Source organism: Uloborus diversus, chromosome 5, assembly GCF_026930045.1.
Source record: "Uloborus diversus isolate 005 chromosome 5, Udiv.v.3.1, whole genome shotgun sequence".
In the NCBI taxonomy this organism is placed as follows: Eukaryota; Metazoa; Arthropoda; class Arachnida; order Araneae; family Uloboridae; genus Uloborus; species Uloborus diversus.
The window spans coordinates 108,019,821-108,163,999 of NC_072735.1; the positions used below are offsets into that span (position 1 = coordinate 108,019,821).

General features: G+C 33.2%; 5 protein-coding genes across 6 annotated transcripts in view; 3 read left to right on the forward strand and 2 right to left on the reverse strand.

Moving 5' to 3' along the window:
- Nucleotides 1-5,194: 5,194 nt before the first annotated feature.
- LOC129223070 (zinc finger CCCH domain-containing protein 10-like) lies at nucleotides 5,195-24,877 on the reverse strand. Its single transcript, XM_054857636.1, has 3 exons — nucleotides 24,756-24,877; nucleotides 24,198-24,284; nucleotides 5,195-6,020 (listed from the first exon to the last, which is right to left on the reverse strand). Exon 3 carries the CDS (start codon nucleotides 5,981-5,983, stop codon nucleotides 5,195-5,197), a length of 789 nt encoding a protein of 262 aa, XP_054713611.1. The 5' UTR covers nucleotides 5,984-6,020; nucleotides 24,198-24,284; nucleotides 24,756-24,877.
- Nucleotides 24,878-25,237: 360 nt separating this feature from the next.
- On the forward strand, nucleotides 25,238-34,046 carry LOC129222590 (zinc finger CCCH domain-containing protein 10-like). Its single transcript, XM_054857104.1, is given in 3 exon segments — nucleotides 25,238-25,418; nucleotides 30,230-30,688; nucleotides 30,690-34,046. Coding segments are annotated over 2 exon segments (1,032 nt in total). The 5' UTR covers nucleotides 25,238-25,418; nucleotides 30,230-30,346; the 3' UTR covers nucleotides 31,380-34,046.
- A 6,093-nt stretch (nucleotides 34,047-40,139) lies between these two features.
- On the reverse strand, nucleotides 40,140-68,021 carry LOC129222594 (uncharacterized). The gene is made up of 6 exons (XM_054857109.1): nucleotides 67,830-68,021; nucleotides 59,701-59,814; nucleotides 53,249-53,362; nucleotides 49,595-49,684; nucleotides 49,406-49,519; nucleotides 40,140-40,340 (listed from the first exon to the last, which is right to left on the reverse strand). Exons 1-6 carry the CDS (start codon nucleotides 67,876-67,878, stop codon nucleotides 40,210-40,212), a joined length of 612 nt encoding a protein of 203 aa, XP_054713084.1. The 5' UTR covers nucleotides 67,879-68,021; the 3' UTR covers nucleotides 40,140-40,209.
- An 838-nt stretch (nucleotides 68,022-68,859) lies between these two features.
- On the forward strand, nucleotides 68,860-114,641 carry LOC129222591 (carbonyl reductase [NADPH] 1-like). The gene is made up of 9 exons (XM_054857105.1): nucleotides 68,860-69,003; nucleotides 70,763-70,844; nucleotides 79,198-79,376; nucleotides 89,465-89,577; nucleotides 95,347-95,472; nucleotides 98,627-98,768; nucleotides 107,556-107,619; nucleotides 107,709-107,815; nucleotides 114,475-114,641. The coding sequence occupies exons 1-8, from the start codon at nucleotides 68,983-68,985 to the stop codon at nucleotides 107,807-107,809; spliced, it is 828 nt and encodes a 275-aa protein (XP_054713080.1). The 5' UTR covers nucleotides 68,860-68,982; the 3' UTR covers nucleotides 107,810-107,815; nucleotides 114,475-114,641.
- A 19,237-nt stretch (nucleotides 114,642-133,878) lies between these two features.
- LOC129222592 (carbonyl reductase [NADPH] 1-like) overlaps nucleotides 133,879-144,179 on the forward strand; it is a 41,788-nt gene continuing 31,487 nt past the window's right edge. For both annotated transcript variants that reach the window (XM_054857107.1, XM_054857106.1), the window contains exon 1: nucleotides 133,879-133,987. In XM_054857107.1, coding sequence (XP_054713082.1) covers nucleotides 133,970-133,987 — 18 coding nt within the window. In that variant the 5' untranslated portion in view covers nucleotides 133,879-133,969. The remainder of the gene's footprint in view (nucleotides 133,988-144,179) is intronic.

Genomic DNA, 144,179 nt, shown 5'->3' on the forward strand with positions numbered 1-144,179 from the left:
TTGTATGGCGTTAACTTGTGCATTTCTCGCATTGATTGTAATTGTAATCAGGTGTTAAATTGGTGCAGTACAGCATAATAAAGCTCTTGCACCCTAAAAGCCTATAGAATAAACCAATCAGGTATTAAAAAAGGGCTGTTTATTCATTCTTTGCGGGAAAACAATGTTTAAGTCCTTTTTGTATCTATTTATCATCTCCACAAAAACTTTTAATCCATCTCTAGCATTGACACCCATCTACCAATACCCTATCTCTTATATAATTAAAAACTGAGCGTATCTATGTATGTCCAAGCTTCTACTCCCGAAACGACAGTGAACTGACCATCGAACCAGGTATTGATGGATTCGTAATCTTCCCGTCTTCATGTTTGGCTATTTAACATAAACCTCCGATAATAATTAGCGGAGATATCAATTAAAAACTATTAATTATCACTCTTAGATTTCAAAATCAAATCCCAATTTTTCGAAGGCTTTCCTCCATTCAAATTATTATTCAATGCTTCATCTCAACTTTCCGTAACAATGCTTTTATTAAAATTTGTAGTTGTAGCGTGAAGAAAATCATTAAATGTGAAAGATCTGTTGCCATTTTTTTCTCGAATATAAACAAACAAAAAAAATTGGTTTTTGTTTTGAGGCTTTTCCTGCAATCGGGGGTTTTAAAATGTTTACTTTTTGGTTATTTTCCCCCAAGCTGCCGCAAAATTTTTGATTCTTCTTTTTTTTTTTTTTTGTTCAAGCCTGATTGTTGAACACGCGTCACTAGACATAACTATTACTTTCGAGGTGCACCGTGTAAAGCCGGGCGACGCAGCTAGTTATTACTTTATTGTCTGAAGCTAAAAAGTTTTACCAATTTTTAGATACTAATGCCAATCAGTTTTTAGCTATTAAAAATATATCGTAAATGGAAATAAAGTTTTGAGGTAAAAGGGACGTCAGATTTTTGAAACTCTGCTGTAATGTTGACTGCTTTTATGAACACTTTTTGAGGTTTCAATGAGTTTGAAGAAGAGAGTGTCAATTGTACATTTGAAATAGTTAATGCTTTTTTCCCTTAGAGGGGGGGGGGAGGGATCAGTTTAGGACCAAAGTTTTTTTTTTTTAACAGCAAAGAAATAATCAAAGTTTCTTGAAACTAAGAGGATATTTTATTCATCTTTTGAAGTACACCTTGTAATTTTTGAAGTCATTTCTACCAGAATTAGTGGAGCTAGAAGCTGCAGTCCATGGACGGTCGCCATCAGAGATGGTGCTGGTGTGCATTACCAAAGCCACAAATTTTGCCTCTAATCATTAGAATTCTTCTTTTTCCTCAACAACAAACTTCTTTAGAATATGAACCTAATTGTAATCAAAAAAGTTAAAAATTGCAGGTTTTTGAGGCGTTTGGGGGGGGGGGGACTAAAATGTTATGTTTTTCTACCATTTTTTTCACACTTCTTGCATGAAAAAATATTTTTATTAATAATATCATTGAAGAGTTATGTTCATATAGAGTATAATTGAACAAAGAATATTCACACAAATTTTCAGAACAATTGGTCAAAAACTTTGAGCTAGAATGCACACCAGTTTAAAAAAAAAATTGTTTCGAGAAAAACGCATTTGAAAAAAAAATGCTATGAAAGTTTTCAAATCTCCAGTCTCTTTAAGTGCTCATAGCATCGGAACTAATTGGAATTTTTAACTGAAACTTTGGCAACATATTCTTGAATAGTTTTACTAACATTTTATGACATTAAAAAAAAATGGATTTTTTGACTGGTCTAAACTGGTTCCCCCCTTAATATTAAAGAACAAAAAAATATTTCCTAGCATTGAAACCAACTATCCCATAATATATTTGTGTGAAAGTGTTCTGCTAAGGGAGGCAAAAATTTCTTCCTGACTACAAAAGCAAATGCATGAGGTTTAGGTTAAACATGCTACATGAAATTTGAGCATTAAAGCAATACAAGCATGCATTTGACTTGTGGTCCCAGTTAGTTAGGATTCTAGACATTCTACTGTAGTTCTGTAATTATGTATAAGTTTAATTCATATTATTACTTGAAGTCTAGAAATTTGTAAAAGAATGAATCTATGAATAAAAGTAAGTTTTTGTCAGTAAAAATGTTGAATTAGTTCAGAATAAAGCATATAATAATACCAATCATAAAGAAGGGTAAAACACAATACAATTTCATTTGTTAAATAAATAAAAAAGAATACCAACATAATAGAACAGTTAAATGGCTGCATATTCACTTTTTTCACATTTCAAATGGCTGCAGCTGTTCCTTCAATAAATATTGAAAATAATCAACTAATACCATCAAAAAAAAAAAAACAAAACAAACTTATTAAGAGTGATTTGAGATGATGCAACAGTCATGTTACTTCCCCCCCCCCCCAAAAAAAAACTAAAAACATTTTAAACTGCTTAATGAAACACACTTAACAAGCTTTCGCGATTCGTTTTGATGCATATTTAACATTTAAAAATGGACATTTAATTGGACAGCTTCCAAGGACATTCAAGTTTTCTTGAAGACAAATGCTTTTCTACAAAACAAAATCAATTTTCAATAAATGTTTGGCCTGGTAATGGACATGACGTTATAAAGACCACAATTTAATGAGAATTGATTTTTTCCCCACATGTATGCAAAAACTATTATAGAAATCAAATTTTGTAAAGTCAATTTCCAGAAAACACACATTATCTTTTACATTACTGAAAAACATTTTATGAACTAATAAGTAAAAACTGCTTTTTGTTTTCGCTTGAGAATAGTCTCTCCGCCTATCTACAATTTTCTAAAATCCCTAACATCTTTACAAACAGCTCATACAATGGTTTCGAAACTATGTGCTAAAATTACAAACTTTACACCAACATTTTATGCTAAAAATTAATTCTTCACTAAATCGTTGTTCTTAGAAATGTTTTTCCATTGTCAGTTATGAAAACTGATTCAAGAAAGACCAAAAAATTCTAAAGAAAATTGCTTATAAAACTTTAGCTCAGCATTGCCTCTTTCACAATTAAAAAGTTACAAATATGGATGTAGAAGTACATACTATGTATGGAGGAAATTTAAAGCTTAGTTATGTCGACAGTTTAGAAAACAGTGATAAATCATTTAGTTACTAGACGTAAAAAAAAAAAAAAAAAATAATAATAATTACGGAATTTCACGTCATTGTATAAGTTTACTCTTAAATACCAAATAAAATAATGCAGAAATTGTATGATTCAAACGCTGAAAAGAATGAAAAAAAAATTGTCAAAAAAGAATTAATTGTTAGGTTGTTTTACAATATTCCTCATAGATTATTTTTTCCTGTATAAGCCAAACTTTACAAAGCTTAAAAGACAAAAGCATAATATGAAATTGGGTTGAACTTGAACTTAAGAACATCTTTGGACTTTAACTTATTGGAATTTAAAAATTTGCCTTGTTACAGTCACAGACCATTTTGAAAAATGTTTTATTTATGAAAGTTGTCAACAAGACTCAGGGTTAGAAATTTTAAAACATAAGTCCCAGGTAGGTGCAATGAACCAGTAACTACAAAACTTTACTGGTCTATAGACTGTTAGTGATCTATTTCAGAGATAAATAAGGAAAAAATAAACAAAAAGTTGTGGAACAAAATCATTGGAAAGGGAATCAATTGTTAATTTTCAGATACATCTGAGCATCTGGGGAATAAAAAAAACAAAAAGCGTCCTTCTGTTCACCCATACTGGTTAAGATAAAATAATAAGAACGCATTAAAGCACAAATCGCAGATTACTGCAGACACATGTTTTGGGATTACAAAGAAGCCCTTTTGCCTTTGCAAAATAAGTGAGCTTATGAATGAAAAGACATCCGACAAAAACCTCAAGGTAAAGGTAGTAAACCAACAAAATTTTATCTATTTTGGGAGGAAGGTAATAGGGCCGCAAAAACATTGCTGTTATAATAATGCCGTAGAAATTTCTTAATTTTTCTTTTTTTTTTTCAGAAAAAGTGTTAACATGGCAAATAAGGGGCAAACTTTCTCTCGAAAGTTTTGAAAAATGATAATCCTAAAAACATTTGAAAGCAAAACATGAATAAATCTTCACTGGTCCCATGGACCACTTAAATTTATAATCTGCTGGTCCAATGGATGTTTTTGTGATCCAGATCTGCGGATCATTGTTAATTTTGAGCCCTGGTACTGAAGTAGAAATTAATTACAGACAAAACGATAAATTGAAAATTAGAAACATATGAGAATGTTTAAGGCTTTAAAATTAAAGATAAAATAAATTAGAACAAAAATATTAGACTTTTATAGCATGACTAAGAAAGTTAATTGCAACTCCCTGTGGCAATTTTTTAATGATTTCTAAGACATTCTAAGTTGTAATAAATATTAGCAAATTACTTGAATTTGCAAAATCTTCAATACAGAAAAAAAAATCATTTTTGGAGACCTTTTCACTTTTTGATATGCAGGTCCAGGTGTCCTTGACTTAGCGTTACACATGCAAAGTAATACTGATCGAAATTCCATCTATTTTGAGCAAACAAGCCTTTTTTTTCATCTAACATTGCTCTGTTTTTACCACAGGGATCTTAAAAACACATGGAACATAAATATTTTTACCCAAATAATGATTTATTTTGAAGTTGAGAAAAATGCATATCAATTTCAACATGTATAAAATTGAAAAGGAGTTTAATAATATATAAATATTTGATCTTAAATACAATGAATTCGAAAAACATTTCAATCAAAAATGAATTGTCTTTTAAAATTTGGTATGCAACAAGCAGTCATTAAAAATCAATAAAATAAATATATGCGTTAAAATGCATACGTAAAAATATATTCTTAAAAAAAACAGTATGAACAGGAAATGTGTAGCTTAAACACTTCCCTACCAAGTGCAGTTATAATCTCTATTAAAAGTGTATCCATGAAAACATCTGCACATGTTAATTATTAAACTATAAGAATACCATTATAACAAAATGATAAGCGTCACTGCATAAAAAGATTCAACATTTATGCTTGAAGAGAACTCTTCAGTACAAGTTCTATAGAAATACACAAACTTTCTATAGTATGTTTTCAATTGTTTTTGTACTAACATCAATGCATTAAAATTTGTAACAACATTAATGTGACATGAGAAAAAAAAACAATGCTACATGAATAATTCTCACTGCGGGAGATAGTAATTTTGATTAGCTGACATATACCAATCTTTACTAGCTAAACCCCTCAACTGTTCATTTTGTTCACGCAAAAATTGATTGGTTGCTGTAAGGTCAACTACTTGTTTTTTAAGTTCTTCAATCTTGTGCAGCATCCTAGCATTTTCTTCTTGAAGCATGCGGTAATGTTGAGGTAAAATTTGGTGGGATTCAGACACGGAGTTCCCGCTGCTAAATGTAGAAAAGTTATTAGTTTCATAAGCCTGTCTTTTTGGCTGTGGCTCGCATGCAGGAAACCCATCAAATGGACGATCATAGTTTTCAAACTGGCCCCTACGAGAATTGAGGTTGTTGTTCTCCAAATAGTACTGTGCAGCAGTGATATGTCTAAACTTGCATCTCCCTCCTCGCTTACACTCCCCTTTTAAAAAATCTTTACAAACTGGAATGCTTGAAATCAATTGACCTCCACCTTTTTGGGAAACGCTCTCCATTATATGATCTGAAATGTACCCACTGGAGCGGTACAGCTCTTCCTCTTGCTTTGTACAATGAATGAACCTGCAGTTAAGTCGACGGCATTCCTTATTTTGAAAATCATGGCAAAATATTAAATCTTTCTTACCAAGGGCTTTAGCTTCATCTCCTTCAGGATGCCTGAATTTGCAACTACTACCTCTGTTGCAGACATTACGTAAGTAGTCGCGGCAGATATTATCTTTCATGTTGTCCCCATTCATGCTAGAGTAACTTGAATAGTTGGAGTCTTCATGCATTGGACTGTGATTAGACATTTGATGATGGTTTCAAAGAAACTTTCCAAATTAAAAACTGAAAAGAAATATTTACTTGATTAGAGAGAGGGAAATAAGATAGATGACATAATTAAAAATATTATATACACATACATATCAGGGGTGATTGTAACTCCATGAAAAAATACCTGAACTTTTTTTTCCAAGAAGAAAATGTGTTTTGATGGGCATATATATACACATTACGTGTATGTACACATCATATTATGTATATAAATAATTTAGATACATAGTTATTTGTTGGGGCTAAAACTCGAAGTTTTAATTGGACTTCATACGTCCATGTGCATGGTGGGAATTTTAATTCATTTAATTTTTTTCATTTCTTAAAATTTTTCAAAGAATGTTTTATTTTCTTCCTTTGTATCTGAATCCTTAACCATTAATTACATTCATTTACTAATACACTAAAGCCTAATACACCAGCATTTTTTAATGATTCCCGGTTTCTTTTATGAGTATTTGTAGAAGAATGTTGCATTGCAATAATGCCTTCACACCATCATTAGCATATGTAAAGGGCTTGTTGCAAGAAACACAAAACCAAAATCCAGCCCTATCAATTTTTTTACTATATTTCTATCTTTTCATTGTAGGAATCCACTCTGTTTAACCATTCCCAATTAAACTTGTTCTTCTTTCCTGCATCGATGGAGCCAATATCTTCAGATTTATCCAGATACCTCATTTTTTAAATGAGAACATGCAAAGTTCAAATGAATAAATTTATCAAACAAAAAAAGTAGCGAAATGAAAAGTAAGAGTTAACTAGTAAAATTTAATTAAACTAATTTATATTTACGAGGAGCATATTAATAACGATAAAGTATAATTAGAATTAGTTCAATAACAACAGAACACACGCAGATAAAGATCATAAACCAGAATATAAAATAAAGAAAATATTTGCATACGATTAATTCCTCCAACTGCCATTAAGAACAAAGACAGGAATTGAAGCTCTTATCAATTTTCTCTTCCTACCTTCCCCCAATTTAAAAAACATGACCGTAGCTTACGCTTTATATTTATACCAAATGTCTTCAATTTGGATTTTTTCGTTTCATTAAACATGGCCCTAAATTTTACTAAAGTGCGTTTTTTTGAAAACATAGAAGTTCCGGTATTTTCGAAGATGAAGATACCGGAATTCAAGATGAAAATACCGAAAATCCGGTAACACACCGGAACACAATCACCCCTGACATATACTAGGGTTTCCAATCCCGCGCCGAATTCAGTCCCACGGGATTTCGGGACTGTACGGAACTAATCCCACAGGATTCACTTTGTTCTAAAAGTTGAATTTTAATGTCAAACAGAAAAAGGGTTGCTTCTTAGGAAGAACGGCTTTTGTTACTTGAACAAGTAGTCTTGCCGAATTCCGCAACATTAATTGTAGAGCACTGCAATAAGATTCCAAGTTTCAATTATCATTTGGTGCGCAAAAGTTGCTAGCAAAGGAAATTAGTAAAGGAGACTAGACTACTAGAGAGGAGAAAGGATTTTTGCTCAAAAAATAAGGCGCTCGTTGAAAATATGGACTGTGTCTCCAGTGCAGTTGGTTTTACTGATTAAATAACTGTGGACATATAGCAAAAGATCCCCATTAACTTACAAAACGTACACAATATTTTTCTTATCAAATGTACTGATACAATGACAAACATTAATGAAGCCATACGGGCATTTTCAATGAAGCCGAATTGGATACAGCAAAACACATATCGAATAGGAACTGCAAATTTTGTCCAAAATTTGCAGTTCTTGAGCAAAAACCATCTATAAGAAAATCAAAATCTCAGAAGGTGATGAAGTTACATATTTTGAGTGGGTTGAGATTACTCCACCGGGATTCGCAATCAGTAATACACTTTTTTTATTTTTTCAGGGGCAATTCCACGGAAATGGGGAACTGATGACCAATTTTTCAAAATCCTTTTTTTCTCACAAATTAGGTGTCATTTTGAAGCTTATGAGTTGAATTATATGAAAATAATTAAAATTACCACAAAAGTTTATGTTTATAAGAGTTACAAGCCTTTGAAGAAAGGTATTTTTGACATGCTGCCATGATGGATTTTTTAATGTCTTGTTGGAATTGGTATTTCAAACTATAGTTGCAATATTTTTCAAATTGTAACTGATTCAGATTCCTGCCACAACACTTTAGAACAAATGTAGCACAAAAAATGAGACATAAACAAAATATTTTTGTCTTTAAAAGCTTATTTTATCAAAGTGCTTCAGGCACTTTGATAAAATTACGTCCGACACTAAATTGCCTAAAAGTTAGTGCTGTATAAAATAGGATGGGATATTTTACAAAACATTTCACCTGCAAATCAGAACATCAGTTACTATTGAAAATGTGCAATCCAAACGAAATTCAAATAAATAGTTTTTTGTTATTTTATGGTGTCGGACGTAAAAAATTAATTACGTCTGACACCACATTACGTCCGACACCAAGGTTTTTAAATTTATTACCTTGTTCTGATAACGGAATTTCTTTGATTTAAAATAGAAGGGATAGAGGACAGCAATAATAACATTTCTTTATACTTTAGTCATTAAAATGTCTTTATTAATAGTACTCTTACTTTAAAACATTTTTTTTAAACCATTAAACTGGTAATTGATTAATCACACAACTGGTCCAATTTGTTACGTATTTTTTCCCCCTAGAAGCACTGAACTTATAAGGAATAGTTTTTTCTTTATTTCAAGCATATCAAAATGCAACAATTTTACAACAGAACGAAATCCAATCTGGCAAACTGGGCACATGCCAAGCCCAAGCCACGATCTTCACATCCCATGTGTGAATTTCCAAAGAATTCTTTCAAAATTTTGCAATAATTTTTGATACTTTGGATCATACTAAACTTGCTGTGCATAAATTTATGAGTTACCCTTTGGAATATCTTAAAACTAAATACTCAAGCACTAAAAATATACAAGTTTTCTCAGATAGACCCAGCTTACAATTTAAGCAAAGCTACCTATTAACAAAATTTACATTTTTTTGAGCAGAAATTCAACACAAAATTAACCCGGAATTTCTTTGCAGTGTTCCCTGGGGAAGGAGCTGTAGACAGCATAGTTGGTAAGATAACAAAAAAAGTGGCGTAATGTAAAAGCTGGAAGTAAAATGACGGCGGGGGGTCACAACCAAATCAGACCACCCACTGCAACCAAAGGTTCATTGTACTAGACAAGCTGGAATAGTGTTGAGCAGTATGCCACAAGAATTATGCATCTGTGGCTTCTTCATTAATCGGCAGTGAACTTTAAGTACACATATCATCAGAAGAGACCATGCATAATTCAGCAACATTGTAACAATATTTGAGAAAACCCTTGTAGTACTGCATGCACTCAAGTCAAAGCAATTTAATTGAATAAAATTACTGTCTCAGACACTTCTTCCTCAAAAACACTTAGGATGGTTGTTCTAAAGAATTATCTGACAGTGATGCATTGGATGAATTTGAAGATTTTGCACAACTTAAAGTACACAACTGGGTTGCAGTTAACTATGAGTCTGTACATTACCCAGGATGCATTCCTCTGTTAAATGGTGAAATGATTGAAATATCTGTGATGTATAGGACAGAAGGGCACTTTAAATGGCGAAAAGAGGAAGATAAAATCTTCTATACAAAATAAAATATTTTTAAGAATTTTTTTCCACCTATCCCAATTAGAAGTGGCTGATAATCAACATTTACGAAAAATATTTGATATTTAATGTTGTAATTATCTAAACATCTCATTTATTGTCATTAACATATTACTCAAGGTTTAAAGCAAAATTAAAAGTAATTTAAATAGGTTTTAAACACTTGTTTACGTCCGACACCATGGTAATTTTGTACATATTACGTCCGACACCAAGTTTTTACGTCCGACACCAATACTGAAGTCCCTATTTTGGCACTTAATACCTATAAAATTTTAAAAATATTTGTGAGTTATTAATATTTCATCATTGCTCTTTGACATAAAAGTAGTTTCATTGTTGCAGATTAAGCCATTGACCTGAATCTTAGATTTTAGTTTTGCTAGTCTCATTTTTCAGATTCAGCTCATACGTCCGACACCATGAGTTAAATATTTTTTTTCGTAAAATAAAATTTTGTATCAGAAATTCTTTTTATGCTAAAAAGTTCCACATACATTAGTAAGTATTTAAAAAAATATTTTGATCTGTTTCAAAATTGTTATCCAATAAATGTGTTGGTTTTTTAAAGTGAATTTCGTGCAATTCTTACGTCCGACACCGTGGAATTGCCCAGAAGCATAATTTTCCGGATCTTAAATTTTAGTGATGGTTTTCAAAAATGCTTTCAAATTAAACACATTTTCTCAACTTCTGAACGAATGAAAATCAAACCTCGAATGAGAATACCAATTCATTCTCAGAAAAATATGCTCTATTTTCATTGTGTTCTTAAATTGTAAATCACAGTTCATCAAATGACAGAATTTTTCTTGCTGATGTACGAAGATGATTCAAACTACAAATGATGCTTGTGAAAATAGTCCTTTTACGAGCGGTAAAACTTGGTAAACGTTCGAGTGGAGGAAAATTTGGCCAAAGGTGGTGTGGTTTGGGGACTCTACCCCTTCTTGTTGCCAGCGGGGATACATTAATGAGTAGTACATTAGTTCTCGGCATGCCGCACCTTTAAGTTGACCAACTTACACTGAATCATTTGAAGGTTCATTTTTTTCCTCTCATCTACCGTTTGGCTCAAATTGGAATAGTTTGCAACTTGCCAGTAGTATAGTTACGAGATTTCAGATCATGAAAAGAGGGAGAAAAACGACACATCTCTGCTAATTAAAGTCCAGTTAATTACTTTGTCCAGGGTTGGGTTTTTTGACGTGAAAAACCAGTTTCTGACACAACGTGACGAAACATAATTTCTAATTAATACGAGCATCAGATTAAATGAAAGTTAAGAGTAAAAAGATGAATATATATGAAAGATTTATTGAATATTACATACCTTTCAAAAAACAAAATAGCCCAAACAGCAGTTACAATGATTATATACTACTCTTCAGTGGCGTAGCTAGACCCGACTTTCGGGGGGGGGTTACTTCTTTTATATATATATATATATATATATATATATATATATATATATATATATATATATATATATATATATATATATGTATATAATATATTATATATATGTATATAATATATATATATATATATATATATATATATATATATATATATATATGTATAATCGCTTGGAATTTTTTCCTTTTCTTCTTTTTTTTTTTCTTTCACTTCTCTCTTCTTTTTCTCTTTTTTTTTGAGACTAACTTTTCGGGGGGGGTTTTGTCCCCAAAACCCCCCCCTTAGCTACGCCCCTGCTACTCTTAAAAAAACTACGGATATCTTGCTGAACAGCCTGTTTTATAGAATGTTCATGAAAAAAATGTTCACATTTATTCAGTCCGCTAAACACTTCATCAGGAACATTTTTCACGCATTGCAGGCCACTACGTATTGTTTCAAAAACTTCTCGCATTTTGTTTTTTGGCTTGGTTATGTTTCCATATTCAATTTCTTCAATTTCCTTTTCAGTACCAGTAATTGAACTTAATATATCTTTGTCTGCAGGATAATCAGCAACAATCAACCTATCATTGACGCTCAGGAATTCATTAGGGCTCGACCGATTGCATTTTTTGGCCGATGGGCCGATGCCGATTGTTCAAAGATGGCCAATGGCTGATGCCGTTGGCAAAAAAAAAAAAAAAAAATCTAACGGAAATAAATTGCTAAGATTGCTAGGGATTTAAAAGATTATTTATTCATTTCACTTTACTTCCTTTCTACAAATAGGGAATTGTAATCACAAAAAAAAATCAGATTTCAACCTAAATTTCTATTTTACGACCACCCAATTTAAACTTCACAAGTTTTTTCGGCACATCTGTACATGCATATGTACCTAAGAACACATAGATGATCGAAATATCCATTTTGAACACCTCCTCAGTTAATCATCGCAAGTTCTCTTGTGATGTCTTCAAGCGCGTACACTTGCATCAAAAACGTTATGAAATAGTAAGTTAAAAACTCATACGTACGTAGTATTATCTAAAAGTTCGAGGACAATCTGTATAAAACCTTACCCTGAATAGTTCACATTACCGAAGCACATCTATCTGCAAAATAGTCACCTTGAACGACTGTGCACTTCTGCCAACGTTCGTATAGCTTTTAGAAGCACTCCTGGCAGCCATTTTTCGCAACCTCCTGTAAAGCCTCTTGCGCTGCTGCTTTTAACTTCATCGTGGGGAAGAAGGCGACTTTCATGTTGAGGATGCACGGTTCGATTGATCAATGCTCTGATATGGCAAACAAATAGCATAACGTTTCGTCGGACTTAGCTCCGTGTGACTTTTACCTGTTCTCGGCAAAAAAAAAAAACATTTGCATTAACGCCGCTTTCTTTTGCCAGGAAAAGATAAAGCTATATCACAGAAGATTGCGCAGAATGCTTCCAGGAGTTACCCAAAGTTATATGAACATTGGCTGAAGTACATAGTCGCTCAAGGTGACCCTTTGAAGGTGGATGTGCTTCGTTAATGTGAACTATTCTGGGTAAGGGTTTATACAGCTTTTCCCCGCACTTTTGAATCTTACTACGTACAATCTGTATAGGGTGTAGTTATGCTTCTCTTTTTTTGACTGCTGTATGATGAAAGATAGAGAACAAGAGTCAAAAAGAAAAAAAAGAAAGAAAAAAGGAAGAAAAACAAACAGACTATTTGATAACTAATTGATTTGTTTTTTTTAATTGAACATATAACTAAGATTTCAGTAATATTGTAATAATGTATGGATTAAGGTATACTAAACATAGTTAAAAAACATTAAAATTTTGTTGTTTAATCATTCAAAAAATAGGAATAAAACTATGAAACCGTCAACAAATTACGCAATTAAAGTAGAAAGAATGCAGGTAGAAATTTTTTTAGTAATCAAATTAAACAAAAAGGGTAACAGATAAATTACACTATTAAATCATAATAGGAATATTTTTATACTTATTTAAAATTTACGAATAGAAAAGTTTGCATTTTTCATAAAAGCTATAACAGTGACATAACTTTTTTGCCGAAAAAAGAAATTATGTTCCGAATTATGTCACCATTCAAAACGTCTTTAATCAATTTCTTACATTAATGCTCCAAATTCATCCCAAACAATAGATAAAGTTTGAAAAAAAAAATCTAATGTAATAAATGGTGTTAGTTTTAAACGACTCGGAAGTACAACTAGAAATTAATTTCATAAATAGAGGGAGGGGAAAGGGGGCACGCAAGTGTTCTCGGAAATACAAAAAATAATCGTAAAAAATTGAGTTTAAAATAATCATAAACATTGAGCAGGAAAACCCTTTTAAAACTTGCACCAGAGTTTGTTTTGACGTGCGGTGGCGGATTTAATATATAGCAAATGTTGCAATTGCGCAAGAGGCCCCATAACCTTAGGGGCACCGTAGGAGTTACAAAAATGCTTAGGGTAAATGTTTTACAACTTCCGTGACAGAGAAATAGGACCCCAAAATGTATTTCGACGGGCTTCAAACTTGTACCACCGCCGAACTGATACAGAAAAGACTACATTACTGTGATTCATATTACAAATATCGAAAAATTAAAAATTACCGTCGGTTCAACGGGAATGTAACAAACAGGGCCGACGCCAAGGGGGTGTGTGGGGGAGTGCTACACCCTCCTAGTTTTTCAGAAGTGGGGCTGCCAATTTCATTTTTGTGATGCAAAAAACAAAGAAAAAGGGAAACTCTTCATTGTTTAAAAATATATAATAATAATTATAAATAAACAATTAAAATAACAGTGACAAAAAGCATTTTTTCTGAAAATTTGAATAGAAGATGTCATCTTAAAATACCATTTTGGAACATTCATGAAACACTTTTATGAAGATTATCTAAGGGTCGCGGAAATGTACGCTTCGAAAATTTTTTAACGCAAAAAAAAAAGGATTCAGGGCACTATTCATTAGGCCGCGGCCGCAGAGTGGGTTTGTCCGGCTAGTCGGAAATAGAGACGTACCGAGTACTAGGTAACTACTCGGTACTCGGCCAATTTGCCGAGTACTCGGTACTCGGCCCAATTTTGATCAGATACTCGGCCAATACCGAGTAGTTGCAAAAAGTTGAATATTGTCCAAGGCAGATATTAAAATTTATAAAAAAGCGCAAGCATATATAATTTTCTGCAATCATTTACAAGTCAAATTTAAATTTTGAGAACAATGAAGATAGTGATGCTTCAATAGAATTAGTCTTTATTTTAATGTCCCCAAAGTTAATAAAACTTATTTATTAAAAATTGTGCAAAAAAAGTAAGTGTAGAAAATATGAAACTTTTATATTAAAAATGGATATTTGCTACAAACAAAAATTAGTTATAAGAAACATAAAAATACCTTTGCTTAAAATATAAATGGAAATAAAACAATGTTAAAAGCACAGTGCAGACACGCGTTTTGGCATTAGAAGGAATTCCTTTTTCAATGCACAAAATGCGAGCTCGTGGATTTAAAGGCATCCGCCAAAAGTCGGATTCTTCTGTCGAATGTCTTTACATTCTTAAGCTCACATTTTAAGCGCTGAAAAAGACGTTCCTTGTAATGCAGAAACACGTGTCTGCAGTGTTCCTGCATATTTGTTTTATTTGCTTTTAAAATTTATTTATGTTTGGCGGACTAGAACTATAATAGATTGGTATAATTTGTTTTAATTCCAACTTGATTAATCATACCTTTTATTTATATATTTTTAATTTTTAAAATAATTTTTTTGTAAAATTTTTGACATAAACAAATTTTTTTAAATAATGTATAATTAAATTTCAACAGGAATTTAGTTTTAAAAACTGTTATATGGACAAGGAGGTCTATACAACTATTCCAATAAGTTCAAAATTCATCACATGTGCGTTGGTGATTCTTCTTAAAACATAAGTGGTACTTGGGAACTCGGCCGAGTCGTGAAAGGCCGAGTACTCGGTACTCTGCCGAGTAATGAAAAGCCGAGTACTCGGTACTCGGCCAAAGTGCTACTCGGTACATCTCTAGTCGGAAACTATGAGCCCGGCTCAAATTAAAGTATAGTGCATAGAGTAAAATTAGCATAATGAGAGGGAGGACCGGCGACAAAACTAAAGTGGTTCACGCTTTGTCTCTCGGCAGCCCTAGTTATACAAAACCAAGGTTTTTCAATTTTCATTGGAAAAAAAGATAAATAGGGTAACTTCATTGGGGCTGCTGAAACATTCCCATATGTAATTTTTTTGATGAAAAATATGTCCTGCAAATCGTTGTTAAGTAGAGAAAAATGCATGGGTCGCCGAAATATATTTCAAATAGAAAAGAAAAACAGTTAATGCAGAGAGAGATTAAAACTATTGCAATGAATACTCACACTAAAAGTTTTTAATGCTTGAATGTAAAAATCGTAAGCAAATCAAAGCTTGATCAAGAGATGCAGGAGGCATATTTAAAATAAAATGAAGTGAAATAAAGACCTAAGGTATCGCAGAAAATTACCACATCCATTCAAAATGTTAAAAGTTCTTTTCCTGGGGCCGCAGACTCATGTATTTCAAGGAAACAAAAATATTAGGCTGGAAGTTGAAAATTTTACTATGGAAAATTCAAGCAAAAAATCGTTTTCGGCGAAGGAAAATTGAAAGAAGTCTTGATACAATAGTTTTATGAATAATTAAAATTTAAAATGAAGATAGGGATATAGCCAAACTGAGGGAAGAGCGATGAACTCCAAACATTTCTTTTTACGTCCCCAAAGCCAAAAAAAAAAAAAAAAAAAGCCCCAAAGCCCAAAGGATGTGAGCTTTCAAAACTTTGGTTTTTAAAAAATTCCAAGAAAGCGTTCTCAAACACCACCCCGGCTTAATGTCATTAAAGATGGCCTACTGCACATGAGTATTTAGGACTACAATATCGAAAAACCTTGAGAGTGCTCCCAATGTAACCCCCGATAAAAGCCCTCTCAATTACACATTCATCATTATTCAAGATGGAATAAATTTCGTCTTTTGAACTTTAATTTAAAAAACTTCTTGAGGTCTCCGGAACCTGTCCTCCTCCAAATATTACCGAAGTTCCTCAAAAACTTCATTGTTAAGGCTTTAATTCAGAAAATTTTTCGGGGGAGATCTCTTAAACCCCCTACTATTCCAACAGTATTGAAAATTGCCCACGACTGTGTTAACTGAATTTCAATTTTGAAAATTTTTGCCAGGGGTTGGACTCCGAATCTCTTTACCAAGACATTACCAAAAATCTTCTAAAACTGCCTTTTCTACAGCTCTCTGTTAATGAAAAATGTTACGTCAAATGTTTTTCATTAACAGAAGTTTCTAAATTTTCTTAAAATGCTCCACTTCAAATACATTAGTGTATGACATATTGGAATAGTAATCGCAAAAAAAACACTATAAATAAGCGTTAATTTATTTACTTATTTGGGAGGGGGGGAGGGGTAAATTCGACATTGATTGAACTGATTTAAATGTTCCTTTCATTTTCTCACAGAAGGAAAATATTTATTTGCTTTGAATTTGTATGGAGATTGGCGATTGAATATCTGTGCTTGAGCTCGAGCCCGAAACCTATTTTCAGTTCTAGAGCCCGAGCCCGCTTCGAGCCCGGGCTCGGGCTGTCGGGCCCGGGCTAAGCCCGTCTCATCTCTACTTTCCTTGACCTCCTCTCTCCTTCCTCCCAAACTTAAAATACAGTCTAAAACTGCGTTTTTATATCTTCATTTTTGAAAAAATTCAGGAGGTAGCCCTCCGACACTCACTATTTCTGACTGAATATTATCCTTTAATATGACTATCCCTGCTAAACCAGAAGCGGAATCTTCTCTCTCTCTCTCTGAAAATTGGAACATGCGCTTGAAACAATTAAGGGGCTGCCAAATGTGTACACTCCTTCAGATTTTTGACCTTGCGACGGCCCTGGTAACAAAATGACACAGAAGCCGGTGTTCGGTGTGCCCTGTCACGCCCTACAGCAGCACCACCTACGGCAAGTAGGAGTAAGCTAGCAGAAGCAATTGGATGTTCAACGAATGAGGAAGTAATCCTCAGCTGTGCCCTGCACACATATGTAACAGCCCCTTGGCCTATGCGAAGAACTATTTCAGCTGTGCCCTGCACATATATGTAATGGCCCCTTGGCCTATGTAAGGAACCATTATCAATTCAATGCCCCCTTGGCATTAATAAAATACTTAAAAATTTTCATAATACAGTCCACTTATTTCTGAGCTCTCATCATTGGTCCGTGCGACCCTGAGCTCCAGCAAAATGACTTCAACACTTGTTGGATTAAACCGTCAACGCGGAGCGCTAAAAGTAAAAGTAGAGAAATTGTGTAAGTTCGCATCTTTATTTACCCTGGATATTGAAGATGTGACAGAAACAGAAATTTTGCTAAAAAGCAAAATGAAAACTGTTCTCAAACTGAAATCAGCACTTGAAGAGATGTTCTTGTCCTATACAAGACTCCCGGATGAAATCGATCTAAAGGACGCTCTATCCCTGACAATGAAGCTTCAAGACGACCTGGATCAAGCAGAGGTAAAAATTAATATTTTCCTCTCGAAATTAAGCAGCAATTCTGCTAACGAAGAAACTGTTAAAAATGTAAACAAATTTAAAATTCCCGACTTACCCTTACCCTCATTTTCGGGAAGGTATGAAGATTTCCAGAACTTTAAAGTTCAATTCATGTCAATAATCAGGAATAATTCTGAACTAACCCCCACGCAACAATTATGTTATTTAAAAAGTTGCTTAAGGGGAGAAGCTAAAAGACTTGAATCGTCTCAAGATACATATGACTCTCTTTGGTCACCTTTAGAAGACAGATATGAAAATAAACGCGCAGTAATAGAACATTATGTGTTTAAAATATTAACTATGTCTAAGATTCAAGACTCTCCCAATCAGTTAATGCAACTGATAGATGATACAAAATGTCAAATCCGCGCATTAGATTTACTTGGATTGAAATCTAATGAACTGTCAGACACATTAATTCTGTACATCTTGTTTCAAAAATTAGATCCAGATGTCAGGAAGAGTTTCGAAATGAAACTAAACAAAAATGTCATTCCGAAACTGAACGATTTCTTAAGCTTTTTAGAAGAGCGTTCGAGAATAATTCAAGCGTCTACTTCTCAAACGCAGAAAAAGAAGTTCCAAGTTAATATGAAACTTGGCACCCATCCAAATAGTGAAAACCACTCTCTTCTTCTGAAAAATAATAATAAAACTAAGCAATGTGTGATTTTCAATTGCAATGAAACGCACCCCTTATACCGGTGTGAGAAATTTAAACAAATGAATTTAAACAAAAGAATAGGTCTAGTAAATAAGTATAACTTTTGTAGAATTTGTTTGAATAACCATCTTCCAAATCCTTGCCTTTCAAAGAGCAAATGCTTCATTTGCAATAAGGCTCATCATAGTCTGATTCATTGCATCGAGCAAGAAAAAAATGAAGACGCCAATACGTCTTCTCAAGTAGGCGATATATCAAGTCCACCCCTCCCTTCCTTCCCTTCTACTTCAACCGCCTTACTAGCGCATGAGAATCAGAAGTTATGAAAGCTTTTGTAGTGCTTGAATTTCTTAGGCATTTGTTGAATTGTGCGTTTTTTTTTTTTTTTTTTTACATTTTATCAATGCAATTTTCTTAACATGCTTAACACGTGCATCGCACAAAATCGTCCACCGCGCTGAGATGTCAATCCTTTTGCATCTTGTAAATATAGTAATATTTTTGACAGCTGGAAATTATTTTGACACATTCTGACTTATATTAGCGTATTTTATGTTTTATTTTTAAAAAGTACTTTATTTTTAAAACCCTCCCTTCCTTCCTTTCTACTTCAACCGCCTTACTAGCGCATGAGAATCAGAAAAATCCTTGTGTTATTTTGAACACAGCTGTGATTTATTTGAAAAATAGCAGTGGATCATTCAGTTCATTTGTGGCTTCCTTAGATTGCTGCTCAAGTGTTAATTTAATACCACGAATGCCGCAAATTCTTTAGGATTAAAGAAGCAAAAAACCCACGTTCCCATTGCAGGAATCAGTGATTCCATTTGTAATTCAAAATCATTTATCTCAACTGAGTTATCTAACGAAACTAAATCTAAATTATACCATCTGGATATGTTAGTTGTTCCAAAAATTGCTGTCTTCCCTCCATGTCATATAAATATTTCTAATTATAATTTTCCGTCCAATGTGAAACTAGCGGACAATGCATGGAATATTCCAAAAAAGGTAGATGTAATACTGGGAGCTTCCCTGTTTTTTGATCTTTTAGGCAAAAATAAAATTAAAATTGATAACTCACAATTATATTTAGTTGAAACTGTATTTGGTCATATCGTATCAGGTACTGTACCCCCATCAAAATCCGATAAACCATCATCTAATTCATGTTTTCTACTTTTAGAATCTGAGCGTTTGGACAAAGCATTAACCTCCTTTTGGGAAATTGAGCAGGTTGATCAAACCAAACCAATAGTTAGTGAAGAATTGCGTTATTGCAATGAACATTTTTTAAATACTCATTATCGGAAGAATGATGGTAGATACGTTGTTTATTTGCCTTTTAAACCTCAAATATCAAATGATGAGGGATTGGGGGATTCTCAGCAAATCGCTTCAAAGAGATTAACTCAGTTGTGGAAAAAATTAGATCGCGACCCAAAATTAAAAGAATTGTATGTAGATTTTTTTCAAGAATATGAAAATTTAGGCCATATGGAGGAATTAGTTGAAGATAAAAATCCTGAAGAGGGCTTTTTCTTTCGCCATCATGGTGTGCTCCGACCGTCCAGTACGTCATCAAAATTAAGAGTTGTTTTTGACGGGAGTTGCAAAACCACTAACGGGAAGTCACTAAATGATTTGTTATTAAAGGGAGGAATGATCCAAGATGATCTCTTTGCTATAACAACGCGTTTTAGAAAACATATTTGGGCGTTTACTGTTGATATCAATAAAATGTTTCGCCAAATCGAAGTAGATCCTTCTCACTCTAATTTCCAAAAAATCTTGTGGAGAGAAGGGAAGGAGGAACCAGACAAAATTTTTCGCTTGAAAACTGTCACATACGGATGTGCAAGCAGCCCGTATCTTGCTACAAGAACGCTGCAACAACTTGCAAGGGATGAAGAAAAAAGCTTCCCATTAGCCTCGGAAATCGTCCTCAACGATTTTTACATGGATGATTGTCTCTCTGGATCGTCCAATCTGACGGACTTCAGGGAATTAACTAGACAGCAAAATATCAAATCCAGCTTTTGTGAAAAAGTTTATTGTTGATTCTAAAACGTCATTTTCCCATACTTTGGCTAATTCTGCCACACATATCCTCAAATCAATCACCTTATGTAAATTTGTCTCTTTGTTTTCTAATGCCCCTAGATGAGTCGAAGAATAAGTTTTCGGTAATGAAGTTTCAAGTTTTTTACAACACCCTGGTCCATTGGTTGTAAATTTGAAGTGGCGTTCGGGGGAAGAAAAAGCAAATTCACATTTGACAGTTTTGAAGACACATTGGGATGGGCAGGGTCTACAAGTAAAGCAATTTTTCTGTTTTGATCATGCATTTTTCTGTCCAATTTCGAAATCCAGTCTTCAAAAATGTCACTAGTCATCCTTCTTATTGGATCGTAGTCAACCTCTAAAGATGTTACATTTTTAGTCACTCTTGGATTCTTACTCTTACTATGACCAATAAACGAAGCTTCTCTTTGCCACTCATGTTAGCATCAACAAGTACAGTTATTGTCTTTGCTACTTTTGCCGCTGTGAGTCTTCTTTTAAAGTTAAAGTTTTGTTGGGTAAACACTTGTAAAAGAGTCTCATTTCATCAACGTTGAAAATATTATCAGGCTGATAATCATTCAGGACTTTTTTCAACTCATTTTTCTCCAGTCATCACAAAATGCATCATCCACACTTCTGCTTTCTCCAAAAACAACCTTTTCTTTGATTGCATGCTTTTTCTTAAATTTGTTGAGCCACACAGAACTGGCTTGAAATTCATCACATCCAAAATGCTTTGCATACTCCAATGCCTTTTCTCTGATGAGTGGACCAGATTATTGGCAAATTTTGGTCTCGAACAACCATGATCCACTTCAAGGCGGCCTCGTCAATTGTTTCATAACTGAATGTTTTTGAATGTTTTCTATTGGGCTCAATAGTTTCATATGATTTCATTGCAGCATTTTGGTTTTTTATGATAGTTGATACAGTGCTTGGGGAAGAACAAAAATTCACAGAAATGTCTTTTTTTCATACCATAATCTACGTCGTTCCACAAATCCACTTTATAAAACTAAGGGATTTTCTTTTTGACATTATAATTGAGAGGGAAAATAAAATCAAATCGAATGGGCAAAGCACCAGTTAGTAGTGTTCCCACTAGGCTGTTTTTGAAGGGCGCAGCGCCCTGCCCTTTTTCATATTGGCAGAATGCCCCCAATTTCATCTGCCCAGCGATCGGTCACAAAAACATTCAAGTATTGTCATTGTCCCTAGAATTTCACCCTTAAAACTGCCCCATAAATAAAAGGAGAAGCCAACACCTAGGCAAAGAGAGTAAAAGCAAGTTCTTCCTTCTTCCCAGGGGGGACTTAAAAGGGTTGGGAAGAGGTCCGGTCATCTGTGAATGGGGGAGGGAGAAATTGTTTCGTTCTAGCCCCATCTTTGATCTTCTGAGAATCAAAAAGGAGAGTAAACATTTCATAGTATTTTCTGCTGTAGGATCAGGAGATGTCTGTTCCAGGAAAAGTAGAAGGGGTAGTTGGGAAAAATCAGAGTGAGAACGCAAACGACAGGTGCCTTCTGCTAAAAGGAAATTTAAAGAGTTGGAAGAAAATAATATAGATGCCAGCAGATAAAATATGAAGATTAGTTATGTTTCAGGCATTTTTCTTCTGCAAAATAGAATAGAAGAAGGGTTGGTATGCTTTTGATAGAACTTGAAAAAGGCTTAGGAAAAAAGTTCATTTTTAAGTAATTGAAAAAATTATGAAAGCTTTTGTAGTGCTTGAATTTCTTAGGCATTTGTTGAATTGTGCGTTTTTTTTTTTTTTTTTTTTAAACATTTTATCAATGTAATTTTCTTAACATGCTTAACACGTGCATCGCACAAAATCGTCCACCGTGCTGAGATGTCAATCCTTTTGCATCTTGTAAATATAGTAATATTTTTGACAGCTGGAAATTATTTTGACACATTCTGACTTATATTAGCATATTTTATGTTTTATTTTTAAAAAGTACTTTATTTTTGAAACCATGCCAACATTGAACTTTCATTTCGCGGAAGCGCTTCTCATCTTTGAGATTTCAATCCTTTTCCATCTTGTAAATATTGTAATATATTTGACAATCGGAAGTTGTTTTGACATATGCAACCCAAGATCAGCTTGTTTTATGTTTTATTTCAAAAACTCATAACGCTATTTTTGGGATGTTCGCCAAAAATTACTTCCAGTGTTTGAGATTTCAATCCGTTGCATCTTGTAAGTATTTCAGTTTTTTAACAAATGGAATGTATATTTTAACTGTGCAACTTTAATTAGCATATATTATTTTTCATTTTAAATACTAAAAAATTGTACTTGTTTTTAGTCTTTTCTATTAATTATTGCAAATAGGATTTTAATCCTTATTTCCTCATTGGTAATCCCTGATTTTTTGCAAAAATATACTAATTTAAAAAAAAATGAGCTCACAGTATTTTAATTTAATGTTTAGCTTGAAATTCAATATTTTTCAAAAAGTTTAATTTACATTTATCATGATCTTGATGTCTACTAAAATATTTCATGGTATAATGCAGATTACTAGGAAATTTTTTTTTATCTAGGAAGGGGGGATTCGTAATTAAATACTGTTCTTCTTGCATTGCAATTCAAAGGATTTTGAAATTCCTAGAGTTTTTACTCTTATGGAATAAGTAGTCAAATTTACAACCCAAAATAATGTTGAAAAACACCCAAAAACCAAATTTCAGCATTAGCTAAATGCTACTCAAGGAGTGGAGAAAATGTGCTTAGTCAAGCGAACCCTTTTCTAAAGGCAAGTGACTCTGGATAATATCACTATATTTAATTCTGAAGTCAGTGGTGGCCATCGAAGAGGGAAGAGGGGGGGGGGGGCTCATGGTGCAAACTACACTGTTTGAATTTTTGCAAGGCGTTAAATTGTTATTTCTCCTTTTTTTTGGGGGGGGGGGGAGGCACTAAGTGCTTTTTGAGTGGGTGCGTCATTGCTCTTTGGTTTGGGGGGGGGGGGGGGTAACCGCATTGAATAGTGCCCTTTTTATGATAACAGTGCCCCTTTCATAGACCAGCACCCTGCCCGTTTCTCCTCCAGAGTGAACACTACTAGTTAGAACAATTTTCACTGAAACTAAACAATAAACATGGAGAGAGGAATCACCATTAGACAAAAGGGATATCAATAAACTAGTTTTTCAATGGGACAAGTCACAACCAAAATTGGAAAACTAGTAGAGGTGGGTGGGAGTCCGGTGTAATTTCAATGAAGAAACATGTTTGTCCACCCCAGGGGTCCACCCTTCCAACTCCAGCTGATTGTGGGGTTTGCAGTGACCTTCTCTTTTCTCCAGACTTTCATTTTTTGGGAGGTAAATTTCTAAAATGAGGGAAAATATCCAATTAGGCTTCAAAAAAAATCGATATATGGAGATTTTTTCGATTTATAGAGAGTTTTTCTATATAATGAACATCATGCAGATTGCCCAAAGTTCGATATATGGAGGTCCGACTGTATATACAGTTGAACTCGATAAATATGACATGCTAAAAATTCCAGAATTTATTAGTACTAGACATTACTAGTAACAAATGTAAAGAAAAAAGAAATTAGAAATGCATGTATTTTAAAAAGAATATGTCTAAGATTTTACACACATAGTAATGTAATTACGAATGAAAGTTTATCATTCGTTTTTTGAATAACAAAAAGACACTACAGAATACTTTTCTGCTAAAAATATACATGCATTATAACTGATAAATATAGCATATGTACCTGATGAACACAAGTTACCCACGCATCGGAGAATTACCTAACTATGCAAAGTTTAGGTATCACGTTTTTTCAGATTCTAGGTTTTAACTGAAATATAAAGAACCAATAAATACAGAGGGAAGCATTGTGAAAAATTAAAAACAAAGTATACATTTATGTTCAAAAAAATTCAAACTTATTTAGATGAAAAGTCGCAGGCAACTACACGTCGTTTTAGTTGGTCGCAGGAAAATATAATAATAATCTAAGGCCACTTAAAAATTATATAATTTCTTTGGTGTAATGAAAGACAAATTTTCTTTCCCTTATTACGAAAAGTTATAAACTGAAACAAGTATGGGCTTATTAAAAAAGGAAAGCAGTAAACTAAAATAAACTATATTATTTCCCCTCATTTTTAATTCCAAATTATACACTAAGAGACTGAAATTGCATTGAATTTATCACAATGAACATATACTTGCTTTACACACGTCAATCTCAATAACAAAAATAAATAATTATATTTTCACCATAAAATAAAAATAGGAAAAAAACTAAGAAAATACCAACACGTACCTGTCTTAGGGCTAAAGATTAATACTATACGTGACTAATGCGAAACGTAAAAGCATAAGTGCATAATAAATTACACAATGAAGTTAAAAATTTATATGACATTACATGTATTTCAACAGAAGAGTATATTTTAATTTTGATAAATAAAAATTAGAACTCTCACTGGGGAGACGGAGCAATGTTTTAAAAGGTTGCACCTTTATTGATGCCATCTTTTATTGAAACTGAACAAATATCGAGAAACATGTTTTAGATCGTCTCGTAAATTTATTTTAGATAGGCAAAATGTACAAATAAACGAATTTGAATGCGAAGTAAATACATTTTTTTCTTAAATAGTCACTCTTTAAGTTTTAATGGATCTATTGATGGTTATTGGACTCTTAATTTAAACTAGTGGAAACTTCAGTAACTAAAAAGCAGTTCTCTACTCTCCTCTCATTTCGTCCTTTTTTGCTTTTCGTGAACCACGATAGTTTTTTTTTTTTTACATATATTTACATTATACATTAATTTGTCTTCGCTTTTCATGTCACTTGCAAGTAAATAATGGCTTGTTCGTCTTCAGCGACTAGCGTACATAAATATTTCTGTTTAGTAATATCAAAATATTGATGAACTCCGAGCGTCTGAGAAAGTTTGAACTTATGGAAAACTCGTTTAGTAAGGATCTGAATCAATCAGTTTTTGCAGTTTTTATTTTTCTCCTATGATTTTGAATCACAAATTATGTTTGAGTTTCTCTTTTGTACCCCACCCATTATTGTTGTCACTTCATTTTTGATCTTCTGACGTGAAAGCGGAATACTATTTACAATGTGTACAAATGTCAACTTCCCGCTATAAATTGCCTCTTGAATATTTTTCGTGCAATTTTTTTTTTTTTTTTGAATTTAAACAGCAGAGTTTAATTTAAGATTTCTTGACCTGTGTTTGTTTTGATTATTTTTATTAGTCTGAAATACTTAGAGTATTTTGAAGCTTTTCCTTTCTTTTAATTAACACACTTTCTTAAGAAATGAAAATGCTTCTTTTGCTCTCGTTTAAATCAGCTGTTTGTTTTCGCATGAGTCGTACTCTGGTTATGTGCTTCGACAAATCATCAAAATAATGCAATTAAAAATTCAACTACACTATTTTCTTTTGCTTATCTAGTTTTCACAGCGCAAAACTAAAAAGATTATCCTTTCTATTTCAGCAAGGAGTTCTCACCTGGAGGGGGGGGGGGGGTCATGGTGCAGGACTGCGCCATTGAAATTTTTAGGGACAGTTTTGCGGGCTATTTTTCTTTTTTTTGGGGGGGGGGGGGGGTGCCCTTGCTGTGAGGGGGGAGGGCACTACTGATTTTCAGCATGTTGTTATTACGGCAATTTATACAATCATTCATACTCAAAATGTCATGCACATTATTTACTTTTTTACAATAAATTACAACAGGGTCATACTGTCACATTCTTCAAGGTTTTCTCTGGTTAGACATAGCATCTTATCATTTAATTTCATTTATATAAATGAAAAGGCCCTTTCAACTTGTACAGATGTTATTGGGCAATATTTTTAGTATTTGTCGCCTTCTCTCTTTCTTCAATTAAATTTACATTTCTACCTGTAGTCATCACTCACCCAATATTGAAATCTTTGCGAGAATACTTTTCACCCTCGGTTTATGGAAGCAATTTTAAATAAATTAGCCATATAATAAATAAAACTTTAAAAATGCTTTTTAATTCTAAAGAAGAATTTAAATTTAAAAGGAGAAATATGCGGTTTTATAGCTTTTATATGATTAGCTTTTTACTATACAAACAATATTTCTTCTGCTCTCAAATTTTTAAATTAAATTTAATTTGCTACTTTAGAATTAACTTAAATGTAAAGATTTTTAGATTAATTGTGTCGGCACCTTCTCTAGTGGTCAGAAGAAGACAGACTGTGGATGGGGAGGGTCCTGGATTGAAATCCCTGTTAGGGCATAAATGTACTTTTTCTCTCCTGTGCTTTCTTTTTGAAAATGTGTTGTTGTGCTGTGGATGGTTGCCTACCCTATAATCCGTATGGATGTGTAGTAGTCATACTTCACACCAAATTACAGTATAGTTGGAAAAAGTGAAATATACACCCCAAATTATGAGCCTAGTTAGCACAAAACAAGATTAACTATTATTTTTGAATTTTGTAATCAAGTGATCATATACTTATTCTACCTCATACCTTTTAGTGCAAACCAAGCTTATAGAAATAGTCTTTAGAATTATAAAACATTTTTTTTATGAGTGTTGTAATCAAGAAGTTATATTCTTATTTAATTTCATAATTTTTGTGCAAATCAAGCTTTATAGAAATAGTTTTGAATTAAAAAACAAATTTTAAATATTTTATTTTTAAATTTTTTCATTCCAAAATTTATTTGAGGGGAAACGTTTTGAAATTTAAAACATTTTTCCTGTTATCTATCCTTAATTTATCCTTATTTCCTTCAGCATTCATCGGAAAACAAATCAGCATTATGAAATATAAGAATCATGGATTTAATGCTTCAACTTATATTCAAAAAAGAAAAATCTGATTATGCATGTAGATCTTAATATAAAATAAGAACTGTGTTCTCTCTCACCCCCCCCCCCCCACACACACATTACTTATTTATTGGATTGACTCAGGGTTGTTTGGGGCCATTCATTAATTACATAAGGTTTCCGAGGGGGGGAGGGGGGTTGGAAAAATCACTACATACCCCCTTCCTTTCGATTGGGGGGGGGGGGGGGATGTCCGAACCTATTCTTTTGTAATACTTTTCAAGTCAATGTTTCACATTAGAAATCATGTGGTCAAGTGGTTTGACAGGGATCATATTTCATTTGCGTCTGAAGATAAAAAACTTACTAGGATGAGCTGTTTTTTATTTGTTTTACAAACAATGAATGGTGTGAAATAAAATAAAAAAATTGCACTATGTAGTATAGCATGTTTTATTTTTAATTAGTATGGCATCATGTAACAAAAAAAAATGTCAAAAAAACATTTAGTGTAGACTCCAACTTTTCAGTAAATATTTCTTAATACAATAAGGTTTAATTTAATAATAGTGAATTTAATAACGATTCCAGTGATACAAGATTTGTGGATTTATTATTTTGGAGAACAAAATGGAATCTTACATAAGAATAGCACAGGGGAGGGGATGTTATGTACTGTTACATGGCGGGGGGGGTGGAGTGAAAAAAAGCCAAAATCATCCTTACGTAATTAATGAACGGCCCCTTTCATTTGAACCATCTTGGTTTAAATCAAATGTTTTTTTTTTTTTTTTTGAAAATGGTTTAAAAACTGAATTGTTTTCCCCAAAAGGTTATCATAAACATTATCCCGTAAATGCTAACTAACCAGCAAAGCTTTAGAAATAAATTAGCAATTGATAAATTTGCAAACTTATATTTTTTAATGAATTCAAGTTTGCCAAATAGTATGTTTTGTTTCTTTTTTTTAATCAATGCAACTTTTTCTATTAGGTAAATAAATATACAAGGTTTAAGAGAAAATGAAATTACAAGATTTTATTCTTAATTATTTAACTGATCATCAAGAAATTAGGTACAAATGTGAATATAAAAAATTCATTAGCAATTAATTCATAAAATCTACCTGACTTTCCAAAGATAAAAAAAATTATTCTTATAAAAAGTGTTTCAAGTCAAAAAACCCCAGTTTAAACCAAAAAAAAAACAGGGGTTTTTTTTTTTTTCCAAAAAAAAAAAGTTTCTTTACCCAGCCCTGGGTTGAGTTGTGTAAATCAATAATAATAGTAATAAATTAAAAAAAAAAATAATAATAATAATAATAATTTGAATTTTGACATCTTGAATTCAAATTATGTTTTTCGCAATCACAAGTGTGTGTGTGTATGTAGGCCGGTGTGTGTGGGGTTTGTGTGTAGGGGGTATAGGTATGTGTGTTTGTGTCTGCCTGCAGGTATGAGTGTGTGGGTAGTTGTGTGTATGAGTGTTTGTGGGGGGGGGGGGGGTGTATGTGTGTATAGGTATATGTGTTTGTGCCTGTGTGCAAGCATGAGTGTGTGGGTAGTTGTGTGTAGGTGTCTGTCTGTATGTATGCGTGGTGTGTATGTGTGTATGTATGTGTGTGTATGTGTTTGTTTGTATGTGCGTGTATGTATGCGTGTAAGAGTAGGATATTGGCACAACCTGGAGACGGTCTTCGCTAGAGGAGCAGCATCGTTAGGCCGGTCGAGGAGGGTGCTGGTGGGAAATAAAATGATAGCACATCAAAACAGTCAAGTGAGAACAATAAGCAATCGTGATTGCTCAAAAAAACAGTAATAGCTACAAGGCTTAATCTGGGCCTTCAAATCCTTTTCCTGCAAATTTAATTGTCCTGCAATTCTTACCTTGTAATGTTGTGAAGTACAAAGGCGGAGTTTTCAGACATTTAGAACATTTACTTTTCTGACATTAAAACAGTATTTCTTTTACTGAAAATAATTTATTTTGCATCCCAACTCTGACATGGCTCTAAGTTACTCTAAATGTCAGGATAGCTTAGAACAAGGCTAATAATTCATTTTTAATGGATTTATATAAGAATTAATATATATATATATATATATATATAAATATATAAATATATATATATATATATATATATATATATATATATATATTTTTTTTTTTTTTTTTGAGTAGTGTTTTTCCCATTTTATACCAAAAAAAAAATTGTAGTTGGGGGGGGGGGGGTTTAGACATCAGAAATATTTGGTTTCATTGTAAAAATACTACAAATGTAATGTTAATTGATTTTAACTCCTTTTTCTTCTGGTCAGTCCTCCCAAGGTGAGTTCCCTAAAATAGTTTATTCCAACTACAGCACTGTCAACAAGTACAATGAAACTATCAAAATATATAAATTAGTTTAAAAAAGAAATTGTGGTTCAAATCTATCCGACTGGAATTATTTAATCCCAATTCTAAATTTTTATTTTATTTGCGCAAATGACACCAACATTCTCAGATGTAAATATATGTATAACTTCAATTTGACGATATCCAATTTAACTATTTCCTTAATTTAATGATACCTTTCATTGGTCTGGATTTAACTGCATTGAATGTTATGCTCTTCGATTTAGCAATATCCTTGGTTTTGTATAACTTTTTCCAGTCCCCTTGACAGTTGTTAAATCAGGGTTGTACTGCAAATGTTTTTTCATGTTACTCCCTAATTGAAATAATAATCAATAAAGTCGTCTTTTGTTAAAAATGTTAAATTAAAAATTAAAGATTTCACAAATGCCGATATAAAGGTTAGTGATCAAGTATTAATAATTAGTTGAAATTAGCCTTCATTAAACCCTGTAACCAATGATGAATGTTTAACTTAGAGCAAAAACTTATGTGTGTACTTTAGAAGTTCGATTTTAAAATTCTAAAATTTTCTAATTGCTTACTACATTTTTCTTGCAGTTGTATTGCATTTCTAAAGAAATATTTCTTCTGGAAGAGTTTGCTGCTTGCTTTATTGCTGCCTGGCGACTTACTAGTGAAGTTTTTAGCATTTTTCTTTTCAAATTTTAACTTCAAATGGCTGATAGTTTATATAGTGAAGCTCAGAATTCATCTTCAAAAGATGAGGATAATAATTCAAAAGACGATATTTGTCGGGATTTTTTACGTAATGTTTGTCAACGGGGGAAATTTTGTCGTTTTAAGCATCCAGAAGGTGATGAAGCAGAAACATTGGGCAAAAAGGAATTAGTTTTTTGCCACGATTTTCAGAATAAAGAGTGTCGACGTCCTAATTGCAAATTCGTACATTGCACTAAACAAGAAGAAGAAATATTTCGCACAACTGGCTGTCTTCCGGACACAGTCTTGGATATGGGAAAAAGACGTTTGTTACAAAATACTAAAGTGCCAATTTGGTAAAGATTATTTGAAAGGAGAATGCCGTCGTGCCGGTCACTGTAAATTTAGACATTTGTCTGCTTATGAATTTCAAGTGGAAAGTAATCAGAATAACAAAATGAGGCGAGATAGATGTGACAGCAATGATAGATATGATTTTAACGAGTTTGAACCCCAACCTAAGCGTCGGGCATATGAATCGTATTCTGATGGACCATATGCGTTGGAACGTAGAGCCATGATGTCTCCTCATTATCGAATGTTAGAAGAAGAAAACGCCATGCTGCTACATAAAATTGAGGAGTTGAAGAAACAAGTTGTAGACTTGACTGCTACAAATGAATTTTTATTGGACCAGAATGCTCAGTTGAGAGTAAGCAAACAAACTTTAGTATCCCCTATATCCCAGCAACTTATACCCCATACCTTAACCCCTACAATCCCTTCCTTGCCTCCTCCATCAATTACTCAATTGTCTCAGATACCATTGAGCACAGATCTTGGCGCAGCATCGTTAGCTCCTGATTTGGCTTTAGGCCAAGGTATTGCACCAGTATCGATAGCACCATCACAAGTGACATTGCCAACAATTTCTGCTGCATCTCTTTCACAGAGTTTGCCGCAGACTATCATCACATCAACTGCCCTTATATCATATCCGATCATGACTCAGAGTATGAGACCCGTTATTCCTCATAGTTTAGGCTAGTGTGGTTGTTTTGAAATATGTTATTTTTTATTTTAGAAATCAGAGATGTTTACTTAAAAATAAAACTGTTTTTTTTTCTACTTATGGTCAGTGGTCGAGAAGTGCATTATGATGGATGTGCATGTACATTTCTCTTATTATTAACAGTCATTTTAAACCAATTATTATTAAACTGAAGTGATTGAATTAAAGCCAATTAAATGCATTGGCAAATATCGAAAACTACAAGTGTGCTTGTGTCAAAATTTCAAAAAATCTGTTTAGGGCAAGAAATAAAGCTGTGCAAGGAAAAATGCAAGACCTATACACAATTTTTTTAAATTGTATTAAAAGACGTAAACTTAAAAAAAAAAAACACATAAAAAAGAAGTTGATAAATTTTCAAAAAATACCGAAAGGGATCAGGGATGTATTTGAAGCCTAAAAGAAACAGAACAAACTATACAAATTACATAAACTTGTGCAAAACTAAGAAAACCAGAATAGTTGAAATTTAGTTCATGATTTAACTTCTGCCTTTTTCAAACTTAAGTTTAAAATTCCTTTTTCTGACTTATATTTTGTATTTTAATGTTTTTGAAATAAATTATCCATGCCTCTTTTTACAACATTTTCACAGGTTTTTGAAAGTTCTGAAGATCTTGTTTTTTAGTTGACTTTTCTGGATCTTTATCTTTCAGATAATTTTAATTAATTTTATGTGTAATGGTTTTGCTGTTTTCCTCTTACAGCTCTATTTCTCATTCTATAACTCTTAGTAATGTATATGTTAGTTTCATTTTGAACATGCTTTAAACATTAATACATTTACTGATGTTTAATTATTATTATTAACTAGCAATAGTAATGACAAACTTTCATATGAATTTTATTGATGCAGATATAGTGGTGATGTTATGTGGATGTACTATCGCATTCTAGTTTCTATGTACCAAACAATTTTGTATAAGCTTTAATCTATTTAAATATTTTACTTGATACAAATTTGTATTTAGAAGTTTATTTGAACATTCCACAACATACAAATCAGTTTGGGTTAATATATGGATTCCTCACTTGCCAAATCGATTAACTCCATAAAACAAAAAGTAGAGAAAAGTTATGAAGAAGATGGTGTTATATCCATAGGAGTAAATAGGACATTGTGTTACATTTTTTGCCATTACATGGTCAGATTTGTACTGAACCAAAACTTAAATATCAATTCACATGCTAAGCATTAAGCACTACAAAAGCAGAAATAGTGATTTTTTTAAAAAGTGGAGTTAATCAATTTGGCAACTGAAGCATCGATATATCACATATGTACAGTGAAACTTTGTTTATGCATCGTGAAATATTGGTTATGGGTCATTTCAAGGTATTTTTGACATTTATGTAGATTCCGTAACGTGACCTTTTTTGCAATAACTTTTTAATTTATTGTTTGATTAGCATATTTTATTTTGAGATTTTCCTACCAACACATCAACTCAAATCAAAATAATTTGTAAATCAAACAGTAAATTAAAAAGTTATGGCAAAAAAAGGTCACGTTACGGACTCTACATAAATGTCAGAAAAACTGAAATGACCCTTATACGTCATTACCCTGTTTCTTGGTTTCTATTAAGGAAAAAAATTATCTCAGGTAATTATGAAGGTCGAATAAGGAAGGGGGGGGGATTCTTTATTTGTTAAAGTATTAGGGGTTTATTTTTCTCATGAATTTGATTTAATTCATAATGCTTATAATCAATGCTCAAAGGCAATCAGCATGTTAGAAGACTATAAAGATATAGAAGGTACAATAAGTGTTCACAATCTACAATAAAGGTATTATTTTTTTTCACATAAAAGTTTTACTTAAAAACTTAGTTAATGTCTTTAGTATAAAACTATTACACACCAATTTATATTAGTTGCGTACAAACCTTTATTAGAAACCTCACAATTGTTATATTTGCAGAAATTTGCATCGTTAATGTGAAACTTATAAAAGTGAATTGTCAATGTTTTGATTGTAAGTTGTTTATGTCGTTTCATGTCAGTCGGTTGAAAAGAAGTATGAACAATCCTTTACCATATATACACACAGTCGGCTCTCAATAACTCTAAGTCTCAAGGGACCAGAAGTGCTTGAACACATATTTGCAATTTTTAAATCCCCGATTGCCCTTTTTCATTAGATGTATGTGCGTTTGCAGGTCATTGTTTTATCATTCAGCAAAAATTTGAGTTCCATTTGGAAAATTGGAAATTTCTACCCTCGTATAAATTTTAGTTTGGGGCCCCCCCCTGCTAGGAATCAACTAAAATATTTGCAATATGGAAAGTTCCCACAGCTTTCTCAAGAGAGGGAATATTTGAGTAATAAGGCTATGAGTTATTGCGAATTGAATGTTATATACAGTTGACACTCAATATGATGAGCTCTTCAAGACCACAAAGAGTGTCAATAGAATTGAATACCATTGTTTTAATAAAAGAAATTTTGTAACTGCTAAGCTGATTGTAAAGTATTGAGTGTTTGTAAATTAGAGGTTCAGAAAATTGAGCGTCAACCTCATATTATGTACACATCAAGGTGAATTAGTTCAGGAACGCACCAAGCATATACAAGCATTTTTGCATACTTGGGACAAAAATCTAATTCTCCATATGTGTTGTATGAAATAGTTCAATAAAAATAATTTAATGGATATTTTCTGATACTGATTTATCATTGGTCTTCCTAATTACACAATTAAATATTATGTGAACAGAAGGGGGGTAAAACCCCTTTTAAATAAAGTATCTAAGCTTTGTCTGAATTAGAATTGATTGGAAACAAACAATTTTTTTCACAGCTAGTTTTTTAGTTGATGTACAGGGCCACCAAGAGCCAAGGCAGGCCCCTTGTTAGTTTGCTCAGAGTCCCCTCAGACATAAAACTTATTAAACTCATACTACTCCTATTCTGATCAGTGGCCCCTCAAAGGCTGAGTTTCTGACTTAGCTCATTAAAATTTTCAGATCTGAAATTTCAAAATTGGTAATGAAAAAAAAAGAACTTTAAAGTTGATTAAAAATATAAAACCCCTAGTCAACACTCGCAGCTGTAGCTAAGGCAGAATTGCAAGAAAAAACAATTCGAATTGGATTCTTTTTTTTTCCTAAGATGGCTATGTCATTAATCAGTTCTAATGTTGGCTCAAAAATAATTTTTTAGCAATCGCCATATTAAAATTCTCTTACTTTTCCAAATCTTTGAAATTTACCGACTTGTAAAAAGATACTTATAAATCTCCGGACCTTTCTCAGTTCTCCAGTTATTATGATAACTGTGTTTAATCCCTCTATTTCTTTTGTAATAGAACCAATAAAATACTAACATGTTGTAGAGATCTCTGAGATATAATAATGCAACTATGAATGATTCAAAACTTTATTTTTTTAATCCTTTCACATCTAAGAAGGAAATATAAAAATCTTATTGTACACAATGTAAGCAGTATGTAATAAAATATTTTCGAAAAAAAAAATAGCTCCATCTTCAAAACTGCAGATGGAAATTGCTCTTTTTTAGAGCAATATGATTTTTGAATTCAACGCAAAAAGGATAGGGGGGAAATGATGTGTAATGTTTTTTTTGTTCTCACTTTTCGTGAAAACAAGCTAAAATTAGGAACAAAAGATTTATACCCTTACACAGCTATGTTGTGATCAATGTAATGCATGTGAATAATATTGAAGAATCTGGGTCCATTAAAATTATATTTGTAGTAAAATTATGGTTAAGGCCTCCCAAGAATGAAATTTCCAAGTAATTTTTGAAAATTAGGGTACTAAAAATGCATTTTAGGCTATTTTTGATGATGCAAGGAGAAAGGTCAGGTTCGGGTGCTGACCCCAAAATACTTTTTGAAAACGAAGCTGAGAAACCAAAACATTCTGCTGTTACATCTTGAGAAACTAAGAGAGGGGGTGAGTTCTCTTCTGCTGTTGAGCCTAAAAATGCACCTCTAAGCAGTGTTTGTGGACAATAAAGAAGGAGTGAGGATGCTTGGAATCTCCCTGTTTGGAAATATTTTGCCATTCATGAGGCTCTAAAAATCCAATTTTAAGCTATTTTTGGACGTATTAGAAAAAGGGATGAAAGATTCGTGAGCTCTCCCTCCAAAAAATTCATTTTAAAAATACCATCGCGATATTAACCTTGAACCTATTGGAAATCATTTGTAATTAAAGGCCCAAAAATGGCAATTTATGCCGCTTTTAGTGAAGTTGAGGGAAAAGGGCTGGGTAAGCTAAGCTCCCTTGAAAATTTTTCCAAATTTAAGTTCTAAAATGCAATTTTTACAGACCAAGGGGCAAACAAGATCGTGGTAGGCCCAGGAAGCGGTGGGGGTGACCAAGAAGCCGGAACAGGCTATATGCCTAATCCTTGAAGAAGATAGTGATGTAATGCAATTTTTAATTACCTTTCGTGGCATTTGTGTAGGAGCATAAGAAAAGAAGGCTCTCACCAGAAAAATTTTGAAATTAAAGCCAAAAACCTAAAGTTTGGCTATCTTTGGTCTCGTGTGCAATAGATGTACTCTGAGGACAACACTATTTAGAGATCGTTCAAGTGTCTAAAGTTGGAATTAAGTAATGATGTAAACGATGGGGAGCAAATTTTTGGAAATAATAGTTCCGTTTCGACGAGAGGGATATAATTTCTCCATCTAAATTTCTTCTAATGTAAAACACATGTGTTGACTTTTGTTATCTTCTCATAATATTTTCTTTCTTTTTTTCCTTCTTCAAAAAATTCCTGTAATCACAAAGTTCGTGGGGGGGGGGGGCATGGCCCCCTTCTAAATCCGCATTTGGTAGTGAATGAAATTCATGTTTGCTTCAGTGTAGTCTTCATTCAAAACTATCATTAGGATTACTATTAACATTTTTGTTTCATGGCACCCACTTTTTTAAACAATGGGTTTTATATTTAGTCATTTTAATGGGAAAATTATTTGAAATTTACCATTTTTTGCCCAAAGTTTTTTTCTAAAGAACAAATATAGTCAATCAAAAGTGTAGGATCTAAGTTAGACTATCTTCTATCCATTAAAAAAAATCATCAAAATGGGTTCACTAAGTGAGGTGTCTATGAGCTTGAGCTCACAAAAAAAAAGAAAAACCACCTTACGTACAGTATGAACTGATAAATGCCTCCTTTTTGAAGTTGGTCAAAAAGTTTCTTTCAGACCATTTATTCGAGGGGGGGGGGGGACACTTCAAACGTTTGGGGCATATTTAAAGATTTAAGCTGGCAGGGCACTTTAAGAGTTTGGGACATATTTAAAGAGCCCCCCCCCCCACCTTTCTCTAAGAAATATGTTCAAAATTGCCCACTGAATAATTTCATAACTTTTAAACAAAAAAAAAAAAAAACGAACATAGGCATTTCTATTACAGTCTGCCAAACTTGATTCAAAACACAACTCACTATTCCCCTTCCCCCTCCATACACTGATTATTATCCAGATACTTTTGATTTCCAACCAGATTGTAGCATGAGTGACCATAGAGTACATGTCCCAAGGTCCAGAACTGTACCACAACTGGGCCATACCATTGCATTGTCTGAGATTACAACTAAATAGATACCATAGTTCCAACCACCCTATCCCTAACACAACAGCAATAAGCAGACAGAAGAGGGAAAAAAAAGAAAAAATATCCGTTTTTGTGTTTGTTAAGCGTCGAACATTAATTGCCTGTATTTTGCCAGAAGAAAAATGTGCTTTTAGCAGTTTGTTGAAAGAGAGAGACATTTCATTGACAGTGGCAAAAAGAGACACAAAAGATATTGACAAAAGAGATTGGACCCCCCCCCCCCTCTTCATCTAGATAAGTTTCAGAATTTTCTATTTTCTTTTCATTCTAAAAAAAAAAACTTCTCATGGTAGTGTAAAACGAATTTTTCTCCGGGATGGCAGTTGGCATCCTCCATGAGAGCGGTGTCGTCGCCCCCCCCCCCCACCAGAGAGATGCCTTAAAGAAACCCTGGTTAAAAATCAGGACATATTGCTGACTGGGAGGGGTAATACCAAAATTTTATAAGGCTTGATATGCCACCAAACGAAAAAATTTCACAAGAAAAAGAAATCTGACATGAGATCTCCCTGAAAGATGTATTTTTTAACTGAATTAATTCTTTTTTAAAGTTGAAATAAAAGCATAATTAACGATGAATAATAAATCAAATATACCAATCAGGCCCCAAAGCAGAATACTTCACAATGTTCTGCAACATAAACTCATTTGACCGAAATTGTTCTGCAAGTACTTCAAGCATTGCATACACAAACAAACGTGACCTATTCCACAAATCGGGAGCCCTAAATCAAAATCTTTTCATACAGTTTTTTTTTTTTTTTTTTTTTTTTTCAGTTTTTAAAACTTCACTGTTGCTATGCATTTCTGCAGAACCTAAATCGATTGAGATTCTCCGAAAATATTTTTTATACTTTCTAAAATGGGCAGAAAGAGCAAAGATTTTATGAAATTCTAACGTAGGTGTCAAACTACGTTTTTTACTTTTCTTTTTTTTGTTAATTTTACATGGCATAAAGGAGCAATTAAAATATTATTAATAAATAAATTACTAAAATAATAAATAAAATGAGTCGAGTTATAGGGTAGCATATAATAAAACACTTCAAAAACTATCAAAATAATTGAAATATTTTGAGGATGCAGAAGAATTGAAATCTCAAACAAGACACGCAATTTTCGGCAAAGGACGTGTTTAAATGTTGGCATGTTTCCAAAACATACGTTTATGGAGGAAATTGCAGTGTTGAAGATAGATCGAGAAAAATAAAGAAAAGGGGAACCAAAAAAGCTAGAAAAATCAGAATCTTTTCAGAGTTAGAAAAAGAAATTTCAGAAAATCTGCAGAAACTGCCGATTTTCTACAAATATCTTTCAACTCAAAATGAATTTTGCGCAAATTCTGCAGATTTCTTTAAGTTCAAAGTAAATCGAAAGTTCCTGCAGGTGACTTATCGAATTCAACATTTTTCGCGAGCTTTCCGCCAATTATAATTTTCTGATAATTTTTTTTCTTTCTAATTTTAAGAAATGTGCAAAATTTGTACAAATTTTGATCTTGAGTTGGAATATATTTGCAGAAAATTTGTCTTGAGTTTTTCTCTCACATTTGAATAGAATTGTTCTGCAGCTCAGGCATCTGTTCTGCGACGTACTTAGCAAATCAAGTAGTATTCTGCTTTGGGACAATCAGGAGAATTTGAGTTTAAAAAAATAACTTCCTGTAATTAACATTACCTAGTTGCAGCACACAAAAATTTTTTTAGTATTCATTGGTCAATGTCAGTAATGCTTCACTTGCTATTAGAGACAAATTTCATTTGCAAGTTTTCATTGCCTTTCAAAAAATCCTCTGTATGACCTTGAAACATTAATATCTGTTTAAAGTGAAGATTTAAGTTTCTACTAACAGTTCAGACTTTTGGACATCTAAGTTTTATTCAAAGAAAATTTTCAGAGTGCAGTTGTTCCTGGCAAACTGAAACCAAATTCAATACCATTTTATTTGACTGTTATTGTTTGTACTACAGTCTTTGAGAAAAAATACCCACAAAAAAAAGGAAAATATAATAATGCTTTCTTTTTGTCAGAGCATTAATGAAAAAGAGGGAGAGCTGGTCACTTTAACCATATGCAGACTTTGTACTTCACATAGTACATTTTAAAAAGACTCATTATTAGCATTCTTGGCGGCCATATTCTGCCCAAGCCTGATCATGAAGTTGAATATTGAGTGAGTATGGTACTGCCGCCAAAAACGAGTTAATTAAAGTTATATTTTACCTGTAAAATGTTGTACAGTGAAATTTTTGGAACAGACATTTAGGCAATATGCAAAATGTCTTTAAACCTTCCTCAAAAGCAAAAAGTACTTCATACAGTCAACCCTCATTTATCGCGGTTAATTTGCTCCAGGCCTTACTGCGATAACTGAATTTCCGCGAAGTAGGATTCTGTATTTATAAACCGAATATTTTCCTAACTAGAGCACATTAACTTACTTAGGGCAATTTAGATAGGTTTTTTACATAGTTAGAGCCCCCTAGACATGAAACAGCACCCTAAACCAATATTACATTTGCATTACTTAATATATTACACAAAATATGAGAAAATGAGATATTATCACACAGTTATATTTATTGGGAAATAAAACTACATACACACATGCAGTTCTTACATACTACTACTAATCTATGAAAATAGCTTAACTTGTTCGATGAAGAATTAATTGCCAGTTAGTGATCATATGTGTCCCCGTTCTTCTTCTACATTTATCCTCATTAAAGGTATTGCGCAAACAACTTAAAAAGCTAATACACTGTTGAACACCATTTACAGATGTATTTATCCCCTGGTGATTTATACTTTCCAGTTATAGTGTTTAACGGTTAAAATGAAATAGCGATTCCTACACTTCCTTCGGCGATTTTATAACTCCACTTCTTCAACTAGTACAACTACAGCCCCTCAGAAGAGCTTGTCTTACTTGGAAGATATACTTTGTTATTCTTTTGTAGGAAAAAGTTTACACGAGTGCATAAAATAGGCTAATTATATTTGAAAAAAAAACCGTGATGTAGTGAAGCCGCGAAAGTTGAAGCGCGAAGTAGCGAGGGACGACTGTAAAGGAGTAATGTACAAAAAATATATATTTAATTTATTCACTTATAATTTTTACATGAAATAAAGGTTGAATACAAATAACATAAAAAATGCACTCTAAAAAACAAAAATTACTATTTCCAGAAAATCTTTCAAATGAATTTTAATGAATCTTTGAAGAAATAATGGAAGCTTTCTTTCTGACCTTGAAGATAAATGTACTTAAATCATTGGTTTCATTTAAACTGCCAATAAATTCATCAAGTTCAGGAACTAAAGGTATGCAGCTGGTCACTGAAATTAAAATTTGTACATGTATAAACAAAAAACCAAAGAAAAAAAGTAATAATAATAATCAAAATTTGCTTCTTGAATTAACAGATTTATGAACAAGTTTAAAGTGTAAGCAAAGAACATAATAAAAATTGGACAGGTTTCTAAAAAATATACATGGGCAATTCCATTGTATCAGACATATCACTTGGTGCATTAACACTAGGTTGATCAATTGGCCACTTTGCTGATTACACTGGTAAACAAAGTTTCTGTTCCTCAGTAAGTAGTTGTGACTTTTATATTTTAGGGGGTGCTAAAAAGAATATAACAATAAAAATATTCCATCACTCACAGATTTTTGAAAAATTTAAAATTCTCAATTTAATAACATTTATTCAACACATGTGCAATAGTTTTGTCATGTAACATTTTATAAAAACAATTACAAAGTTTAAAACTACTATAAAACACAAAAAATATATATTGTTTAAAAAGTAGAAGAAGAATGGAAGAAATTTTTGATGAGAAAAAATAATGATACTCGTAAATTTTTTTCTAAATTTCATTCTTTATGTAGCTATAAATGCCTTAACTGCGGAGTCTCTATTATTGGCACTATCACAAACTTCGTTGATAAGATTCCAACAATAATCCCGAGCATTTTAGTAAACCGTCCTTGATATCACTCTTCAATTGCAGATATATCCTGGTAAAAGTGTTCCTATGCATCAGTGAAAGGTATCTCTTCTAGCGTGAACTTCAACCCGTTTCAAATGTTTCTGGCATCTTTGGAGTTATACAAATTTGTTTTCTTTTGCAAAGACTGGACTTTTTGGTATTTGTAAAGCTTCTGCCCTAACTCTGTTTTTGCCCTTAGCTCATATTCTCCTCCCCTGGTCACTTCTCTCATGAGAGCAGGGCCGGATTTAGCTTTTGACCACTCCGTGCAAAAGGGAAAAATTGCGCCCCTTTTGAACTGCATGTATAAAGAGCCCCCCCCCCCTCCCCCCCCCAACAAATGAAAAAAAACACATGATCTTTTTTACATTTTTTGGCAAACACATAAAATGTGTCAAAGTAACTTGGCAATTAATGTAAATTGTAAATAACAATTTTCAAATCGGTTGACAGATTTGATTCTGGTGATTTCAAATTCTCCATTCATAAGACAGCGATCTGAGAGAGAGAGAGAGAGTAGATCTAACATCTGTGGCTTGAGTGGGAGTAAAAAAGCCAAACCCTGCGGCACGACAGTCCATGAGGGCCGAGGCCTACTGTACCCAACTCAGTTTTCCTGACCAGGGGCTCTGGGTTGCAAGGCATACGATCCGGTTAGGTGGTCAGCCTAACGCGGAACCCCCAGTGTTTGGTTCCCAAGTGCACTTGGTACTCATTTTATCGACCCACTGAAGGGATGAACGGCTGAGTTCAACCATGCTCCACCCGGAAATAGAAATCCGGGCCTGTGGCGTGGGGGCACGAAGCGCTATGAGCTCACAAATCAGGGGACTTGTGTTATCTATGTGGAATCTAGAATTAGTAGAATTATGTTTATGTGTTACGTGCATATTACTAATCCCTTTTTCTATGTGCAAATAAATAAATAAAAACTTTGAATTTTGAGATTTTGAAATCAGATTATGTTTTCTGCAATCACGAATTGCGATAGGACTCTACTCCTTGGGTTCTACTAATGGCTCTTATCGCAACAAAAATTAGAAATTAAGACTTTAAAATTCAAATGAATGCCAGGGGCTGGTTGTTATGTGCTGAATACTTTTTTTCGCGAAAAAAAGATTGTGTACAATCGACGGTCGTTTCTAATTAATTCGATTCCGAGGCACGTGGACGCTTGCATTATAATAGAAAAATAAAATCAAGGGACGGGACGTCGTTCAACGGTCAAGTGAAAACAATAAGCAATTCGTGATTGCTCAAAAAAAAAGCAATGTGAACATTGCGTCATGGGTAAATTTTGCGCCTAAATAGGGGGTCTAGAGGTTACACCCTGGAAAGTTTTCTGAATAGTAGCTCTGAAAACGCTATTTTAGACAATCTTTGATGATTTGATGATGGAAGAGAAGGAATGTTAAGGGGATCTTAGTTTGGAATTTTTCGAACTTGAGGCTCAAAACAAAATTTTAAACGATTCAAAATTTTAATTCTGTACACAAAATTTGAAAAAGAGAAGGGAAGAAGAGGTTGTCAAAGCGTCTAGAGAGGAAAATTTTCCAAAAAAAAAGAAAAAAAATGCAGTTGTTAGCAATCTTTGTCTTTTTTTATTTATTTCTAATGGGACTGTGTTAGAGGCTTTGACTTTTGTAGACCTAGTGCGATCTCCCGATGTAGCATCCGTATCAGATGGAGGTACCTGGGCTCTTACAATGCGAAACTGAGCTGAGAATTTAATTTTCCCGAGAGTACTTCAAGCCAAACGAATAATTGAAGAATCTTTCACATGCCGCAAAATCATACGACCCGGGCGCTGTCTATTTTATTCATCTTGAAAATCCATCGATTAAAGCCAGGTTTGAACCTTTGTCTTCAGGCGTAAGATGCCAACGCCTAACCATTACACCACTCGGTCGGCAGGCAACACTTGTTAAAGTAAGGGAACGGAATGGGATCTGGGATCATCCCCCATACATTTTTCGTCCAAAATACGTAATTGTAAGTAATTGTAAGAGAATGAATGGGATTGGAGAAATCTTCATTAGTAAATTGTCAGAAGTTTTAATTTCCAAAATCGCAGTTTTAGACGATCTTCGGGATGTTAGGATGAGGAGAATTTAGTGCCTCTCCCCTCGGAATTTTTCGAAATTGAAATCGTTTAAACAAAAGTCGACCTTTAAAGGTGGAAAGGGAAGGTTGCAAAAACTTCCGTGAAAACTTTTCAAAATTGAAATTATAATTACGCAAATTGTAAGCAATCTTTGATGACGTTAGGGTGACGGGTAAGATTTGCGGAGACTTCCTCGGAAATTTTTCAAAATTAAAGTTTCGAAAACAACTTTAGACAATCTTTGATGATGTTATAGGGATCAGGTTTTAGGGTTCTAGGGTTTCACCTAACCCTGGGAACTCTTTCAGAATACAGTCCTAAAACCGGAAACATTAAAACTTTTAATTTTCACCCTTACCTTACATTTTAACATGTTTGAATTCAAACGCTTACAGCCCCAGAAGTATATTTTATTGATTTGGACGGAGGTGTTTTTATTTATTTATTATTTTATTTTATTTTTGACTTTTGTGTGATAACTATGGTCATTTTTCTACTATGTTTCATTTTAAATATCGTGTCTCATTAATCTCCTGCAGAGTACTTGTTTTAAACCTTCGTTTTTTCCCTTCAACCATTTAACAACTTCTAGTGCGACTTTTCATATCAATCGTTTAAATCTCACTTCTCTCTATCTCTCTCTACTTTGATTTATCTGTTTGAACCATATTTTAACGGCATATACATTTTTCAGCATTCAGCTTTGAGATTTTCATGGTAAGAAAAAAATGAAAGTAAGAAAAACAGAAACAGAAAAACATCAGCACCCCAGACGCTATCTTGTTTATTTATAAATTTATACATTTTTTAGTCTAAAGCGTGCCATGAGTTTCCAAATTGCACTGAATACTGTAAGAGCATTTTTTTTGCGGGGCTTTAATTTTCGCAACCCCGTCATAATAAAATTTTTTAAACCTTGTAAAAAATCTTTTTACGTCGGATTTTTTCAATTTTCGCTTCTGTTTGCAATGATGATTCTGAAAATTTGGAGACATAATCTTTACTAATAATAAAGCTGAAAGTCTCTCTGTCTGGATATCCGGAGGATGTCTAGATGTCTGGATCTCTGTGACGCGCAAAGCGCCTAGACCATTCGGCCGATTTTCATGAAATTTGGCACAAAGTTAGTTTGTAGCATGGAGGTGTGCACCTCAAAGCGATTTTTCGAAAATTCGATGTGGTCTTTTTCTATCCCAATTTTAAGAACAAAATTATCATATGACGGACGAGTAAATTTCGAAATTATCATAACGTGGAACCGTAACATGGACACAAGCCAATTGGCGAGATACTAAATTATAACGTGGAACCGTAACATGGGCAGTGGCGGATCCACAGGGGGGGGGGGGCGATTGGGGCGATCGCCCCCCCCCCCCCCCCCCCAACAGACTTCATGTTTTTTTTTTTTTTTTTGTTTTTTTACTATAAGGTTGCATACCAAAATAAATCGTTTTTGTTTGAACACTTTCTGAAGAATAATCTAATTTTTTTTCAAATTCAAAATTTATACATTAAATTTTTTTCATTTATGCTCAAAATTTAAATGATAAATGTTAAAAATTGAAAGCATATTTCCTTCTCAGCGTTTATTTTATATCGTTCGAAGGTGTAATCATTCCTGCATATTTATAACTGGTGCCATACATTCGTTTTATTTTTGCTCCAGGGGGGGGGGATATTACATATTCCCTTAATTTGCGGTGTTTTAGTTGATTGATATGAAAATACGGGTTTTTTTCTCCTTTATCTATTTGATAAATTTAATTATTTTACATATAAATGTGAGTTGATGAAGTCAGTAGCATTGCTACAGTGGCGCGGATGGGTTTGCCCCAGGTGGCACCCGAAATTGATCTCCAACTTTTTTTGAAAAATTTAAATACTTCAATTCTAAAAAAAATTTCCCAACATTTCAATTTATATTAAAAATTATTTTGCAGGGCGGGGCTAAGCCGGGTGACACTAAAATGAATATGAGAAATTTCGATGTTTCAATTCTGAATTTTATTTCCAACATGAAAAAAAATATTATTTTTCTATCAAACATATTGGTCTCACTAGAAGGGCATTTGAGGCGGCTGGTACTCATATGGAGTGGGGCGGGGGGGGGGGGGGCGGAGACTCCCAAAACGCATGTAAGAGTTCCGGAAAAATGTAAATACCAACAGAAATTCGCATATGTTTTATAATCTCTCAAATGCATTGGTATCAATACCAGGGAAACGTTTATTTCGGATGATATCCCTCTCGCGGGGGGGGGGGGGGGGGACAATTTCGTTTTGTTTATGAATATTGTATGAACTTTGTTTCTTTCATTGAACATTGAATAAGGTTTTTTTTCGCCTTCGGTTGATGGGGAGGGGTGAGGGGTGATAGCTCAGATTACCACCCCGGTTGACATCCAAGTTTGCTACGCCACTGATTAAGTGTAATTTAACAATGCTGTAACAGAATATGGTTTTTTAACAGATCAATTTTTTTTTTAATTGTTAAAAGATCTTTTCTGTCTCTTGTATTTCGCATTTCCTAGTAAAATCTTATTCAAACAAAAGTAAACTACACTTAAAACGTTTTATTTTGATCCTAAATTTATTTTAATACTGGTTAAATAGTGGAAAATTATGTTTTGTATAACGAAAATTAACCGCTTTATTTGCTTCTGGTTCTATCATAAAAGCAATTTTTGTTACAAGATTTATTTCGATATATCTTTATTTAAACTTTTGTTTCGCGTTTTTTACTGCCGCTATTTGTAGTTTTTTCTTCTTCTTTAAACTTAATCTTGTTTAATTGTTTTTATATATCTCGTTATCAGTTTAAATTTCTTCACTTTACAAATTATTGTTACTATTGCTAATATAATAAAATTATTATCGTTGTTATTACTGTTATTATTTTGACTTATTTGTGAAACTTCAGTTAATACTTTACAATACAAACTTTTACAATACAATAAACGTTATTTTACAATAAACAATAGTCAGAACTTTCAGTCATCTCCGCGTCATAGATGTTTTATATTTCAGATAACTTTATGTAAATAGTAAATAAGTCCAACTCAGCAGTTTTTAATCGTTTGCTTTTGTGATGTGTGTTTGTGTGTGTTTGGTAGTTGCTTGTTTTCATTTTTTCTGCAATCATTAGACATTATTTTTATTCAAAAATGTTTTACCGAGGAGATTCATAGAAATGTCTCATAAATCCATGTCATATCGATCTCTGAAAATCCCACGTTACATTAGAATGGTATTTTTTTTTCATTCCATAATAGGATGAGAGAAAATATATAAAAAATGGCGATATAAGGTAATGTATTTCCTTTATTTGTAAGACTCAATTTAAAAGCTCATGAATGATCTTCGCAACGAAATAGCTTTTGTGCGTCCGATACTTTTGAGCGCATGTGAGAACGGATGGGATGGAATCATAGGCGGCTCGTGGGGGCAACTGCCCCTCCTTTTCAAAAACACAGGGGCACTGTCCCTCCGTTTTTCTAACTTCAAAGTTATAGATCGACTGGAAAATGCTGGTGCTGATCGATTCACGTGTTTAAAGAAAGAAGAATTGACTTAATAAGGGTACTTTAAATGTTTGTCACGTTTTTTGATGAAGATTAAATTGGAGCTTTGAATCAAAAGAAGGAATTCTACTGTTGATATTTGTCTCGAGATTTCAGGTCGTGTCCCTAGGTTTTTTTTTTTTTTTTTTTGAGACGATCATTTAACCAACAACAAAAATACCATAGCCCAATTTTATAAAATTTAAAATAAAATAATAAATAAATAAGGACGCTGCCCGCATCCCCCCTCCCGTGACTTCTCTGCCCCCTCCCCCAAATTTTTTGTGGACCAATCGCCCATGGATAAAATCGCCCCCCCCCCCCAAAACAGGCCTCTGGATCCGCCACTGAACATGGGTGCAAGCCAAGTGGCGAGAAAATTTACCATACATTATTTAAATATACAGGCGAACCAAAAGACCTTTTAATTTTTCTATTACAGGCAAAGCCGTGCGGGTACCACTAGTTGAAATAATAAAATGCCTAAATGTAATTATTTACTAAAGATGTAAGCACATGTGTGAATATCCATAATTTATCATTCTGCAAAGTCTAGAGCTCCGTTCGGCAGAAAAGTTCTCTCCTCTTAAAAATTTAAGTTCGAGGCGCCCCTGCTGGTGTTGATCCTACTTATGACAAAATGATTTTAAAGTCTCTGTAATTAGTATAAAAGACCTAACACCTTTTACTTCAAACTTGTGCAGACTAGGGTTATAGAATAGATAAAGGGATATCGCGATGCGCCCTCTTCATTTGTAGATGGTGCCAGTATTTTTTCCAGAGAACTTAGTTTTTTTTTTTTTTTCAGCAGCTCAGTTGCAAATATTTTTCATATTTTGATTTGGCAATTTTGCGCCCCTCAAAAATCTTTACTCCGTGCCGGGGCACGGACTGACGGAGTATTAGTCCGGCCCTGATGAGAGCTGAGGATTTCATTGATCTCCCTTTTTTAATGGCTTGACAATCAATAGCAGAGAGTCTGTCCAGGATTTTTCACAGGGTCCGTTTTTTTGTAAAAAATCAAATAATTTTGTGAAAAATGAATTATTAAATCAAATAATTTCGAAAAAAAAAAAATTTGTTATTATTTATTTGGTACTAGCAATTATTTATCGCTTGCAGGAGCATCACAAAAATGCAGATGTTTTTTCTTTGCAAAATTAGCAGATTTTGTATAAGCTGATCCTTCTAATTTGACTTTAAAAGAGGTTCTAAAAATTATTGGTTTTATGCACGGAAATATGCGTTATTTTGCTTTCAGATTTGCTCTTTCAATAAATAATTTGTGAAAGATCCGTTCTTGTTTATCAGAATTTTGTGAAGGGTCCGTTTTGGTTGATCGGGATTTTGTGAAAGGACCGTTTTGGTTGATCCAGTTTTTGTGAAGGGTCCGTTAACGGACCCAAATATCCTCAGGCCAGACCCCTGAATAGAAATGTTCACTGTTCGTTTTTGTACCTCCTGGACGTTGACAATCATTTCCAAACTACTTGAAGCGGTACATTGCATAAAATACTGTTTGTCGAGAGACAACAAGCAAACAAACTGTTGGTTCTCTTTGGTTAAACAACTTAAAAATAGCAAATATTTTTCTTGAAATTGTAAAAAAAACGGAAAACAATTCATAAACTAGGAAATAGATTATAAATTATTTTCTAATTCAAGTGAGAGACAAAAATAAAAACACTCATTATAAAGAAATTAGCTGGCAAGGAGGCTAGATTATCGCCTTTGGCAGGTTCGCGTACACCACCTTCCTAGGGGTGCCTCGGGGCTTCGCCACCTGTTTGCCGCAGCCTGCTGAGCAGCATCGACCATACCCGACCCATTTGCAGTAGGTTTGCAGCACCTCATTTCCTGGAAGTACAGCAGGGGTACTTTTGTGGCTTCGCCCCTTACTTGCCCCCCGAGACAGCTTTAGCCAGTGAAAGAATTTAAGTTGACATTTTTGGGATTTAAATTACATTCCTTTAAAAGAAAAGAAAAAAATCTTTGCATTAAAAACGTGCTTTCCTTGAGAAAGCCATTTGAATTATTATTTTTCTTTGTGCATCAAAAAACTCACTTCATTATAAGCTACTCGAAAAACATTTGTCTCTTTCTTCATGACCTCCCCTTCTGCGAGTCATTTCCACTTTCCCTACGGGAAAAATGCAAATGGCTTGATGGGAAAGTCAGCTAACAGGGCTTCCAAAGGAAGTTCCTGAGTCAAAAAATTAAGTTTTTTAATTAATATTTCCACTAATTAATGTCGCACAATTATAACATCCAGCTAAATATGTAGCCAGGAAAATTACGAATCTATCGATACCTGGTTTGATGCTTAGTTTTCTGTCATTCACCAAGAGTAGCAATAACATAGATAGACAACCATACAACAACTTTTATTAATTGTAGATTAGTTTACTTAAATTCGATGATGCAAACCTTGTCAGAGTTTTTTGCCGCACATTGTATATGTTTATTAAGAAACTGCTCATTTGAGTTTGGGGCATGATACATACTCATAATGCAGATTACATGAAACGAAAGGGGAAAAAAAGTAACGGGGACTAATTATTTTAAAAACAAGCCTACGTTTTTAAAAGCATGAGTCCTTAGAACCCGATTTCATGAGTCATCGGCGGAACCGCTGATGTAGTAAATAGATAGATGTCATATATGCAAACAAAGTAAAAACTTGTTTTAAAATCAAGGTGAGCAAATTGTTAAAATCTAATGACTTAAACTAAGAAGTATTACCTTTATATTTCTTACCATCTGTTACCAGAACCAATTCAGCAAATTCTTGTGATTTCTTTTCATTTATGTCATGGAAGGTAAATGATATGGCAGATTCAAAGGCTGATGTCGTATCTAAAATTTCAACAACAATTTTAATGGAAATCAAGGTTTTTTAAAAAGAAAAGAAAAATCACAGTCTCAACTTACAATGTGGTTTAATTTTTAGTCCAAGATTCCTTTCGTACAGGGCTAATTCTTCCCTTCTCAAAGTCGTAGCTTGAGCAATGTTTTCCTTTTCTAAAAAAAGAGAATAGGGAAGAATTATGACCAGACTTTCACAAAACATAAATTCTATTGACTCATAACAGTTCAAATGTAAAAGATAAAGCTCAAAAGTTCAAACTATCTAAAATCTGAAGTGCCACTAAATTATACAACATTGAACTTAAGCATTTAACAAAGAAATAAAAGTTACTTTAATATCCTTCTTTCTATCCACATATTTTTTCAACTTATTTAAGTGAGTATCCTTCTTTAACCTGCAAGACCTCTATTTTCCAAACTGTTATTCCTAGATGCATTGCATACTTCCAATTGCAAAAGGGGGGGGGGGCAGACTAAAGGTATTGCAAGTTTGAAGCAAAAAAGAAAATTAGTGAAAAAAATATGAAATCTAACGTTTTATACAACCCTAGGTCCCCTAACTGACAGCATGAAAAAAAAATAAAAACTTCACATACGCAATTTTCCGATCACGTGAAAATTAGCACTTTTTTTCAAATAAAATAAAAGAATTTAATAAGGCTACAATAAATTAAAAAGCTAAATTTTATCAACATTAACTTAGAATGCAAACAGCAGCTAATTAAAATAGTCGTAGTGGAAACTAATTTTTTTGCAAAAATCACAATAAAAAAACTAACCCTTAACTAAAATTTTGATTGTAAAACCAGACCCCTAAAGCAGAATACTTTGTAATGATTAAAATATGTTCAGGATGCAAAGGGATTTAAATCTCAAGCAAGACACGCAATTTTCGGTGAGACATCTTTTTCAATGTTGACATGTTTCCGAAACATACATTTATGGCAGAAATTGTGGCGGATGAAGATCGATTGGGGGAAAATAGGAAAAAGGAACCAAAAGTGCAAGAAAAGTCAGAATCTTTTCAGATTTATAAAAAATATAGGATTGCTCTGAGGTCTGAAAAAGTGAAACAATGAGGAAAATTTTACAAAACAAACATAAAAAACTACAATTCTGGTAAAAGCGGGAAAAATATCATTTTGTATGGTGATTTAGGGCATAAACCAAGTGCAGGCAGTCAAAGATGATTTTCTGCAAGAATCCAGATTTTCTACAAATATCTTAATTTGCACAAATTTTGCAGATTTCTTTAAGTTAAAAGTAAACCTAAAGCTTCTGCAAATGATACATAAAATTCCTGTTAGAGAATATAAATCAATGTCACTCGCAACTCTATTCCCCCTCATATGAATATGTAATCTTCTAATGTGAGTCAGCGCCACCTTTATGCTGCATCTGTACAGACAATGGGATTACTTCATTGTAGAAGCACATGGAACTTTAGTCTCTCAGTTGTTTGGACTGTGATTTCGTCTTGTGTTAATAAATGTTCCTATAAAATACTTAATAATGCTTGCACTGATTGCTAATACTCTACAAAACACAAGGGATAATGGACAATATAGCTAACAATTCCGACATTTTGCACTAGCTTTCTGCCGTAAAATAAGCGTAATGTGCGAGAATTTCAGATTTTCTTCTAATTTGCAGAAACCTGCATAATTATATCTTTAGTAGGAAGATATTTGTAGAAAATATGCAGTTTCTGTAGAAATCTATAGAATTTCTGCTGAAATTGTTTTCTGAGTTTACCTCTCACATTAGAACAGAATTGTTCTGCAGCTTAAGCATCTGTTCTGCGACGTACGGCGCAAATTTAGTAGTACAGTAGAGTTTCGAAAATCCAAGGCTCACGTCATCTCGGATAACTAAAAACTGGGATTATCTGGAAAATCCTTCCAGATAAAAATTTTACTCTTTGATGACGTAAAGAGGAGCACCTTTTACTTCCTTGTACAAAGAAGAGGAAGTATTGTTTTCAAAAAAAATACCATCACTGAAATTTCAGCATAAATTTTGCTTTAATTACTTCCAAATGAATTTTGGATTTTTCTTCACAATGTCTCTGTACATATGTATGTGTGCAAATTTGTATGCAGCCAAGCATGCAATTTGACAGTTCCCGAATCCATTTTAATAAGTTTCCTCATCACGTCTATATCTATGTGCTTGTATATATGTCGCATAACACAAAAACAGTTAGTTGTAAAAGTTTTAAAATCTCGTATACAACTTGTATAATATAGATATGTTGTGAATCTTCTATTTTTAGTCCAATCGGGTATTCTAAAAGATATGTTTACACTTTCTTTGTAAATAATCAATGTCAATTTTACGTATCAAGTTATTATTTCCAAATCTTCTCTTAATCCATGTTTAGTAGTCGATGAATATTTCGTGTCACTTAAGGACTGTTGTTGCAACCAACCTCTCAGTGCATTTTTTTTTATTATTTACTGTGTAATTAAATGAGTTAGACAATCGTGACAGATTTCTCGTTTCAGATTTCAATGAAAATAACTTTTTGGAACTAAAAATGTTACAGAATATATAAAGTAAGCACTTCGAATTTTTCAGACTCTACTGTATTCTGCTTTGGGGCATGAGACATTTTGAGGAAAAATATGAGCATCACACATTTCTGATTTCATTTCTGTTTATTAAATTTCATTTTCCTACTTTTTAAAACAATTTCAAAAAATAAACATGGGGGAATGATTTTATTTTTTTTTGGACAGTAAAAGGAAAACTTTTAAGCGAATACTCAATTTTTTTTGCTCTAGGAAAAAAAAGGCGGATTTTTTACGTATTTTAGTTGCCATTTCTTTAAAATAAGCAACATTTTATACCATTGATTGAAAAAAAAGTAGTTTCTGGCTGTTGTGTATATATAATTTATCACTCCGCATATTTTATTTTTCGTAATAGTTGTTTTCAATGTTGTGTTGCAACTCAACTCAAGCTCGAAATGATTCGATTTCAGTGTGGCATGTTCCGGAATGGCGATGGTGTTTCATCTTGTAAATAAAATAGTTATTGTGTTTCTAAATTGTGCCTTCTCGTACAATTATTCTACCTAAAATACATAATACTTGCCATATCTCGGCTAAAATCATTGCCTGTGCTACAAAATAGTAGCGGTCATCTTTTTTTTTTTTGTCGCCAGTGGCAGGCCTGCACATGGGCTCAATTCAATGTGAAACTGTATGAGGAATTTCATTTTTCCCAAGAGCATTTCACGCCAAACAAGTACGTGTGAGATCTTTTACATGCCACATAATCATACGACATGGACTCTATTTTTTTAAGCTTGAAAATCCACGGACTGAAGCCAGGTTCGAATCTGCACCTTTGGTCGTAAGAGATCGTCTAACCACTACATCACTCTGTCAGCAACAGAAAATGATCTAAACAGGTGTAATTAAGTTTGTATGTCAATCATAACAGGAACAATCAAACATAACAATGCATTACACAAGGTGGTACTGGAATACAGGATTATAGTTTTACCCAATGCTACAATAAAAGCTAGGCTATCCAGGAAGTGGCAGAATGCCAAATTTCAAATAATCGAATTTTCTGGATGACAGCACTATTTTGAATCATTCCAACATGTAAAAAAACTTACAGAATTGTTGCTAATTATTCAAACCTGTAATTAATTGCTCATACTTTCATGGATAGGAAAGCATTTAATGAAGAAATCTTTATTACCTTCTTCCTGTTTTTGATGTTCTTCTTTCAGTAATGTTAATTTTTTAAAAGCTTTATTCTGCACCTTTAATAGATCTTGAAGATTCTCCTTCAATTTTCTTCTCTGTTCAAATTCTAAAAGGAGAACATTTGTCACATATTTATTAATATATTCATTTACTTATTATTTAATAAAAACTATACAAAATAATCTATAAAAGATACAATTATAAAGACTCATTACTGCAAGTGTTTTGTATTCTGCATTAGTTTAACTGTGATAATTATTTTGTGTTGATAGTCAATTTGAAAAATGACAACAGCAAATACCAAGCTCAGATTTGAGAATTGCTTATGCTTCTTCAAGCTCTAGGAAGTTAGCTCTTGAATACATATTAACAGAATGACATAACATATTTCATACGATCATATATTAGCAAATTAGTGAAGTTCTAATAAACTGAAATCTGTTGTCCCAAAATTCAAAAAAAAATGCAGATTTGGAAACGGGGAAATGAAAAGATACTACGTAATTTTATGATATATGCCTGACATAAGTTTTCTAATAACTGATGACTCAAGCAGTGGCGGATTGGTTTAAGAAATGGGCCTTGGCATTAAAGGAATGTCGCAGCCTCATAGCTTCTATAGATACTAAATTTTACAAAAATGATTGGGAAACAATATGAGGAAACTATTCAAAGAAATTAAATACTTTATTTAAAACAAAATTTAACAAATGGGATTCTTTTCTGTGTTTTAATGGTGAACAATTGATACAAGATAAGCTAAACCTTTGTTTGTACAAAAAAAAGGTGATTATAATAATCTGTTTAAGTATTTTTAAGTGCCTGGTGCTGTATTGATTATTTCTGTAATGATATCTTCTAACATTACTTCAGTTAGAATAGGGAAGAGAGAGGTGTGTGCGACCCCTTAATTTTTTCAAACACATGTATCAATACAGAGAGTGATAGAGAGTAGATTGATTTTCTTGCATATGGGAGTTTAGAAACCTAATTGTAAGTTTAACATTGAGTCACAAATATAAGGTCCTGGGGTCTCTCCCCAGGAAACATTTTCAAATTGTAGTCCTAAAAACGAAATTTTAGATGATCTCTGGTGATGTTAGGGAGAGCTGAGGCTCAAGGGTCCTCTTCCAGCAATTTTTTGGAAGTGAAACTCTGAACTTGCATTTATATATTATCTTCAATTATGTAAGGAAGATGGGGTCCAAGAAATTTTTAAAATATTAGCTCTGAAAACGCAGTTTTAAGAGATTTTGGGTGATGCTAGGAAAAGGAGAGATTCAAGCAACATCCACCAAGATTTTTTTTTTTTTGAAATTGAAATCTTAAAAAGGTAATTGTAAGCTTTTTTTTTTTTTTTGATAAAAACTAGGACATCGACAGTTGTTCAAAAATTAAGTTCCAAAAACGAAACTTTTACCGACCTTCGATGATTTTAGGAGGAGGAGTTATGGAGAGGGTCTCCTTGGAATTTTTTCGAAATTGGAGCATTAAAAAACGAGATTTCTGACGTGCTCTACTGATGATGACAGGGGGGGGGGACTTTCTTTGAAATTTTTCGATGCTGTAGATTCGAAAACGGAGTTATAAACGATCTTTCATAGTGTTACTAAGAAGAGAGAATTGAGGGCTTTCACCCGGTAAACAATCGGAACTTCGGAAAGAGAAATTAGAGGGGTAATATTTACAGGGTTCGTACGGGTCATGGAAATCCTGGAAAGTCACAGGGAAAAAAATTAACAAATTTCAGACCTGGAAAAGTCATGGAAAACAAATATTTTCATTAAAACGCATGGAAATTTATTTAAAGTCATGGAAAAATGTTTTAGGCAATAAGAAAATTACAATAACTAAAAAAGAGCTGGAAATATAGAGTGATTTAGCAATATTGGCATATAAATTGAATGATCTCAAAAACAAATCCGAGTTTTGGAATCCACTTCTGTAACAGCGGTTCGTTTTTTTTTTTTTTTTTTTTTTTTGTAATGTGATTTTACTGCTGGGGCTTCATTAATTTAAAATTCACCATTATTTTCAGCACTTCTTATATTTTATATTCTGTAGTAGTGGACATGCACATTCTTGATTTTTCCACCACCCCCCCCCCCTCAAAAAGTGTAATTCAATAGCATCTGAGTTCGTTTGAGCAACTTGTAAAAAATTTATTGTTAAATTTATCAGAATTAATCTCTATATTTTGAAGGCATTAGGAAATAAAGACTTTTGTCAGGCAATAGAACATAGAATTAAGAAAATTCTATTACTCTAAAACAGAGGTGCCCAACATACAGCGCACAAAAATGATCCTTGTGACCAGCTGAAATATATCTGGTTTAGAAAAATGAATTTACTAAAATAGTGGCTTTATATTAATAAACGAATATATTGTAAAGTAACATAGGTGATTAGATGCACTATTGAAACTAAAGGGCAATGTTTTTATGAAGCGAATTTATTATTGGAAACTAAGTAATGACTCATTTAATTTTTGTCCCGTTCATTACAATTCTGCCCTATTTATTAAATATTTAGTTGTCATTTAAACATCAGTGTATTGCATTAATTATATTTTTACTTTACTTGAATTTATATGATAAAGACAAATAAGAATAATTTATTAGTTTCTGCACTGTGCACTGATATTTTTTCAGTCACAAGTAAGTGCTCCCGTGAGGTGGTAGTGGCATTCACATAAAAGTTTTTCTTCGAAGAAAAGGTTTTCTTTGAATAACATTGTCATGAAATTTTTTATGAAGTCATGAAAAAGTCTTGGAAAAGTTATGGAAATTTTTTATCCGAATTGGGTATGAACCCTGTATTTAATGCGGAAAGATGAGGTTAGTAGACAAAGGAAGATATAAAGGTCTGGTATACCTGTGAGTCCATGACACCATGACATGAACTTTTACATGATACAGAATCTGAAAGTGAAAAACGAAGTAGATCGATAGGGAAAGGACTATGGCCAGTTACAAAAATTGCTTGGTGTGTGGTGTTTAGATTTAAATTTGAGGTTTTAATTTATTTTTTGGGAATAACTCAAAAAATCTTCTGCCATGATAATATGGAAAAAGTGGGGATTTAGGGGTTTTCCTTTTTTTTTTTTTTCAGACTGAAGCCCAAAGACGATCTTCGATGATATTATGGGAAGGAGATGCTTAAGGGGCCTCTGGAATTTTTTCGACACTGATTTCTGACGCTCTTTAATGATGGTGTGGGGACGTTTCTAGGTCGATTGCAGTGGAAATACTCTCCTCGAAGTTTTTCAAAGCTGAAATCTCAAATACGCTGTTGTAGGCCATCTTTAATGAAGTTAAACTATGGAATGGGGTTTGGGAGTTTTTCAAAGGAATTCCTTAAAAAGCTAAGTTTCAAAAATGCACTTTAGGCAAGCTTTGGTTTCTAAAAAAGAAGATATAAGCTTTTGGATCCCTCTCTTCCTCCCTTTTGGCTACGTCCCAATCTTCTTTTATTTATTTCATTGACAAAAAATATGAAACACCCTCCAACAGTGTTCTCCTTCAAAACTATTTACATTTCGATTTTCCATATTAAAATTTTCAATTTCCAGTCTAGTATTTTTATTTACTTGAAATGCAAGCCATCAGCAGCCCCAGGTAAAAAAACTTTTCTTGAACTGACCTGGTGCTTTGGTGACCTTAAATAACCTTAATGATATTTGGACATTTTTTTCACTCTATTTTATTTTAATTATCATTCCTTCTTCACCTATTGATAAAGTTTTGTTTCAGTTTTCAATTCATACACAATTTTTACAATCAACATTTAGAAATACTGGTGTGACTATTAATTTCAATATTTTCAATCTCTCGCAATATTTTAATTTTTCTCCTAGTTAAACCATATTTCTGGGGCCTGTGTATTTTTCTATGTACATAACTCTGATTTTCAGCATGATATTTTTCATTTAAAAAAAATAGGAGAGGTAAATGGTAGAAAAGATCGGTGTGTCGGCGGCGCCTGAGAATCATAGTTTTTTTAATCATTTTTAAACTGAAGGCTCTTCAACCGTAGGTTTTAATTGAACCCTTCGAGGGATGTTGAGTGAAAGAAACTGAATATTTTATTTTGCGCAAAAAAAAAAAAAAAAAAGAATGTTAGAAATACACATTTAGGAGGTCTTTACTTAAATAATCTTTATAATACAGAATTTTGGATGCTTCAAATTGTGTTTTAAGATTGCATTTTCTGTTAAAGCTTTATTGAAAAAATACTTTTTATCACTTTTATTTTCAATTGTTATGAACTACAATTCATAACAATTGTGAATTGCCATTCATAAGTAAAGTAAACGTGAATTTGAAATTCATAGATGAAATTGAAAAATGGACAAAAGTAATTTAACTTTTAAATACTGCCCTTGTTTTTCTGTTTTTTATTGCATTACTAAAATGAAATTGGCGGCCCCATTTATGAAAAACTGAGCTGGTGGAGCACCCCCACGGCCCCCTTAGTTACGGCCTTGCACCCTCCATCCGCGGGCTTGAGCCCATGCATTAAGAGGGACTGAAGCTAGAGAATTTGCGTAGCGGTATTTACATTTTACTGTTTGGAGACAGGGCAACTGATTGGTCCAAAACATGATTGGCCCACCGGGCAGATGCCCGGTTGCCCGCTGGGTGTATCCGCCACTGGACTCGAGCCTTATTCAGAGGGGTGAAATGTTTTTGTCTTTCGGAAACATCTTTCTACGAGTCTGATGCACTTCTCCACAGCTTTTTACAAATCTCCCATTTCAAGTACCATTTTCCAGTGGTGTTGCTACATATTCAACATGGACGGATTAATTTATCCATTGCAGTCATGATTGTGTTTCCGATATTTGTGCCCTGACACACATAGACATATGTACTACAGTTGACGCTCACATTTATGAACCTCTACTTTATGAATACCAAATTTTATGAACAATTTACATGGTTCTTACACAACATTGTAAAAAAAATTCCAGGAGTATTTAAGGACTTTTCAAGGATAAAACGAGCTTTTTCAATAATTAGTTAGGACTATTTCTAAGTGCAAACTATTTTGACAACAATAAAATAATGAGTGCTGATTTTGCTACAGTTGATATACAAATTTCAGCCCTAGACAAAACCTTTTAATGCACACTATAACAGCTTAAAAATCAATCTGTAATAGTGGGTCGTAAGAATCAGACAACCACTTACCAAAAACAACAATAAAATGAATAAATAAATAAGTAAATAAACTTTTATGACTAAGGTAGTAAAGTAAAGCAGTAAAGTAAAAAAAAATTAAAATAAAAAAAATAAATAAAACATAACTTAAAAGAGCATTTTAAAATTTTGCTGTGATGACATTATTAGAGAAAATTAGGATGAAATATTTTTGAACGCTTTTTTGCTTTATACAAGCTGTGATTTTTGAGTCTTTGAATGTCCACAAAAGTTTGGCACCTCATTCGTAGTTTTTAGTCACATGCGATTCCAGAGTGCCAGAATTAGAAGCTGCAGATTTGGTAACTAATAGCTCTGATTCCTGTCGTAAATTATTTAACTAATTTAACTCAAACTTATACCTACTTAAAATAAAATAAGCAAATTTAAGGTAGCATATGTTATAACAGCTTCCAAACTTTAAAACCATTGCAGTAAATTTACAAGATGCAAAAGGATTAAAATCTCAAACACTGCATGTAATTTTTGTTAAAGCTTTTGTTCTTTAAAATTACTAGATGTTAGCAAGTTTCCAAAAATAATTTTTTTTTATTAAAGAGTTATTAATTGTGAAAATTCAGTTAGGTGACAGAAAATTTCTTCAATGCACTAAGTTTGATGCTGGTTTTTTCATTAAAAAAGCCTCAAAATAATTGGATTTTTCTATTAAACAAATAGGATTTTCAATGCTTACAAATAAAAACGGCAGCAATTTTTTTTGCTATTTGATTTTATAAACTTTTGTCACTCCAAGCAGTTTGTAAAATCAATGCCACATTTATTATTATCATACATATGTGTAGTTTCAATTCTTCCATAGAGGGTTAACCCTCTCATACCATTTATCACACCATCCTTTTCCATATTTTGTCCAAGAAAGAAATTTGAATCATATATATTTTTCTTTCTTTAAAAACGTTCCTCCTCAACCTGAAACCCTTCTTTGATGTAAAGACCATTTTTGTACAAAACTTTTACACATATCAAGAAATAAAAGACTTTTTAAAATTTTGGAGAATGTTTTCTTAGGTTTTTAAATTTAATTTTAATGATTATTAAAACACAGGAAGCAATTTATCTATGGGAACATTTATTTAAATAAAGAAAACTATAAATGTACCACATATGAGCCTTAAGTTAAATGTACTTGTAAAACACATTTTGCAATAATTGTTTAGCAAAAAACAAGGAAAACTCCAGAAAATATTAAAAATGTTTCCCTGTCTCTTTTTTAATTTATTACCAATTATGAGAGAACTTAAATCCTGAACAGCTCCAGACAATACATTTAGAATATCTTCAACATCATTTTTGAGCAAAATTTCTTTTATCTCTGCACTTGCATCAAAGTTGAATTCTGAAAAAAAAAAAAAAAAATAAAAAAAAAAAAATAAAAAAAAAATAAATAAATAAATAAATAAAAAATAAATAAATAAATAAAATAACATAATTTTTGAAAATTGAGAATCATAAAAAGATAATATATTAACCAACAGCTAAAGGCATGCAAAGTGTTTAGACCTAATGACAATAAGGAAAAGCTGTTGTAGTTGCTACTTTTCTTGTAGTTTTTAGTATTTTTTTTAAAGTTAGTGTAGTGAGTAGTGCAATACAAACTAGTATGTTGTGGCCATCACGAAACTTTCTTATATATCTTTCTCATAATTCTGATCCCTCCCCATGCTTGACGAGGAAGCAATATTCCCAACAAAAACAAAATTACACGACCATCCTGATGTCTGAACTATCGCAAAAGCAAAGCAAAGAGCGAAAATTTAAAGTTATTTTAAAAGCCTTACTTGAATTAATTACAAATATTTTATTTCTTAACAAACATTAGATGGCAACAGTTAAAAATTTTAAATCATTGAGATAATATTTCCGATCATTTCCATACAATTAAAATCACGAGAAATAAGCAGACGACAATCTATCATGATTTATCTTTCTTATTGTTGCATTAATAAAGCTCTTTTTATTCGCAAAAAAAAAAAAAAAAAAAAATCAACACCTCTTGGAGCGATTGGCGTCAAAATTGAACCAAAGCCTGTTTACATATGGATTTACATATATTCCAAATTTCAACCAGATTGTAGCATTACTTCTTGAGATAGGGCACTCACAATGGAGAAAAAGAACGGGCGATTGTGCTACCCCCTTTTTAGCTGTTGACACCTAAATAAAATCAGCTTTTATACCCACTAAGGGCTACTTGCCGATAAATTTTTCTTTTATTCCGTTCATTATTTCTTGAGATACAGCAGTCACAATTGACGACAAAAAACGTTCTATAGCTCAACCTCTGTTTGAGTTATTGACACCAAAATCAAATCAGCACCTGTTCCTGTTAATGGCAACATATGGACCAAATTTTGTTTGATTCCGCCAGTTACTTCCTGAGGAATAGCAAGCACACGTAACTCAAAAAAGGTCCGATTGCTCCACCCCCTTGGAGGAATTCACGCCAAAAACCAATGGGCACAAGTTCACATAGGGGCACATATGTGTACCAAATTTCGTTCGATTTCATGCGGTAGTTTTTGCTGTAGAGCGGCCACAAAAAACTGGTCACACACTGACGTGACACACACACGGACACACAGACAGACTTTTCCAAAAATAGTCGAAATGGACTCAGCACACCTCAAAACGTTTGAATCCGTCATAATTCGAAATTCGAAAATTTGCACGAATCCAATACTTTCTTCTATATATTAGATATAGAAGAAAGTAAAAAGAAGAAAAAAAGCTATTAGTTTGTAGCCAATCCTGGAACTACTTCTATAACAGTTCAATAAAAAATCAAGGTTCAAATGCAAATAAACTTTTGAGTCTGATCGGTGCAAATCTTACACAAATCTATCAGCCAGTGGCGGATCCATAGGGGAGTATTGGGGTGTTGCCCGTCCCCCCCCCCAAAAAAAAAGTTTGAAAATTATAAAACTCCGGGAGAAGACCACAGAACCTCCCCTCCCCCACTAATCACAAAATTCATCTCTAGTTGAGTTTTAGAACTAGAATTCAAAAAAGTTTCCAACGAAAAGTCATCTCTTCCTCTTGTCATTGTTTGATCATCTAAAATTTTCTAAGCTTGGAGCTTCAATTTCAAAAATGTTCGTAAAGTCGGATTAACAATTCTCAAAAATTTCCAAGGGAAGACTGCATAGTCCCTCTTCCTAACATCACAAAAAAGCGTCAGAAATTACATTTCTGGAACTTCAATATCAACGCATTTCCAGGAGAGAGTTCTGAACCTTATGCTTTCACCTAATGTCATTAAAGAAGGCCTAAAGTTATGTTTTTGAAACATCAATTCTTGAAATTTTCCAGGGAAGACCTCCCATCCCATACCATCATTAAGGATTGTCTGAAATTGTTCCTTTAGAAACTTCAATATTGAAAAGTTGAGGGTAAGTTCTTCATCGCTTCTCTTAATGCTGCCGAAGATCACCAACAACAGCATTTTTATGACCTCATTTTTGAACAATTTCCGAGGGAAGGCTCCTGAACCTCCGATTACCAAAGTTCGTCTAAAATTACGTTTTTGGATTTCAATTTCGAAAAATTTCGGGATCAAAATTCCATATCCCACGCCTTCTCCTACCGTCATAAAGGATGACTTCAATTGGGTTTATGGCGTACAGGGAATGTGAATGTGAAGAGTGAGTGATGTATCCGTGGCCGGGTTTGATCCAGACTTTTGTGATGCTAACCCAGTACTTTACTGATGAGCTAAAAAGAGCTCAAGGCTTGAGGGAAAGGTTGGGTTAAGGGGCTCTCTAAATGTACGCCACATAACTTCTTCTAAATGATGGAGCGGGGAAGCACGAGAGTGATATTTGGATCAGATGGGGCGCCAAGAAGACCGCCGTTCAGGCGTAAGCTTCAGCTGCAGCTTGTTACTGTCAATTTGGAGCTTGTTGCTGCATTACATGTTGCAGTCCCCATCTGTTGAGTAACGGGGTTACCAATATGTGGCGTATGGATGTGGAAGCAGAGTGAGCGAAGAGTGTCCATCCCGATGTTTGATCTACGGGCATTTGAGATACTAACCCAGTACTTTACTGCTGAGCCAAGAGGATCACAAGGTTGGAAAGCAAAGTTAGGTTAAGCGCTCTCTGAATGTACGCTAAACGTTTTTAGGACTTCAGTATCAAAAAATTTTCAGAGAAGAGTTCTCAAGTCCATTTTCCTCTACCTACTAAAATCATTGAAAATCGTCTAAAGCTGCGTTTTTGGCACTTCAATATCAAAATATTTCTGGGGAAGAGTTCTAAAACCCATAATTTTCTCTAACATCACCATACATTGCCCACAATCTCACTTCAAGACTTCATTTTCGAAATTTTTTTGGGGAAAAGCCTCCTAACCGCCCTTTCCCAAGTTTCATTAAAGATCCTCTAAAATCATATTTCGGAACTCCAATATCAAAATGCAACTGACTTCCATCTCTTCCCCTTCAAGTCACCAAAGATGACCAACAATCACATTGTTGAAACTTCCAATTTCGAAAATTTTCCAAAGAAGGGCCTTAAAAATATCTCTTCTTCTTTATACCACCAGAGATTGTCAAAAACTGTGTTTTTAGATTGAAATTTTCTGGGGAGAGTGCGGTGCGCGATCATTGATTTTTCCAAGACAAGGCAAAAACTTGATACTGTCCCTCCCTTTTTTCTCTTTTAATGTTTTAAGTACTATTCATTCTTCAACTTGTACTCAAAGCACACATTCAATTAAATTCTTTCAATCACATGTATTATTAAAAATTAAAATATTAAAAAAAAACATGCTTTGGTGTTTAAACTTTAAAAAAATATTTTAGTTAATCATAATCCATTAGTCATTTGTCTCTCCCAAGAGCATCCTCTGGATCCACCACTTTTTTTTAATTATTATTTAATATGCCATCCCTTTGTACATATTCAACAATGTTAAATTTAGAAATATAAGAAAGATAAATATTAATTTTATCATCCAATCAAAATAGGAGGCTAAGTTTAATAACCTGTAGTTTGTTTTTTTGTTTTTTTTTTTTGAGAAAATCTCCTGACATATTAGTCCCATTTTTAATTGTTTCATGATACTATTTGAGTCTATGCTGTGTTTTTGAACTTCGCATTTATGTGTTATAATGTCATGCACTATTCCCCACAAATTTGCTTAACTTTATGCTAAAATGTTTTTTTTTAATGGTTTTTAATTGTTTGATTTGTAACAGATAAGTTATGTACAGTTTTGATTTGTGTTCAGTCAGGGTTAGTATTTAGTCCACTTTTTCATAAAAAGTCCAAGGCATCAGAAGAAATTGGAAAAAATGGATGAATTTGCCGACAGAGTGGTGCAGTGGTTAGATGCTGGTCTTTTACGCCCAAAGGAGCAGGTTTGAACCTGGTTCCAGTCAGTGGATTTTCAAGGTACAGAAAATAGACAACATCTATGTTGCATAATTATGTGGCATGTAAAATATCCATCCCTAGATTATTCGTTTGGTTTGGAGCGTTTTTGGCAAAATTAAATTCCCAGTAAAGTTTTGCATCGCAGAGCCCAGGTGCCTACACAGTAGGAAAGCTCAGCATTTAAATTCGGTGAAAGCATCCATAGATAGCGGTGCCACATGAATGGATGGATGCTATGTTGAGGAATTCAATTGGTCGGCAAAATGTTGTGCTTCTAACACAGCCCTATTTGAAAAATAATAAATACATTAAAAAACGCTGGTTTTTAATTGCTTTAAGAAAAAATCTAAAATTTCGTGTGCACCAACTTTTGATGTGCACTAATTTCATCACTCCTTTTTGCATTTTGCGTTGTGCAAGTTACACAATAAACTAATGTAGAAGTAACTTTACAAAATGTAATTTTACAGAAGTTTTTTAAGAAATAATTACTTTTCTGCTTAATCTTACTACTATTATATATGCGAAAGTTTGTCTGTATGGATGTATGGATGTTTGTTACTCTTTCACGCAAAAACTACTGAACGGATTTTTATGAAACTTTACAATAATATAGCTTATGCATCAGAATAACACATAGGGTAGTTTTCGTTCCATTATGGGGGCAAAACCCCCTTAGGGGGGTAATAAAACACAATTTTTGTATAAATTCTCTAATATTGGGATGAAAAAATACTTGCACATATTAACATTATATCTTCATCGAAAGCTCTGATTTTTCTGATGAAGATGGCACCTGTTCCAAATTTCTAAGTCGAATAAAAAACGAGTTATGAGCTTTTTAGTTCCATGTTCGAAGGCTTTCCTCAATTCAATACAGTATTTAGTGTATCATCTCAACTCCCTGTCGATAGCGACAATTGTTGTATTGTTGACTATCTTTGCTTTTCGTAACTGTTCAAGGCTTTTCTCAAGTCAAATCTTGAAGTATGATTTTTGCACAAGATTGGCAAATAATACATGATTTGGCTGATCATTTTCCAATTAAATGGAACTTTAATGTAATTAATGGTTTTTATTGATATTTATGCTGATTGAACACTTACTCATTATCATATCAACCAGCAGGTCGCCAAAATTTTTGCAGAAAGATTTCCGTAGCTGATGCATTTGGCAGTTTTTTCAACGTCGCTGTTTTTAAAGCCGAAGACTACGTCATAATGTTTCTCAGCTTTCACCATGTAAACAAAATATCGCCAATCAAAGAATTTTCAAAAGACTTTTTTTACTGTGTTAAATAATCCAGCAACTAAATTAGGCAAATCCATAAACAGCACAAAAACTTCCATTAATTTTCCTTTTTGCACATTTTCAAACAATCACCAAATTTTATTACTTATTTTGGTAACATTTCGGATGAAACTGTTTAGCGCCATTTTATGGTGACCAAAAATATCTCAGCATCTGGCGACGATAGCTCTGTAACGAAAATTAATATCATATCGTTTTACAAAGTAAGGGGGCAGTTCTCAAAAGGTGGGAGCAAACACAGACTTCAACTTTGAAGCTTCAACACCAAATAACTTTCATTTTAATTAACTCTAAAATTTTTGAGGTAAATTATAATGCTGTATAGAGACAAGAATTGACATAAATTATGGAAAAAAAGCTCTTCAAATGCCCTTAAAAAATATTTTCTTTGCTAAATGGCACAATTTTGGACATACCAAAACGTTAACTGAGCAAATGTACCATTAAAAAAAAATTTTTTAAATTATTTCCATACGTTTCAAAAAAAAATTAAAGGCATGAATCTTACACTGAATAATTTTTTGTTAATATTTTACACAAATAACAAAAGTAAAGACAGATTATTTACTTTGTGAACGATTTTAGAAAAAAGTAAGTTTGAAATTTGATGCATGTCCAAAAGTTACGATCTTTACAATGCTATTATTTGAGAACTAAGTATATGATGTTTTCGTTTTAAAGGTACTTATCGATCCTCAGAATCAGTTTTTAATTGTTTAAAAGTGTTTTCATAAGCTTTTATGCAGTATCTTAGAAGAAAAATAATTTTTCTTAAACATACATGTGAGATGTCCAAATGGCGTTACGATCTTGACGCCGATAATTCTGTCCGTTTATTTATAATTTTTTTATAATCCACTGTCTTCTAACATCAATAAAAAAGATTATTATGATTTTATCTTTTTTAATCCATTGGTATTTTGCATAATTAATACGTTACACATTGAACAATACAGAAATTACAGTAGAAACATGGCTTGTTATGATCAAACAAAAGCCATTTTGCGCGAAAATCGCCAAGCAAACCATCGTTGACGACAACACAGTATACCATAAGCTAAAGGTTACCAGAGGGGGATTCCAGTTTGACAAATGTAGTTAATCGTCAGCTGTACCATTTTTGGCGCCTTTATCACCTGCGCTAGCAATTTTTTTTTCCCCGCCGCTTTTATTATTTTAGAATTTTTTTTTCTCTTCTTTCTTTTAAACATAATTTAACGATCTCCAAATAGAAATACGAATTTCTTTTTTCAATAATTTTTTTTAGACATCGTTTTAATTCTTATGACATTAGAAAAAATATTCATTATTAAAACTGATGTCACTTTTTACATTCTTTCTTAAAGCATATTTTGTTTATTTTCCCTTTAAAAATATAGTATATGTCGTATTTGTCTCTATTTTTATTCCTTATTTGTCCCAATAAATCAAACTACAAGTTTGTATAATTATTTCCATGAAGCTTTTTTCTACCTTTCATCAACTTCTTCAAAATCATTCCAAAACTTTATATGTAAAGAGCAGTATGTATAGCCATTCAAGTACTTCATTAATATCCTCTTTATGATTAAATTGCAAAATTCAAAAAGTAGTAAATAAAATTTTCATTGGAAAAGTTAAAAATCGGATTAACAGTTGTCAAAAATGGTGAAACTTACATTATGATGATGTCCAAAATCCGTTACCTACAGGACAACAATGTCCAAAATGTGTTACCTACAGATTGCTAATTTAATTTGCTAATTAACAATTTTTACAAATACCTGCTGTCTTTTCATGTTCATATATTGTGTTCTAGGTATGCATACTATAGAATAAAAGCAAAATTGATATCAAATTCGAAAATTTTTGAAATTGCTCAAAGTTAACTTTTTTGTTCCCACCTTTTGAGAACTGCCCAAGGAAAGAATGGGGGAGCATCATCGAAGGTACCCCGAAACGACTTTCGCAAATTCGGTAAAATCGCACCAAGAGCCACAATGATTGAAATTTCCCGAAATAACTAAAGCAAGTATATGGGGATTACGAGCGCAGCTACTTTTTTTTAATCACTTCATACTTCATTAGCCATACAGAGAAGGTTTTAGACTCCAAGGTAAAAAAAAGTATCAACAGATTAATATTTTTAAACATGAGAAGATTAATTTCATGTTTTTTAAATTTGTATATGCTTAAATATAGTGCTTTCGTTTCTAAATCAATACTACTTTGTTCTTTATACTTATTGCTATTTTAATTTTATGGGTAAGGAAGAAACTCGATTTTTAATCACGTCAAAAAGATGTGTTTTAAATTCTTTCACTTAAAACAGAAAACAAAAGCAAGTAACGATTTTTTCTAAAAATTATTACTGACCCAGGCAACGCCGGGTATTTTTGCTAGTTATGCATATTTTCATAAATATTCCAAAAAAACTTTTGAATGTACTAACATAAAGATAAATGAATGGATAGATATGTCATGAAAAGTTTCTAAGAACAGAGTATAGCGACATTGTATTGTCTACTGTCATCACTCTAGTAATCGCGTTCAGTACTTTGTTGCACGTAAATCAGTTTCAAATACGTTGCAAACAATCGATATGAAAAATAATATCAATTTATGAGTGCAGAAAAGTAATAAAACTATTTCCAAGGAAAAAATAATTTAAAGGTGAAATACTTACCACGAACTTCTAAATTCAAGAACTTGAATCTTTCAGCATCTACTGACATTTTTTATTGCTAAAAATATAGCTCATTTACAGAATTAATAGAAATCTAAATGAGATACTTAGCAACTGACATCCCTGCTATTAAAAGCAATAAAACTTGACTTCACAATCTAAATCAAAGTTTTGTTTATTTTTGTATTTATATTTTCCGCGTAGATTTGAAAATTGGTTACGGTTATGAGTATCATATAGGGTGCGTTCGACGAACCTCACCGGTTAACCAGTAAGTAACCGGTTACTTACCGCAGCGTTCTATGATCAACCGGTTACCTCACTGGTTACCATTCTAAGCAGTTGATTGGTTGATTGGAGCACGTGATCATTAGTTGTCACGTGATTAACTAACCGGTCGCTCTCGGTCGTGCTCATCGAACGCAACCATACATAATCTTTTGCAATTTTTTCTTGAATTTTGCACTGTACTACTAACACTGAATAAAAACGAAAAATTCCTAGTTTTGAAGTAAACTTTGAAAATACCAAGTTACTCATAACTCATATCAAGGCTGCGTTCGGAAACGATCCACCGGTTACACCGCGTGGTTAGTCCGGTGTGGTTATGACGTGTTTGGAATTTCTTTAGGAATTCCGGTAGAACAGCTGTGTTTCCGAACGCTCGTGGTTAAACCGCGGTAGTTCTAGTTCAGCAGCAAACGACACTCCAATCAACGCGTAACTTTCATAGTAGGCAAGTCACGTGCGTTACGATCAAAACATGAAACACGACCGGATTGGCCAACACAGTCTTTGTGACGTTTGTGATCTCGCTAACCGCTTCCAGACAGCGGTGCCACAGGTTGCTACCAAGTCGACCGCCAGAAAACAACCGCAGTGTTTCCGAACACGGTTAAGTGACGTCACCGTTCCACCGCAAGCGTTTCCGAACGCTTGCGGTTGCACCGAGGCGACCGATCCGCGTTTCCGAATGCACCCCAAAAATATACTTTTTTCTTTGGTGCGAGATAAAAAAAAGGTCTTGTCTTTGACCGTCATGTTTTGTTTACATCTCTTGGATGTGATCTGATAAGCCGATAAGCGCTATGGCATATATCATGAATTTGTGATAAGGGTTTAAGGGTGTATATTTTTCACTTGTTGTTAAGTTATGGCTTCCAGAGTAGCCGTGGTTAGTTTTTAAATTGTTTCATTTTGAAGATATTCATATGCGAAATTGTAGAAATCCGGAGAGTAACAGTTTTTTTCCCCCAAACTGTAATGTAGAAAACTTAAGCAACAAACGCTAAAGAACATAGTGCAAAATAATATGTGTAAGATGTGATTATGAAGGAGGTGACCAGTAACAGTAACTTATTAATGCAATGAAGTATTCATGCTGAAAAAGTGTTAATATTTTAGGTTGACGACAGTTTAAACCAATTTTGACTTAAAAGTTCCCCCTTGCCCCAAACCGGGGCTGCAAAAAAGGCCAGGCCGGCCGGCTTTTATTAAAAAAGCCGGTCTTTTTTGACTTTTGTACATCATGTACTATATTCTTCATAATAATGATCATCTCGATCCATTTTAATAAGCTAACAAATGTTAATTTAAGTAATAAAACAATACATTTGCTGAAAATAAAATGATAAAAGAAATATATACACAAAAACTGCAGATCATTTCTGACAAAACCCTTAAGCTTTTGTTGAATGATCCTCCACGTAAGCTGATGTCTATACTACACTAAAAATAGCTTCATTGTAACCTTAAAACATTTTTATGCAACAATTTGTCACTTTTTATACCTTATTAATGTTTTTTTAATATTAATCTTGATGTGTATAAGTAAAACAGAACAAAATTCTGCATTCATTAAACATCATAATTTAGATTTCTGCTACTGTAGATTAGTACCTTAATATATGAAAACAAAAACTAAATGACATTATAAGTGGTTTAAACCAAAAAAATCTGCCTTGTTTTTTTTCCTCCAGGTCAAAATCAAGACAAACCCGTTTCAAGTACTTCCTTCTTCCCATAAATAAGGACTTCCATAACCCAAAAAATATTATACTACCAGTTCCTGCTACTTTACTGCCCGAAGTAAAAAATTATTGCAGTGATCAGTTGGCTCAGTTTTTAGCACAGACGCAACTATTTATGTTATGTACCTATTAACAATTGTAGATCTAAAGCATTCCTGCAGAGTTTAAATTCATTCACTAATATAGTCTGGTTGGTTTTTCTTATATATTCTTTTTAGGACATTATTTATTTTTTTTTTTAATGTTTTTCACTTTTCTTCAGAAAATAAGAAAATAGTTTTGGTGATTAAAAAAAGGATATAAGTGCATTGTTGTTTAAAGTCTGAACCAAATGACTGATGTGACAGCAGCAGTGTCATGTGAGCTTTTGAATTTAGCTAAAATTTATTTATAATCATTTGAATTCCATTGAACTAGACTAATTTCTTAATATAGAGGGATTTTTTTTTTTTTTTTTTTGTACTGAACGAGGTTATTTAACAACTTCTAAGTTTTATTCTTGTTTCATAGAATTTGATTTAAAAGGCAGTAGTAATTGCATTAAGAATAAAAAGATCATTTTCATTTTGATTAAATTACAATAAAAAATACTCCAAAACACTATTTTTCTAAAAAAAAAGCCAGCTTTTTTAAAGAGGTTTAAACCAAAAAAAGCTAGCCAGCTTTTTTAGCCCTGCTAAAATCGAACTGCCCTGCCCCAAAATCTTACCTCTTCTTAGGTATTTTATTCTTAGTATGTATGCATCTACTAGTTGAAAATGTAAAAAAAAACTAAGCGCTAAAGCTTTTGTTCCAAATTATAAGATAGCAGTGCTGTTTAATTCTGCATAAATGTCAAGGAATAAGTTTCTGTCTATAAAATTATCTTGAGCAGTAATTCTGTTGCTTTCATTCTTAATATAGGTAACAGGTAGCAACAAAGGAGTTGGTTTTGCCACTGTTAGAGCTCTCTGCAAGCATTTTAATGGTGATGTTTTCTTACTAGGTAATGTTCATAATTTTTATGATGTATTTAGTCAAGTTTTTTAGTATGGCAAAGTAATTTTGACTGTTGACTAAGAAACAGAGTTGCAGTGTTGGGGCCAATACTCTGCTTTGCTGTTAGCAACCCCCCCCCCCCCCAAAAAAAAAGATTTATATATTTATATATAATTAAATAAATTGTTTAGCAAAATTTGTATTTCAGTTTGAAAAAAATATTAAAAAGAAACAGATTTTAAATCTCTAGCACTCTGCATATTGTAAATACAATGTTAATAGTTTTCCATTTCTGCTTGCATTATTCAAGCTTTACAAATTATTCTCTTCAGCTATACCTGGGGATTGCAATACCGGACCAAGAGGCCTAGTCTCTGCCCAATAATGTAAAAATTTAACGCATGCAACGCCCACTTGTGACGTCACTTTTACGTACGCAACAAAACTCACTAGTCTCTGCCCTTTCTTACCGGACGCAAAAGGCAGCTGCCAAAACGCGAATGTGCGGTAAATTAACGCCATGATTTTTCTGGCGTAAACCTTTCGTACGTACGCTAAAGAGTCAAAACAAAGATGGCTGCTGTATTCGCTGCGCATTGAGTTTTGTGAAACTTGCTGAACTATTGGAACTCATCGAAAGAAAAGTATAGAAGGATCATCACACGCGTTGGATATTTTTGATACAAGGTTTGTTAAACTTTATAAATAGATCAAAAGTTAAGTGATTAATGCCACAGAAGTGAAACATTGCTTTCCCTCCTAGAGGATTACCAGCTAATTTGCGAGTACATTCTTCGTCATTCTACAAACACAACATCATTTGTGATTCTTAGCGTTCATTTATATTTATTGATAAGAGTGAAGTAAAAGGTCTTGCACCATGGCCCTACGAATTTTGCTGTTGATTTTGTTCATACAGATTAATTATTTTTCGACAGGTAAGTGGGTCATAAACCAAGCAATAAAATAAACAAAATTCTCAAGCTGATCGTTTCAGATTTTCAAGAAACTTTTCGAAATCCTACTACTCTCTGACACTTCAAATGTATATAAATTTTTTAAAAAATCTATCGTACACAATTGATAAGTAATTAATGTCTGAGTTTGTTAAACACTATTTTCCCGGCAGTGTTTTGAAATGTTATACCTAACTCAAGTTCTATGGGAGCTTCAGAGTTGCATAATAGCTCATTTTAAAAGAAACTGCATGTGCCTTGCTTTGATACGTAACAACACAAATATTTCAGGTAAAAATATTTTTTCACAATTTTAAATTTTGACATTGTCTCAAAAATTCAGGGTTTTTTGTTTTTTTGTAATGTATTATAATTAATGCATTCCCAAATGTTCAGAGTGGGCTCGGAACAGTTGCAGCAAATATTGTAGGATAATTTTTGCAAAAAATTGGCTTTAAAAAATCCTGGCTAGTGATATGCCGGATATCCGAGGGAAGATACAGATTTGTATCCATATCTGTTTTTTCGGATTTTAAACAAATCTTTTATATTCTTTAATTTCAACACATATTTGAATTCTAAATATAGATAGGTATGAAACACTCTTAAATTCTATGTAAGTTAGGTGTTTTGATTTAGTTAAATAAGTATCCTTTCAGAAATTAAAAAAGTTAATTTTTAAACCCGGACTCTATTAGGAAAGAGATAATAAGTTTGACATGTGTATTTGTGTGTGTTTGTGGAATCGTAGCCCCCAAACAGATGAAACGATTTTGATCATTCTTTTTTACGCTCAAAAGGTGACTTGATCAAAAGTCTTTTTAGCTTAGGATGTGTCTTTGTAACACTAATTACCCAGGAGTGTCCACTTCTTCCCCAAATGCAACAGAGAAAAATACCCCTGAAAACAACCCTCCTAAAATTTTCAATGCCGTAGTCTGACCTTCCCTTGGTGGACACCTATAAATTAATGAAAATATTAATTAAAAACCAACTTAGGGTTTTTCGCAGTTTTAATAGTGAGATCTTATATGTGTGTTTAAATATTGGCACTTCTTGAAAGAAGGAAATTTTCTGCGTTTAATATTCGTTAGGAATTTCCAAGTGGGGGTTATAAGCTTGTTTACATAAAAGTAAATTTTGAGTATAATGTTGCACCTTTACGCTTGCGAGTAATAAGAATTTCTTTGTTGCTTCACGATTTAAAATTTATCTGCTTTCAGTTTCTAGCATGTGCTGACCCACAAGAAGTTCTCACGGATCTAGACACTAGTGATCCTTATCCGCAGATCTGAACTTTTAACGATCCGGCACATCACTATTTAACGATCCCGCACATCATTATTTAATGATCCGGCACATCACTAGTTATAACTTAAGGTTTTTTTTTTTTTTTTTTTGAGCTACAGAGCTGTACAAAAGTGCATTTTAAAGATAATTTCATGATCTATTCATCTCTGATTTGCAAGTTAAACATTTTTTTTTTGTTCCAATAATTTTTAAAAAGTGTACTTTTTAAAATTTTGTCGTAGTCCCACTCTGAAAATTTTTGGCCCTGTTCACTAAAATACAGTAAAAATCATGCTCTTTTTTATAAAATGACACTATTCTCATTTTTTTTTATTCAAAAATTTTGGGAAAGAGAATTTTTTCCCGAAAAATATTGAAATTAAAAAATTTAACTAAAGTGCATGTCTTTCTCTTTAAAGTGAGCTATAATACAGCTCTGTAGCTCTCTTACAGCTTGAATTATAAAATTTTAAGCACTGCCAGCAAGTTAAAAAGTGCTTTTCAACAACTTTCAGAAATTAATTACTAATCAAGTATGAAAGTTTTTTTAAAATTATATACAGTAAAACCCCTTTAATACGGACACTAACCGAAAAAAAAATTGTCGGCAAAAGAGGGGTGTCCGCAGGACAGAGGTTTAATAATGTTATTTTCCTTGCAATCGGAGAATAAAACATTGTCCGCATTAGAGTGGTGGCTGTTAGGAGGGATTTTACTGTAACATTGAAGATGTCCGAGAGTAGGGCTCCCGAAACTTTCATGAAAATCTGAGATGGTCAGGTTGAGAATTTTATTTATTTATTTATAGATTTGATATGATACATTTGCATGTCGAATAATAGTAATTTTTGCAAATAAAATAAACAACAATGTTTCTAGGGCCAACCTTCAAGACCTTTTACTTCACTCCTATCAAAAAATATAAATGAATGCTGGGAATTAAAAATGATGTGTTTGCCGAATGATAAGGTAAATTAGTTGGTAATCCCATAATGATGAAGGAGCAAATGAGCTGGTAATATTACTGATGAAAAGCAATGTTTCATTGCTGTGAGGTTAATCTGAACACTTTTGGTCAGAAAAAAAAGTTTGACAAACTTTGCATCTAAACTATTCAACACATTGTATCAGACTCCTGAAATACTTGTCTTTTGATGCATTCCAATGTTTCTGCTTCTTCTTGTTGAACACTCAAAGGAGCAAATTCAGCACTCAGCAGCCATCATAGACTTTGCACGTAATAACTGTAAGCTCAAGTACACATGTATACTTCCGTAGGACCCCCTCAAGGTACAGTAGGGTCTCATTTCACAATTTTCCATGGGAGGGGGGGGGGGCTAAAGATTTGTGCTCGATGTATTTTATATTAAGAAAACAATAAAATGCTTACACAATAATGCCAAATTTGATTGTTTCTGAAATTCAGAGGGTCCCCTTACCACCCGATTGATGGATCTGGAATTCATTTTCTTCACTATACATATCATCATTCCCATAATACGCATCACAAAATTTTACACAGTTGCGGAACCAATAAATGCAATTTTACATTAATGTTCATCTTTTCTTCAATATGCACTTTATTTGTATTCTTTCAGCTGATTTCAAACAAATTTCTTTACTTATTAAACTGTCATTTTATTATAAAAAGGAATATTAAAACATATTCTGTACAAACTGCAGTATAATTGTAATGGAATTTTAGAGGGCTCTGCTCCCTGCTCGTTTGGCTCTCCAACCCCCGGTTGCCACCTGTGGGGGCTCAAAGCCACTTGCAGCAGGTGACTATTAATGATTTTAGGGGTGTTGAGGACATCCCTGGATATCCTCAGGAATGGAGGCCCCTAAATGTTTAGAGGGGTGTTAAAGAGTGGAAATGGCTTCCCCTTGTTGCTCTGTATCTAATGGTACAGATAGACACGGCCAATCCAGAGAAGATAGACACAGAAATAAATAGTTTAGACTAGGGGGCCCCACCCCCCTGCTCGCTTTGCATGCTAACCCGTTTGCCATCTGCCTCAAAGATTTTATGCTTTTTAGGGGTATCATGACATCCTTGGATATCCTCAAGACATAATTAGTACTGGATATCTGGCCCCTCAAGGTTTAGAGGGGTGAGACAGGGTGCAATAAATACAGAGATTAACAACCCGTATCCAAAGGTGGGGTGTGTTGGCCGGATTGGTAAGGTGTCAGACTCTTAACTCAGGGGTGCCCACCTGGAAGGGATCATAGTACAGACTGCGCCAATAGAATTTCTAAGAGGGGGGGAAGAAAATTGAGAGGTTTTTTTGGGGGATGCTTTTGCTCTTGGGGGAGGACCCCTGCTTACTCGAAGGGTCCCAGGTCCAATGCCAGCCGGTCAAGAGATCTTCTATGTTTGTTAATGGTGACTGGGACAAGTAAAATATGTCGCAGTCAAAGTCCTTCAAAGAATTAATACCTCTGGGAGTGCTAGACCAGAGATTACTCGTCTTCTGACCTGGATCAAAAAACAGCTGTCTTCAGGTCCCCATCCAATAGTTTAGAACAAAAATGGTAGGTACGGGGAATCTTAGAGTGTGATGTATTCAACAGTACCAGTACTGACTTGGCAGACATTTCCAGTTCAGAGGAGATGCGGTTAGGGACAGGCAGTCACAGAAATTAATATAATCGACTATTAGATAATCTGTTATGCAAATTGTTCTGAATTATGTTTTAATTTTCAAACTACAAATAGAAAGAAATTCACGAAAGAACATTTTAGCAATTATTTTTCTTTTCGTAATTGCATATGTAAAGCCTAATAAATACAAATTAAATTTCATTCATTGGTTATTTAAAGAGAGATGGGTTTCTAAACTCCTTGGACCTGGGCTCAGTTAGCCCCAGCTCCAGATCTACTTACCTGCATCGCGAGGCGGCTCACTAAACTAAAGGGGCCCCCGGCTTTCAGTGGCGTAGAACTCCAGTAGGTAGTTAGGAGCTCTGCTAATTTTTTGCCAGGGGGGCCCAAAATTTATAGATCAGAGCCTGGTTGGCCCAATCCTTGATCAGGGCCAGACAAGGGTGTCACCATTTCAACATGGAAGGGGAGGGCAGGTCCAAGAGTCCCAATGCCAAGTCGTTGCAAACCTCCCAAAATTTTCCTTATTCAACAAATTTTTTTTGCCGATTCAGCAAAATTAGGAGTTCTATTAGGCAAAATTATCCTCATTCAGCGACAATATTTATGGCATTCCATTCGTCAAATAATTGAAGACTTTTTTTCCTCCCAAAGATTTAAGTTCAGTGTCCTCCTGGGCAGGGCTATAATTTAGACAATTTGGGGACTGGTCTTTTTAGCCCCCCCCCCCCCTCCCCCCAAGATTTTGGAAGCAAAGTAATTCTAAAATGATAGCAGTATTAACTCAACACCAATAATTTTTCTTTTTTAATGGACTTGGAAGAAGATGTATATATACACTTTCAAACTCCATTGACAAATGCCCCCTCCCCCCCCCCCCCGGTGGATATGTCCATGGTGCCAGAAGTGCCTGCTTTTTATTTGAGAGTTGGCACAAAAGTATTTTAAGCCAAATTCTTAAAAAATATTATAATGTTAAAGCTATTTTGATAATTTACAAAACAATTCAAAATAATGTTTCAAAGAATGATATTTCGCTACATTAGGAATATTATGTAATTTCATTAATCATACTGACAGATCGATGAAGAAATATTAAAAATGAATTTAATTAGAACCTTCCATTGCTTTGTTTTCTTTGCTAGTTGATATTTTAATTTTTAAGAACTTATTACTGAATGCTCCGAAAAAAATGGTAAAAACTCCAACAAAAAATGCTCTTTTTTATTATCATTATGATTCTTAAGTCAAAAGGTTCTTCTTTTGTGCCCCTTTTTTTTATTTGGGTACCCGAGTGGTGTAAGTAACAACAAGAAATTTTTTTTTCCATCTTTCTGTGATAGAGAGCAGACGTCAGAAGGAGAATTAAAACAAAACAACTGAGGCTAGCCTCGTCTCCTGAGCGTTCTCATGTCAACGATTCTAATTTTCCATTGGCTTACAGGTACAGGAAGAAAGGCGTGGTTTAATGCTTACCGTACGTTCGTTATCCAAGTGAGCATTAACGAACTTCCGGTATTTTTGGGCAGAGACTACCGCAATTACCGTACGCACAGTGAGTGAGTAAGTTGCTAGCATCCGTTACGATGTGCTCATGCAATGACGTCACGATTAACGTATGCTATTTACGTATGGGCAGAGACTAGACCTCCAAAAATGTGATACCGATGCTCGGTATTTTAAAACATATACCAAAATCCTGGTATTAAATATTTCTCAAAAAATGATCGAAATTATATTGTTTCGTTGCCATATTTCATAATTATGCGCAAAAATTCTATTATTTATGAAAAGGTATTTTAAACAACTATAAAATAAAGGAACAAAATTGATAATAGTAAGAAGCATTATGCATTAGGGTGGGCTGAAAACCCTATTTTTTAAACTTTTGTTGATGGGTAGTGCAGAAAAAGTACCATTGGTGGAGCAAAGTGCACATGAAAAAATTGAATTTCATTGGACAATTTCTTGATCTACCCCAATTAGGTTGAAGTTTCAACGAAATGCTGTTTTTTGATGCTTTTAGCAAAATTAGTCAAAAAAAATATTTTTATATTTTCGATTTTGACAGTGCACTCATCCATTGGAGTTATTACAAACATTCATTATTTAACCGGCATAAAACAAAGTAGTGCGAAACATCTTTTTTTTTTAAGTACCTGAACACCATCATGTCATCTTTGTGCAATCTGTCTCAAATTGAGTCCTGCATGTATATATATTAAGGTGGGCCAAAAAAAAAAACGAATTTTGAGCACTTAGCTTTAGTGCGGGCAATTTGTGATTCTCTAACATTAATTACTGTGCAAAATTTCGTGACTCTGAGTTGATGTCTTCTGTTCTGGCCAAAGACTTGAATTTTTGAGATTTTTAGAAAAACATTTAAAAAAAAAAAAACTTACAAAATATTTTAACTTTTGCTGAAGCCTTAGTGCGGTAATTTTTTAACTTCCCAACACAAACTACTGCGTAAAATTTCAAGCCTACGAATTGATGATTTCTACTCCGGCAAGAGGCCTGAATTTTGAGAATTTTACATAAGATTCCTCAAATTAGTGTGACACATTTCAAAGTAGCTACATACTTATACGATGCACCAGAGATTGGAAGCTTTGCATAACAATTTGTGTTAAGAGTTTACAAAATTAAAAACAGGCCCGTTCTTTTGAATTTTTCCAGGAGGGGGGGGGGGCATAAAGGGCGTGAACTCAATGCAATTTTATCGGAAAACCACACCCATTTATATGTAAAAACATTAGTTTTTTAAGTAGGGGGGCATTAACCCCCTTCCCCCTAAGATTTTAAATGATGGATCTGGTTTAAGGAGTGGACTCATGTCCTCAAATTGATTAAAAATTCGAAGCATTGCAGGGCATTAGGTATGTTGCTACTTTGTCTTGTGTCACTTGCATTTAAGGAATTATATGTAAAATTCTCAAAATTCAGGCCTTTTGCCAGAGCAGAAAATATTAACTCGCAGGCTTGAAATTTTATGCAGTAGTTTGTGTGAGAAAGTTAAAAAATTACCGCATTAAGGCTTAAAGTTCAGCGGAATTTAAAATATTTTGTAAAATTTCTCTTTATTTGATATTTTTCTAAAAATCTTAAAAATTCAAATCTCTTTGCCAGAGCAGAGGACATCAACTCAAAGTCGTGAAATTTGGCACAGTAATTAGTGTTAGGGAGTCACAAATTTTCTGCACTAAGGCTAAGTGCTCTGAAAAAATTAGATTTTTTCTGCCCACCCTAATGTGTGTGTGTATATATATATATATATATATATATATATATATATATATATATATATATATATATATATATATATATATCGTCGCCCCAGAGCAATGATAGGATATCTTAGTGTTATTCTTGGGATTAGATGTCTTAGTGTTGCTCTGATGCGACGATATATATGCACATGTATAACATTATGATTATTCATATTAGTACTTAAATTTTTTGATTTATGGAAGCTTTTGTTAATATCATGTTTTTTTTGCTTTTAGCTCGTGATGAAAAGAGAGGAAAAGCTGCAGTTGAGGCACTGAAAAACGAAGGATTGAATCCAAAATTCCATCTTCTTGATATAACCAGTATTAGCAGCATAAAAACACTAGCTTCTTTTCTGAAAACAGAGTATGGAGGCTTAGACGTACTTGTAAATAATGCTGGTATAGCATACAAAGTATGTAAAAAAAAAATTGTTCTCTCCACAAAAATTTTTAACATTTATTTAATGTTTGCAAGAAAAAGCTATGTTTGATGTAAGGATTTTTTCCAAAATTGTGTCGTGCAATTTAGTGGCACTTTTGTTTCATATTTAACAAATATATGATAAATAATAAAGCATGATATTTATACAGATACCTGCATTGTAACTCATTCAGATTTTTGGACTATAATATTGACACTTTGAAAAAAGAAAAATTAGAGCATTAAAATATTTTTACATATCTTTAACTTAATAAATATCTATGACAATTCTTTTAAGTTTAAAAAAAAAACCTGTATTTCACATAGATCTTTAAAAGGAATAGATAAGCCTTTCTCCTACAGCGCAGCGTATTTCGCCCGGAGAAAGTGGGGTCATCATGATTCTTCCGAGAATTACGTGATCAAAGACATCGTATCTCCCTCTTCTCGGGCAGCAATGACATAACAATGCAAATCGTTATTAAAAGTCTAGGATTGTCTGAAGATTTTCATTATACTAATGTCAGAAATCTGTATCTGTGTGAATCTGAGATTTTCTAGGGAACGAAGGTTTGATGAATGCGATGCTAGTGCCAATCTTATGCAAAAATTTAAACACTTTCTGACTAACAGAAATCTTTCTGCTAAAGGCAATTAAAGTCCCTCATAGAGTGGAAATTTTGAATATTTTAAACAATTTACTGTACATTACTGCGGTGCATTATGTTAAGTTACTGAAAACAAGTGATGGAAAATTAATTATAGGATGTCTGCAAAAAACTAGGTTTTTAGGTTTCATAATTTCTATGAAAACTGTGCTGGGAATATATAAAAACAGGGTGCCGACAGATCAGGGAGATCAGGGAAAAGTCAGGGAACTTTATTAATCAGGGAAAAGTCAGGGAAATATCAGGGAATTTTGAAAAAATAACAAAAAAATCAGGGAAAATTGATTTTATGAAGATTGCTTTAAAAAATTAAGTATCCTAATTCCCTATGCATTTTGCGCCAATTATCTGTTCAAAAAAAAGTAAAATTAATGAGGTGTGATTATACACCCCCCGATAATTGTAAATCTTTTTTCGTCAAAGTCAAGGTATTGAATCTTTTTTATTAACCGCAAGATGAACTTCCTAAGATTGCTTCTGTGTCTGTTAGGTTGTTTATTTTACCTAACTTGAAATTTCCTTTTACGCATTCAATGCGACGTAAAATAAACAACCATACAGGCAAAGAGGAAGCCTTCATTAATGCCTTAGCTCCTTTGCTTTTGTCTCGAAGCGATTAACATACTGTAATCACGATTTTAAGAAGAATTCTTTTGTTTTTGAATTAATACTGATAAAAACTTAAAAAAGTTACTATTTCTTCATGTTTTTAATTTAATTGCTAAATTTGATTTTTCAATCAAAAAAACTTTGTTTTTTGCCGTTGTACTATTTGTTGTCGCCGTAGATTATAAAGCTTTTCTTTTCTTCAGACTTAAATGATTCTTTTATTTTATAACCAAGTTGTATTCTTCTTTTATATATTTTGAAATTGACTGATGTCTTTTTTTTCCTTGCATTTCAAAGTTGTTTCTTACAAAAGCAATATGATTTTTTTGTTACATACTTAAATCATTTGAAATAGAGTTAACTTGTGTACTTAATTAAATATCTTTATTTTTTAATGTTAAAATGCTGTATTCATTCATTAAAACCTATGTTCTTGATTAGAGAAAAGCTCCCCATAAATGGATGTCAAAAGATTTCATCTGTTTTGCATAAATATGTCAATTAGTTATATAAGAATAACTACATTACTTCTATTCTTTCACTATTACTTGTTATTCTTGCAACAATTATTGTACTGTTTGAAAATTTAGTTCAAAATAATTTCAATTACTTTTTAGTTTTACAATAAATACACATGTTTTTAAGAGTGATTTTAATAGTTTCTTAAAATTCTTATGCTAAGTGGTTTCTGGAAGTAAAGTACTTCTTTAAAATTTTCTATAATCTTTGCATGTAGAAAATTTTAATATACTGTTTTGTAGTTTTTTTCCAAAAAAATTGACTTGAAATTTTTTTAAAAATCATTTTGTTAAAAAAGTAGCATTTTTAAAAAATATATCTTTAGTTCATCAACTTTACACAACTTAAAACGTTTAAAATACTGCATTTTATACAAACATGCAATAGATTTCAAGTAGAGCAAAGAAAGGAAACCATTATCATTGGTAACTAAATGAGAGAAATTTGGTGAACTAAATCAGGGAAAATTCAGGGAACTTTTTTTTACAGTTCCTGTCGCCACCCTGAAAAAGTATGTAAGTGCCTGAATTCCTGTTCTAAACTACATAATGACTTATAAGCTTAATCAGGATCACCTTGAAACGTTTTTAAGTGCGATCAGGTTGTCACGGGGATTCAAAAATAATCGTTGGACAATTTTGAAGTGCCAAAAAAGATTATTAATTCATACTGAAATTGAAGAGTTCAGTTTTTCGAATTGCGTTGATTTTGACAACCTTCAAATTTGAAGTGTAACAAAAATGCTTTGGAAGAATGCAACTTTTCTTCCGCAACTTGCACTCTGTTGTTGCGGCACTGTAAAGCAACCTTAACTACAACAAACCAAAAAACAGGATTAATAACATTTAAGAATTTTGGGACACATTCAAGTACAATAGCTTATTGCAACCATCGAAAGATGTATATTTGTGCAGAACAACTGAGCGTGTTTGTCGAGAATGAAAAGTTTTGGAAATAAAACACAAAAATATAATGGTACTCATGATCACAAGAGTTATGGAAATAATTTCGAATTATGCTTTTCTAAATTTAAATGAACATATGGTTAAAAACAGAAGCAGCTGATAATCACGTTAACAAGTTTATAAAATTAATATTTAAGCATTAGAATGTATAACGCAGTTAATTCATGCAATGAAATTAATTCACAAAGACTAATATATGGGAGACTAACAAAATTAATACTGTTTAAGGGACAATAATCACTAGTTTTCTTCACCCTTGATTTTAAATTGTCAGAACTATCATTTTGTGGAACAAAAAAAAAAAAAAAGAATTGAGGAAAGGTGGGGGAGGGAGGAAGTCAAACGACCATTCATGTAGTTTATAATTGGGTTGAAAAGTAACAAATAAATTTATTTTCTGAGCACTTAAAAAAAAAAAAAAACTGAAGTTGACTAAAAGTCAGGAACAAACCAAAGTTAGTGTTTGATTAATATATTACTGGGGTGTAACTCATGCAAATACTGTTTAATTAAATTAACTGATATTCTATTCTATTTATTTTTGTATTTCTAATTGATTTAGGGTTTTAAATATGGTTTTATGAAAAATTGTTGCACTGGCTTCAAAAGTTGTGGAAAAAGTACACGTTGAATCTATTTATCTGTACTTCAAAAATTTGATTTAAATAAAATGAAATTTAGAAGGTTAATTTTTGTTGATTTTTTTTTTTTTTTTATATTTAACACTGAAGACTTCTATTTATTATTAGTATTTTAGGCACTTGTAAAAGAGTTTAAATAGCTTATGCATCTGCATAAAAGTTATGATGGGAAAATATCTAATAGACCATTCCATGAAAAAGCTGCCATTTTGTCCTGCATTTCATTAAAAAGTGATAACTTAAAAAGGTAATGAACATCATTTTTTGCTAAAGTACACCCTTACATTTGTGATTTCTTAAGCAAAAAATTTTTGTTCATTCTACCTTTTTATTATTACTTTTAATGAAACAAATGAGCTGTCAATGTGCGGACAAAGTGTCCTCTTTTTCCAGAATTGCGCTTTTATTTCCCTTAATTGTGCAAATGATCGTGACGAAAAGCGATTCTCTTTAATAAGGGAAAGAGTTTCCTGTGAGGGGTGTCCCATGATCATGTGATGTCCAACGGGAGATGTTGATGGTTGACGTGCGCTCTGAGGAGAAAAGTGGGGAGAAGGCACATCTACTCTATTTTTAGATCTATGGTATTTCACCCCCACCCTTTTAACTTGTATATATTTTTCTTTGTCTTAAATTAGTGTGTTTGAAATTGTTCAAAATACTGATATTTCAATATTTTTTTCTACATTTAACATCTGTTTTGCGTTTTCATTTAATTTGTTAGATTTAGTACCAAATTCCATTTTTTAATTTAAAAACTGAATTTTGAACCCTTTTTTTTTTAATTCTACTAACTCTGAAGTTTTGTTGTACAGTAAACACTTGACTACTTGATACATCTGTGAGAAATCCAAATTCGAGAATAATGGATTTTCTAGGTTGCTGGTTAAATGAAAAAGCCACATGATAATACTATTTAATTGATGTTTAAAACATCAATTATTTAGTATTATCATGTGTTTAGTATTATCATCAGTTTTTTAATAACCCAAAAGAATGAGTGTGTGTACTCATGTAGAAGCTATTAGGAGAAACACTTCTTAAATGAATAGCTTTTTAGACTTTCCTAACACATAAAAACTATAACAGAATACAAGGCCCCCATATAAAAAATTTTAAGGGGGAGGGGCTCAAAAATTTTCCCCATAGTTTAGCAGAATATTTTCCCCATGGAAACCGATTTCAGTACAATTTTAGAGGTATTAAAATTTGGCACTTTTAATACCTTACTCATTAATGGCTGGAAAATTTTTTTAAATACATTTTTGCAAAGAAAAAGCACTAAGCACTACGAGGTTCTCATTCCTAATGGGGGCTTGAGCCCCCACTTGCCCCTTTATATGGGCGCCCTTGGTGAATATATAGAAAAGTGTTTTTTTTTTTTTTTAGCTTCTGTGATTTAAAATTACATAAAACATCCATAAGAACTAAAACACAGTATAATAGTGCCTTAGAATGAGTCATGATTCAATGGATTACTTGCTAAATAGCTAAATATGAGTAATAGCACCAAATTATAACCAGATTCAAATGTAATTTTTTCCTCCAAATGACAACAAAAACTTACTGACCAAAAACCTACTGATTGGCAGGGCCGTGCCGTCCCTATGTGCAAGGTCGTGCGGAGCACGACGGCGCCAGAGTTGAAAAGGCGCCGAGCACTACCAATCAAAAATGCTCCAAATGAGTGGAAAAAATCTCTAACCAAAAAAAAATATAATTGAACTTTTCATTTTTTCTAATAGTGATCGTGCAATTATATTGCTCATTAAAACAAGCAATCCTCCTCGCTGCCTTTCTAAAAATCAAAATATTGCCTTGTTGTGTCCAAACATGCTATTCAAAAGCGCAAACTTTTACACTGAAAACACATGATGCTAATTTATGCATACATGAGCCTTTCTCTTCATATGTGGAGCCGTGAATGCAATTTTGGTATGTCTATAATTTCACAAGGTTGACCATACGAAGCGCAAGAAATTACTATTCCCCATTTTGGTTCTTGCTGTGAATATGTTGTATTATAATTTATGCACCTGCAGAATGTTGAGTTGAATGTTTTTTAAAAAAATCATTATTATTGAAGAAAAAAAACGCGTCTTATTAAAACAAAGTGATTTTGATAAGAAAAAAATAATGATGTTGGGGGAAAATTTATAAGTTTCTTTCAAAAAGAAATCTTTGAATTAAAAATTTTCAGTTGTCACAGCTAATTGCTTCCAGCTACTCCGCCTTCCATCCTATATATATATATATATATATATCCTATATATATATATATATATATATATATATATACTATATATATATATATATATATATATATATCCTATATATATATATATACTATATATATATATATATATATATATATATATATATCCTATATATATATATATATATATATATCTTTTCTTTTTTCCTTATTTTTCTTTTTTCTAGTGCGTCTGAAAGTAAGATTGTCTTCAAAATGCTACTCCTCCGATTCTATCTCTCTCCCACCGCCAAAAGCATTACAGAGCATCTCAAATTTTGTTTCCAGACCTTCAATTTCGCCAATTTGCGTCTTTGGAGCTTCAGTTTCGAAAGATTGCCGGCCCTAATGTTACCAAATATGGTCTTACAATTGCGTTTTTAAGACTTCAATTTCAGTAAACATTCGGACAAGGGCCTCCGAACTGCTTTCCTTTAATACATATCATTAAAATTTAGGTTTTTAAACCATGACTTACGTAAAATTTAAGTGAAATAGCCTCTGAGCTTCTTGTCCTAATATCATAGAATATTGTGCTTAAGTTTTCAGAGCTTTAATTTTGAAAAAAAATTCAAGGGGAGCTCCAAAATCTCCTTCCCGTAAAAATCTTAAGTTGTCTACAATTGCGTTTTTGGAAGTTCAATTTCAAAAAATTGGAGGAGAGAGAAGGAATTGATTTTTATCTGTTTTACAAGAAAAAAAAACTGGTTCCACCTCTTATTCTAACGTCAATAAATATGGCCTATAATCGCGTTTTAAGAGCCATTATTTTGAAATTCAGACAAGGTGTGGCAGTGACCATTTTTGATTTTCCTAATTTTTTTGTATGTCAAAGAAGGTCATGAGAAGTGAACATTCTGAAATTTTTAGCCTTCCAAAATTTTTTTTTCGTTCGTTAAAAATTCCCAAAGTTTGAGGTTTTGCAGCGTTTTTTTAGAAAAGTTCTAAAAGTCGCATTTCAGTGCGCTTTAGCTCTTTACAGAAACACCACCTCACAGTTATGTTTATATTTACTGGTTTGTACTGTATCTAGTGATGATGACTTCATAGTTATTTTGGTTGGGGGTTATTGCTTTCTTCAGATAAGGGGTCGCAAAGTATGGATTTTATCCGTTTTCGCGCAAGTTTAACCTGCGTTACTTCCCCCCGAAAAGCCATCCCCCCGAAAAAATGTAACATATACTGAAAGTTTATACTATAAAGAGAGTAAATGACACAAAATTTGTTTGAGGTTCAATTTTTTTAGAAGAAAAATACCCTGATATTTTTCAAATTTTCAAAAATTGTGCTTTATTGATTGCAATTAACTCAAAACAGCATCACTAGGGAAAAAAACCTTTTATACATTATGGTACCTGGCTATGTGTAAAACACCATGAAAAAGAAAGCAGCATGGGATCTCTTCTTGTTTTCCAGATAATAATTTTTTTTGTAGCTCATTTTATGCGTTTTCTCGTACGTAAAATGTATGTCCAGTATGCAGATTAGATCTGCTAAAACTTAAAGGATGTAGTAAGAATGTATATATGTGTGTATAGAGAGAGAGAAAGAGATAAGCAATACTTTATTTTTCTGATTTTTACAAATTGATGGTATTTTGATTGCAGGCAAATCAGAAAACTATAAATCGATATCATATACATATATCGCTTCTATGGTATAATTTTCTTTCAGCTATCCATACACAGTGTGGTTACATTTACGTAGAGTATTAACATAGAGCATAATTTTAAGCAAAATAGTTGCTAGCAATTTGCCCATTACGTTCCATGCTTGTCATTTCTAATCCTCTAATAAAGTATTTACGTAATTCTAGAAAGCTGTTCTCTATATTTTATCTGTCAGAAATTTAAAATAACTTCACTTACCAATTCAATGACTACGAACAGCACATTTACTCTGGAAAACACAGTTAGGTAAAAGTTGCAACATCGTCTGATGGAGTGAAGAAAAACTACGTCAACATGCTGCAAGGGCATAAAAGTTCTGTTTCTTATGGTCTTGATCAGGCATCTACCAGTCAACAAGGAGAAAACAAAGAAGAAAACATTTTGGAAATCTCATGTGAGGGGATGTGAGGGGTGGGCTTTCCCAACTCGTAAAAGTACACGATTTTCATTGAAACAAAAAGAGTTTCTTTATGAAAAGTTCCTTTATGGTGAAAAAATCGGGAGAAAAGAGACGCCCGACCAAGTAGAACATGCAATGAGAACAGAGATGATTGAAGACATAAAAATATTCCAACCGAATGAATATCTGACAAAAAGTCAAATTCAAGCTGCTTTTAGCTGATATGCAAAGCAAATAAAAGCGAATAATACTGATTTATCAAGAACTGACAGCCTTTTAGAGGTATTTGAAGATGACATAGAAAATAGACATTTATAGGAAAGTGAAGCAGATATTGTTCATGAAATTTCTTCCACTGCTAATCGCATAAATTAGAAAGAATTATTTTGGGATTGATACGATAAATAAATATATATATATATATATATGGTATCGATTTATCGTTTTCTGATTTACCTGTAATTAAAATACCCTCAATTTGTAAAAATCAAAAAAATAAAGTATGGCTAGTCTTTTTCTCTTTCACTATACACACATATATACATTCTTACTATATCCTTTAAGTTTTAGCAGATCTAATCTGCATACTGGACACACGTTTTACGTACAAGAAAACGCATAAAATGAGCTACAAAAAAATTATTTTCTGGAAAACAAGAAGAGATCCCGTACTGCTTTCTTTTTTATGATGTTTTACACATAGCCAGGTACCATAATATATAATAGGTTTTTTTTCCTAGTGATGCTGTTTTGAGTTCATTGCGATCAAAAAAGCACAATTTTTGAAAATTTGAAAAATATCAGGGTATTTTTCTCCTAAAAAAAACTAAACCTCAAACAAATTTTGTGCCATTTACTCTCTTTACAGTATAAACTTTCAGTATATGTTACATTTTTTTCTGGGGGTGGCTTTTGGGGGGAAATAACAAAGGTTAAACTTGCGCGAAAACGGATAAAATCCATACTTTGCTACCCCTTATCTGAAGAAAACAACAACCCCCAAGCAAAATAACTATGAAGTCATCATCACTAGATACAGTACAACCAATAAATATAAACATAACCGTGAGGTGATGTTTCTGTAAAGAGCTAAAGCGCACTGAAATGCGACTTTTAGAATTTTTCTAAAAAAGTGCTGCAAAACCTCAAACTTTGGGAATTTTTAACGAGCGAAAAAAAATTTTTGGAAGGCTAAAAATTTCAGAATGTTCACTTCTCATGACCTACTTTGACCTATAAAAAAAATAAGAAAATCAAAAATGGTCACTGCCAAAATTTCCGTTTTTTGTCTGAATTTCAAAATAATGGCTCTTAAGGCTTCAACTTCTACAAATTTCCGCGGAGCCCTTTGTACCGCTTTCCCCCCATAACACCAACAAAGACCGTCCAAAATTGCGTTTTTAAAACTACAAATTTCCAAAATTTTAAAAGAGATTTTTTTTTTTCAATGTGCTCCCTCCCCCTAAAACTACTTTGTAGTTGCCCCTTTGCTCCTGCTGTCATATTTTGACAGGCATAACTGTTTAATAATTATTTATCACTTATAGATTAGATAGATTCTCACAGTGGCGTGAACTTTGATGTTTCAAACATTTTTCTGTTTCCAAAATGCATTATTAGCATATCAGAGGAGCTGCTGAACTCTAAATAATTTCAAGATATGAAGTAAAAACGTACACCATATTTCAAAATTAAATATTCACACATTTTTTAGATAAATTAAATGCCAAACATATTTTTCTCCATTATATATTTGTTTACAAAATCTCTTTCCAGGTATTGACTTTATTTTCCCAGAATGCCAGAGCATAAAGGCGCTAGAAAGCTATTTGCACGACGGCGCCGATCAGGCTTGGTGCGGCCCTGCTGATTGGTTGCCAAATTATAACATGACATAATGTCTGCATTGAAATTACACCAATTTGTATAGGAGCGGTGTAAAAGACCCTTTTTTGAACATTCAAATGCAAGCAAAAGGGGAGGTGCACAATTGAACCTCACTCTGAGTCTACATACTGAATTTCAACCTTTTACGGCATACCTTTTTTTGAGTCATGCAATATATGTGCATAGAAATGTCTCAAGAAAACTCTTATGGAGGGGGGGGGAGGTTAAAATGTATATTTTTGCTGTCCATGCGTTTGAGGGAACATATGCATCTGTAGACAAGCTCCAAAAATTACCTAAAGTTCATTCGCGGATGAGTAAAATGGAAATTTAGACCAAAATTTGATGGAATATTTTTTTTAACAATTACAATACTGCCTTTTTTACGTACAAGGAAGTAAAAAAGCACCAAACTATACTGTTGTGATATGTCTTACTTGTTGTTTGACTTTTGATGTCAATTTCAGAATGAAGATCCCACTCCATTTCCTGAGCAGGCTAAAAATACCATCAAAATTAATTTTTTTGCCACTTTGGATGTATGCCATGAACTGTTCCCTCTACTGAGACCACATGCTAGGTATATGCCATAAATTCTAAAGTGAAATTTTAATTTATTTTTTGTAATACTGAAATGTAGAATAAATTTTAATGTAGTAATGACAATCATTATTGAATGGCACTTTATGCAGGCCCATTATTTCAAAATTTTGCGGGGGTAGAGGATCAAAGTGTATAATGTACTCGGTGCATATTGTACATAGGTGCATATTGTACATAGGCCAGTTTAGGACTAAGTTCCTAGGGGGGGCAGGTTTTTTTTAGCATTTTTTAATCTCTCCCTCCCCCCCCCTGTTTTTTTTTTTTTTTTGTCTTTTTCCTATGATGCATAAGGCCATGCTTTATTTTTTTGTGTGTCAATTTTATTAATCTGTTGCAACATGTCTCTTTTTGAATTAACCTTAAGAGGGAGACTGGTATCAAAAGAGTGACGCAGAGCTCCCTTTTTAGTGGGATACAGCATATCTCCAATTTTAGATAGTCTGGAATTTTGTTAAATAGATATAAAGTTCTGCATTTTTAAGCCTTATAAAGAGTAATTGGATAGACAAAACTCTCGGGGAGAAAATAAGCAAATAAAAATTTTTGAAAGTTATATTATTGAAATGTGCTTTTTAAATTAAGTTAATGCTTTAAAAGAAATGGTGTACAGATTTAGAAAATATATAAAAAGATAGTAACATACTGCTCATTTGAACAATTCATAACCTTGATAAGAAATAAAATTGAATTTTCCCTTCTAAACTGTTCAAAAAAGAGAAAAAAGGGAAAATCATGTTTTTTTGTTTTAAAATTTTGGAAAGTGTGCTGTTACTACATAAAGTCCACACAAAACTTGGGGTTCGTTGCCCCCCTATTCCCCCCCTCCATAAATTTTCCCATGACATTGTACTGACAAATAACAAAGACCACATCCTCATGTATGGAAATACATTGATTTCTCAAAGCCACGGGATCAATAGTCTTCTTGTAATCACCCTAAATGATGGTCCTGACTTTATGTGCCACTACAACATTGCATTTCAGTTTTTTTTATATTAGTTCCCAAGAGAGGTTTTCAGGGGGGAGCCGAAAGGGACCAGGCTCTTCCGAATTTTAATTAAAAACTACTCATAATCCAGCCATAATCTACACAAAAAAGGTAACGATCAGCCCCCCTTGGACTGATTAGCATCAAAATTAAATCAGCACCTGTATCCGTGTAGGTTTACACCTATTCCAAATTTCATGAAAAACGGAGCAGTGCTTTTTGAAATATAGCATTCACAATGAAAAGTTTGATTGCTCAACCCCGTTTTGAGCTATTGGCACCTGAATTGTATAAGCACCTGTACCCATTGGGATTAACATACAGACCAAATTTTGTTTAGTTCCGCCAGTTACTTTTTGAGGAATAGCAGGGATAGTCCAGTCATCTGGTAGTTTTACTTGGAAAGTTTTCCAGGAGTTTTGAAAATTGGTAATTTTATAGATTTTGATGTGCTCTTTTCGAATTTCCACTTTGCCACCTCATATTTTTGCCGCTCGCAGCGCCATATTGAAAAAATGGCGTCTAAAAGCGGTATTTTGAGGATATCTCCGTTCTGACGTATTTTGCGATAAAAACATATTTTACAAAATTAAGCTAGAGAAAATTTCCTACAATGTGTGTCATAACAATTTTTTTCGTAAAATAAATAGTTTCGACGTACGAGCGCCGCAAAGTATTATTTAACATGCGTTATCGCAGAATAAGTCGCTCCCACACTACTGCGAGGTTTAGTTATCGTAATACATTGAGGAAACGCAGAGTTTAATTAATAAGCACATAATATAAGCACAATTCAATCGATTTACAAGTTAATTTATTAGCTGCATAAAAACTGACAATCCACAAACTAAAATTCTTTTTGTGGTACAAATGAGAAATGGAGCAATACAGAAGTCCAATTCCATTTCAATCATTTCTTCTTATCTGCACTAAAACACAGACTCTTCCAGCCAGGCACCACGTGGATTCCCCCTCTCTCCCTTTCTGAAATTTCGACCGGTAAAACTCAGTAGAATATTTCAGTCTGCATCATCAGTATACTACGTAATTGTTGTAGGCGAAGATGTAGATCTTCTTATTCTTTTGACAGCTCTATCTAAGCGATCAAACATATATATGCTCAAATCAGGAAAAGGAAAAATTTCGCAACAAATATATACAACTGACATTATATGACAGTAAGACAGTCGTAGATCATATTTTATTCTTGAGTGCCTTTAGTGACTGTGATACAATATGTGCCCTTTTCAATCAAGGAAAAACGAAATTTATTAATGTACTTCGAAAAAATCCAAATTTAAGCGAGTCTTTTAAAGCATTCAGAAATCCAAATGCTGATCCAGAGATCATTGCTAAAGCTGGAGAACACTTCCTTCTTGACTTATACAGTTACAGTGAAGTTTAAAGCAAAAAAAAGCAAGAAAAACATGACTTTAAACGGCTACAGATATGAATGCTTTGTAAAATCCGCATATATAAAATTAAACTTAATATTTCGTCGCTACTTCCAACAGAAGCAGCAGCAAGACAACATTCTTTTCGATCCTATCACCAGATTGAGTAGTGGTGTGGGAGTGAAAAAACCCAGAACTGTAGTAGTGGAATAGAAATAAGAATTGGTTTATTTCTCTGTTATGACGCTTGAATCCCCAGCTCCTCAATCCTTACAAAGAATTATTTCTTGCAAATGCAAAAAAGAATGTCAAAAAGCCTGTGGATGCAGAAAAGCCGGGTTAAAATGCTCCGTTATGTGTATTAATTGTACAGGTGATAATTGTGAGAATTCGCAAAGTTCATCACATGATAGTGGTGAAGAGGAAGAAACGGAGACAGTTTTCGAGCAAACGAATGATGCAATAGAAAACGAAAAAGCTCATGATGAATTTGATGATCCCATTGCAGATGATACCGAAGAAATTGCATGACATCTCAACAGGGGCGGATACAGGATTTCATTTTAGGGGGGGGGTCATGCTCAAGAACGTAGTCTTACGTATAAAAAATTTCTTCTACGAACTTCCCTCCCCCCTTGTAAAAACTCTTCAGATATACAAACAAAAATCATTGAAATAATAAAAGCTCTTCGAATATGCTTACATTGATAAAAATCATTTTAAAAGTTTTCAATTAAAATAATTTTTCAGTTTTAGAATGTAAGTTGAAAAGTTTCAGAAATGACAACTCAGTTTTCGGAAATTTCGGATCATAAAACCCCTGGTTGATTAAATATTTGTATATAGACACATATCCATCTTAGATTATAAATTTGCATGATACTCGACACATCCATCTTGTATGCAGAAAAATAACATCACTTAAAATAATTAGTGAAAAAATGCTTAAAATAAAAGTAAAACTTAAGGCGAAAATCTAATAAAAAAATTAAATATTCTATAAATATAATTTGGACTTGATAAATTACTGACTGACTGATTAATTCCAATTGTGAATATTGGAGGTTGATGAAGACGTCGCAGTCTCAGAGTCTGATACTGGAACTCCAGATATGTTTCCATCGGGGGGTTTTGCGTTCATCAGTTTTTTCAACAGTCCGAAAAAAGAGACTACACTGCTTTGTCACCTGAGCACTTCAGTGTTTTTTGTAATAAGTCAGGGGTTCCCAAAGTGGGTGCCGCAAGAAGGGGCTAGGGGTGCTGCAAGCTGTCCATATTTTCAATATGCGTGTATAATTGAAATAGATTATGGTGCCGTGAAAAAATTTTAATTTGTCAAAGAGTGCCCTGAATCGGAATAAATTGGGAACCCCTGTTATATGTAGTTTTTTCTAACAAACGCGATTTCTTTCAACAAGGTTTCCGTCTAATATGGTGGCTAGTTTATGAGACCCTTGGTATAATGATTTTTTGCGCTAACACGACACTCGAATTTTACATTTCCTGCACGATACTAAATCCAAAGCACTAATTTAAACTAAGTAACTATTTACAGCACATTTAAAAATAAACTCAGCACGACTGAAAACGAAACTATCTAAAAATTACACCAGAAAGAAATTATAAAATACAGAGACTTTACATAAAGTAAAACATTTACACACTCAAAGGTTTTATCAATTGAAGGGATGCCTGCAGATTTGGATTCAATTTCAACCATACAAAAAATTTAATCAACTATCGTTGATTAAATTTGTTGAAAAAAATAAGCAATCGGGCGTCAGGCACTTCTTTGTTGCTTTTCATTATACTAGCTCCTGAACACAGCGCCGCAGACAAACTGTCTCAAGAAAAGCTATTTTACTGTCTACATATTTTAAATACATATATTATAAATGACAGTTAATACATATATTATAAATGACAGTGGATACCCTCCCCCCCCCCCCAAAAAAAAAAAATAAGAATAATAATTCGAAAACTATTTGCTGTTTCTTATTATGTGGTTTCAGTCCAGCTTTTCTTTTTTTTCCGAGCAGTCATGTTCACTACTTTAATGCAATGAACCTCAAAACAGATTACAAAGTATTGTCGCAGATTTTGATGGGGGGGGGGGGGCATGACCCCCCTGATCCCCCCCCTCCTTGCATGCATTTTTACGGTTTCGATCAAGTTTTTTATTTTTTCGAGCAAACATTCAAATACTGTTGCAGGTTGCAAGGGAGGACCCCCGTGACCCCTCCCCCTTGTATCCGCCACTGTGTCTCAATCGATACTGAAGACGATGAACCGGTGTAACTTCAGGTTCATTAAAAACATCTACGCGAAAATGCTGTTAAATAACACTTTTCGGCGCTCGTACGCCTAAATTATTTATCTTGCAAAAAGAAAAAATGTTATGATATAAATTGTAGGAATTTTTTTCTTGTTTAATTTTGTATGTAAATTAATATAGATAATGCATAAATTAATGCTGTATATGATTTTTTTGTCGCAAAATAAGTCAGAAAGGAGATATCGTTAAAATACCGCTTTTAGACGCCATTTTTTCAATTTGGCCGCGCAAGCAGCAAAGATACGAGGTGGCAAAGTGGAAATTCAAAAAGAGCACATCAAAATCTATAAAATGTCTAATATTCGAAGCTACCGGAAAACTTTCCAGGTAACCCCCTTTTTTGCGACCAAATGACTGGACTTGGATGCAAAACTGAAGAAGCGTTTGATTGCTCCCCCCCCCCTCCCCAAAAAAAGAATTTGCGTCAAAAGGTAATGGATATAAGTTCACACAAGGGCATATATGTATACTAAGTTTCGTTCGATTTCAAGCAGTAGTTTTTGCTGTAGAGTGGCGTCAAAAAGAAAAAAAAATTGTCACACACATACAAACACACACACACAGACGGACAGACATTTTCCAAAAATTATGCCAATACGTGCAAATCCATCAAAATTTCAAAAACTGTACGAAACTAATACTTTATTCTAATAGAAAAAAGTAATAAAAATGAAAATAAATGTTGCTGAATATCACTGATTGTATTTAAAATATTAAATTAAGTTTAAATACTTTAAAATTTGGTGCAAGTAAAACTTTTATGATGAAGTGCTTTTTATTTATTAAATATATCCATTTGCACTATGATTTTCGACTTATAAAGTTAAATTTCACCATAAGAAAATGTAAACAATACTTTCTCTGAAATCTGAAATTTCATAATCCATAAAATATTTGATCTTAAGTTTTTCACATTAGAAAATTTGATTCCATTTACAATGCTTAAATTAGAGTGATAGTTCGTTTGTCTTGATACAATGTTTGGAGTAATCATTTAATTAATTTTCTATACTTGTGATTTATTTTCAGAGTTGTAAATGTAACTAGTTCCGCTGGTAAATTATCTCGAATACCAGGAAAAGAACTACAACAGAAATTTTTAGCTGAAAGTCTAACTGAAGATGAACTTTGCAACTTGATGAATCAGTTTGTTGAGTGAGTTTTATAAGCTATTTTATTAACTTATTTACTATATATATATATACACACACACACACACACATATATATATATATACAGACACACACATATGTGTGTGTGTATTTGCTGTATTCATTTTCAATATTTTTAGTCAGAAAATGCTGTGTTAAGCAGTTCAGATTTTAATCTCTATGTTTGGTAGAAGCAACTTGAAATTTTTCCTTCATTCTAAGATATTGCTTTCAGAAAGGAGGAACCAAGTAAAAGTTGACTTTATGTAAAGTATTTGAATAATAACAAAATAGACTTGATTTTAGTTAATTTTCTTTTGGGGGGAAATGATAGGCATAAATCATCCCTACTTATTGCCTCATTCTTATATATTAACATATTTACTTATATTGATAAAAACTGAAATGACATGCTGACCAACATTGAAACTGTTATTGCTGAAAACAATCTTTTGTGTGTCAGTTTGTCAAGAGATGATGAAATAGTTAGTTCCATCTTTATTCAAGAGCATTATGCATCACAGCAACTTCAAAATAGAATTTTCCTATATATCAACATTTTATTTTTATTCATTTATTTATTTAAAATTATTGTGGTGTTTTTATCAACTTTGGTCAAGAATGTATTATCAATTTTCAACATTATCTGTAGTATGAATTCACTTCCTCTTTTGGAATATAATGTAAGAATTTGTTTCTAATGAAGCTATGTGTGGGCCTGTGCAAGATCTAGAGGAAAACAAGCCAGGGCCATTGCTCCTTGAGTTCCTTGGCCCCATCCTTTCACCACATTCCTTAAAGATGGCCTACAATTTCGTTTTTGGGACTTCAATTTTGCAAATCTTCAAAGGGAGTGCCTCCGAACCAGGGCTGGATTTAAGGGAGGGCAGGCGGAGCGACTTCCCCGGAGCCTCCACAACAAAGGGGCCCCCACAATAAATATTTTCCAAAATATCCTAACTTTCACGGGTCAGCAAATTTTACGTTTTTTCTCCCATATAAATAATAATAATAATAATATAAAACTAGTATGTTGTGGCCATCACGAAACTTTCTTCTATATTTTTCTTTTTTTTTTTCTGATCCCTCCCCATGCTTGACGAGGAAGCAATATTCCCAACAAAAACAAAATGACACATGCAAAAACTTGACGACTATCCCAATGTCTGAATTATTGCAAAAGCAAAGCAAAGAGCGAAAATTGAAAGTTATTTTAAAAGCCTTGCTTGAATGAATTACAAATATTTTATTTGTTAACAAACATAAGATGGCAACAGTTAAAAATTTTAAATCATTGAGATAATATTTCCTATCATTTCCATACAATTAAAATCACGAGAAATACGCAGACGACAATCTATTACGATTTATCTTTCTTATTGTTGCATTAATAAAAATATTTTTATTCGCAAAAAAAAAAAAAAAAAATCAACACCTCTTGGAGCGATTGGCGTCAAAATAGAACCAAAGCCTGTTTACATATGGATTCACATATATTCCAAATTTCAACCAGAACGTAGCATTACTTCTTGAGATAGGGCACTCAAAATGGAAAAAAAGAACGGGTGATTGCGCTACCTCCTTTTTAGCTGTTGACACAAAAATAAAATCAGTTCTTATACCCACTAAGGGCTACTTGCCGATAAATTTTTCTTTCATTCCGTTCATTATTTCTTGAGATACAGCAGTGACAATTGACGACAAAAAACGTTCTATAGCTCAACCCCCGTTTGAGTTATTGACACCAAAATTGAATCAGCACCTGTTCCTGTTAATACCAACATATGGACCAAATTTTGTTTGATTCCGCCAGTAACTTCCTGAGGAATAGCAAGCACGCGTAACTCGAAAAACGTCCCATTGCTCCACCCCCCTTGGAGGAATTCGCGCCAAAAACTAATGGGCACAAGTTCACATAGGGGCACATATGTGTACTAAATTTCGTTCGATTTCATGCGGTAGTTTTTGTTGTAGAGCGGCCGCAAAAAACTGGTCACACACAGACGTGACACACATACATACACACACACACACACACACAGACAGACAGACATTTTCCAAAAATGGTCGAAATGGACTCAGCACACCTCAAAACGTTCGAATCCGTCAAAATTCGAAATTCGAAAATTTGCACGAATCCAATACTTTCTTCTATATATTAGATATAGAAGAAAGTAAAAATAAATAGCAGTAACTTCAGGATGTATATTTACTATTAAAGTGCTGATCGAAAATATCGGATATTTTTGAAAATATGATGATCTTTTCGAACCCTGATTAGGGGCTTCCACTCCTTCGTTGGCCTGTGGCCTCCACAGTTCCAAATCCGGCCCTGCTCCGAACCCCTCTTATTCTAATGGTCTAAGATCCCACTAGGCTTGACCTACTCTCATCGAGTTTCAAAAAATTGTTACTATAGACGAACAGTAAAAATTGTAAATTAAACCCAAAAGTAAGAATTTCTACCTCTGTCACATGAATTAATCAGGGTTGCCAGGCGCTGAAATGTGCCTAAAAATGAGTAATTTACCCTCATCAAGTTTCTTAAAATTGTTATCATAAATGAAAAGTAAAAGATGGAAATAAAACGCTTCAGTAAGGTTGCTTACCTATTGCGTGTGAACTAATCAGGGTTGCCAGTGGCTAAAAGGTGTCCAAATGTGAGTAATTTACCATCATCGAGTTTCCATAGAAAAAATCAGGGAAAATATGAAAAATCAGGGTGCCCACTTGGGGGAGGCGGCACCATTGAAATTTTAGAGGGGGTGTTTTGAGGGGTATTTTTCATTTTTGGGGGGAGTTTTTGTGATATTTTGGGGGTGCCTTTGCTCTTGGGGGGGGGAGCACCCCTGGAAAAATGTAGGTAAAAATATTACAAAACTGATGGTGTAGGGTTGCCTAAGCAAAAGTGGTCCAATTATATATCACAATACCACCCTACTGGCTGTAATGTAAGAAAAGGAATTATTAGTTTGTTTCACATTTAGCAATGGTGAACATTGCATTTTTTTTTTTTTTTTTTTTTTTTTTTTTGTCTGTTGTTGGAAAACCTGCTTCATTTGTGTTCTACTAACCAAAAAATATTTTTTATGTTCCTCACAATTGAAATTGGTCTGTATTAAAATGTTATTTATTTAAGCAGTTATATTTCTTATTAGAGATGCAAAATCTGGCATTCATGCAGAAAAAGGTTGGGGAAACTCAGCTTATGTTGTGTCTAAGGTTGGAGTATCTGCCTTAACATTTCTTCAGCACAAAAGCTTCCTTCAAGATCCTCGCCCTGACATTGTAATCAATGCTGTAAGTTTTTCTTTTAGTGCTTGAGAGGTTTTTCTTAAATTAAGCTGAAGTTATATATTTTGTATCCATCCAAATGTGTTTTAATTCATCATTTTCTAACTGGCTGCTTCTTTTTCCAAGGAACCTAGATTTGTTAAAATTGAAGCACTTGTGCTATTTTCCTTTGAGTGAATTGCTTAGATGTTTTGCAATTCAAGTAACTGCCCAATTAAGATAAGGCTCTGACTAAACACTTCAGACACTTAAGATCAAGCTATTTTTATCTAGCATTATGACATGTTAATTGAAACTCAATCCTTTGTTGTTAAAAGCTATTACCGCTATGCTTATGGATATGGTTGGGGAGAAAAAAGCACACTTATAGCAGTCTGGTGTGGTCAAGTGGTCAGAATGGCTTTTTTTCACACTTACAACCTGAACTCAATTCTAAGTATGGGTAGATTGCTTCCTCACTATGGGGTAGTCTATCACAATTAGGCTTACACAAATTGGCAGTGAGTTTGGTAGCAAAATACACTTACTGCCCGGGAAGATGTCTATGTGTGAATTCTCTCACATGAGCGAGGTAATTGACTCCAATCAAATCTTCAACATCATATAGGTTGTCATCTGTGAAAGAAATACTTGGCTGAGCTGACTTTGCTTGGCGTATTATGTAATTTAGTTAGTCCTATGAAGAAAACTGTCAGTGGTACAACTGGGCTAACCGATGTGATTCAAACCACATTGATGACTTTTTCATTGTAGCCGAAAAAAATTCGCCTAGAATGAATTATCCCTAATGCTTTTTATGGCCAACGGTGATGTGTCATGAATATAATAAGAATGCCTAGGAATACCGAAAACACATTATAAATTTACCAAATAAACGAAAGTTATCACCAAACAAACAACGAAAAAATACAGCAAAAATATTCTTTTGCCAAAGTTTTGGTAGCTTAATGCAGGGCTCCCAAATGGTCCGCTTTTCCCGCCAAAGTCCGTTTTTTAAGGTTAAGTCCGCTTTAGACCGCTTTTTAACATTTTGGTCCGATTAGTCCGCTTTTACATTGTTTTTACTTAAAAATCAGATTTTAAAGGTTTCCATTGTGTCCGCAGCCGCGGCGCCTTAACCTGACTTTCCCGTATTATTTCGCTTCAGATTGACGTCATTACTCCTTCAACCGCTGCAGCATGGAAATCCATAAAAAAGTGGTTTGGGGGAAGAGTTATGACGTCGAATCGCGGAGCAGGGTGCTACCAATATTTCTCGGAATTGCAGCCTCACGTTTGCAATAACGAATGAACTTTCCGATCTCGGATCTCGATAACTCGAATATTCATCTCAAAGTTTTCATTGGATCCCAAGCTCTTGAGACTGTTGTGTCGTGCGTTGACTGTAATAGTAACGCAGCTATGAACCACCTCTTTTGCAAATAAATTCGGAAGTAATCTCGTGGCGCATGCGCCATTTTTTTTTTTTTTTTTTACAGGCGCATATGTTTGTAAATTTTACGCCCTTGAAAAACCTTGAAAAGTTCCTGAAAAATATAAAGTTTTTCCAAGTGCTTGAAAAAGTATGAAAAGTTTCTTTATTGCTTGATTCTTTCAAAAATCATTACAAGCAATCTAAAGCATACTTTAGATTGCTTGTAATTCTTTTAAAAATATTTCATCAGTGCAATTTTCTGAACATAGGTTCGATATGCAGTATCGTGAAAAATTGCTTTCGTATTTGAGGTTTCAATCCTTTTGCAGCTTGTAAATATTTTGATGTTTTTTACAATCGGAAGTTATTTTGGCATGTGCTTCCTTAGATTAGCTTATTTTTCGTTTAATTTCAATAATTAACGAAGGAATTAGTTTGGAAACCATAACAACATTGAACTTACTCAAACTTTGCGGAAAACTGCTTCTGGCGGTTTGAAATTTCAATCCTTTTGCATCTTGTAAATATTTTGATTTTTTTAACAGTAGGAATTTATTTTGACATATACTACTTTAGATTAGTTTATTTTTCGTTTAATTTCAGCAATTAACGAAGAAATTAGTTTGGAAACCATGACAACATTAAACTTAATCGGACTTCGCAGAAAACTGCTTCTCGCGTTTGAAATTTCAATCCTTTTGCATCTTGTAAATATTTTGATGTTTTTGACAGCAGGAAGTTATTTTGACATATACTACTTTAGATTAGCTTATTTTTCTTTTAATTTCAATAATTAACGAAGGAATTAGTTTGGAAACCATGATAACATTGAACTTACTCGGACTTCGCGGAAAACTGTTTCTCGCGTTTGAAATTTCAATCCTTTTGCATCTTGTAAATACTTTAATGTTTATGACAATGGGAAGTTATTTTGACATATACTACTTTAGATTAGCTTAATTTTTGTTTAATTTTGATAATTAACGAAGGAATTCATTCTGAAACCATCACACTATTGAACTTACTCGCACTTCGCGGAAAACTGATTCTCGCGTTTGAAATTCCAATCCTTTTGCATCTTGTAAATATTTTGATGTTTATGACAATAGGAAGTTATTTTGACATATACTACTTTAGATTAACTTATTTTTCACTTAATTTCAATAATTAACGAAGTAATTATTTTGGAAATCATGGCAACATTGGACTTCGCGGAAAATGTGTTTTAGTGTTTGAAATTTCAATCTTTTTGCATCATGGAAATATTAAAATATTTTGCCCAATCGAATGTTATTTTCTCAAATGCTACCTAAGATTAGCATGTTTTATGTTTAATTTAGTAGAAAATAAATAAATTTATTTTATGGAAAGTATGCCAAAATTGAACTTGGTTCGTGAAAATTTGCTTATCTCACCTTTCAATCGTTTTGCATCTAATAAATATTTTTAGATTTTTGGCAATTTGAAGTTGTTTTGACATGCTGCATTAGATTAACTCGTTTTAATTTTTATTGAAAGAACTAAAAAATTAATATTTTTTTTAAAATTCAAATTTCTAGTTTTGCAACCTTAACTTGCAAACTTACGTTTAATTATTATTAGCTTATTTTCAGTTATTACTGTTTCTTATGGGGGGGGGGATATTAAATGTAAACAATTGAGTGCATAACATTTTAACTTAGTTTTTGTATTTAAAACAAAGTTGAAATGTAAAATTTTATAAAGGTGAATTTTTGTACATTTTTTTCATTGTCATGATGCCTGCTAAAGAGGGGAATCAGCCCCCCCCCTCACCCGCTTAAAAGTTCAAAGCACTCATAGTCTTGCAATCATGGAGTTTTTTTTTAATCTAAGTTGATCTGCTTCTCTTTGTGATTAAGCATTTCAGACATTTTTAGGAAAACTTTCAATACAGTAAATCGTTTATTAAAGTGTCTCTTGTAGAAAAAGCAGTTTGTTTTCGTATACTTTTTATATTACTTTCTTTTATTTATATGTTAGCATTAAATGAAATCTGCATGTATAGTACCTTGAAAAACATTTTTTTACACTTGAATAGTGCTTAAATTTTTTTTCTCCCTAAAGGGTATGAACCGTGTGATAAAGAGATTAAGTTTAAAATTCAAATATAAAATAATTTTGTTATAAACTCAGTTGTAATCAGGGTTGCCACGCACCGGGAAAACCTGGAATTGTCAGGGAAAATGAAAATGGCCGAAAATCAGGGAAAATGAAAAATTGCATATTTCCGATCGATCTTGATCGTTCTTAGCGCGGCCCGCGGTCTATGACGTCCAAAAAAAAAAAAAACTTTCAACCTTGTTTTTTTCGCCGATATTCCCATTCATCGTTTTGTCATTCCCCTCTTTCTTCTTCCCCCTAAAGCCCTGGATCGATGGCTTTACTTCCCCCTGCAGTTCTTTTTATCAACTCTCTGCCATTTGCGCGTGCTCCATAGCAGTCGGCGGCTGACATGCGCAGAAGGTTCTTTTCTTCCTTGTTTGAGCGGGCTCTGTTTAAACGCTTCTTGTTTTCGTCAGCAGTTCTGAAGTTGTTATGATACACAGCACATTGTTTTGTCTGCAACTGAAGTTCTTAATGAGCTGTAATAATCCTTTCATATTTTATGTTATTTCTTTAAATTGATTAATGAAATTGTATTCTTCTAAACAATTTTGTTCTGTAAATTTAGTTCATTAGACAATTTTAAACTTAGAAAGTTTCTTTTTTACAGAAGTATCGCTAATCTGCACATCAGAGAAGTTTCTGACCATTGCTCAAAATTTAACTTTATGACAGGGTGCCCAAAGGAGTGATTATGGCGCAAGTTGCGCCATCAATTTTTTTTTTTTTTGGGGAGGGGGGGATTTTTAATTATTTATTTTACTTTATTTTTGTTCAAATTATTTACTCATATTATTTTACTTTATTATTTTCATCTGTGTGTGTGTATTTTATTGCAGAGGAGCGAGCACACTTTTCTTTCAAAACAATAATAATTAAAAATAAATAGGTTAAAAAAATAAATAAATAAAAAAAGAGGGTTAAAAATAAAAAAGTGCTAAGGCGTTCAGAAATATTGGGGAGGGGGGGGGGGGTTGTGCCATTGAACTTGGAAGGGGGGAGCACCCCTATTTTATGAGCAACAAACAGGGGAAATATGTGAAGCTAAAAGATGCTTGATTTTTTTTACAGGCCAAAGTCTAAAAGCTCTGTGAATTCAATGGATTGGAGGGGTGGAAGGCAATAATTGAAAAAGTTTAGGTTTCATATTTTTTTAGTTCAGATTATTTTAGCAATTAACTTTATTTTTGTGATACAGATGTCACAATTGTTACTTTCGCAGTTCTTTCACTTGATGTAAGGCAGTGGCTCCTCGCTATTGAAAATTAGATATGCTACATTTACATTAATTCTTTATTATAGTTATTTGCTTCACTTGTGTTAATACATTAGGGTAGTTCAAAAATACACTTAAAAAAAAAGGTTTCTCGTAGAAAACAGGACACCACTCAATGTTTTTAGACTTGTGGATAGTAAAATACTGGAAGAATTTTAACTTCCTATTCCAACTGAAAGCCGGTGCTCGACCCTGTCCCCAAACTTCATAAGTATGGGGAGGGGGTTAAAAAATACATTTAACTGAAAAAACAATATTACACACTGTAATCTACACGAGTTATATGCATATTCATTGCAATAAAATAATTACTTACATAAAAAAACAGCTGGGGAAATTAAATGTTTCTAAATTTGTGACTTTTTCTATTCTAGAGCTAATGTTAATTTAAGGGGTCATTGAGCAACCTCTTAAAATTTGAGTAAGAAGCTAAAACTTTTACAGAACAATACTATTAGTAAGTTCAAAAAAGATAAGGGGTGTCTTAGACTCGACCTGAGAGAAAAAAAAAATTGAACCACCCTAGTACATATTTTTGATTATTCCAGCTTGAGTAAATTAAATTTTTTAACCATTGTTTGTAAAGTTTGAAAATGAGGTAAGTTTTATCAAAATTTGAGATGTATATATTAATATTGCAAAATGAAGGTGGAGATCGATAACTTGGAATTTTTCTCAAAACCACCTGGAAAACCTGGAAATGTCAGGGAATCTCATTCTTGAACTTCCGTGGCAACCCTGGTTGTAGCTTTGTTGAAAATCAAAACAATATTTTTTGGGTTTCAATGTGAGTCATGAGGAAGTGCAAATTTCTCAGCAAATAGTTAGATGAAACTGATGAAGATGGGAACAAAATTAGAGACTGGGGAAAACAACAAGAGAATAAAGTTTTTTTTTTGTTTGGTGTATGGTAACGCTATATTAAGAAGCAATAAAAGACAGAAAAACATAAGAATAATTTTAAACTAAATAAAGATGAAGTGCAACTTCACCTTTCCTTCAGTGAAACGTCAAAATGTATCATTATGCCTATTTAGTTCTAAAGAGACTGCCTTAAGTGCTGAACTAAGTGCCCCCCCCCTCCATGTTTTGCACTTTTTTCAATGGATAAAAAAAAAATCAGTTTCACTGGTGATAAAAGAATTGTATCTCTCGTTATTATGGTAAATTAACGAATTATCTTCACAAATTTAGCAGCTAGCAACTAATTTGCCTTTTGGTGCTTCATGGGTTTAACTATGAGTGGTCCTCCCAAGATCCTCTTTTTGATCCTAACTGGTCCTCTTTAGTCCCCTTTTTGATTGAAAATGGTCCTCTTCTACCCTTTTCTGAAGCTAAAATGTGTTGGGAGCCCTGTTAATGTGGCTTAACCTTTCATGACAGAAAGGGTGTAGGGGAGGGGATAAATGATTGTTCATATTCACCATTATCCGAAATTTGCCTAGATATACAATGCAAAATTCTTTCTTAAGCATTATTTTCGAAAGTTGATGATATTGGTATTTTTTATAATGGTATAATGTAATAATACATCTGTTATTGAAGTCTATAGTATTAGGCTCCTTGGTGGCAAATTAATCTTAAAAACTATTGTTGCTGAATTAGCACTTTACTTTATTTGCACTTTAAATTATATTTAGACTACCATATTTGCATGAAAAAGTGAATTTTTGTTCAAAATTCAGAAATTTGAAGATATGTTTTCTCCTTCATGGCTCCTTTTAGTTAGGGTATGAATAATGGTGAATATCAAAACATTTATTTACAGGGTGACAAGAAATAACTTGGACACACATAATACATTATAATTTTAATACTAATGAAAATATTATGACCAAACTTCAAAATTAATATGAATTCATTATTCCTTCTAATATATTTACAAATTTTCAAAGTCTCTACCTTTACCCTTAATACAGAGCTTTGAAAGTGCCACAAAATTTTCAGCTATGGGCTGCAACTCACTGATATTTTATCCCATTCCTTGCATAAGGATTTCTTTAGTGATGCAAATATTTTATGAGGTTTAGCACACATTCTTGTCTCCAAGACCTTCTCGCATTATTCAATGGCATCAACTACCCCAATCTAATGGTTTAGTGTGGGACATGTGCTAGTGGGAAAAATCACTTGCTTTTGTAGATCAGGGGATAAAGATTAATCAAGAAACATATCACAAACGTATTTTGGAAGGTGTTGTCTTATCTTGGTCACAAAAGTTCTTTGGAAACAAAAGATGGACCTGCCAACAGGATTCCGTACTTGCACATGGAGATAAAGGCACTCGATATTGGTGCAAGACATTTTCTGGACTTCATTGGAGCTCCAGAATGGCTACCGTGTTCCTCAGATTTGAACCCATTGGATTATTCTGTTTGGTTTATCTTGAAGACTAGGAAGTGTGCTAAACCTCATAAAACTTTGGCATTCCTAAAGATATCCTTATGCAAGGAATGGGATGAAATATCACTAACTGAGTTGCGGCCCATAGCCGAAAATTTTGTGACATGTTTAAAGCTCTGTATAAAGACTAAAGTTAGCCACCTTGAAAATTTGTAAATATATTAGAAGAAATAATGTATTCGTGTTTATTTTGAAATTGGGTTGTAATATTTTCATTTGCATTAAAGTTATGATGCATTATGTGTGTCTAAGTTATTTCTAGTCACCCTGTATATACAGTGTCATGTAAAATTGTTTGGTTTGTGATAAGTGGTTTAAAGCTTTGTAATAACAGGGAGCTTTTTAAATTGAAGAATCTTAAGGACCAGTTTACCATCCTAAGACCCTAATTTCAAAACAGCTGAGTTTATGGGAATCCTAGTCAAGTTAGGTTCATTTTATCTGATGTAATTATTTCTTGACATATTGTAATAATCTAAAATGTACAGTTATCTCTCACTACTCTGTGCTTTAAGGTTTTACTCCATAGATTTTTTTTTTCAAATATATTCATTAGCTTCTTCTAATGAACTTGTGATAAGGAAGACTAGCTCTTCTGAGGAGCTCTGTGGTCAGTGTTGTAGTGCTAAATTTTTTTCTAGCCAAATGCAAGAGTTGATTTTTTTCTTAAACCAACGAACCAACGTTATCATTATGCTTATCATTGGGGAAGGAAGAGGGAGGCTCTCCAAAAGAAAGATTGAATTTTATGCAATATAGTTCTGTAAAATCACTGTACAATAACATTGATTTTTGAATAGATGCGATATAAAATTAAGAATAATTTATTTGTTACTTATAAATGATTTTAAAATAAAAAATAATCTGAAATTTCTAATTAAATTTGATAAGGAATAGATGATGACATCCTTTCTTTCTCTGTGTGCTGATATGGATGATGCATTCTAAAATAATATTATTTATTGTACTGTTGGAAGAGGTTTTAAAATATGCCTGTTTTAGGCAGGATTTAACTTTGAACGGTCAAATTCATCTGTTTTGGAGGTAAATACGTATTTCCATGCAAAATAAAAATCATAACTTGAAATACATTCTCAAACGGCTTTCTATATAGTAGATAAGTACCGAATGCCTCTGCAGTCCCCCTACACCCTGAAATGTAGTAAAGCTAGTGGAGGAGGGAGGGAATGTAATTCATTAAAGTGCTGGAAAAAGTCAAGAATGACTATCTGCATTCAACAAAAATTAATTTCTCCCCAATAATGTTAAATAGCATATTGGAAGCTCTTCAACAAGTTTTCTTTTCTCTTACTCAAAATATTTGCTGCATAAAGAATCATATTTCACCTAAATTCACCTATTGCAGAAGCATCTGGACCCGACTAACTGCTATAAAGGATGGCGGACTGTATATTAAAAATATTGAACACATTTTTGTTCTAGTATGAAGAAAGGATATTTTTAATTTGTGATATAAGTTACTTGATCTTTAGTGTTATTTAGTAATAAGTCTCATGCATGAAGAAAAAACATATTTGGCAGTACTCGAATGTTCATTTATTTTTGAACATTTTAGGTTCACCCTGGTTTTGTGGATACTGACATGACTAGTCACAAAGGTCATTTAACTCCAGATCAAGGTTGGTTTCTTAGTTTTTGTTTTTTGTGAATGTATATTTTTAAAATGTTTAAATGTTTTCTATTAAATTAATCTGTTTGTTTTTCTTAGGTGCTGAAGCTCCATCTTATTGTGCTTTACTACCTGCTAACATAGAGTCTCCCCGAGGGCAGTTTATTTGGTGTGATAAAACCATTGCAACCTTCTTATGATTTAGGGTAATTATTTGATTAATTTGGATAAATTGTTGTTCAAAACTCTTCAGCTCTTTAAAATGCCTTATTTGCTTTGAAAGCAATAAGAGTCCTTCAAGACCAAATTTCTTATTTCAAGACCTTTATGAAATATTTATTAAAAAAATTAATCTAAACCTTTCTATAAGATTGTTTTGCACCAAAAAGTAAGAAATAAAATAAGTACATAATTTATTGATTACAACACTCAAAAATTGCAATTGATCTTCATAGGTTATGTTTAATTAAAATTTGAGAGAAGAAATATAGGCAGTACCATAAAGGCGATTGGTACAAAGTTGTATACAGGCCCGCTCCAAGCCGGATTGGCAACTTCGTGCAAATGTCTTTTGAGCGTCTTTATGCAGTAGCGTTCGGGGAAAATATAGTTTGCACCTGGAGTGAGGTTATGTAGACAAATATAATACTAAAAAAAATATGTTCACATTAATTTTTTTTAAAAACACATTGTTTAAATGTTTCTTTTGGAATGCAGTGTATGCCTTTACTGCCGAACAAATTCATCTACAATTGAGTTTCTGGAATTGCAATTTCAAAAAATTGCCAGTGGAGGCACCTGAACATCTCATTCAATTTTCATTACCAAAGATAGTCTAAAATTGTCCTTTAAAAGATAAAAAGTTCCAATAAAGTCCCCCCCCCCCCTCCCGCAGTTCTCACAAACATCACTAAAAATAGTTTTAAGCTTCATTTCTAGGGCTTTTATTCTGCAACATGTCCGGAGAGAACTTCACAGAACTCTTTCCCCAATCATCATCGAAGGTCAGCTGAAATTTTATTTTTATAGCTTTAATTTCGAAAAACTGCTTGCCCTTAACGTTACAAAAAATCGTAAGCAGTGGCAAATGTGTCACTGAGACCTCCACAATTTGGACATAATACTGAAGGGGAGGAAAATCTCCCACATCCTACACTTTAGGTAATGGCTAGCAGGGCCGGACTGGAACCCTCAAAGGGGCGCAAACCTTAGAACTTCAGAGGGGCGCATACGTGTTCACACGAGAACTAAAACTTTTATTTGGGCGTTTTGCGGGGTATTTTCGGGGGGGGGGGGGGTCGTCGTCCTTGCATGTGTGGGGGGGGGGTGATAATATTTTGCCTGCTATCTTTTCTTTATTGACCTGAAGAGAGGGAATGGTATTAGGAGAGTAGTGCAGGGTTTTCCTTTAAGTGAGATATGTAATGCTTTGAAATGTAAGGTATCCAGGGGTTTCTTCTAACAAGGGCGCAACAAGAATTTTCTTTAGAGGGAGCACATGAAAAAAAAAGAAAAGAAAGAAAGAAGGATCCAGATCTAATAGGGAAGGGGAAGGAAGGAAAGGGTGGGATCCAGGGGTTCTCCCCCGGAAAAAAATTGACACTTGTAGTTTTAAAAATGCAATTTTAGACTTTCTTTGCTGTTGTTAGGGGAAAAAAAGTACATTGGTCTCAGCGGATTTTCTAGAAATTGAAACCTTAAAAGCGCGATTATAGGCCAGAATTACTGAATTTTGGGTAAGGAATGGAGCTTCAGGGACTGACCAAGATCGATTTTTTTTTTAAATAGATCGAAATCACTTATTTCTACCCCTTCAAATTTTTGAAATTAAAGTTTAAAAAACTCATTTGTTGACAAACTTTGAAAGTTTTACCGAAAGGAGGTTCTGAAGCTTTTCCCTAGAAAAGGTAAGGAGGTAAGTGTAGTTTAAAGAACCTATTTTATTATGCATTGATTTCCAAAGTGTGTTCCGTGGAACCCTAGGGTTCCACCATGAATTAGTTATTGGGAAACTTATTTTCCACAGTAAATTAATAAAAAAATTAAAAAAAAAAAACATCGAGGATTTAAAATGTCATGACAGATTGTAGTTATAGTCGAACTGAATAAGCTGTAACTATTAAAAATTTTCATTCACAAAGATTTCTTTAAAAGAAATTAAGATTTCCCCCCGACCATATTATTATTATTTTTTAAAATTAAAATCACTTTGTTTTCCCAATACGTGTTCTTTGCTTCTCTTCAGTAATAAAGAATAGTTTTAAAAAACATTCAACTCAGCATTCTCGGGGGGGGGGGGGGGGCACCCTTCAGGCAGGTTGCTCCACTGTCTTCCAACCGAAAATTCTTCCATAATTGCATAGAAATTTTGCAAAAGGAACCTGTAAAGCTTGTATGAGGTTTCTACTTTAACTGATTACATTTCATTGACTTTCTTGCTCCTTTTGAACGAATTAAAATATTATTAATTACCGATACTTGATAATATTAAATATTTCATTATAATAAAAGGAAAATATGAATCTTTTGGATTTAAAATTATACTTAAAAATTGTGATTACCGTATCATAGTGTACATGAAATTGCTCTTTTGGTCAACATTATTACCACATCCCAAGCTAAAGTAGCATGACTAAACCTAAACATAAAAACGTAACATAATGTCCCAGTGGCAGAAAATTTTGTAGCTGTCTGCGACAATCTTTTAGAGCTTCATAATCTGTCTGCAACATTTTGGGCGTGGTTTCAATAAAAGAAATAATAAACGAGTCTCTTTTTAAGTAATTATTTTTGAAATAAGGCCCACCCCTTCCCAAAGACGATGGTGCACTTCCCTAAATTCTTTGAAGCACTCCCCTCTCAAGAAAGAGACCTCTCCCCCCCCCCCAAAAAAACTGAGACCAAAATCTTTCTCAAATTACCTCCCCCTGAAGTTTCAATGGTGTAGTCTGATGACCCCTCACCCCTCTGTCCTTGGTGGGCACCTGACATTTGCAAATATGCGTTGGCTATTGAACAGGTGTCTGTCCAGGATTTTTCACAGGGTTCATTTTATTTGAAAAATCAATTCATTTTTTGAAAATATAAAAACGACTCATAAAAGAATTAATTTTTTAAAAATTGTTTTAGAGTTGCATTTTAGAAACGTATGATAAACAGATCTTTAATATCTATAGAGACAGTTGCAGCAAAACTAAAATTAAACCATCTATTCAGCATTTAAGTTTTTGACTCAAACAAAAGCAGAATTTCGTTTTAAAATCTTGAAAATGATGGTTTTAATGGATTTTTCATTTATTTGCCTCTATATAAAGCAAAGTTAGGTTGAAAAAAAAAAGAGTAAAATTTCGATTCTCATATCACATGCAATCAGATTGGGTTTTTCGAAATACAAGCACTAAAAGTATAAAAACGTTAAATAAAAAAGTTTATCAAAATAAAATAATTTTAGAATTACCATTTAACATGGTTGCATATTGAATTTTATTAATATCACTGACATATTCATCGAAAATTCGGAGTCGTGAGAAAAAAAAAGGATGAGTATTAACATCAGGCACTAAATGGCGATAATTTTAAAGCTGTTAACTGTATTTGAAGCGATCGCATTTCAACATTTCAATGCGCTGACGAAAGTCATTAGTGGGAAGAAAAAGTTCTTACACTGCGTTTTTAGAGAACTTTATAACAACACCACTGCTAACGATATGATAAAAACAAACAAGCAAAATTATTCACTGTGTTAGTTATATATCGCTTGCATCACAGAAATGTGCCGACTTTTTTTTTGTACACAGAAATATGCATTATTTTGATTTCAGATTTGCTTTTTCAGTAAACAATTTGAAAAGGACTGTTTTGTTATGGTTTATAATTGCGCAGGCAACAAGAACAATCACGTGTGCGATCATTCTCTCCCTGTGTCAGCAGTTCATTATGTCCGACAGTTGCGGACAGCTTTTTTTTTTCTTTTTCTTCACTGCAGACCATCTTTTTTTTTTTTTTTTTTTTTTTTGCGGACAACTTTTATTTTGTTAGCGCAAACAGTTCAGTCCGCGACAGGGTTCCGTTGTCCGCGACATCGTCGCCGTGTCGCGGCGTTTCTGCCCCTGGGCATAATGTTACATGGAAATAACGGAAAATCTATAAATAATTCTGAATAAATGTTACGAAATAAGAAAATGAACTGAAGTCAATAATAACGATTGTGGAATCAGATAAGGGAAGATATGAATTAATAGTATGTGTACATAATGATGCCTCTTAAAAAGGAAACATTTTCCTCAAAAAAGTAAGTTTATAGATATAAAGTTTAAAGGATTAATTTAATAAATATTCTCACAATGATATAAGTAGTCTCATTTCTTGACTACCTTCCCACAGTTCGTCAATAACTTTTTCATTGTAAATTGCAAGAAGTTTCTGTTGTCTCAAAATGTCATTTTAATAAGTCTTTTTAAAATTCAAGATGGCAAAAACGGACCCTTCAAGAAACTATTCGCCTACAACAGCTTATAAAAAATATCCTTGAAAACCTGAAAAATGGCGGAAGAGGCAGGCTCGGATTTACGTAACCGCACGCTGCAGTACGGGGGGGAAGGCACAACACAGGGGGCCTCCTTTACCATAAAATCAGCCTGACTCCGGGCTCTTCGCCTCTGACTCCGCAAACCTGGAGAAAAGACATTTTTGTCGTATTGTCGCGATAACGTGAAACAAAATAACTGAAGGGCGTATCTAAAAACGCAACAGAGTGCTTAGAAACTAACAATTACAAGTACGGGATGTTTGTCTTAATCATAGATTGAAATAGATTGAAAGAGCTCTCTTATCTGAAAATGTTTTTTTAATGTCTCAAAATATGTGTTTAAGTTTAAGTAATTTTAAAACTAGCGATCGCAAAAACGGGCCCCTCAAAAATCATTCTTTTAAAGACCTGAAAAAAGAAGGAAAAAGGGTGGGGGGAATCACAATATGGCTGCCGGGCGCTTTAAAATGACAGAAGGGCGCAATTGGGCGTTTAAAAATTAACGATTACAGGTACGAGGTGTTTGTCTGCATAAGGGGAAAAAATCTACAGGGCTTTTTAAAAGGCAAAAGAGCGCAACAAGATATTGCTTTCTGCAAATAAAGATGAGCCGCCTCTAGATGCTCGTTAACTGTGTGAATGCAATCGGAGGTACGATAGCAAGAAAACTGATGATTAAAATTGCAATGGAAAATATTGCGGTCCTAATACACTGTTTCAGAAACAAAACGAGCTATACAATTTTTATTTAGGAAAAAAAAGGAGGCAAAATTTAAATTAATATTAAAAATGATGATGTAATATATACAGCTGATAATTAATTTTAGAATCACCCAAGATAAAAATTGAACTCTTTTTCATCCATGTCTACCCGCTCTCCTCCCTCCATCCAAATCACCAATGTAAAATTTCCACGTCAAAATTTCGCAGGTGATTCTGGGTATTGAGTAAGCTATCAGTGTTTCCTGGTTCCGGGAATTTATATTACGCAACAAGATACCTGTCCAAGGCAGTGAGGGACCAGGGATTTTGACCATCAAAAAACCGTTAAAGTCGCCCAGTGACAATGATTGAAAAGAAAGAAACAAGTTTTGAAAAGGAAGGCAAAATAATTTGAGGTTCCTCAGTGAATAGCTAAAAGGCTTTTATTGCCGTAAAACTTGTGCCTGAAGAATTTCGAGGTGTCTGGAATAGAGAGTAGAAAAATCGACAGTTAAAGGGGAAAAAATGTTTTTTAAGAAGCAAAAAAAAAAAAAGATAATTTTTTTGCGAAGAACCTTTTTGAACAAAAGAAAAAAAAATTTGGCGTAAGGGCGCATCGGCCATATGGGCGGTTGCCCGGCGGGCCAGTCTGGGCCTGATGGCTAGCGTCTTTTCCCCACCTCGCCCGATCTCTTTGTGTGTAGCCTTAGGCTGAGCTAGGGACTGACCCCAAAACTTCCAGACCCACGGGTTTTATAAACTTGTACTCATTGGGTATTTGCCGTCGTCAGTCACCTATTTCTCTTGGATTCAAAGTGTAGCATCTTTTCCTCTAGGTCAGCATTTCTTAACCTTTTTCAACATGTAAACTGGTAAAAATATCTGAAAAAATTTGCCAATTGGTAAGGTTTTTTCTTTTTTCTAAAAAAAAAAAAGACTAGATTGGGTATTTAAAAAACTTTTTTTTTAACTGTGATTTACTTGCAAAAATAGTGAATTGTAAAGGTAAGCAATTACTGTAATTAGTGTAAAAAATGATAGAATATTATGAAAATGAAAGGAAGTTCAAAATCACAAAGCAAAAAATTATTGTATAAAATGCTATTATTATTCATTTTGAATAATAATTTTTTTTAACCCAATTAATCCTTTAAATTATATGTGATGAGAAGAAAAACCTAAAAGAACTAAGCAAGAAAAAGGTTAACATTGATTCCACATGCCATTTTTCGGATCTAAGAAATTAAAGTTTAAACCTAATCATAATAAAATTCCTGTTGGAGGGGTGGAGGCAGCTGACCCTTTGTCCCTCCCCTGTATCCGCCCTTGGCTAAAACAAAAGGTGATATTATACAGGAAATTGCTAATGGTTGTAAATATTTTAAGAAAGTAATCAAAATGAGTTTTTTTCAGTTCCTTTATACTATTTTATTATTGTTAGCAGTATAAAGTAAATTTTAAGGGTTTTTTTGCCTCTTCTGTTTTTGAATAACTTTATATTGATCTCTGACAAAAACATGCTTCTGTTTATCCTATGATATAGAAGTTGAATTTCAAGAAATTTTCAACTAAGCTTTTTTGAACTGTTTTTAAATTTATCTGGCTTTGTTATTTGTAACCAACTTATTTTTTCAGGCATAAACGTAATGGAGTATGTGCCAACAATCTGACATTTTCAGACTTCAATCTATAAAACTCTTGTATGTTAAATTCCTTCTTTTGTAAGAAATTTTCCATTTGAAAGAAAATCAAAACTACATAAATCATTTTGTTCCCTAATAAAAATAGTTTTGAGCAGTGTCTTCTTTATGTATTCTTCTGCTGTACAATCAGAGTTGTAGCCAGGCACATGAAGCTAAAAAATTTCTTTTAAATGTGTATTGTTGCTACTGTTTACATTGTACTGTAATACAAATATTTTTGGATAAATTTTGAGAAACTCATCATAAATTGCCAATTGCTTTGATTTGATGGTTAATTTGCAATAATTATATCAGTCAAACTAATTTAAGTTATCAAAAAATTATTTTCCTGCCTTTTAACATCCAGTAACTGCCAGTATTTCATTTAATTGTCAAATGAAAGAAATATGTTATTGAGACATTCAAATTCAGTGCTTCAGTTCATTATTAAAAAGATGATAGTTAAAGTTGACTTTTTTGTCTAGTTGTTTACAGAAGAAGGGTAGGTACATAATAATAGCCAGAAAGCATCTCGACATAGTATAAAATGAAGTCCCCAAAAAGCGTCTGTGGGTTTGAACTCGCAAAACTCGAGAACTACCCGGCCGATTGCGCTGATATTTTCAGTTTGTTCCTTTAAGTCCTGAAAAGGTTTGCAGATCAGTTCGAATAAAATTCGATGAATAGTTCTTTTTTTATTCCAATTTAGGTCCGATTTTCACATAAATTCTCAAATATGGGGGTGAAAAATTACTTGCTCATATTAATATTACATATCGTTAGAAAGGTAGAATTTTCCGTGTTCTACGCAATTTGTTTCAATGCTCTAACTTTATTATGGCGGGAGTTATTAGCGTTTTTAACTCGAATTTTTTTAGGCTTAGCTGAAATTTAGGCACTACTTTCTTCATTAAATGACTCAATAAAAAGTGAAGGAATTGTCCCACAGCTTTCTTTTTGACGCCATTGGCAAAAGCGACCTTTTTTACTTCAGATCTAACTCGACCTATGATCGAAAAAATAAGTTTTTATCTTGAAAGGAAAAAAAGTTACAAGCCTTTTTAAATCAAGTTTAAGAAATCTCAATTCCATTGAAATTGTGAACCATTTTCTTTCGCATTTTAATACCTTAAACTTATTTTATTTTGTTTTTCCATGGTTACGCATTTTGAATCCATCTTTCTGGATTTAATTTCTGAAAAGTATTTTAATATCTGTCGTCATTGTTTGGAAGGGAAATCATGATGTTTTTTTATTTATTTTTTACTTCTGATTGTTGAATGTACCTCACTTGACACAATTTTTATCTTCAAGGTGGACCAGGCAAAGCCGGGCAACGCAACTAGTTAACTATAAATGTACCCACGAGGGTCTGTACCTGTAAACAGTTCATGTAGTGTATTAATGCAACGCAACTCCTATCATTTGACAAAAATACATCAAAGGTAAATTTTATGATTTAGGGCCGTGATCTTCAACCCGTGGATCGCTTGAGTCCTCCTGTGTAGATTTCAATGCCCCGTCTTACAATTTAGTATCAATACATTTTTTCTCTCTATATTTGCTGGCATTTTGATAATTACTTAAATGGAATTCATTGTGTTTCAATGTAATAGCGATTTATAGAAGAAATTTTAAAACTTTAGACTACTGATTAAGGCAGTAACTGAGTTAGAGGGCAATCAAGTGGCCACCAAGCAACTTGCCGACTTCGCAGCAGTGAACTAGGAAGTGAAGATCCAGATCCTCTTGGATGAGCAGTAACTCTCACGAGTTCCCTACACAATCCAGGGGCGTAGCTAAGGGGGGGTTTTAGGGACAAACCCCCCCCCCCCGAAAAGTTAGTCTCAAAAAAAAAAGAGAAAAAGAAGAGAGAAGAGAAAGAAAAAAAAAGAAGAAAAGGGAAAAATTCCAAGCGATTATATATATATATATATATATATATATATATATATATATATATATATATATATATATATATATATATATATATAAGAAGTAACCCCCCCCCCCCCCCGAAAGTCGGGTCTAGCTACGCCACTGACACAATCTATACTTACTGCCAAAAGTTAACCACGGAAAGTTTGGAAGAGAGTAGAGCAAAATCTGGAGACTTCCAAACAGATTGAACCTTTGGGGAGCTTATCTGCACCTGGGCAGCTGTGGCATGCAGTTTTGTGAATTACTGGTTTATAAATTGAAGCAGTCTCGCTGCCTGTTGTTAGTTTGCTTCAAAGTTTCAAATCAATATTTCACACACTTTTTTCTTTTGTAGATGGCATTAAATTTGATGACAATTAGATATTTAATTATAAATTTGTTGATTAATCTATTTATTTATTTTTTTTGGTTTCAATTTTAAGCAAAGTTATTGCAAATTCTCCAATACAAAAATGATAAACTTCTTACAGAGTAAAAATTTTTTTGCATTAGTCAAAAACCCTGATGTTTCATTATGATATGAAATGAAATGAAATTGTGATTATGTTCCAAGTTTCAATGCATTTTGATGAAGAAAAGCTCCTACATTTTCATACAGATTAGAAACACTAATGTATAAATTTTTTGAGAAAAAATCTCTTATACTGGACATCGTGCAATTTTTAAAATGTTTACTTTTTAGGCCTTATAATCATCTCTAGGGGCGCTCATACGCTCCCCCCTCCCATGCTGCATTGCACCTACGCCCCCCCCCCCCAAAAAAATCTTAGGCATCACAACTGTTAGTCTATAATTTCCAGTTAAATGCATGTACTCTGCATCTTGCATTTAGTGAATCGATTAATTTTTTTTTTTTTTTAAAGGAGAAATAAATTAGCATGAGATCAATAAAGGGAAAGGGAACTGTATGTTAAAAAGAACTTTTTAAAAAAACATGAGGTACTAAAAACTTTGGTTTTGAAAGTTCTGTGCTACGTCAAAAAAAAAAAAAAGCTGTCATATCATGACTTCAATTGCAGAATTAGACATTGAAGGAATAAACTGAATTCAGTGAAGGAGAGATTTGTGGGTAAAATCATCCCTAGAGGTTTTGGATTCAACATTATTGCTGATCCTAATACAGTAGATTATACACATATAAGAACTGTATCGATCAAAAAAAAAAACCTCTAGAAGGTAATTCTAACTGCGCTATACTGAAAAAAATGTTTTGAAGTGTTTCTGGAAAATAATGGGCTGCTAATATGCTTAATTTCTGCTGATAACATACGTGGAAAAAAACTGAAGTTTCTCGCTAAAAGTTAGTAACCTTCGGGAAATTAACATGGAACTTGGAATCTTTCCAAAGAACTCAAAAACCTTTCCAATAAAAGTCAGTCATGTTTCTTGAATAAATCAAGACCCCACAGAAAAGAAAAAACTTAGATATGTTTATGGTAATAGCTTGCCATCTTCCTGACTTACCAGGAAAGCTCTTGAAGCAGATATTGCCTTACTGCAAGCAAACTAGCATTGTATTTGCCGGGAACTCTTACAGAGCCACGAAATCTAGAAGACTGCATTCTGCCCTTGTTTGCTGTGCAGTCAATCTGAAAGGGCGCTGATTGAGATGAAAACTAAAAAATAACCACTACTACTACTAACTATTTAATAAATAAACAACTACTAACTATTTAACTAATAACTACTTAATAAATAAAAACGCGGAGAATATTTTGACACTGGTTGCTGAAAATGCTTTTCACTACAGTAGAATCTGCATGCATGAAACCTGTTAGTGATTCAGGAAATTTTTTTGCAAAAATACTTGTTTTTCACATGCAACTGGTGTAACCTGTAAAATTCTGGAGCATTGGATGAAAATAATCTGTGAGGTTTCAAGATTTTGTTATAGTGTTGTGACCAGAGGGCTGAATTAACACCTATTTACGCCCTAGGCCAAACTTAGAGTTTACGCCCCACCTCACATATCCGAACTCTATCGAAATCGTATCGCTCCCCCCCCCCCCCCCCGCCTCGTAGTAGCGTCCAGTGACAGTTGAAGATTTTGGGCTTCCCCCCCTGTTTGACAAAATGAGAGATGGGTTTCTTTCTTTGTTTTCCTTCGATGATGTTCAAAAAAAGGGAGGTTGGGGTACTCCCCCGGGAATTTTTTGAAATTGAAGAGTGAGAAATGCAATTTTAGGCCATCTAAGGTTATTGAACGGGAAGTAATAGCATTTGGAACTCTCCCAGGAAAGTTTTCGTAACTGAAGTCTCACATGCATAATTGTATGTTATCTTTGATGATGTTAAAGAAAGGGTTGAGTTCGGGAACTCTCCCCCTCACCTTCCCCTCATTGAAATAAGTTTTTAAAACAAAATTTTCGATGATCTTTTACTAATGATGATGGGAAACGGTGGAAGTCGGGAGAGCCCTCCTGAAATTTTTTTGGAAATTGAGATCCTACAGCACAATTTTTAACGATCTTTTTTTTTTTATGCAGGGCAATTGGTGACTTTAGCAAAGAAACTTTTCGAAACTGAAAACCAAAAATTGGAGGACATCTTTTATGACGTCTGGACATAGATGGGGTTTAACCGCTCTCATACAGAAAGGTTTCGAAATTGAAAACTTAAATATGCAATTGGAAACCATCTCTGATGACATTATGAGAAGGAATAGGGTTCAGTAACTCTCTTCTGAAAGTTGTTTCAAAATTGAAGTCGTAAAAACAAAATTTTGGAATATCTCATACAATGTGAAGGTGAGGCGTTTTAAATGTAGATCTTTCCCCTAAAACAAAACGAAATGAAAACTTGAAATATGCATTAGTAGGACCTATAATGCTGGGTGCTTGGATAGGGTTTGGGGAATCTTCTCTGTCCATCTTCAAAATGTTGGAAATGGAATGAGGGGGGGGGGATTCGAGGGTGGCTCCTGCAAAAATGTTTGGAGTTGAGGTCCTATAAACGAAATTGTTTGCTTTCTTTGATGGTGTTAAGGGGAGAATTAGTGTGTTTAGGCCCCCCATTCAGAAATTTTGGATATTCAAGTCCCTAATGCGCAGTTGTCTTTGATGACGTTGTGGGAAGGAATGTGGTTTGTTGAGTCTCACTCGAAAACTTTTTGATATTAGTGTTTCATAAAAAAAAAGTTGAGATAATCTTTGAAGATGATAGTGGAAGCTGGTTAATGGAATCTCCTCTGAAGTTTTTCTTTTAAAGTTATAAAATGCAATTTTACGCTACCTTTGATGTCGTGAAAAGATGGAAATAGGATAGACTTAGAAAACTCCTCCCTCCCCCTATTTTACTTTGTCCACAATCTTTTTTTTTTCTTAAGAGGATTTTTTTTTAATTGTGTAGTAACTGTCAATTAAAAAAAATCCTCTTTAATTGGATGGTTCGGAAAAAAGTCTGGACTTTTTTCCGAACTGCATAACCCTGCTTACGGTCAAAATTTAAAGTTATATAGCTTGTTCTAATTACTAGATCAACAAGAAAAAAACATTTTAAACTAAACAATACAAATAATATTTTCGTTTATTCTTGTTATATAATGCGTTTAAGCTTCATACATATATGATGATGAATTTTAAAATTTTTTGAACTTCAGTTTTTAGTTGAAAGCAAGGGCGTATATATGGGAGAGGCTGATGGGGCCCGGGCCCCCTCCAAAATCTGGGAAACATTTTTAATTAAAGGTAGTTATTTTTGGTTTAGTTGCTCACAAATATTTTCCAAACTTCTACAAAAAATAAATAAATAAATATGATAGTGATAATAATAATTATAACACGTTACATCAGCGATTTCCGAACTGGGTGCCGCAGGAAGAGGTGAGAGGTGCCGCGAAGTGACCATGGTAACTATAATGCACTCTATAACAAAAAAAAATCGACGCACCAAGATCGGACAACTCCTTGGTGCGTCGATTTTTTTGTTTTGTGTTTATATATGTATAAAACCAGACTAGGATGCTGTGAGAAAATTCTAATTTATCAAAGGGTGTCGTGGATCATTAAAGTTTGGGAACCCTGCGTTCGATGGTACTAGGCAATGGTGTTCAGAAGGAGTCAGGGGATCGGTACCCCTTACTCAAGAAAAGAACGTCGTCCAACGAAGAAGTCTTGGGAAAGCGAAGTTATTTCAGCAAAAAGAAAAGCAAGTAATGTTGGGGGAAAAAATCTCAATTATTTCAAAAAGAAATCTTTAAATGAATTTTTTTTTTGTAAGAGATAAAGCTTATTGCTTAGCAAATTATGTCCTCCTCTCTTTCTTTCACCCCCCCCCCCTTTTCCCTTCCTAGTCTATCTGAAAAGAAGGGTCTTCAAAATGTTTCTCTCCTTAATTCTCGTCCATTGCAAGAAGTTTAAAATAAGTTTTTGTTGTTCGGTTTTTAGTAATGATGGAAATCGATGTCCTCAAGACGCATTTATTTAGGCGTTTTTCAGACATCAATTTCAGAACATTTCTGGAGGAGGGTCCCCGAACCGACACCTCTTCACTAAGGTTACTATCAAATATAGTCTGAAATTGTGCCTTTTAGATTTCAATTTTGAAAAGTTTCGGAGGAAAATCCCAAAAACCTCTACTTACCTCTAAACGTCTCCAAAGATGACCTGAAATTGCGTTTTACCTTTCAGAGGAGGATTCTCGAACCCTTCCTTTCTATAGATTGCCTAATTTTAGGAAAAAATCTGAATTGCTTTTGGAAAGAACCTTAAAATAAAACATTTCAAAAGTTACTGACTATTGATCAGGTATTTCGCCCAACACCTCCTGTTTCTTTTACCTCCCGCCGCTTCCGCCCCCCCCCTTTTTTTCCTATTTCCTAGTCGGTCTAAAAATAAGAAAGTCTTCAAAATACTATACTTTGCAAACCCCCTCCACCCATTAAAACTTTAAAACTATTCAAGAGCTTCTCAAACCTCGTTTTTAGGGCTTCAGTGTCGAAAATTTTTCAAGGGACAATACCAAACGCCTTGCCTTCTGAAAACACCGAAAATCGTTTAAGATTGCTTTTATGGAGCTTTAATTTTGAAAAATGGCCGAACCCCTATCGTTACCAAACAGGCCCGGACTGGCCATAGACTTGACCGGGACTTTTCCCGGTGCGCCCTCTCGAAAGGCGCCCTTCTGTTCTTTTCTTATTTTCCAAAACAATGTTTTAGCAAAATGGAAATAAATTATGTGGAACCAAGAAGTGATTTTGCATGAGAATATTTTCACATGCAAAAGCAATGTTCTTCTTATTTATATAAACGTTCCCTTTCATTACCCTCATAAAGGCAATTAATCCCCTCTCCTTTCGTAAATGGTCTGCTCCCAGGGCATCGTTTGTGACTCATCTTCTGCTCCAAGTTTCAGTTCTGAGGACAAAAGCAGACCCATGGTGTTTCTTCAATAAAAAAGGGATGTGAGGGGGAACGTGACAGCACATATCTATGGTCAAGTATACGAGAATGGTTTGATTTATTGACTGTACTTAAGTTGCTGTAAAAGAGCGTATAGCATGACTCCCTGTTCTGCTAACGATCATACCTGCAGTAGAAGCAAGTAAGAAGACAAATAATGTTAATTTTTGAAATCTGCGCATTAAAAATAGTGTAATGTAGAAATAAGCCGCATAAAAGCAATATTTTAGTGGATGGATGAACACGATGACAGATGTCGAATTTTTCGTCGCTTCACAAAAAAACTATTAGGACAGGACTGTACGGTGATTCCTAGATTTTTCTGAGTCAAGGCGCCCTTTTTCGAACTAAGATTTTTGCATGGCACCCTTCCCAAAATAAAAGTATGACTTGTAACTGACAGTCAAAAATAAATACGAGTCGTGTATCTGCATTGAATAGCCCTTATTTATCCTGTAGAGGCTCTGTAAAAAATAGAAAAAAGTTTCACAAATAAGTCTAAATTAGTTGAGAAAAAATAGCTAATTTTTGATGTGATCCTAGGAGTACTGCAGGGCTCCCCAGGGCACATTTGGGGAATTATTGGACTAAACAATAAAGATGCCGAACAGTTTTAAAGATAAAACATTTTCGATTTTAAACTAAATTTTGTCAATTAAAATCATAACAAAAGTTCAAGATCTTTACCGTTGACAAGCTTTGTGTTCAAAACATATTCCAGTTTTTTTAGCTGGATTTAATTCCTTCACTGTCTTTTTAGCCAGAGGTGTGCACAGAGAAAGGGGGTCATGGCATAGCCTTCGGCATTGAAATTGTTAGGGGTTAACTTAAGATATTTTTTAAGTCTCATTTTGGGGGTCACGTTCTCGGGAGGAGGGCGCTGCGTAGCATTTGGAGGAAGTTCATCATTGCCCTAGCGGTGGGGTGGGGGTGGGGGTGCATAAAATTATTATATTATTACATTTTATGCTGCCTTTATATCATTTTCGGAAGTTTTTTATTCTGTGTTTTCCCTCAGATCAAGCTCGAAACCCCCCTCCCCCCCGCTATCCTGCTGACTTCTGAAGGTTATTATTAATAAACTTTGTATCAATGAAACAATACAGTTCATTATGAGCGAAACGAAGTTTGAGTTTGAAGAAGGAATTTACAACGATGTTGTTAATAAGTAAAACGCAAAGCTATTACTAGTGACGTCGAGCAGGGGGGGGGGAGTTGTCCGCCTAGGGTTTGACTGTCTGGGGGGTGATACCCAAAGTTGAATTGCAAGTTTTTGAAAGAAATGAAGCTGAAATGCATTTTTAAGACTTCTAATTTGAAAATTTTTCACGTGGTGGGACCGACCGGTCCCCAATATTTCCCACGCCGCACCATGAAATCAATACATACTACTATACTCAGAATTAGGTTCATATTGTCAATACTTAGAAATAGTAGTGACCTCTTATAACAAAAAACTGAAAACCCATCATCTTTCCCTGTGTGTGAGATACGTTTAAAGTAATTACGGGTCAAAAAATTTCACAGACCCCCTAACTTTTTTGATCTCTTGACGCACATATGCGTCTAGGGCAAGTTACATAAAAAGCATTCATAGTTTTTATTTGCCTTTTGTATATTATCTCACATAAAATTTTGTTTTTCACAAATATAGTTGTTTCTGAAAATTGTAAGATTTTCATGTTTACATAGAATTGGAAAACTTTTTTATTTTGTGTTTGGAGGGAGAGGGGGTGTGACACATCACTGATTACCACTCCGAGTGTAACCCATGCAAGGTAGGCCACTGGTATTACAAGTATTAATAAGCGTCAAGAAAGACTATTAGAAATGTAATATGAGAAATATCGAAGTAACCTTATTCGTTTTCTATCTGTAGTTAGTTTTTCACATATCAGGATAGTTATAAAGCCTAAAAAATAAAGAGCACTTTTTTTTTCACAGAATAAAGGCTAAAGATTCTAACCATAAAGCATTTTATGAGGGTCTTTCGAAGCATTCTTGTACTGTACAAGAGCTTTTGACTAACTATCTTATGGTAAGCAGAAAAAAGGGAGCATTCATGCAGGCCCTTCCACCGCCGAAAGGACAGCGAGAGTAGAAAACTCGTTTTTGACGTCATCGGGTACACTCCGCGAGACAATCCAGTGTGTGTGTGCCCAAAGAACTGCTGTATGCCTTAGCTAAAATACAATTTAAAAATTTGTTCTCTGTACAAGGGTTGTTAAAGAAGCAGTTGAAGGGGCCTGGGCCCGGGCCCAGGCCAATCCCAGACAAGGTTAAAAATCACTTATTATGAATAAGGATATGAATATTGTTTTCAAGGTTTGATTTTAATTTGGAAATGTCTCATAACATTTGACTAGGGTTTCTTCAGAAATATGCTCCTGCGCTAGATCAGTTGCAGGTCATTTTTCCTCCACGTTATGCTAAAGTAGACATTAAAGGTCACATTTTTTAGAATCGAAAATATTTGTGTGTAATTATATTTGAAAGTATTGAAAATGCCTTCACGTGCTGATGGACTAGTACTGAAAAAGTTCTGGAAACTTAAGCTTTCCCTCAAAATTTTCAAAGAGCTCAAAACACATCAAAAAATTGAGAATACAACTTTCTTTTCTGTTTTTAAATGCTTTTTTTTATGGAATATTAAATTTGAAGCTGCTTTAATAAATAATTGGAGGAAGAATTTTAAAAAGTTAAGATAAAGAGCTAGGCAAATTTCATAAAATGTGGTGTACGAAGTTATTTTTTAATGCAGGATTTGGTTCAACCCTGTCACATTGCAACTTAATGATATTTAATTAGTTTAGTAACGGCACTGTGAGACCGTAATAATCAACCGTAAAATTACTATATCTAGATGTAATGCATGAAATTTCTTTGTAAATATTATTCAATAGATTTAACTAAACAATTTCTTGAACACTATATCCCCATGCTTAAAATAATTAATAATTCGCATGTAAAATGAGCACTGTATCGTGATTATTTCAATCGTGTATCTATTTTTGTAGGAGCGTTTCTTTTTTTTTTTTTTTCCTTTTTTTTTGTGATCATTTAAAGCTTTCAAATCAGATACATTAGTGTTTTTGTGATTGTACAAAAGCTTGGCCATTTACCGTATTACCCCACATTATCCGGCTTGCCGTAAAATTCGGGGGTCACCAGATTTTTAATAACACTTGCCTGGTCCTTTCCGGCATGCCGGAAAAATCGAGGTTAGGAAAAAAAAATAATATAAAAAATATATGATCAGCTTAAAAATGAATATAAGTTCTTTTCATATCTTATATTAACAAACAGTATAATTTTGTGAAAATATTTACTAACAATGCCATTTGTTATTTTAACAAGAAAAATATTGTTTGATAACAAATAATTTTATAAAAATTAAATTGAAACTATGTAAGCAAACATTTAAGCAGTAAGAGTCCGCCCCTAAACCAGTGCTAAATAATAAATAATTTAATTACCATAGTTATTCAATAAATAAAAATTAAACTTACCTCTCTGAAAGGAACCTAAAATATTTTTATGTAAAAAAAATATGAATAAATCGCAGTAACGATGATTGTTTCTGAACTGATTACTTTATTGGCATGTAATTAAATCCATTAATTATGTCCTACCATAAATAGCACGCACATGTTATATGAAATGCACATTTATTTTGAAAAAAGGTTACTTTCGTGATTTATTTATTTTTTTACTTACAGTGGTTTGACTTTTGATTGGACCGGAACGGGAAAATTTACTTTTGTTTTAATGCGAAATAAACCCCGAATTATCCGGCATGCCGGAAAATTCGAATTTCTCGGCGTGCTGGTCAACCTTGCTTTTTTCCGGCATGCCGAATAATGCGGGGTAGTACGGTAATTGTTCTTCTGTATTGGAAGACTAATTTCCTGACCCATATAAAAAAGCTGTTGAACTTTTTTCTCGCGAAGAACATTTGGAAGAATCCGATATTTGAACGAAAAAGTTTCTGATTACAAAAGGTACGCCGGCATTTTTTTTTAAATGGACTTTATCACAGAAGAAAACTTTGTAGAATATTCTGAAAGATTTCAATTAATTACTGTAACGTAATGTTTTGTAGAATTTAGACATGAAGAAATTTTTCACTCTACAAATAAGTTAGCTTTATAAATTTGGCGATAATCATTGAAATTTTGAACTTGGTTTACGTTGCTAAATTTCAATACGTTATTTATAAATTGAAGTGAATAAAATGTTGATTAATAATTTCAGTAAACACCCATTAATCTGGGAAAACCATTTAAATATACATACGGTATAAATGAAGAACGCGTTAGTACAATAATGTATTTTTGTAAGGCTGTATTTTTATTTTTTTAATTTTCTTTAATGCAGCTTTATATTTCATTCTCTTGAATTCAAAATGCAACTTTTACTGTGTTCAAGTATTTTACTTATGTACATTAGGGTGGAGCTTATTTGCACTGAAAAAATAAAGTTTTAATTTTTGTAGGTCTTACCCTCTTAATTTGTTCCTTTTGATGAAAAACCACTAAATATGAAGTTTGAATGAAAAATTTTGATATTTAGAGGTAGCTCAATGAACATGAAGTTTGTTACATAGAGAAAATTTCGACAAAAAGTGATAGTTACACATTTATTTATATAGCACTTGTAAATCAATTGAGACATAAAAGAAGGTGGTTTCTGGGTTATAAAATGCACCTGGCATTGTTCTGGAAACAAGTTTATTGTTTTGAAACAGTCCCCGATAAAGTCACTTTCCTGCTGTCAGGGTATATTCTGCGGTGTTTCTCGATGACTTGCAGCAGAAACAGCAACTGCGTTTCATCATATGTTATCAGTCCACTGAACTCCTGAATGAGAGCCACTCCACGTTCAGCATGATCATTCACTACATTTAAAGCTTGAATAATTTTTTTGGCTTCTTTGTAGTCATTTCTTGTTTCCCACGATGCTGGATCAACTGAAAGATAATCTACGGGCAGGTTTAATGCCTGGAACAGTGACATAGACTTTGCTGTTACAAAATCATCCAAATTTTTGTTCTCAAATGTTTGAAGATCAATCTTCCTCTGTTTAGAATTTTCTTTAGCTGGTTTTATCATAGCACTGACCATTTTTATATTGGTAGATGCACTGACATGACTATCAAGAAAAGCCAACGAAACTAGTTCCTCTATTAAATACCATAAATGGTGTGAAAACTTATTTGCAGCTACTTTCGAGATATTTGTATGAATAGCCGAATGTTCAATCAAAGACTTCATTACTAACAGGTCATTATATGGAGCACTTGCAGCTTCTGGTGCTGATATCCATGCTTTCATGTATACACGTGCAATGAAAATGCATACAGCTGTTAATCCCTTCTCTTCTTTAGATGTAAGCTTGAATTGTGATAAAAACATTCAGATTTTGAGACTATAAATACATTTCGACATCCAACGGGCGTGATGCATGGCTCCAGGCGACGTAAATTTAACACCTCTAACAGGGGCAGTTCCAAGGAAAATAAGCACAAGTTCAACTAATTCTTTATAATCACCTCTTAGTTGGTTATGAGACTCTTCCATGTATTTTTTTGCATAAGCAATTGTATCTTTTATATCCTTTATCAGTTTATCAACTATGTCAATTGAAATTCCAGTTTTGTACTGGTCAGTGTCAATGAAGCTCCAAAATTTCTTGAAAGTTTGAATAATGTTATTTCAGGAGAAGATGTGGCTCCCATGCACACTTGAAACACTTAACCTATAATCAGTTCCAACACATGATGCCTGCATGCAAAAAGAACACATGCACCCGAGTTACTGCTAGTGTTTGAACTGGTTGTGTCAAAACACATAGCATGTATGTTGTTTGATGTTCCCCAGCTTTTCAATAGCTTAAATACTGCTGTAGCCTTTGCCTCACCTGTCCCAGATGGAAGCTTGGGAACTGCAAGTAGCTGGTGAATTCCTTTCCCAGTTACTAGTACAGGCAGGCGATCCACTTTATCTTTTGCAACGAAATCAGGAATTAATTTGCTGTCCCAATGGATAACTAGAGGGACGTTAGGTTGAAACTTAGCCTTGATGTCTGCATATTTTTGAGCTCTTTCCTTCCTTCTTTGACGGCAAATTGAGTCCTTATTTTAAGAAAATTCATCGATATTGAAGCCTAAGCCTTTTGCAGTTTCTGCTATGATATAGAAAGCCTTTCGGTCTGACACTTTTGTTCTGTCCAAAGCTGCAGCAAGTTGGGGAGTAACTATAGTTTTTCTCCCTCGCTTCCTTTTCTGTCTTTTTGATGCTTGTTCTATGATATCTATTTTCTTACCTTCTTCCGTTGAGCTTAATTTGCTATCAGTTCAGTATCAGTAGATGATTCAAGTTCCACTATAGAATCTTTGAATTCTTTAATTTTCTGTTGCTGTATTCGGGCATTTGCTTCTTGTTCAAGAACTTTTTTCTCTTTTATATCCTAGCTTTTTATCAACTCCTAGCATTGATCCACACCTACCTTTCTTCCTTTGTGCTATTAAAAAGTCTTTGTCTTCTTGTAAGACTGCTTTTCCTGTTAAAACATCAGCATGAGCAACATCAAAAAGATCTTCTAGTTTGGAGAGAAAAGTTGATTCCTTAGCTTGCTGTGTTGATGAACATCAAGCTTTATTTTTTTTTTCAAAATCTGCCATTCTTTATACAACTTTTCAAGCTTCATTTGACAATTTTGGTTGTCTCGCATAGGATTTCTAGCTTTTTGCCAAAACTTGGCAATTTCTGTGATGGTCAGAGTTGAAGCTTGTCTTACGGTTTTCTTCAATTCAAGATGATGATGCAAAAAATGTCCCAGAGCCATACGCAAGGATAGCAATTTTCCATCTTTTAATTCTGGAACTGACCCACAAAGAAGATACAAGTCACTTTGAGATCTTGTGGCTTTTTCAGTCATTTTGCTTTCAAAACTGAAGCAAAAATAAAATACTGAAAACAAATACACATAATGAAAAAGTAAGCAATCTTTGCTTTTCGAAAAAAAAAAAAAAGATCCCGCAATGTTAAAAATTTCACAGTTGTTGAGCTACCTCTAAATCATCTTTAAATGTGCTAATATTTGGCCTGAATTTTTTTTTCATACAAAGGAACAAAATGAGAGGGTAAGAGGTTAAAATTTTCATAGTTGAAAAATAAGCTCCACCCTAATGTACATTGATTGAATTTGTTTTGTTTAATTCGTTTTAAACAATCTAGATGACCTGGATCCTCTATTAGTCCAGGCTAATGAGGTTCTACTTCAGTTTTCAAAAACAACGTTTGTTAAGATTCTTGTTCAGAGTTATAGTTACTTCGTAAAAAATAATTCTCTCTAAAACATATCGGCAGTATTTAGATTCAAATGGTATCGCGAAATTCAAATATGTTTTAATTATTCCTTATATCAATCTTATCTCTTTCATTTTATTTGAGACAAGATTGAAATCGATGCATTGATCAAAGCATTTACCCTTGTATTTCATTCCTTTTTGAAGCTTAACCCTCAAGAAATAACATAAAAACGGGAAAAGAGTGAGGAATTACGCACGCACGCACAACACAAATGTCCCAGATCGGACTGGACAAAGAAGGACAACTATCATAAATTTTATCCAGTTAGATGACAGAGAAAGAGGTCCGACTGCTATTATTTACATGAGTCGAAGAGTCATTTGAATCAGATTTTAGCATTAGTGAACAAGTAATTTTGAAGCGGCAGCAAAATTGGATATATGAAGTCAAGGATCTTTTCAACAGTAGGTTACTCGTTTCAGTTTTCATTTTCTTTTTATTGCGAAAATATTTTCTTTCGTGTATAATCTTAAAATATAGAATTACGATCTAAGATTCATAATTAACTGTAACATGATCTATGAGAGGCGAAACGACTAATTAATGATATTGCAAAATATTCGACGTTACATATAGTTATGAAAACAGTGTACTTAGATAAGTTGAAAGATAAAATTTAAGTGTCTTGTGTTATCAATTGAAAACTATTATTTTAAAAAGTAAAAAAGATTAAGATCAAGCCTGTCCATGAACTGTTTTTTTCATTCTCCCTCTCTTTAAAATATAATTGGTTCATTTTTATGACTGCTCTTTCTAGGTCGCGTCAATTTTCAAAAACAAAATTTTACACTCAAAAAGTTTCCGAAACTTTAAGACAACAATGCCATGAAAATGAATATAAACGTTTAAAATGTTCGTTTGCTATATATATATATATACTTAAAAAATATAACACTTAGGACAGCGAGAATTTCTGAAACGAATTTTCAGAAATTAGATACTGATTTAAGAATGTGGAGGAAAAAATATCATCACGAAAAATCCTCCTGTTTTCTTATACTGCGGAACAAAAAACTTGTAATTTTAATTTTACTTCGAAAAAAATAAGGAATTCTTAACTGAAAAGTGGAGGCAAGAGGAAAATTGGAACATGGTCAAGAAATTTATTTGTTCTTCTTTTAAACTGAAATCTGAGTTTTCTTGCAAAAGTTTTATTAATTAATTCATTTATTCCTTATAATGGTCACAAACAATAATAGTAATTTTAAATGTATATCCATACATAAAAAATGATTTCTCGAATAATTGAATTTCGATCTTTTCCCAATATTTTCAGTGTTATCAAAACGATATTATTTATTACGTACTGCAAAGATGCAATCAGGTGCACGGAATGAGTTAGAGTTCGATTGGCGATATTTTCTTGTAACTTTCCCCCAAGATAATTTCCTATGACATGATCATGTTACTAATAAATAAATAAATAAATATAGGATTTGAAAAAAAAATCAGACTTTAAAAATAGACTTTAATTACTCTAAATACTTATGTTTTATTTACAAAAAATATGCATTGCAAACATTAAGGAAAAAAAACATATTTTAACTCATTTTCATGGTAGCAGTTACTTTATAGCATAAGCCGATTTCATTACAAATGCATAATTCGTATCAATTGACGTTTGAGATACAAAAAAACAATAGCATAGCTTGTAGCTACTGTAAGAACAGAACAAATGCGTAAACATAACTCGAATAATCTCTTGATTTGGGAACTGAAATTAATTAATCACTAGTGTCGTGTCTCATGATATATCCACACTAAATTCTTCATCTTAATTACTCTTTATTAATTTTCATTTTTGATAGATTATAATATTTCTTGATTTACCCAATTTGTAAAATCAAGTTTTCCCTTCATGACTGAATGCCTTTTTTGTATTGCTATTCATCCAAAAACATACCTTTTTTTTAAAGTACATTTATAGAAACTAGTAATAGCCAGATATTCATTACCACTCGCTCCTACTCTCGAAATAATTGCATAACTAAAATGCTTTAAAAGAGCACCATGCAGAGATGCAAAGATTTTTAACAATCCAAAGAAAAAAAATTTACAAATGAAATGATATTTTTAATTTATTCTTTTTGAGTTTTGAACTTTAGCACAATAAATAAAGTGGAAATTTTTTTTTTTTTTTAACAGTCTTTGAAAACAGACAACAGTTTGAAACGCCATGTGTATCTCTTTTTAATTTTAAATTGTAGAAGCATTTTGTCGAAAATGACAAACTAGCATATGCGGGAAAAAACGAAAAAGAAAAACAACAACCCTGGGCATGAATATCGATTGCACGGAGAAAACCTCGTCAGCTTAAGGAATCGAGAAATACATGTAACAAAATGACAGCATCATGTTTTAAAACAACAGCAGATACCAGTGAAAAAAAATTCAATCGACAACACAAAAAAAAAAAAAAACATGATGCATATCAGAAGAAAGACGAACAAGCAAAGAATTTTCGGAAGAAGTGTCTGTTGAGAAATATTTAGCAAAACATCTCATTCTTCGAAACTAGAAATTCCCCCCCCCCCAATCGCCCCCCGACGTTATTCAAATTTGCAGAGGGTATTTTGGTGGTCTTTCCTCTTTTTTAGGGGGGGGGGGCTTTTTTCTAGGGAGTGATCATTAATATTTAAGGAGATGTGCCAACACTCTTTGGGGGGAGGGGGGAGGTCTCTCCTACAATTTTTGAACTTTCGAAAAATATGACTTCCTGTTTGGACATTTTCTGCAACAAAAAAAGGGCTTCATTTGCTTCCCAATGATTTTTTGTCCTTTTAAAAAGTCCGCACTAAATCTTAATTTCTTAGATATTATGGAGGCTCAGTCGGCGCCCTTCAACTCAGCTTTCCCGCGCCCTGTCGACCACCCAGTCCGGCCCTGTTACCAAATATGGTCCACAGTCGCGCTTTTAATACTTCAATTACGAAAAAATTTCGGGCGAGGGTCCAACTGCTCCCGCATGAAACTTGAAAATGAAAAAATGAATAATTCGTGGGTGGAAACTGCGTTTTTAGAACTTGAATTTCCAAAAGTTGGGCGGAGGAATGATAGATTTCGCTCTATTTTTAAAAATAACCAATCAGGGCAACTTCAAAAAGTCCCATTCCTTTCATTACACCAACGTGAACAAATATAGCCTATAATGGCATTTTTAAGATTTCAATTTCTAAAAGTTTCCGCAGAAGTCCCCCCGAATTTTTCCTCCCCGTAGCATTTATTACCAAAAACCGTAAAACTGCATTCTTAGGACTTCAATGCCGGACCCGCTTCACCCCCTACCCAACAGAAGCTAGATTTTTTAAGAGTGCCCTCCTAACGCTAGTTTTTGGTTGCGCCACTGGGGGGGGGGGGCAGTATGAAGTCCTTGCCCCACCTCAAAAAAAAGGAGATCAGGGCATTGTTGCTCCCCCTCTCGAAAAATTGAAGTAACAAAAAAAGATGGCGTGAGGGGGAGCTAAACTTGATTATATGGGCCCCCTCCAAAGTAAAAACATATATACGCCACTGGTTGAAAGAAAATCATATGTCTTTTTTTCTTGCAAATATTATGTAACACTAAATTTTTTGCCAACTGTTTAGTAGCAAAAGAATTAAAAAGTAATAAAATAAATAAATTGTTAATTAATAATTGTGTAATAATATTGAACAATAAATTTACAAGCTAATTGTACGAAAATAATTACAAAGAAAATAATTACATTACAAAGAGGAAATGGGAACTATTCACATGTGCCCCTACATGTTGTGTTCACAAGTGCCCCGTTATCTACCTCAAAACTAATTTTCAAAAATAAAGAATTCTTAATTTATGTTAAACTTGCGTCGCCTAGTGGAAATTCCTTAATAAATGCTCTTATTAAAGGTGGGCTACATTGATATTTAAAATTAAAAAGTTTTCCAAATGGCCCCCTCCGAGAATTCTGTCTGGATTCGCTCCCGATTGCATGAAACATTGCCAAATTTCATGGGCGTACACAGTAGACCATGGGATTTTGATTTCTGAAATAAAAAAAAATAGTACAAAAAATCGTCACTAGGGGAAATTTTAGCATCAAAAAAGTGTATCATTGTAAATATTGAAGGATTAAATGCTAAATACCAAAATATATGAATCAATTTTATTCCCAAAATATGATTTTTACTAACAAATGAGGTTCAATATCACCAATATCGAGGTACTTTAAACGTACTGCATACAATACACAATATTTTCCGCCACAAAGGGAATTAATTTCCCCTACCTACAATGTTATTCGAGTTTTCAAAGCTGAGACATCGGGAACATGTCGAAGAAACACAACACCATTAAGAAACAAAGCGTTTACTAATTTGCAAAATAATAAATTATTTTTTTACCGAGTTAAAACTTGGCAGTTTTGATTGTTTATTGTTAGGTATATGAGTACGAAAAGAAATGTGAAAATATCCATCAATAAATGCACTTTTCAAGAAGCTAAACCCAGTATTTCTCTAGATAGGGAAAAAGTAAACGTAAGACCCAAGATGGCGGGCAATTGAATGTTCCGCTACTTATGCTTATTATCTACGGCTTTATTAAACTCCAGGCAGTTCTTATTTCTTTTTGAATTTCTTCTTTTAAAGTTGGCATCAAGCTGTCAACCAATCCTGCTTCTGCGTGTTCAAGCCAGAATCAAGCAGAACTTTTTTTCTGTTTACATTTTACTTTTATGTTTGAAAAGGACGTGTAAATATTTTTGAAGTTACCGACATGCCAAAGGTTGCAGTGGTAAGTTAAAAATTCCGCTTTCTTAAAATCGACTAATAATTTCTTCTCCGAATAAGAATCAAGAGGAAGAGAACAAAAAGTTAAGTTAAATGCTTAAATTTTAGAATTTTTTTAAAATCATTCTGTGCTGCTTGAGGATTTTGTGTGTTCTAGAGAGGACCTATTTATGTCATTAAAAAAAGAAAAAGACCTGTGACCCACTTCCCCCAACCAATTCTAATTTGAATTGTGAAACTTTAAATTCAAATTACGTTTTCCGCAATCACGAGTTGCGACAAGACCCTACTCATTAGCGTTATTGTTTCTAGAAACGACTCTCCCCCCACCCCCCAAGCATGTCCCTCCTCCTGGGTGGTTACTTTACATGGCGTTCTTTCTTAGACATCAAGAGTTCAGAAGTCAAAAAACTGTTGAGGTGAGAGTTTGGCGTTGACTCAAATTTTTTTTCAGGCATTGCGTATATACACTACAGTACATATATTATGTATCGAGAGAGAGAGACCCAGAATCTAGTATAGGTGGGGGGGGGATTACTGAATTATGAATACTCGAATCGGTGCAATAGCTTTATACGTAGATGTTAAGAAAGAGACTTAATAATATGAACAGAGACAAATCTATAAATGGAATTTGGGATGCGCCGATTTATCAGCAGTGGCCGATTGATCGGCCAAATTTTTGTAGTCGACAACACTGATATACTTATAAGATGTATTTTCTTGAACTCGGCTTTGATTTTCATGATAGTTACTATTTTGGTAGAAAAAAACAGAAACATAAATATATTGGTGGCCTGTGTGAACCTATAATCTTTAGGTTAGCTTTCATTTTTTAAAAAACTGAGGCTTGCAATGTGTTTCAATAATCGGGCTCTTTATATGGAAGATTATGTGAGGGGGTCAATGGCTCTCGCTCTGATTATTGGAAACAATGTAATTATGCAGGTATGCGAGTTTTTTTTTTCAATGAAATGCATTGAGCATGTACCCTACTTTTGCCATGTCCTTCTCCCTGGAAGACTTTTGAGATGACGGATCTCTGAATACTATTTTTTGACTAAAATAATATTTAAAAAGTACATTTCGGTGTTTGGGTAACCTTAATAATACAAATTGTTGGACCTTCCTAAAGATTACTTTCTCTTTAGTTCTACAGCTCCCCCCCCCCCCCAAAAAAAAAAAAATTTGCCTGTTTTATTTATTTATTCTTTTCTTTCTTATTTTTAACGCAGCATAAGCTTTTCCTTTTATACATCACTAAAATGTGAGGAAAATGGGGGGAGTGTGTAGCACCTCCAGTCCTTCCCCTACCACTCTGTCAGTGTTGGCAAAGTGGACCCAGCCCAGAAAAACCCGCCCGGGTTTTTCTGGGCGGGTCCACCAACAAAAACACACCCGGGTTTTTGTGAAAAGTGGGTTTTTGTTAAAGATAATTTCTGAGTTAGTAAAACATATACATTTCAAAAATTATATATTTTATCCAAATTATCTATAAATCACTAGTAAATGAAAATATGAAATCAGGTGTATTTGAAGTAATTTATCTCCTGGATATTTATTTATTTATTGAATCAGTTTCATTATTAAAAATTTCTTGTCAATATAATAACCAATGCTTTTTGTCAAATGCAGAGTCTTGACCCTTCTCAATAACCATTTTTTTCCACTTCGAAGGAATCACAAATGTTATTAACTAATTTTAATTACTTGTATTACTTAATAATTCTTTGAATGTAGAATTGTATAATTACATACAATTAGTACTTTCACATTTAAAAATTCAGGAGAAAAAAAATCTTAAATTTTCAATTTTGAAATCATTATTCAGAAAAATTTTCTATTTATGCTACTACTTATTGTTACTAATACTTAATTATTTATTTTTTGATAGCAAATTTCAAATTGTAAAACAAATTTTAAAAATGAACCATTGATTAACTTCTTGTTAATGAAAAAAAATGCTAAATTAATGCTTGGTGATAGTTTTGATTAAACTCAGAAGTCAAATGATGACAAAATAAAAATATTGAATGCAAAATATATTTCAAATAATTTACAGAGTAATACATTTAAAATAATTGTAACTAATTGTTACAGTTTACCAATCAAAATCAATTTCACTTTTATTTTTGTGATAATATTTGTAAATCTTAACTAATTTTTCACATTGTTCTGAGCTTAGTCTGTTCCGCAACTTAGACCATACAAATCCAAATGTAGAGAAGATCCTTTCAATGGAAGCAGAGCTAGATGGAACAGAGTGGAGGGATTGGAAAAAATGTAAAAAATCAGAATCTACCTTGTTGTTCTTTTGTACTTTATGTTTCAGAATTTCCCACCATTTTGCAGCTGAAAACTGTGACACAATATTTTCTGAGAAAAGTGATTTAGGAAAATAGTCTGTGTCTTTAATTTTAAAAGGGCAGTTCTCAAAAGGTGGGAACAAAAAAGTTAACTTTGAGCAATTTCAAAAATTTTCGAATTTGACATCAATTTTGATTTTATTCTATAGTATGCATACCTAGAACACAATATATGAACATGAAAAGACAGCAGGTATTTGTAAAAATTGTTAATTAGCAAATTAAATCAGCAATCTGTAGGTAACAGATTTTGGACATTGTTTTCCTGTAGGTAACGGATTTTGGACATCATCATAACGTAAGTTTCTCCATTTTTGACAATTGTTAATCTGATTTTTAACTTTTCCAATGAAAATTTTATTTACTACTTTTTAAATTTTGCAATTTAATAATAAAGAGGATATTAATGAAATACTTGAATGGCTATACATGCTGCTCCTTACATTTAATAAAGTTTTGGAATGATTTTGAAGAAATTGATGCAAGGGCAATTCCACGGTTACTCTTGTTACATTTATAATGGTATATTTTTAGTTTTACATTCATTTTTAAGATCCTTTACGTAAAATCATCAACTTTTTTGCAAAATAATAAAGAAAAGGGCCTGCTTTTCCTTTCTATACAAGAAAAACATGATTAAATATTTTCGATTTTTTCGAATGATTCATCCGAAGTATGGTTACTCTTGTTACCTAAAAAGGACATAAAGTTTGTAATGTCGTACAAAAATATTTTTTTTATCTAAACTATATAACAAAATTATGAAATTTTATGCTTTTTCAAGAGAGGAAGGATTATTTATTAAATGACAATAATTTCAAACATTTAAATTTTTATTTAAAATTTACTAGTAGAAAAATTCTCGGTTACTCTTGTTACAAATTATTGGTTACTCTTGTTACCCACACATTATAAAATATGATTAGTAGTTTTAAAGCATATAAGTACAAATAATATGCTTTTACTGGCATATTTATTTAATTGCTTGGAAGCAAAAATGATTTCTTGAATTAACAACAGTTGGATAACTTAGTTTTTTTTACAATTTTCTCCCTTTTGTAAAGAATTTGATCAGGGACTTTAGGCTATTTCCAGTTGTTCCCTGCTGGAATCATCACATTTACGGAGTATGAGTCTTTGACTTATCTGGTTATTTCACCTGGGAAAAATTTGTTTTCATAATCAGCCAGTACCCATTCTCCGATCTTGTAATCATCATCTTCATTTGCCTTTAGATCATAATGAGGAGTCACTATTCGGCCCTCAGGTTTTCCATTCACTACTAAAAAATAGTGTTTTTTTATCCCCATTATCGGAAAACTATCGGCAAAAATTGATTTTAAGTCTAAAAGGTTATTCCTTTCAATAATTTGTTTGGGCTCCAGGTTTATTATGTCAATTTTTGTTGACAGACTTGCTTTGATAAAATCTGAAGCATTGCGTATCATATAACGTCGATTTTTAGTGTTAAGGTTAACACCTCGTTTTGCAGCAGCTCCTATTCCACCTACTGGGCCCTTGCCATGTGATGTGGGGAAAAAGTTCCATGCAATAATAACATTTATGTTTTTCTTGGATGTTTGTAAGAAAAAATGTTTTAAGAGGACATCACATACTGGTTTTTGAATTGAGATGCAGGCTCATCAGACCACACATATGGCTTGGACTTCAATATGGCTTGGAAGTTTTTCCAAGGTAAAGTCCACATAGGCAATCACAGTTTCTTTACTATGTGTCAAGTCATCTGACACTAGGACTAGTGGATGTATATTGCCATTATAATAAAGAGCTGATGTAAAAAGGCTAATTTGTGACTGGTCCCAGTGCGCAGCTTGGATTTTGTCCTGAAACATACACTTGTAGTTTTCGGAAAAATCAATTTTGTATGAGTGACATACCAAATATCTTGTTTAGCTTGCTGTCTTGTGGACTTAATGACTTGTAGAAACTTAATGTAGAATGCATATAGAACATATGAGGAGAATTACTATGATCTGCAAGAACATGTGTTATAGTTTGCTATAGAGATTCTGATCTTAACTAATACTGAGTACAGTTGTTAGCATACAGAATAAGAGTTAAGATGTTTTATTGAGACTTTCTAGCATCTTGCTGTCATTGTAGTTAATAAAAGTTAGAAAAAAGTAACAAATGTAATCAATTAATTTAAATGCTTGTGGTTACTCTTGTTACAAAAAAAATAACGGTTACTCTTGTTACAAATTTAAATTTTAAATAAGCATTTATATTTTGTACAAAATCAAATTTTTTTTATGGGCTATTAGTTGCATGCAAGTAAGCAGCATATCTATATCAGTAGTTTTAATTTTGGAGAAATATTTATTGCTCAGTATAAACTTTTATATATTTTGGTTACTCTTGTTACATTTCAAACAGAAAATCAAAATATAAATATATTTTTTAAATATACATTTTAAATAAATATTTTTTAATGGTAACCAATAGAGAAATACCTAATTATACTGTAAAAAATAAAATCCTAACAAAACAAATAAATTGTGTTATAAATTTTAATTTTGAAATTTGCTTTGAAATGTCTTCATTTTCGATACAAAGAAATGATATTTTGTTCACCATTTTATAAAAAATATAGCATCCGAATATTTAAAATGTTTCCAGTTTATTTTTCTTTGGACTTTTTACTAAAAAACGATGTATAACACATCCATGTAGTACAAAGAAAAAAAATCACCTATCATGTCCTACTTTCCATGGAATTGCTCGCAAAGTTAAAAAAGAGCTTCAAATTAAAAATAATACAATTGTAAAAAGTGACATCAGTTTTAATAATGAATATTTTTTCTAATGTCATAAGAATTAAAATGATGTCTAAAAAAATTATTGAAGAAAGAAATTCGTATTTCTATTTGGAGATCGTTAAATTATGTTTCCAAAAGAAAGAAGAGAAAAAGAATTCTAAAATAATAAAAGCGGAAAAAAAAAATTGCTGGCGCAGGTGATAAAGTTGCCAAAACTGGTACAGCTAACGATAAACTACATTTGTCAAATTGGAATTCCCCTCTGGTAACCTTTAGCTTATCGTATACTGTGCTGTCGCCAACGGAGGTTTGCTTGGCGATTTTAGCGCAAAATGGCTTTTGGTTCGATCATAAGCAGCCATGTCTCTACTGTAATTTATGTATTGTTCAATGTGTAACATATTAATTATGCAGAATACCAATGGATTAAAGAAGATAACATTATAATAACGTTTTTTATTGAGGTTAGAAGACAGTAGATCATCAAAAATTATGAATAAATGGACAGAATTATCGGCTTCAAGATCGTTACGCCATTTGGACATCTCACATGTACGTTTAAAAAAAAATTATTTTTCTTCTAAGATACTGCATAAAAGCTTATGAAAACACTTTTAAACAATTAAAAATTGATTCCGAGGCTCGATAAACACCTTTAAAATGAAAACATCATATACTTAGTTCTCAAAAAATAGCATTGTAAAGATCGTAAATTTTGGACATGCATCAAATTTCAAACTTACTATTTTCTAAAATCGTTTACAAAGTGGAGCGAAGTGAAGCTGTCTTTACTTTTGTTATTTTTGTAAAATATTAACAAAAAATTATTCAGTGTAAGATTCATACCTTTAAATTTTTTTTGAAACGTATGGAAATAATTTTAAAAAATTTTTCTTTAATGGTACATTTGCTCAGTTAACGTTTTGGTATGTCCAAAATTGCGCCTTTTAGCAAAGAAAATATTTTTTTAAAGGCATTTGAAGAGCAATTTTTCCATAATTTATGTCAATTCTTGTCTCTATACAGCATTATAATTTAACTCAAAAATTTTTGAGTTAATTAAAATGAAAGTTATTTGGTGTTAAAGCTTCAAAGTTGAGGTCTGTGTTTGCTCCCAACTTTTCGAGAACTGCCCAAAAGCCATTATTGCAGGTAACCACTGTGCATGGTACTGCATTACCCATGCTTCAGCTTCTTCCTCTTCCTCTGAATCAAGTCTTTCCCCTCTATACTTTGCATCCATTATATTGGCGAAAAAGTGCTCAGGGCCGTTTGTACCGTTTTTTTATAACTTCTTTGTGCGGTTTTAAATCATCCGACTCCATCAAATTTTTCCAAATTTCCACAGAATGTGACAGTGTAGTCGAGTCTTTTTGGAGTTCATCAAGAGCTGAGGATATGGCCGTGAGCTGCTTGTCTAAATTTAAGCACTCCTTGTAAATTGCAACATTATCCAATATTTTTGAAATTCGTTTCTCAAAGTCATTTTGGTGCTCAGATGCAATTGTCACATATTTATGATAGTTTTTCAAAAAGCTTGAAATGCACTCTTTGTGTGAATTCCAGCGAGTAGTATTAGGTATTTGAGGCATCAAACAATCATAATCTTTGAGCCATCCATGCGGTTGATGATGATTACGGAAATATTTTTGTACCTCAATGACTTGGTTCAAAATGATTGTAGGTGAAATTTCTTTCGCCACTAAGTTTAAAAAATGTGAAGAGCAACCAAACGTGAGTACATTAGGATGGTGTTCCTTAACAATATCTCTCATTTTTTCCATTTTTGATTCATTGTCTGTGCACACAGCAAAAACATCTTTTCCAAATTTTGACTTGCATTCTTCGATGGACTTCAAAGCAATTTCTGCACAACATTCAGCAGTTTTTTTTTAGATCCCGCGTCTACACTATTTAAAAGATAGGTATTCTTACCTGTATGTAAGCTCGAACCGATGATAGGATCATTTTTTATGCTTGACCATCCATCTTGTATAACAGTGATAGAAGCTCCAGCCATTTCTTCCTTCATCTTTTGTTCGATTTTTTCTGATGCTTCATTAAGCAAAGTCCCTCCTAACTGTTTACAGTTAGGCAAAGAGTACCCTGGTCTTAATGCAGCTACCATGTCAATGAATTCGGGACTTTCAACCACACTAAAGGGAACATTGGCAGAGTAGAAAAATGCAGCAACTTTTCTATCAATAATGCATTGTTCTTCTTTTGAAGTTTTCTGTACGAAGTTGGTCATTGAACCTTGAATACGTGGTTTTTTCTGAAAGGGATTCAAAAATTCAGCAGAAACAATACAATCAGCATCAGAAGAATCAGGAGCAGATCCATTTTGATCATCAATAGAGCTAATATCTGCATTATGTGCTCCATGTTGCTGCCTTTCTCTGGCCATGCACTTTTTCAAGTGATTTCTCACCCTTTCAACTTTCCTGGATATCTTTTCTTTGCAATATTTGCACATTACTCTTGTGACATTCTCTAAATTTAAAACTTCAGACCATTCAGTAGCTACTTTCCTACCTCCACCATTATTTGACATTTTGAATAACTTAACTCAAAGCATGAAATTTAAGACAAGAAAAAAAAAGGGAATACTAACCTAACTTGTGATTTAAAACCATGTGCTACTGCTACTGTATACATTCAACCAAGAAATGGCTAAAGATTATTTTCATTAGTCAGCCTCAGCAATAATCTCTGATTGGATGACCAGTATCTTGTTCTTGACCTTTCCACTAGAAACAGTCATGCCATCTAGTGCTTTGATCAAGAACTAAACATTTTTTAAATTAGGCAAGTTCTGGTTCTGGATCTAATTTATTTTGCATTACTGCTTTAAAAATGGTTTTAATTATTATTGTAACTACAAAAACTATTTATTATGGCTACTAAAACATATTCTAAAATGTTTGCAGTAATAAAAAATTAGTTTAACTTTAGAATTAATTTTAATAATTGAAATCATTAATATTATTGTTAATGTATGTAATAATTAAAATTATTGATAATATTAATAAGTAATACATTGATACTAATCAAATGTGATTCAGAAATTTAACTAGATGAATATATTTTTTCAGTAATGAATACAAATACCATATAACAGTACCTGTATAGAGAAATAAAACTTAAAACCACAAAAACCCACAAAACCCGGGTGGGTTGGGTTTTTGTAGAAAAACCCGGGTTTTTGCCAACCCTGCACTCTGTTGGTGAGAGCTTTGTATATGGCAAACTTCAATAAGTAGTAATTTGTTATCTCTTACTTCCTTAACTTGAATGCTGGGGAAAGGAAGCAATTTTTTTCACGGTCAAAAAAATTATAGTTTTAATTGACAAAACTGGATGATTGTGAATCACGGACAAACACTTGTGATAGATTTCAAGCGCTAACTAATCAAGATGATTTTTTTTCATAGAATGGCTAAAATTTTTTGACATATTTTTAAAAAATTATTTTGTTCCTATGACGTGACACTCAAAAGAAAAAGAAAAATATTTTTTTTTATAATTCTCATTTTGTGAGGAAAAAGAAACGTGACAAAAACTTAAAGAAAGAAAAAGAACCGGAGAAGTGTGGGGAGGGGGGGGGGGGTAGTAAATTAAAATTTCACTTTGAAAATACATATTACATAAAAATTATACCTTTTGTACTCCATCTTTATAGTACTTTGTCCCATGACAAAACCCTTCCGCAATTTCATCTTTCTTTTCTTAACTCAGTAAAAGTGATAGTTTCCTGTTGCTTGCATGGAAATAAAGTCCGGTGATTAAAGAAGAAATACTAAAACTACACTCCATCTCTCAGAAACATCTGAAGCGCTTCCATCTGTATTCAGTTTTTGCATTTACCAGTTTTTAAGAAAAGGGGGAAGGGAACACTTAAGCGGTCTACATAGTAACCTATTTTTCCAAAAATATCTTAGGAAGAATCATTGAGCCTTGAACAAATCATTATATTTGATCACTCTTGGTTTTACACATGCAACTCAATTTTGTTTGAGGTGTTTCTTTTCCTATTTCACACGATCATCAGTGCCCAAATTCGAGTCCTTATCTCATCTCATCTGTCAAGAACTTGTGCGGGCAAAAGGTTTAACGCCCCTAGGTCCCCCTTTCTTCCGTGCATTCTGCATTCTACGGAAGTGGTCAGTTTTTGTGATCTAGACCACCTAGTTCATCAATAGTATATTAGGGTCCTGTTAATTTATTTACCTTGGAATGATAAGCGAGTCGGCAAGCACATTTCTTCAACAAGAGAAAGAGGAAAGAAGGGGGGGGGGACAATATTTTGGGCATAAAATTTTATGATGAAAGTTATCCTTATTTTAAAAATGATTCATGAAAAATTGAATACAATTTTTTTTTGGAAACAAACTTCGATTGGAGAAAAAATTGGATTGAAGGGGAATGGGAGGGCCCTGGAAGTGCGAGGCTGTAGGCTATCGCCCACGCCTTGCTACGCCTCTGGCCAAAGGACTGGAAACTGGCTAACATAACACCGCTATTCCAAAAAGGAGCAAGAAGTAAATGGAAATTAAATATCTATGATTATGACGTTAGTTGTTTCTAGAACTTTTGAAACTAAAATCAAGATTATGAATTTCTTCGAAACTGATAATCTGTTGCCTAGTTAGCAGTCTGGTTTCAGGCGGAAAGGTAAATCCCTACGAAACATAAATGTGAAAAAGGAGCCAAGTTCAGTTGAATTGAGGTTCGCGATAGTCGTCACCGACAAAAGAGTTCAGATCTAAGGGACGCCAAGTTCCATATCTTAGGTGTCTGATTGCCCCATGTTATTCAATTCATTTAGTGAACAATTTTTTGCTTTCTTTGATACTGGATGTTAAACATGTGGCAAGTTTTACTAGTCAATAAACTATTTTCAAAAAATTTAGCTACTGTAATTAAAAAGCAATTTGCCAATTTTAAAATTTGATATCACAAAAAGCAAAATATTGTTTTCTAAATAAAGTAAAGAACATGTTACAATCCAACACCTGTGAGGAACTGCTATATGGAACTTGGTACCTAT

Bases quoted from the DNA above. Each gene is read 5' to 3' on its own strand.
- LOC129223070 (XM_054857636.1), bottom strand. From the start codon at position 5,983: ATGTCTAATCACAGTCCAATGCATGAAGACTCCAACTATTCAAGTTAC.
- LOC129222591 (XM_054857105.1), top strand. From the start codon at position 68,983: ATGGCTTCCAGAGTAGCCGTG. The intron at 89,578-95,346 runs GTATATGCCATA...ATTTATTTTCAG, and splicing joins CTACTGAGACCACATGCTAG to AGTTGTAAATGTAACTAGTT. The intron at 95,473-98,626 runs GTGAGTTTTATA...ATTTCTTATTAG, and splicing joins TTGATGAATCAGTTTGTTGA to AGATGCAAAATCTGGCATTC.
- LOC129222594 (XM_054857109.1), bottom strand. From the start codon at position 67,878: ATGTCAGTAGATGCTGAAAGATTCAAGTTCTTGAATTTAGAAGTTCGT. The intron at 59,815-67,829 runs GTAAGTATTTCA...TTTTTTTTTCAG, and splicing joins CTTGAATTTAGAAGTTCGTG to AATTCAACTTTGATGCAAGT. The intron at 49,685-53,248 runs GTAATAAAGATT...CTCTTTTTTTAG, and splicing joins ACATCAAAAACAGGAAGAAG to AAAAGGAAAACATTGCTCAA.